Source organism: Condylostylus longicornis, unplaced genomic scaffold (assembly GCF_029603195.1).
Source record: "Condylostylus longicornis isolate FDR11 unplaced genomic scaffold, ASM2960319v2 ptg000049l, whole genome shotgun sequence".
NCBI lineage: Eukaryota > Metazoa > Arthropoda > Insecta > Diptera > Dolichopodidae > Condylostylus > Condylostylus longicornis.
In genome coordinates, this window is record NW_026578018.1 from 6,772,877 (window position 1) to 6,894,228 (window position 121,352).

The following is a 121,352-nucleotide window of genomic DNA, read 5'->3' on the forward strand; positions in this document are numbered from 1 at the left end:
AAGCACAAATACATTTTATTTCCATGTTTGTAAACATCGTTTATTACTATTGTCAACATTTATCATTTGCGGATATTATTTAAAAGTAAAAAATATTATTAGAAACAAAATTATGTTGATAGATTATTTAAAAATGTTTATAATAATTAAAAAGAGATTTTATGTTTTTGATAAAAAGTTTATTGAGCATCATTAAATATTGCTGAGGAATTTAAAAAAAAAGAAAAATGACATTTAGCACGTCAAGTATTAAAAAAAAGTGTTTTTAATTCTGTATTTTTCAAAAAAAAAAAATTAAAATAAACAAAATACATATATGGAAGAAAAAATATATTTTTATATAATTATTATTATAATAAAATTTTAGGGGAATGTTAAAAACAGTCAGGTACTTAACATATACTCGTACATATACAATATTTTATAATAATAAATTGGGATTTAAATTTTTTTTTAAGTCAATTAAAATTTTATTATTTAAAATTATATAAAAAATTATATTTTCTTTACCTATGTATATTACATATATACATACTTTATTAAAAAAACACTTTATAAGAAAATTGAATTTAATTTTTTTTAAATAAAAAATTAATCTTCTATTTAATTACCATTTTAACTTGAAAAGAATCATTTCATATATTTAATAATTAATAGATTATTTTCATATTTAATATTTAATAGATAAAAAAAATTTAAACTAATTAATTAATTGATAACCAAATGAAAGAATTTTGAAAAATGCCGCTATTAAATAGTTGATCTAAATTATAGAGGTTAAGATGTAAGTGATGTTTTTTCTTAATTTCATTTAAATTTAAATTGAATTCAAATTACAATTTTATTTGTTTATTTATAAAAATATTTTAAAATATTGAAATTTTTATTTAGGTGACAGACAATTTATTATACTTATTTTATGTGCCAGCCATAAATGTTAAATTTTAAGGGAAATAAAAAAAAAAATTACCTATATTTTGTTTATTATGAAATCTACCCATACAAACAACAATTTTGACAGTTTCACCTATTTTCTTAGCATAAATGCTTGATCATTAAATGCTAAAACTATTATCGATTAAATCACTGGTAAACAGTAACATATTTTTCTTTTCATTAAAAATGATAATTTCAATTTTCAAATGGATTTTTGGTTTTAAATTAAGTGGCTTTTTACTTATACTAAACAGTATATGTTGTCTTTCCTTAAAAACTTTATAATTTCAAATACATATTTTCCTTTAAACATATTTATAATAATTTTCTTTAAAATTATAAAATTTGATTTTAATTTGCTATATTTGAAAACTTTGTGCTTTTAAGATAAATTTCTAAATTATACTATGAAATCCTCAAGGTGGTATCAACCATAAGTACATTTTAATTTTTATAATTCTTTTAATCTGTGTTAGATGACGCTTCGATCTTTTCTTGTTTTTGTTTACTTAATTATTCGAAATTTTTAAATTTTTTTTTTTTTTTGCTTTTCTTGTTGATTAAACATTATTAATAATAATTTTTTATTTTAAATTAAAAAAAGAAAAAAATATTTTCTTAATATAAAAATTTTACATATTACTAATTAATAATAGTTATAATAATAATAATAATTTCAATTTGTTTGCATTTATATTCCTAAAAAAAAAACTTATATTACAAAAAAATTACAATAGCAAGCTTAATAGGTAAATAAGAAAATAAAAAAAAAATCTGGTAATACTTTAATAAAAATTTTGTTTTTTTTTTATTTTATTTTTTTTTTTTAATTTTAAATTATTAAATTTTATTGATTTGCGTAGAAAAGCTAACGCAAATCTTACATTAAATATAATAAAAATGTCAAAATGTATTTATTATGTCATTTTTATTGATAACAGATACAATATATTTCATTCAATTTTTAGGTTACGCATTCATTATTTATTTTTGAAGCAAAAATTTCTAAAAAAAAAAAAAAAATTAAAATGATTTTTGAATAAATTTTGTAGTTTTTTTTTAAATTAATCTTAATTATGATTTAAATATAAATTTTTCTTTTATTTCAAGTTTTTTCATATAATACGTAAATGGAAATGGGAAATGTGATAGTCTTAAATTTTAATAAAATGAAAGTATATTATAAAAAGTACTCGGTTAATTATGCGTTTTATTTATAACACTTAAATAGTAAGATAATGCAGTAATGTCAAAAAAATACGATATTTATGACAGCAGTAGAAATTTTTGAGTAAAATATTTATTAAAAAAATTATTTTATCAACATTTTGATGTACAGCTGAACAATTTCATATAAAAAATTATTGTTAAAGCTTTATTATCTAATCAAATCAGGAAAAAAAGAACTGAAATTTAGTCATTGATCATTAGTGGAAACACTTGGATATCTTCCAACACTGAATAAAAGGTCAATTAACGCCATCTCATATTCAATTAACAAATTGATTGTCATTTGTCATTGAAATAATTCAAATAACAGTTTTTATATAATTCTCAGTATATACAGATTGAAATTTCTTTCTAGAACAAATTTTTATATAAAAAATATCATGTGAAATATTAAAGTTGTTTCAATTTAATTTAAAATTGTTAATTTTCTTTTTCAAATATTCAATTAATATTTTGCAATCCAGATTATTATTGCCTCGAATTCACATGAATAGAATTGCGACAATTTTATGGCGGCCCATATGCATTGGTAAGTTTAAATAGAAGAAAAAAATTTATAATTAACTACATTTTCTCTAAATTATTTTAATTTCAGTAAGTACTCATACATCAGTTTTAACAGAAATAAAATTCATTATAAAATTATGGAAAACAAAAATTTGTTTGCTGATTACATTGCACATGCAAATCAGGAAAAAAATTGTGTTTGAATAATGTATAATTTCTGTATTTAGTTCAGAGCTTAATTTTGTCTAGAGGGAGTCTAATAAGCGATAAATTATAATTAAGCTTTAAAATAGTTTTAGTAACATATGATATGACACTTTTGGAGTTTAAAGATATTAAAAATTTATCCGCATATATATTCATAGTAATACAATTTCGAATTTAATTACAATTGTAGCAAATAGTAAATACACTTAAATAATTAAAGTTTAAATCGATGGTGTTGTGTTATAAACGCAACAATCATATTCGATCACAATCGAAAATTCTTAAAATACAACATTGATATTCAATAATTTTTAATATAATAAATGAATTTCATTTTGATGGGAAATCTTTTTTTTTAAATTTAAATGTAATTTTTAACAAAATCAAAAAAAAAAAAAATTTAACCTACTTTCCCTGACATAATATCGATTATTTGGTTAAATCAGTGACATAATCAAAGAAAATAAAACGAAAAGAAAGGTACTTTTACAAAAAAAATATTTTTTTTGTTTTAGAAAGTGTAATATAAAATCATTAAGAAAACTTTACTTAACTATTTTTTCAATTTAAAATTTGAGTTTTTAATACTCAATACACGCATATTACGTAAAAACTTTTGGTATAACAAAAAAAAATATCATTTAATATTGTGGAAAAAGAAATTCATAAAAATTATTTTACTCAAAAAATTTCATTGCTTATACACTTATTTATTACTCATGATATATAATTATATAATTAGGTTTTTGATATAAAAAAAACCAAATATGAACACATAATTTAGAAAATATAGAAAAGAAAGCCTATAATAGGTACCTAATATTATTATATAGTTTTCTTTCGTAAAATTTATAGTAAAAATTGGCAGTGGTAAATTCTGGAATGGTAGTATACATACATAATTATAATAATAAAATTTCTTATTTAAGATGAAGATACTTATTACAAAACATAGAAGAAAAGTTTAAACCATTTAAGCATCATTGTACAGGAGCAGGAAGCCTCAAGAAAATTGGAAATTTCCTACTATAAATCTGTAATGTTGAACAACACGTCCGAAAAAATCTCAAAATCGCTTCTACAAGTTCAATGATTTGGAATTTATGCAATTTTATTAGAACTCGCTCTTGTTACATAAAAATCAGCAAAAAATTATAAAAGGAATTGGATTATAGAATAAATTTTATAAATTTTACAATTACTTTATCCAAAAATTCAATTCTAAATTTGTAAATCACTTGATTTAGAAGTGTGTTTAAACTTTAAATAGTTAGAATTTAAGCTATATAGCTAGATATATAAAAATTGTTTGAATAAAGACTAAATTGTCGAAAATCTTCCAAAATTTAAATTTATTTTTACTGGTACTACATGGATGTTTTGTACCTAGAGCACAAGTTCAATTATGTTTTAAAGAAATAAATTTTTAAAAGCTCAAAATATTTTGATTTCTTCTTAACTTTTATGTTTTGTAAATGTTTTGTAAATGTAAATTTTTGCATACATGTTATCTTTTTAAAAGAAAAATTCATTTCCATTCAAAATGAAGGAATTTGATGAGCAAAAGAAAAAAAAAATGTAATCGACGACATTACTATTTTAATTTTATAATAATTTTAAATTAACAATTATTGAATAATAATTATTTAATAATTTTCATTTTAATATATTTGTCGCCATTTGATTAGCGACCAAGAAAAACAAAAGAAAATGCGCTTATTTAAATTTTATAAAAAAAACTCCGAGTTTTAAAGCATGAAGAACTTATGTAATAGGGATTGTGTGTATATTCTTATTTAAAATTATATATTTACATTAATATTTTAATTTATACTTAAAATTAATTTATAAAAAATAATTATAGATTTTATAGAATTTTTTTATCTTATTATTATAGATAGCTTTTTACAAAAATTTTCATATTTACACATTTAATTTTTTATTTTAATTTTTAACTACGTACTTATTTATTTATGTAAAAAAATAAGGTTATAAAAAAAGGACACTTAATTATTTTGCTGTTTGTTTGTTTTTTTTTTTCAATTTTCTTATTTAGAGTTTTTATTTTTAATATTATATATAACATTTTTATTATATTAAAATTTAAAATTTGTCTAATTTTGAATTTGTTTTTTAAATATTTCATTATTCACACCTTCATAGTAATAATATATTTTTAAATTGTTCACATATTTTTTCCAGATTCCTAAAAATTTGTATTAAAATACTCATATTAAATTTAAAAATATATATTTTTTTTATATACATATTTTATATATTTAAAAATAGTATAAATTTTATTATAAATTGTAACATTTTTATATTTTTAATTTATTTTTGTATAAAAAAAATTATCATATACATTTATTGAACACACTTAATATAATAATCATAAATGTAATAATTAAAGAGGGGAAAGGGGTTGTATATATTTGTATATAAAATTATTCTTAACTATATATATATATATATATACATTTATATATATACAAATATGTTATCAATCTCGAAGATTTTTACTTAACAATAAATTGTTATGATGTCCTGATAAATGTCTTACTAATTCTTGCATTGATTCAAAATACATTGAACAAAAACAACAACTATAACGATTAACTGAATCTTGTCCACCACTTATACTTATAATATTTCTATGTACTGAACACAAATGTTTAAGTAAATGAGCTTTTTGTTTGAACATTGCAACACATAAACGGCAAGCGAATGGTTTTTCACCAGTATGAACACGTAAATGTGTTTTTAAATTCCATGACATACCAAATTGTTTACCACAATATTCGCATCTATATTCTCTAACTACATTACCACTACCGGTACTACTACCAGTACCAGTTCCACCACCACCACCTCCTCCACCACCACCACCTCCTCCACCGCCACCACTACTTGTTCCACCACTTATTGATGAGCTATTTGAATTGCAATTACGATTATTCGATAATTGTACTGGTTGTATATCAGTTAAACTTCTATCATTGGGATTATGTAAAGGTGATTGAAAACCTAAAACAACATTACTATTTGTACGTAAACTATTTAATGCAATTGCTGCTGATGAAGGTGGTTGATGTGTTGCTGCAGCTGCTGCAGCAGCAGCAGCTGTTGGCCATTGATATACAAATGATTGTGGTATTGGTGGTAAATGTCTATCATCATCTGGACTTTGTGGTCTTGATCTTAAACCACTGCTATTATTTGTATTTATATTATTGCTATTATTATTGCTATTACTATGATGATTATTAAAGATTTCAGAATTTGAATTAGTACTTCGGGGTGATGGAATATTTCTATCGGAATTGAATTGCACTGGCGGTGTTGATGTTGGAGCATTTAATATACGTAAATCTTCTAAAAATGATGAACTGTACGGTACGAATGGTTGACTTTGATTTGGTGAATTATGAAAACCTGGTCGTCTTTTTCGATGTGGTGTTACAACATAATTTTCTGGTGATATCTGTAAAAAGTCATGTTCTGATGGTGGTTTTAATATTTCTGAATCCGGTGGATGATAATATGTTTTTCTTTTTGTACGTAAATGATCTAATAGCCTTGTTGGATTTAAAATTTTTTTATGTTGCGGAATCATTTCAATAACCAAATTTTCATCACCAGAATCATCTTTACGTTCTCTATTTAATGATAAATTAACTGGATCCGATGAACATCTTCTTCTTTCACCAATACTATCTGGTGGTTCATTTGTTACACTTGTTGTTGATTTAATATCATCTTTTTCATCATTATTATAAATATCTTCATCTTCGCTATTTTCATCTGTATTATTGTGATGTTTTTGATTTTTTTCATCTGAATTATTTAACCTAATATTTATATGTGGGGATTGTCTTTCTAAATCATCATCATTTTTATTTATAATATCATCATCAACTTTATCACTTTCACTTGTATTATTTACATTATAACGATTATTACATTTTTGTTCATCTTCATAACTACTACTGTTACCACTATTTTCATTTGAACATGCTTCACGTTTAACTGATATTCTTGATGGTGATGAATCTGAACTAACACAACGTGCTTTCTTTCTAACATCTAAATCTTCATTACCTGAAGCACTATCAAATGTTGAACGTGTTTCAGTATTACGATATAAAAAACAATCGCCAGTAGCATTTTCTGTACGTCGATTATGTGATGCTGTTCGAAAAATATCATTTGATAATTTCTTTTTATCAATTGTTCTCCAATCACCTGATTTTATTTGTAAAAGTGATAAAAGATCATGTAAATATTCTAAATCATTTACAGGTATAAATGTTTGACCTAAATATAAAAAATCTAATAATGAACGAAAATATGTAACGTCAACATCTGGAAAATAAACAGTTGTAATGCCTTCTGTAACTGGAGTTTCTTGTAATAACGTCCTATAAAATTAATGAAAAAAAATTTTTTTTTATTATAAAATTATAATATAAAAATAATTTAAAATAAATATGATCAATAATTTTTTACCTAATTAAAGGACTCGCCGCTGCCAAAACTAATTTGTGCGCTTTTAATTTCTCCTTTTTCTCACATATAATTAATAAATCAGCTGGATATTCACCGCGAAATGCTGCACCAATTTCTTGGAGAATACATTCGCCGTGTTTGCTGTATTGCAACATCAGCATTCTAGAAAGCTATATATATAAATAAAAAGAAAACAAACAAAAATAATTAAATTGTAGTTTAAAATTTTACAAATTGTTGCTAATATATCTTTAAGTAATAATGTATGTATTGAACTATTAACCCTCATGTAGTCGATTGCATTTGAAATTAAGGAAATTTTGTTATCAGTTTGTCAATAACGTTGACAAGCAAGGATATACCAAAGATATCATAGAATTTTTATTACGTCTATTGATCGTATATTTCTATCGTATATTTGATTTAACGTTAAATTTAAAAAAAAAATTTAATAAAAGAGAGAAAGAGAGAGACTCTAATTTATTAAATTCTCATAAATTAAGCACGACATTTGAAAAAACTAATTAAATTTCAAAACTATTGCAATTCGTAAGAGCGTTTAATAAAACAAAAACACCAGTTATACAAAAAAAAACAATTTAACGTTAACAAAGAATGGAACGTTTAAAGATACTGATTACGAAAATTAAGTTTTCGTTTTTTTTTTTTTACAAAAATTTAATCCAATTAATTCAAGATGATTTTTAAAATACAATCACACCATATTTAATAATATTAATAAAATTATATTTTAAAACAATTCGAATTGGATTAAATTTCAAGTGTATCGGAAATTGAATCAAGTTGTCAAAAATGAAATTTCCGTCATTTTAATTAATTTTACATTTTATTTTTCTCTCTTTCAGTACTATTTCTCTTACATATATTCTTCATAATTTTTAATAACAATCTTAATTTTTTTGAGATCGACGCGTAAATTAATCTTTAAATGATTAAATAGAGTTCAAAATTATTTTTAAAAACCGTTATAAATACAACAAACAAAAAATAAATTGCCGTAATTAAAAATTTCATGGTACATCATTTTATATTATTCATACACATATAAGCCACCATGTAAGGACGTTACTCAAGAAAATAACAACACAAAAAAAAAAGGGAAAGAGAGAGAGAATTTTTTAATTAAAAAACCTGAAAATTAAGTATAAATTTTTATTTTGCGTACCCCAGAAAATATAATTAAAAATTTTACTCATGTAGAGCTTTCATTTTTAAAAAAATGTACTTTTTGGTTGAAATCTGCCTGTCCGTTCAATTGTGCGTTTGTTTGCAAAACTTCTTCAATTAAGAATTAGTAATTCAAGTAAACTAGTACAGAAAGGTGGCTAAAAAAAGGCATTCGTTTTCTTTCACGTTTATGAAATTTCATTTTTGGACTTGAAGAGCTTTAGATATTTCAATTTTTGTTCTTCTCCTCAATTTTTCTTTAAGTACATAAAGTTAATTAATAAAAGTTTTTATCCATTAATTTTTGACTTATGTCATTGTCATTATTCTCACAAATGTATGTACATATGTGATAAGTAAAAATCATATTTATAAAGAAAAAAGTGTCATGAATTCTTGAAGAGAAATGTGCTACTTCACATGATTTACCATTGATCTGTCATCCAACAAGTAGATTTAAAATTCATATGACCCTGCTGTTAAATTAATAATCATCAAAAAAAAAAAATCTCCATTAACATATAGCAGCGAATACATACTCGTACATATATTGAATGCCCTTATTATTATCAAAATCATCATTATCATCATCACCCATTTCCATAATTATTAAACACTATTATATTATCTTATGGAACTTGGGTAGCTAAACATAACAAAATCAACATCATTTCCTTACTTACAATAATAATCATTATACGATCATTTATCATTATCATTATCAATAAAATCATTGAAAATGAAAATCATAATTTTCAACATCAATATAAAAAAAAAACAAAACTTAATTTCACATTATGATATTAAGTATAACATATACGCATAATTTATATGTATATAGAAGAATATATTACAATGTAATATAATAAGTGAGAGTGAGACTGCAAACATAGTAGCTACGCACTATACATACATATGCATATATGAAGGTAAATATATAGTATAAAAACATTTTTTCTTAAAATTTATAACTGTTAACATTATTAACTCCTGAACACGGATTCATAATACTATTTACATATATTATGAAGGTAAAATTTTATAAAAAGTACTTTTTTTCCTGTATAATACAAGTATAGACTTGTATTCGCTCATACATTATAGGGTATGTACAATAAAAGTAATAAAAGTAACCGGAATACTAAAAAAAAAAAATGTTTTTTTCTTTCTTTATTACACTACACTATTTACTCTGATTTTAAGTAAGTGAACAGTATAAAAAAAAATTCCTCTTCTCCAATATCACATTATAAAAGTAAATATGTATGAGTGTTGCCACTCTTGAAAAATATTATTAATCAAAACTTGAAAAAAAAATTATACTAAGTCTAAATATATGTATATCTCGTTTGTCTAAAAATAAAACGAGACTAAATTGAACATGAAAGAAATCTGGTGTCGAGACCATAATATAATCGGCTTCAATTTTTTGTTTAATGTGAATAATATTAAGAAATCCCTAATAACGTCCGATGTTAACAGTCCCTTATTATTACAAGATTTTAAAAATGTCCTTTAAACACATATATATGTATTTCAAATTTCATAGAAGGAGAATTTTAGTTGACGCAACTCTAACTTGACGTTGACGTAACTTGGTTCTTAGAAAATTTCATATTTCTGTGATTCAGTGTCCTCGAAAAGTTTTTCAGTTGTATTCATTTACAAACTTAAAATACTTAATTTTCAAACACTAAATTTTAAGAAATTTCGTCAATTAATTCCTTAGATACCATTGACGGTCTTGTTTAGCCGTTATATTCCCTTATTTAACCTTAAATGTTTATATTAATAACTATTATATTTATAACTATTATATATAACTATTATATTAATATAATAATTAATGCCTATTCCATATTTTATTAAAATTGTTTAAAAAAATGACCTTTATAGTTAGAATACATTTTAACTATTAGAAAAAGAAGTATAACATATTTTCAAATTTACGCCGTTCAATTTTTCCACTAGGCCGTTTTATATATGTAAGTATACAGACAGTGTACAAACTTCAAAGTTCTATCTGAAAGGAATATACAAATAAAATAAGTAAATGAAACTGATTTCAAATTTAGGAAATGTGCTAAATTATTTTCTATATTAATCAAATTGGCAACACTAAATGATATTATTTCCCTATAGTTAGACATTAATATTGTAGTACAAAGTACAACATCTCAAAAATATCGTTTCCCATTCATTTCCTCTCCCTCTTCCATATTCAATTCACATATAATATAAATAATTACTGTATCGTATATACATTAAATTTATAATTATTAACTACATACCTACACCTATATACATACAAACTATATAACACTAACTTGCATAAAAGTACAATTTTCATCATCATCATCATCTCTCCCTCTCTGGCATACAAAAGAAAATTAAACAATATCGGTACATAGTTATTATGATAAAAATATTATTAAAGTAAGTGGTATACAAGTAAATAGTATATGAATAGAGCCTATATAAGCATTATTATTCTTGATAAAAATGAAATCTTTCGTAATTACAAATGCGAATAAACGTATATGTACATATGTATATACATATGTATTATATAATATTCAAGAAAATGTACCTTAAAGATACCATAAATTATAAAGGTACTATTCCCTATACGTATACATATAGGAATTAATATAGTAAAGTAACTGTTTTAAAAGAAAAATAAATAAAGAAAAGTTAACAGTTAACACAATATATGAGTATGTAAATACATTATGTGCCTATGTATGTATGAGTGTATATTTAAGTTATGTGTAAAATATAAAGAAAAATTATTTCACAATTAACAGTAGTATGTAAGGTAAATTTGTGTATGCATTTTCAAGTACCTTTAGTTTTTTTTTTTACGAAAGAATCATTAACAACAACGAATTATAAAAGTACTATTATGGTATAACAGTAACAATGCTATGTAAAAGAAGAGCGTATATGATTTTATTGTTGTAAAAATGGACATTTAAACCGACAATAAAGGTTTAGAGTAGAAAATACAGTTTGTATAATAAATTGTTTTTAGAAAAGAAAATTAAATAAGTGTACTCGTATAACAGAAAATAATTTTATTTCTGAATTTTTTTTTTGTTTTATTGCTATTTTATTCGTTCTTTTAATTAAGTTGCACTCTAATTACCGCATAGAAATCCAAGGAGAGACAGTTTCAACAAAAAGAAGAAAAAAAAATTTAAAATAAAAGAAGAAAAGCAGAAAACAAAAAAAAAAAACAAAAAAAAAAGAGTTAAAAATTTTTTGTTATATTTTTTTTTGTGTTATTATTGTTATTATTATCATTATTCTTTGTTAATATTTCAACAATAAAAAAATATAACAAGAAAATGAAAATTAAAAAAGAGAAACGATAAAAAAAAAAGAGCTAAAGAAATCCGCGCATGAAAAAATCATTTTACCTTGAAAAAAAAAATTTTTTTTACCTTTTAATTTTTTTTTTATAATTTTCATTTTCTCCCTCCAACTAATCTGAAAAGCATTCGTTTTCTTTTCTTTTTTTTTCATATTTTATAAATTGTATAAATTTTTATTCATGTATGTTTGTATTCTACATGTATACCTTCACATACACACATTCATACATATGTACATACGTACAAGCAAAATGTATTTATAATTAACAATCTTCTTTTTTTTTTTTCAAAACACAAAAAAAAAAATAAGAATGAAATCAAAAGTTAAAGAAAAATCAGTATAGAAAAATTCTTTGAAAATATTAAAACAAAAAAAAAAGAAGAAAGAAAAAGCAAAAAAAAAAAATTTGAAAGTTAAAAAAAAAAAAAACTGAAGACAATATGAGATTTTTTTTCCTTATTTTTGTTATTTGAATTTTAAGAACATTGTAGGTGTTTATCTTGTTTGTCAGATGAATGTACATTACACACTTACATACCCATTTATAGTGTATATTTGAATTCATTAAAAATAATTATTTTTCAAAAAAAATTTAAATCTTAAATGTACAAAATGAGTATAAGTTTATGTACAATGTATGTATGTATATAGGGGGGCACAATAGATCTAAATTTTCTGGTCGCGGTGCACAGTTATCACTTCTTTACAATCTAAAATCTACAATGTATAATGTATGTGCAATATTTATATATACATATTACACATATTTCAATCGAATACGCTTAATATCGCATATAGAAAAATATCCAAGAATTTATGATTTGAAAGGAGTTGTAAAATTAATCGATGCTCAGTTAAATTCACATTATGTAAAATTACACTAGCTTTATATAAACGGAAATAATTTAAAAATATCCAATTATTTTGTTTAATTTATAATATATGTATGTACATATTATGTAGGTACCTGAAACATAGAAAAACTGAAAACAATGAAAACTACATAAATCGCAAATGACAGCTATTTCAACGGGTACGTTCTTAAAACATAATTGTCAAAAGATGATGTTGGGAATTAAGTGATTCTAAGAAAATTTCTATTGAGCAATTTTTATATTAATCGAGTTCGAATATTTATAAAAGTACTTATATAGAGATTTTTTTTTGTCAAAAATACATATTGTGTACCTACATAATTTGTATTCTATTTTAATTCATTATTAGTTATATTAAATTTTTCTCAATAAATAATTTGTAAAATAATATTTTTTTTAAGCAAAATTTTGAACGACAATATTGGAATCTACAGTCAAAATATAATTTTATAATAAAGTTAGATCAACTTTTGATAGTTAGTTAAATATCACAGTTACTTTAGCAAGAACGATCTCCTATTGCCTATATAAAGGAGCAGAACAAAAATTTAAAGAAATATTTAAATGATGATGATGTAAGTGCAACTATTATTTTGATAAATGTTAAACTTATTAACGAAAGAAACTTCTTGTCAATTTTATGGAAATAAAAAGGGTGAGGGTTTATTTCTCACAAACATACAAAAAAATCAAAATTAAAACAAAATTTCTCTAGAAAAAAATTAATGCTTTTGGAACACGAATTTTTTCGATTGGTTTATCCATTGATAAATTCGAAATAATATTAAAATTGATTAATAATATTTTTAATTCATTTTGTTAAGTTAACTATGAAAAATTGTCGAGTTGAACACTTCCTAATTTTCTTGGAATTCTTTAAAATTTTAATCTATAATTTTTAAAATTTTAATACAGTACACACTCCACTTAATATTGAACTTATTACTAAAAGTAAAATGAGCATGACCACTCGAATAATATCGAGATTTAACGGTTTCCTATTCATAGCAAATTATATTCCTAATTATCATACTTTCAATTTAACTCCTAATTAATCCTTATTAATTTAAAATTATCTTCATATAAGTATACAGACATACATATGTTCAGACATATGTATGTATGTAGTTCAATATTGAAAGGGCTTCCAACATAACAAAAATTATATTGAAATTGAATATGAAATCGTGTACCTAGTAGAAATACCAAAATAGAACGATTTAAAAAATTTCATAAAATGATCTAATCTTAAACGTGATTGCAAATATTTTTTTTGTAGTTACATACTTACCTACATTTAACTGAGATTGTTTGTATGTATGCAAGTAGATAATGTAAGTTTATATTCTTACACTCTTGCTATTATATTCTCCACACTTGCTATCCACATTAAGTATGTACTCCTATACTTATGTAAATACCTCCTATACTTATGTGAATATGTATAGCTTTAAAAATTTGTTCATCATTAAATGAAAGAGCTTTTAAAACAAAAAATTCTTTATAATTTTAAAAGCGTGTGTGCATTTGTTTGTAATTTATAAAATCTTGAAAATGCCTATACTTACATCCTCCCCTATACAATATACATATATATACAATAATTTTAAGACAGAAATTTTAAAAAGTAAGAATACAGAAAATAAAATATTCCATAACTCGGAAATGGTTTTCTAAAAATAATAAAAAACAAAACAAACTGAAATCCGTCATACTCCGCACCCACCCTATATTTTATAAAATTTTTAAATGACCATCCATATAAAAAAATCAACTTTAAACTTGAATAATATTAAGTATGAGAGAGACTGCTTTACTATACTATAACTATAACTTACAAGTTATGTTCAAAAATAAAACAGCTTACATATACGGGATGAACGAGATTAAGAAAAGTAACCTGACTTAATGAAAGTTAAATTTTTTTTTCGCAAAGGTAATTTTTGTTGCAGTATTTTTCTGCTTCGGTTTTTTTTTTTTTTCTGGTATGTGAAACAACAAAACAAGCCAGAAACAACATATTAAAGTAGAATACAAACGAAAAAAAAAACGAAACATAACAAAAAACGAAAAATTAACAAAGAAATAAAAATTGAATAAAAAAAAAAGAGAAAAGCATAAATATTAACCTTGAAAAACAGGTTTAATGTACGGTAGATTAGTAATAAAACAAAAAAAAAAGTGAAGCGAAATAAAAAAAAGCATACACTTTAAAAAAATTCAATACAAAAAAAGAATTGTTGAAAAGAAAAAGTTGAAGAAATAAAAAAAAAATTTTAAAAATTAAGAAACAAGAAAATACACAAAAAAAAAGAGACAGTAAAAAGCAACAATCAAAAAATAACAAACAAACAAACAAGAAAACTGAAAAGAAAAAAAAAACGCGACCTACGGAACATCAAGAACCCAGAAATATTTTTATTATAATCAAAAATCAACTTTTATTATTAAAGCACACACACGAACACACAAGAGAATATATACTTTCGCACTCATACATGCTAACAGAATGGCAATGAAACGCTCTAAAGAAAACGATTAATGGATTTTCGTTTCCTCTATTTCCAAATTCAAAAAAACTTTATTTTTTTTTATGAATTATGAGTGCAAACGTACATACAAACAAACATACATACCCTACACATATTTTGTAACATTTAATCCAAAAAACAACAATAACACAAAATTATGAAAAAAAAACAAAATACAAACTATAACTATTGGTAACCAACGGCAACTCAAAATTCTCAAATCAAATTTACTATAATGAGAAATCGAATGCAAGTATGAATGTGCGTTTGTGTGTCAAAACTTCAAAGTCAAAGAAAAAAAAAAAAGATTATTTTGGGCACATTTCGACTCCAAAAAAAAAAAAAAATTATGAGAACGATAAGAAAAACACGAGCAAACCAAAAAGAAAATAAAAAAGAAAGAAAAAGAAAAAACAAAAAACCAATTTTTTAAAACACGTTTTCATGGCCGTCGATCTAATGAATTTATAATAAATGAACGAAATTTTTAAAATAAATAAAATAACAAATAAAAACACAGGAAAACGAAAATAAAGAAAAAAATTTCAAGTCATCCAATAAATTCTATGGCGACGATTTTTTATGTTGACGCTACGCAATGATCGTTCTCAAATCTTAATTCCATTATTAATATAAAAATTCTCAAGGAAATGACAACTCACACACATAATAATATTCTCAGTTTTACATTTCACTTCCGGAATTTCATTTCAATTCTCTGATTCAAAAATTTTTGCCTTAAATTATTTAATAATTAAATTGAGTGTTTTTTTAAGGAGATTTCGTTGACTTTTTATACTTTAGAAAATTAGCCATGAAATATGCAATTTTTTATTTAAAAATTTAATTACTCTAATAAATTGAATTGGTGAAATTGGTTTTGACGACATACGATTTTTTTTCCAAAGTATTCCGAATAAAATTAGTCATATGCAACCGAGTCGAATAAATTGCGTTCGTCAGTATACAAATTTGTTTTTTTTGCAATTATCAATTTCTAAGGGATGCCGAATCTTAATTCAAAATATTGTTACATTAATAATGTTTAAGCAAACTGAATGAAACTGAATGAATCTTCAATCAAATTTTAACACAAATTTTAATTATGTGCAAACCAAAATTAATTTTTGATATTTTTTGAATTAAAATAATTTTATTCATAATTTAAAAAATTTGACCGTAACTCATTTGACTTTAAAAATTATCAATGGAAATTAATTCGTTTATCATTTGGCGTTTAAGACAAAAGCTTGTAATGGAACTAAACTTTAAAACAATTGAGAAATTTTTTGGAAATTGATATTTTCTACCAACTAACATCACCCAAAATCTATGAATTTTGAAACAAAACGAAAATGTTTCCGTTTTAGCCTTCACAAATCACCGCAGTCCCTTTATATGTTAAGCCGTTTGGTTGAATATACAAAAATTATACGAATCATTTTTATATACTTATATATATGATGAATGTTTAAAATTATTTACCTGTCGAGCTGGACTGTAAAGGTATTCCATTCAAGCCTGAAAAATTATTAAAAAAAAAATAATTTTTTTTTTAGTACACATAAATGGCAAAAAAAAATTTATTCTAAAAATTAAATATTCTAAATTTAAAATTTTTATATTTAGAAAATAAACCCCAAAAATTGATTTAATGTATACAAAATTTAAATGATAATTAAGAAATAATTAAAATTTCACACTTATGTAAAATTAAACTGTTATATTTAAGTATATAAAAAAAAAATAAGCTATTTGACTTCAAAATTCATTAATATTCCTTCAATATTAGAAAAATTGTCATTTCTTTGATATGAAATTATTTTATCAAGAAAGCTGGGACCGATACACCGAAATACAAATCGGACAGAATAAAGTTTGCACTTACATATATAAATTAGGCCCTTTAATTCATATAAAATCTGCTTCGATTAAAATTATATTGCTGAATAATTATATTGAGCGTTTCTTCATGTTACTAATATAACAGTATTATTTTACATAGTTCCGACATAATTTTTAAAATAATTTCAAATCAAAAATTTTACTAAAATTTTAAGCAATAAAACAAAAATTTCTTTCATTTGAATACGCTACAAAAAAATTATTTCAATAAAAATAACTTATATACAAAATTATTATACAAAAACTACTCCAGAAAACAATTCCTTTGATCACTTTGAAATAAATACCTAACTATCTATATATATGCATATTACTTACAACGACCTTAATAATGGTAGGCATTATAAAAAATTTGCATGTTGTCTCTCTGAATGCCCTTATATTTCTTAAAATCTTATACGTGCTGTTATACTAATCGTTTTTCATTATATATTTTATAAAAACAAATTTAACATTATAATAGTTTTTGCCTTTCTATATCTACCTATTTATAGTTTTCTTCATCACTTTTATGACTCTCATATAATAATCTTTCTCTGTTATATACATAATATGTTTTTGTATACCGCACAATAAAAATAATTTTGTGATCCTTTTACATCCTTTTTAATGAATTTATTTTCTTTTATGTTTACATACAATTTTTTTTTTGTTTCTCTCTTTCTTTCCAAAATATTTATTTTTTTATTATACTGTACTCTTTCTCTTTTTGTTTTTGTTATACTATTTAGGTGGTTTACAAATATTTATAAATTTTAAAATACAGGAAAATTATTGTTTGTTTTTCAAAAATATAAAGTTAAAGGAAAAAAACAAGAACAAAATTTTGGGAAAAAGTATGTCGGTAGGTAAAAAAAAAAAGGATATTTAAGAACGATTATTTTATGAAAGGATATAATAGAAATGCAGTTAAATAAAAATATAAAAAAAAAATAAAAAGAAAGTTTTAAAAGGAGAGTGCATCTAATTATCATAATATAGTTTATTATTAAAAGGATTTTAGGAGGTAAAATTTTAACAGCATAATAATGAAGCTGATGAAAATCTATGTACCCTCAAGAAATTTTGTGTACCTTCATTATTATTATTATTATTATTGAGTAAATAAATTGTAAATTAATTAAGAGTAAAATGAATAATAAAATAATAAATTTTTAATAATTTTTATTTATTTTATTTTTTGGTGGTTGTTTATATAGAAATGTAAATAATTTGTTTATTAAATAAAAAAAAATTGTTGAAATTTAATTTTTTTTTTGTATAGAAATCGTGTTTTCTAGCTTGTTTTAGTTGATTATTTTAGAGTTTTTTTTTTTAGAAAAATTTGAATATGCAATATTCGTTAATATATAAATTTTTTCTAAGAATAAGGCAGATTCTGAAGAGTTTCTTTAAGAGTTGAGAAAATAATTTAAAACTCTGATAATAAATTTATACCTCGATAGTATGGCGTTTTATAAATCGAATGGAAACAATGTCTTAATTAATAATAGGTTGATTATAAATAAAAAAAAATGCCGTTTATTAACATATTTGAATGTTAGTAATGGAAATCAAAACGAATGCATTAAGAAATGGGAAGCAAGTTCAAATCAAGTCTAAGAAGAAAGAAATGTTTATTTTTCTTAGTTTTCCTGAATAAAAGGAATTCGTGAGAAGGGGCAAAAACAATGGAGAAAATATTGCCAATTAATTAATCTTAGCCTACTTTAACTCCAATCACCTCAAAAATACTATGAAATTTCGAAGATCGACCATACTTTGATCTACCAACTATATTGTACACAGAATTTTAAGGAAAGAATTCATTTTTTAAATAATCTTTAAATTTGATTTTAAAAGCATACAAAATCGACTTAGCAAAAATTATATTCATTGCAATACTTAGAACAATTCAGATTTCAATTCAAACCTCAATATAACTTAGGTATATCAACCCATTACTTAGGTATATCAAATAATTTTGTGGGAAATAACAGAATTTTTTACTACTGCACATTTTTACAGTAATTACTTTAAGAATTCCATAAAAAAAAATAAATCTCAAATTACTCAAATTTCAAATTGAAACTTCTTTGATTTCAATCAGTTCATTTAAGTAATCAGTAATCAAAATCTAAATAAGACCCTAGATTATATTTTTAAATCTATCGAAAGCTTAAAAATCATGTCTTCATTCAATAATTTATTTAATTTCTGAATTATTTTTTTAATCAAATTTCAAACAAACTACTTTATTACAAAAATATAATTCAACACTAATTAGTGAAACTTAATTAGAACTAAATTAAAAAAATTATAATGAAAAAATATTGAGTAATCAACAAAAAATTTAGTTTTCTATTAGAAACATGCAAAATTAAAAAGTTGTGAAACATATTTGCATATTGTACATATGTACATACTACTAGTATTTAAATATTCAAAATTTGAATAAACTTAAGAGAATCAACTACAAAACTATTGATTGAAACATTGAAGAATATTTTCTGAATTTAAAAAAAAATTGAAAATATAGAAAAAAATTACTTATGCACATATGCAAAATATTAAATAGAAATCGCAAAAATAAAAACTATAGGTTAGTGGATGGGTGGTTGAATCACATAAAGACTAAAGATTTATTTATTTTATATTGTTTACTAAAAAATTGAATTCTTTTATTAATTTTGAACTCAATATGAAATCAGAGAGACTATAAGTCTTATGTTTTATAAAATTACGATTTATAAAAACCTATAGGATAAAATATATATTTTTTTTAATTAAATCAATTCAGATTAATTATTAGAAGAAACGTGTATAAATATAATTTTTTTGTCCTTCGAAATATTTTCGAAAAATATTAATTTTTTTTCTAATATACGAATAGAAAATGCAAGTTCAAGACCAATATAATTCGAATTCAATACTAATTTTATTATTCTAATTAATGTTGGAATTATTGTGAATTATATATGCAACTTTACGCATAATATACGCGCATAATTATAACGCAAAACATAGTAATAATAATGACTTTTCATAATAATTAATTAAATATATGGTATGTATGTAGATAATTACTATAATATTAAATATTGTAAATATAAATAATGTATTATGATTACTAATTTCCTATTAATATGAATTAAAATAATATAGAAAATATTTTTTAATTAATAAAAAATATTCGAATAATAATTAAATTATAAAATTAAAACTAGGTGAATATTTTTGTAACGAAGGTGAATTTTTATCACAATTATGGTTTATCATAATTATGGTTTTTAATTTTAATTAATTATATTGAAATTACAATTGGATGTATGTTTATTGTAATATACACAAGTTAGAAACTAATTTTTCTCCACTGAAAAATTTCAAAATAAAAACTTTTTTCATTACAATCTTAATTTGCTCCTATGTAAATTGTAAATTCCTAATTTGCTGCTATAATTTTAAATGAAATTGGTTGCCATTAGCATGTTCATGAATATAGCGTATAAATTATGTAACATATTTTTAAATAACCAAATTTAAAAAAGTTTACGACACTTACAAACATGTAATTTAACGTAATCATTTATAATAAATTCCTGCATTTTGTTAATTAAAAACAAATTCCAAATTAGTAATTAAAAATTAATAATACCCAACTCAAATGAAATTTTATAAACATACATACAAATATACGTACAACTCCCAAATCTTAAGTATGTGCAAACTAAAAGAATTTTTTTTTTAAAGAAAAAAATAAACACTACCTATTGTGTATTTTATTTATTTTTAAAATAAATAATCTTGTATAACATTAGTAAACAAATATTTATTTAAATTCATAATTTTTTTTTTTCATTTTGTATTATTTCTTTTATTCCCGTAAATTTGTTTAGGATCATTTGAAATACCTTCTGTATTCGCATTTAAAAACAAAACTTTCTTGAATCCCTAAATTTTCATCTGAACTTGTTTTTTTTTTTCTATTCATTATTTTAGGAATAAAATTCTACATAACATTTTTATTATATTATGCAAAAATTGATTCAATTTAAATTATTTTCTCACCATAATTTTTCCAAAACATAAAAAGAATAAGAATTTGTGCTTAATTATTTAATAAAGGAAAATAAAATTTTGAAAATCATAGCCCTATCGAATATGAGGCTGCGCAATCATACTATTGAGCAAAGCTCAAGATAGTAAATAAAGCAAGTATGTATTTAAAATTTTAATTTTTTTTTGACTGAATGAAATATTTAACGGGCGTTTATTATACAATTTAAACTGTTCATAATTTCATTGACTTAAACGAAATAATTTCACATACCGAATACAATGTAGAGTGTATATTAATTTGACTGGCTATTGAAAAAATCAGTTAATGAATTATAGAAGTGATAGTCATTTAAGTCAATACACCTTTTTGTCGAAACCGGAAATTTTTAGCAGAGATTTTGGGGTTTAAATGTTCTATTGCCGCACGCCCCTCCCCCCAATATATTTTTTTTTCATAAAATTTTCTCATCTTTCTACCACCGAGAGATTATACAACGTTACAAGTTCACTCTGTATATAAACTGACAACAAGTATTTAAATTCCGACCAAAGGATTATTCAAAACATAATTGTGACAAAGATCAATTCGGTTTAATTCAATCAAATCAACAGGGTATGGTATAAAAAATTTAATATAATTAAATTTCATATTTTTAAAATCCAAAATTTTTAAAAATTTTCTGCAATTATTAAAGAAAATAAAGAACTTATTTTGAAAATTTTATTAATAGCTATTAAAGTTAATAATAAAATAAAACTACATTATGAATAACAGTTACACGGTTAACAGTTATGAAATTAATTACACTTTATAGGTATACAAAAAAAATTCATAATTTCATTAATTTTACAACTATAATTTTTAATTTAAAAAAATAATTTATCAATTTAAATTTAATAAAATCTTAGTTACTAAACTTACATTTTACATACGTTCTTATTATACAATCAAAGTAATAGCCATCAACTGCAACTAGATATACATACATAAACAAATGTTATGTAAGAATAATAATAATGAAATGAAAATTTATTATGATTACAAAAATATTTCAAAATTTTTTTTATTTTTTTTTTTTTTTTGTAATTAAATATTAATTTGAAGCGGCTTATAATTTTACAACTCCATTAAATTACAAAAAATAAGAAAAAAAAAATGAAAAGTAAAATCGAAAAGAGAACGAGAAATAAAAACTAAATGTACTCACTTTCATACATACATACATATGTGTATACATGCTGTGCATAAAGATAGAATAACCTTAATATTGTAGCAAAACTTCCATTACAAAATACCGTAATAAATTAAAAAAAATAATAAGAAAACGAAACCATAAAGCTATTAAATTATAGGAGCAAAGCAACCATCATATATTCTAAATTACATAACATCATTAATTAGAGAGGAAAAGAGAAGAGAGTAGAGAGAGGGGCCAGCCAGCAAACAGAAATGAAGGTAAAAATAAAAATTATTTCAAAAAATCTTTGAACATTTAAAAAAAACCTTTCATTTTTTGTTTTTGTTGTTTTTTTCTTCTCAAATCAAATTAAAAGATCTGTCATTAAATTTTAACTTACATAATTAAGAAGAAACTTTTAAAAATATTTTTTTTTTTATTACAATTTTCTTGATTTCTTGATTTTTTTATTGAAATGTTTTAGTTTTTCACTTCTAAAACAACAAAATAACCATCAAAAATCCAAAAAATGTTATTCAATTTTTATTCTTATTTGCGCTTTTTTGTTAAATTAAAAATAAATCAAAGCTCAAATCAAAATAAAAAATAAATTTTAAAGATTGAGTACATTGATTTCGCGCAAGAGTTTTCAATTTCAGAACTGGAATACCAAAAACAAAAATCGAAAAACAAAAAAATCACAATGAAAAACCAACAAACAAGTTAAAAAATCCCTTCGAAAAGCTTCTCTTTTTTTTTAATTTTGTCTTTTTTTTATTTTTGAAATATACAAACAAACATAAATATAATATTAACTAACTTGGTTGGTTGATTAAGAAATTGTAAAAAAAAAATTTTTTTTTTTTCACTAAATTTTTAAAATAATTTTTTTTATAAAATAAAATAAGAAAATATTGTCGCACCATCATAAGAATATTATCATATTAATGGAATAAAGTAGATTTTACCAAATACAAAAAAAAAATCAATAGTTTCGAAATAACAGATAAAACTAGATCTGCACAATTATTTGTCTTTTGATATAAGCGAATTGACATTATGTCAAAATAATGACCTTCGTAATACACATGAGTTGTTTTAATAGAATACTAAATGACAATTTACTGTCAATTTCTTGACAAGTTTTACAATTCCTGTTCCCTTAGCAAACAGGAATAATGCCTTAGCAAATTAAAAAAAAATTATAAAAGAACACTTACATTCATACTTTTCTTAAAAAAAAAAATTGCAAAAAAATAACACATAAAGTGTTAACTGTCATATACAATTACTCAACATGAGTGGGCATTTTAATAATCATACAGAATTTTTCAAATTAATTTAAGAAATACATATATAAATTGTCATTTCGAACAAACTTACAAACATCGTTTTCTATTAAATTGTGTTTAGCCTTTTGCTTGGCAGTGGCATTTACTTTTTTTCAAAAAATTTGCCAGTAAGCAAAATTGTCGCAAAATTAAGTGCATTTTTGCAACGTGCTTAAGAGACTGTTGCATGATTCTTCGAAAAACGAAATTATTTTAAAAATTTGGTCGTAACGCAGATTATGATTATTGAAGAACATAATTTGTACATAAGTATGTATCCCAAATGGCCATTATCGTCCCTTTTTAATTTATTTTCTACACATTTTTTATAAATGTTATACACATACGTACGTATACATATATGCATGTGTACTATTGATAGGTACTCATTTTTATTATACTTACATATTTAATTTATTAAAAAATTATTTTCAAATTATTTTTCGTAGCATTGTAGCACTAACAATAAGAATTCAAAATACTATGAATAATATGCAAATTCCATTCATCGTACTTTTCATCGTACATTATACGTACAAATTTACAGATGTACATATTTATATATACATACATATGTATATATATGTACGTACGTAAATCTTCTTGAATTTTATTACGTTATTAGAATTATTTCATAAACATTCTTAAATGTATATTTTTATGAAAATGTTTACCAACATTATTATTATGATAAATGCTCATATTTTACAATGAGATTTCATATACTTAAGTATGGAATTGTAGCTAAGCTTGAAGAGGAAGAAAAGTCAAAAAAATAAATTGGTTCCAATATAAAAACAAAATTATAAAAACAAATAATTGATTAAAATTCAAATCTTTAGATATACATACATACATACATACATAATTTGTCCACATAAATTAATATTTTAGAAGACACAGTAATGTATAAAACAAAGTCAATTTAATTTTATTAAAAAGTAATACAATAGATACATACACACATTTATTAATATTAGCAATATACAACATACATACACACATGAGTATGTTACTAAGAGTTTATAATTTATTTTTTATTTCAAATGTTAGTATTAAAAAAAATAGTAAATTAAAAAGTAAAATAAAATCACAAAACAAATTAAAAAAATAAAGAAGAAATATTAGATGGTTGCTTAATACTCTTCCTTCCATTTTATAATATGCTCTTGCTCTCACAACAAAACTCAAAAAAAAAAATAATAATAAATGTAATAGCAATAAAAATAATAACAAAATAACAGAACAGCAAAGCACTGTTGTTATTATTATTATTGTTGCTGTTGTTGTTATATTGTGTTGTGTTGATCAACGAAACTGATAAATTTTCAGTACAGTATACAAGAAAATGAAAACGAAAAAAAAAAATAACTCTGTATAACAATTTAATTTTCTGTTTTCCTTTCTTGTTGTTATTTTGCGCTTTTTTCACTTTTTCAAATCCAGAAGTAGGTCAAATAAAAACTTACGTAACTTTAATTTTTATACTTTTTTTTTCTTCTTTTGTTATTTTGTCTGTTTTGATCATTTTTTTTATTTTATTATTTTTCTTTCATGTTTTATTTATTTTTATTGGCTTTCTTGTACCTCATAATATTTACTATCATGAGCTCAAAAAATAGCTAAAATGTACTTGGTGTTTTATTTTAAAAAAAAATATTCATTACAATTTTATGTGCCCATTCATATCTATTAGTTTAGTAGAGTAGTTAAGTTGGTATGTGAACAAAACAAAAAATTTATAACTTTAATTTACTTTACTCTAATGCAACAATAACGATGAACAACACACATCATTCATACTTGTATATACTTATGTACATTTTACTCAATTCATCCAGTCGAGCCAATATTATAATAAAAAGCAATAATTATTGAAATAACATACTACCTAACAGCAGAGAGAGAGAGAGAAAGAGAGAAAGAAAAAAAAAATACAACATTTTTTTGTGTTGTACAATTTTTTTTCTTCCTCTTACAACAATACAAAAAAAAATACACACAACAGTAGATAATAAAACTTATAATGTATAACAAAATAGAATAATATCTACATAACATATAACATATAACATAAGAAATAAACATAACAGCAGAAAACAACAATTATTATTATTGAATTCATCCAAATAGAGTAAAAAATTTTTATTGTATTTTTTGATTTTTTTTTTTTTTGCTGTTTTCCAACGACGATAGTAACAGCAACAGCAAAATTCTGCTAACAAAATTAAACAGAAATAAAATATTATTAATTTTACTATTGCGCTCTTTTTTTTCCTCTCCCTCTCTCTCTATGTTTGCATTACTGTTTTTTTTTGTCTGCGTTTTTTTTTTGTTATTGTTTTTATTATTACTTTACTATATGACTTTACTACATTTGGTTTTATTTTACTCTATTGCGCTTGCTTTTATTGCTAAATTTTTTTTATTCGTTTTGTTTTTATTATTTATGAACTCAATTCTTCATTTACTTCCACTTTTATTTTATATTTTTTTTGTGTTCCCTTTGTTGAATGGTAAAATAAAGAAACAGCAAAAAGAAATTTCAACTACTGCACATAGAATTTTTTTATATTTATTATGCATGCAAGTAAAGTATACGAGATGTATGTATATATGTAGATATGTATATTAATATTATTATTATTGTTGCGTTTTGCTTTGTTGCAAGAATTTAGAATTGCAGAAATCATTATGCATGTAGAGTTTTTTGTTGTTGTTGTTATTGTTTTTTTATTTTTCTTTTGCATCATCGTACCCAATTTCAGAGCAAAGAAAATGTAGAGCAGAAATTATTGTTCTGCGTTTTCTTTTTGTTTTTGTTATTGTACATATTTTTTGTTTTGGTTTCATTTGAAAATGAAAGTGAATTTTAATTTTAAATAAAAAAATAAGAAAAAAAGTGGTGGGGTGAAAAAAGAGAAATATTTTTGTTTTTTAAAAAAAAATATGTGTGTGCGTACTTTAGAATGTATGTATGTATAATATTATAATTATGATATACATATGGATGTGTATGTGTGTATGCATGTACATATTTATCTAGAAGCGTACCCTAGTTTTTAGATTATTCAACGTGGTGTAACTGAAAACTTTACATTTCTTCTTTAATTCTCTTCCCTATAACCCATTCCTCTCCTTTGTAAAAGTGTATGAAATGAGCTACATACTTACATTCATTATTATATATGCAAGTACAAAGATCAGTCAATATATTGGCTAATGTAAGATACATGTGTATGAATTATGATTAGAATACGTGTAACTATGTTAACAAAGGATTGATAAATTGGACAGATTTGCATGTTAACATGTATTTTGAAATTCATTACCTACATGATTTTTTAAAAAGTTATGTATGTTACATTTAATTATTTTTAATTTTCTTAAGAAAATCAAATAAGTTACTGCCATGAATTCGTTAATAAGGACCTAAAAATTCACGTTGCGGAATGCTAAATTCACAAATTACTTAGTAATCACAAATATGAGTTTAGTATTGCCAGTACTTGAAATATATTACACCAGTTTAATTTTTTTGTTTATTCTTCAAACTTTTGCTATATAGAATATTTAAGTTTCATTTCTATTTAAAAACAAAAAATATTCATTCCGAAAATTTTTAAAAAGTGCATTAAAATTATAGGAAGGGAAAACATTTTTTAGTATATTTACATTGTATATGTATGTGCATATAATCATACAATATTTAAGTAGTACCGACACCGCTTGTTCTATTTTCTTTTTCATTGGAACAAAGTATACATTAATACAAATTTTAATTACACTCCCATACATATCTGTACATATATATAAAGAGTGTTATGTAAACTATATCGAACTATGATTTTCTTAAATATTCACATAATATATTACATTATATAATATGAATATATACATACATACATATGTAAAGTAATACATGCATTAATTCATTTTTAGAATGGCATACTTACAAAATAATTTCTAGGTAACTTCATTTCTAAATTCTATAAGAAAATGCTCTACATTTCAATAAATAGCTACATACCCTCAAAACACAATATTATTGTGTCATGAAAGTTGTTCTTTATCTATTTTTTTTTTTTTGCTGGAAGAAAATTAAAATTCTTTGGAAAAAATTTGCATATACGCAACTTTATTATAAAAAAAAAATAGGAAAAAAAACAAAATATGCAAATATTTGGAAAACCTTATTTTTCACATAGAAATGAAAACTTTTAGCCTATATTTTTTAATGAATTTCCTGTTTATCATCGTATATTTTAATTTAAAAAGCAAAAAACTTAAAATATAAGAGAACTTTAATATGATTTTTAGAAGGGTCTCTATAATTATGATAATTCTATACTACTATTACCAAAGTACATACTTGTAAATGGACATTAGAAAGCACAGATATTTAAAATGTTATGATTTTTAAAATGTTAGGAGTTTATTGCTAGTTATTGTTAACTATTTAAATATAAATTCAGTACAAACGTCTTGATTTCAAATATTTACAACACAAAGAGCCTATTAGAGATTGAGCATCAATATTTTGATTAACATCTTGATAAGGAATTGTTGTTGAATTTGAATAATAATTAAGAGTGCTACAATTTACTGAATTAAATATGCTCTCACATACTTTTGTTCATTAATCGTAATAAATTTAAATTTTATAATTAATAATTTTATTCACAAATTAAAATTTTAATATTTCCGAGATTTTCATTAAATTATGCAGACAATTAGTGCCAACTTACGCGTTTTAAAATTGAAAAATAAATATGAAATTTTAATTGTAAAATTTCACATATTATACGAAATGATTTCATCTTTTCAGAAATTTTTTACATCTCCTTTAATTTTTTAGTACATACTTTAAACTTTAAAATTCATACATACTTAAAATATTTAAAAAAAAAATAATCAATTGATTGCCAGATCAGAAAAATTACTTTGATGGGATTACATTTTCAATATTTTCGAAGGTGATGAAGAAAGTGATAAACTATAAATTACAAATTTTTCTCAGACATACATATAATAGTTACGTATAAGACGTGCAAGGTTACGTATAAGGACGTGCAAGTTCGATCGTTAATCAGAACTATAAAAATTTCCAATCAAAATGTTTTAAAACCGCATAGTCTAAGACGAATTGTAAATTTGGTTCAATATTGAATAATGTGAGTTGTAAACTTGTGATCCAAAGTCTAAAAAACTCAAAAAAATTGAAGCTGTTATTTATGATCTATGGATAACATAACCAATACTTACATATATGCTGATTGTTACATATACATATGGTATAATTTACAAATCTACACGAAATTTTTCAAGTATTTGAGAGCCACGAGCACACTACAAAAAACGGGATATAAATTTTTGCAAAATTTTTATAAAATTAGAAAATACAACGAAAAAATTTATTCAACACCCACTTTAAATTATTATCATTTACTACTTGAACCTATAAACGAACGAAAACCGTTTAACCCAGCATACTGTCCTTCTTAAAATCAAAACATCCTGGCATCCCATATCAAAAATCGAAAGTAAAGTAACCTCAATTTAATGTAATAATATTTTATTTGAATGTTAATACTTATGCACTTTTTTTATTTTATGCACAGGCACTTACATTTGCATATACATGATATGCACATTTTACGTTAGACAACTCTCTATACATATGTATGTACCTCTTTACATCTATAACGTATTCATGAACAATTTTCTATCTTCTTGAACTGAGAAGATTGCAACACAACCCTTGTGCAATTTTTTATTTTTCATATTTTTTTCTTCTCTTTTTTTTTCTAGTCATCTAAATTGCTTTTCCTTCTTCTTTTTTTTCCATCAATTTTAAACTTATAAAGCTTTCCTATATCAATTGCATTTGCATGCGAATGTAAACAAAATAAAGAAAAATAAAACAAAATTTTTTACCTTATTTTTTTTATTCTTTTTTTCTCTACAAAAAAAAACAACATACTTAATGTTCAAACATTTAGAATCGATAGAAATCTGAGAATTACACAAAACTTTGTAACTTATAATGTGTGTATGTATAATATATATATATAACTTATACATAATATATATATATGTATGCATAGAAATGTAAAAATTATGACATACTTAAAAGTCAGATGCAATTATTCAACAAAAATTGTAAATTTTTTTTTTTTGCTACATTAAAGAAATAAAATTGTTAGGGTATCTGGGAGGAAAGAAATACACAAAGAAAATAGAGGTCATAAATTTGTAAAATTTTATAAAAATCAAAGTAGAATTAAGGATGTAAAATGCAATAACAGAAATATGGAAATCAACATAAAAGAATGAGATCTCAGGATTCTATTTTTATTGACTATTGAAAATTATATGAAAATTTGGGCAAAAATTTGTTGAGGTTTAAAATATGGCCAATTTCATTGCAATTACTCAAAAATTATAAGAACAATATTTAGACCACAATCAGAGACACATGATTTTTACAAGTTTCATGACAGTTAAAATTAACGTAACTATATTAATGTTAAGAGTTGCCAAACGAATTTTGAATTGAAAATTTATTCGCTGCTTCTGCCATTATTATGGCTGCTTTTGCAATCAATTTGTAAATATATAATGTAATATTACCGATTTCAAATAAATACCCCATAGCCCGACCAGAAAAAATTATGTATCATAACATAGGCTGCAGTACAATAAGTAGTTTATACAAAAATTAAAATTGCTCGAAATTCTGTAGGTTCCGCTCAAAAAGTCAGCACTTAAATTCAGACAATCTACAAAATACTTAAATTTTTAAATAAATATTATGATGTTTGTGCATATCTTAAAACTATATCAATTATGTATGTATGTAAGTAATGAAAAATTAAACAAACAATTTTCAGCAGCATTAAAATGTTTTGAAACGAGTAAGATTTTACATACATATACATAGCACTGAGCTTGCAAAACATTTTTAACATTTTTTAACTCAAATGAAATAAATTCTGCTCAAATTTTTTTCAAAATTATTTATTCTCATTTTAATATCTCATTCTCTTAACCATAAATATGTACTCAAAAAATGTTAAAACTTTTTTAACATTTTTTTTATACAGAGCATAGCAGCTGTTAGCACGCTCATAATTTCATTAATATTGTTGGAATGCAAAATTGAGTAAATTTTCATTGTGTTAGTGTAATAATATAAAAGTGTTTGACTGTACACGATCGGTGATAAATCTATGTGTGAATGCTTTATGTTTGTGTTATTTTTATCTTATATTTGTAAATGACACACATAAAAACAAAATTTCGCATTTTTAAAATATGGGGAAATAAACAACTTTCATCTACAAGAAAAATACAAAACAGAAAAAAAAAATAGAAAAGTAAATATTTTTTTCCTTTCAATCTTCTCTATATAGACTCTACTTATTAGAGTTGCCGGCTTATTTCTCTTTAAATGCTCTTTCATACAATTTTACTTTGCATGACAGTATTGATGTTTGGCCTTTACGAATATTGGTATGATAATAAAATATGAGAAAAAATTTTATTACCAAAAGAGAAAATCTTTAATTTATGAAAGTTTTAAGTATTTGCATATTGCTTACAATTTTAATTTAAAGTAAATAACCATCAGTGAGGATTTTTTTCAAACCATTTAAATTCATATCTTTGGGTCCAGGCAGACATACAATTTTAGTTAGTGTTGCATAAATAATTCAAATCGATTACATTAACTAAAAATTGCGATTAGTTTGCAAAAAATTACAAAATGTTGTATTGCCAAATTGCATGCGATCATACAGTTGCATGAATGAGCATTTGAATTTAAACCTATGGAATGCATATAAACAATTAAACATCAATTGCTAAAATAAAAATTTGATGTCTGCCTGATGTTCACTTAGCTTCTGAATTAATGAAACACTAAAATTGCATTGAAACTTTTTTAGAATACGAATACGAAAAAAAAAATCAGCCGTATTGCATAAAACTCAAATGCTTAAATGCCTGCAATTACGTTTAATTACGTTCCCATATCACTTCACGTGAAAGTTAAATAAACACTATGTACTCCAATTATAACCGCACTTTTTTTTTTTTAATTAAACACTTATGTTAACCCTATTTGATTTCAACTAAAAATAAGCATTGGTTTTTTTTTTCTTTATTTAAAGCGTGGATTTCAAGATTTCTATGTTTTCGCTTTCCTCTATTCTCTACTCTACACTATATAGTAAATACAAATATAAAATTTTTGTATGTAAGTATATTTGTTTATGTTTTGTGAACATATTTAAAATGTGTGTCGAAAAAAACGAAAAAAAAGGGAAGTGAAGTGAGCTTTAACCCTCGTATTAACCGAAAATAATCATTAAGAAGAGTAATAGTAAAAACGTAGAAAAACATGAAAAAATAAGCAGCCGAATTCAAAATAAATAAATAAAAAAATTTGTGTGTTTGTGTGCATAGCTGTGTTTGAAATTATAAGTGTAAATGCACAGATATTTGTGTATTTGTATTGTGTATCTAATTATTTACTCATACCCAAACATATACTTTCATACAAATTTATGTAGTACTTATATGTACATAATATATTTTTCGCGTTTCGCGTTTAGAAAGAAAAAGTAAACAAGAAAATAACCAAGTCTAAAAAAAGTGGGTCACAAACCATCGCAATAAAATAAAAAATTAAATAAATTTTTATGATATGTATGTATGTATGTATTACATATGCAAACATATATTAAAAGTACAGTGATAGAAAATATAAATAATTTTTTTTTTTCTAATATTTTTGTACCATTATGATCAGTACACACAGTGTACTTACATGAAGTGTTGACAATGTTAATTTAGTCTACATTTTTTTAATTACATTTAGTGGAATGTTGTTCTACTATTCATTTGTTTCTAAAGATTATAATAGTTTTAATGGCAAAACGCTTTATAGATTTATTCGCTTACTTCAAAATTACCGTAATACAGAGTATAGTGTTCCAAAATTCAGTAATAATTGAGAAGTTTTCCTTAATTATTTTTGAAAAAGCTTGTTTGAATGAACGCTATATTTGTGAATAATTTGATGCTTTCCTTATAAATTTCACAGTACGATCACCATAAGATTCGCTGAGTTCGTAACATTGTAATTAGAAGAAACGAAAGGCTAAATTTATTGTGAATTTACAAACATATACCAACATATAGTCAATCAGCCAACATAGTGTCAAGTTTGGACCAACAAATATAAGAATATTCATACATATACATATGTTAATTATAAAGGTATATGATTGTATACTAAATGTCAAACTTAATGTTAATCAGTTAAAAAAAGCTCCGGTCACACCAATTATTCGTAATATGTTTCATATTATTCATACATATGTTCAACTTATTTGTAGAAAAGAGCCATTTTTAAAAAATATTATATAATAAAAGAAATAAATATTTGTTTTGCAAATTAGAAATGTAAACTAAAAGTGTTGTCTATACTACGTCATATCAAAAAGTATTATGCTACGTACTTTGCGTATGTAAACATGTACATACGCAATAACAATAAATATGGTACAAATTTTAAAAAGTGTATACATAAAATATTGAAAATAAAATGTGAAAATTGGGCTAAAAAACAAAAACGAAACGAAAAACGCAAAACAAAAAAAACGTAACCAAAAGCAGTACTAAATAGCGTCATAGCCGCAACGTAGCATAAGTCAACAAAAGTAAAAATTGAAGCAATAGAGTGGCGGCAATAAAAGAAAGAAAAAACACAAAACATAATCTGTAAAAATAAAAATAATGTGAAACGAAAAAAAAAGGGAAATTTTAATTTTTTTTTCCTTTCTTTCTTTTTCTTTCGTTTATTTATTATTTCCCTTTCGTCACAGTTTTTATTTATTTATTTTTTTTTTTTAATTAAAAGTTATATAACATTTTATATGGACGATTTAGAGAAAAAAAAAAGAGACCATTCCGAGACACTAGTGACTAGATCAGTGAAATTTTTTTTTGATGATGTAAAAATTATAACACAAATTTTTTATATTCATACATGAGTACATAAAAACTAAAATATTTTCTACTATAAATATATACATACTTATATATTAAGTATATATGTATATAGGTTTGTTTTCATAATATTTATGTATAAATTTATTAAATACGTGCAATGGAATTTTGTACGACTACGAACTTTGTGTCTATGGACTATTTTTGTATATGGAATTTGGGTATGTTTGGGGGTATAATTGAAATATATGGATGTATGATGTTAGTATGATCTGAACTACATTCGTTCATACATCTACATACATATCTATAAGTGGATTATACATATCTACGAATAGTTATGCATAGATTAATTGAATTCGAAAGCATGACTATACATAAAATTTAGAAGTACAAAATAATTTTATTATAAAAAAAAAATTTTTTTTGTACATAATGAACCCATTTTATTTGTGATATACAAATTGTATGTGCATATGCATGTATATATTTTTGTTATTGGCGTGTACATCATACAAAATGTATGATTGTAATATTGTTGTTTTTATTTATTTATTTTGTTTTGTTTGTTTGTTTTTTTTTTTTAATATAACAAGGTTGAAGATAGGCATATAAAAATTTTGTTAAATAATTTTTTTTTTTAAATTAGAAATTCAAGTAGAAATTTTTAAATTTTCTTTTTGAGTTTTTTTTTCTAGTGATTTTTTTTCTCTGTGTTTTTCTGTTTTATTTAATTTTATATTATTTTTTGTGAAAAGAAACAAAATGAAGTCAATGTTATCATCACTAAAATGGATGAATGCACAAAAAACAAAAAAAAAAATATAAAACTATGCTGCTGTTGTGTTGTTGCTGTTTTTGTGCTACTGCTGGCTATTCTGTTTGCCTGCCTGTGCTGATGATGCTGCTTGTTTGCTTTTTATGTATTTTTAAATTTTTTTTTTTCTTGAAATAAAATAATTTGGGTTTTTGATCTGGTTTTCATTTTATGTTTTTTTTTTTTAATTTTTTATTGTACCTACTTTTTATTTAATTTTTTTTTTGCTAAATTTTATAAATAATTTGCTTTAATTTTTTTTTTCTTTTGGTTATTTAAATTCAAGTTCGTATGTATATAAATGAAATGAAAGAAATTTAGGGTATTGTTTTGAAATAAAATAAAATAAAAAGTAAAATAAAATGAATTTTTAACTACATACATATATACATTCATAGCGCGTATATAATAATAAACGGTATTTTAAGTGGGGGAAAATTAATAAAAAAGAAATTTTGTTTTGTCTTTTAAACTGAAATTTTATTATTTTTAAAATTTAATTTTTTTGAACATTAGAAAAAATCTTCAATAATTTAATTATACATACTGATATACAATTAATATATACATATGTATAAGAAAATGCAAGTATCTTTGCACGTACTATTTAAAAATCAGAAAATTGGCCGGTAAATTGTTCTATAATCATAATTTTTGAATATCAATAACAAATTTATCTCTAGTATCTTTAATTAATTAAATAATATTGAATTTGAAATAGCAAATTAAATGATAACAAAGATAATTAATTTTATAAAATATCAAAATTTCAATTTATGAATTCCGTATACATACATACATACATAAAAATGATCCTGAAAAAAAATGTTGTTATACGTATGTATATAAAATTTGCATACTTTTAGGCCTACATAATCATCAATTGTATGATCGCGGGGCTTACTCGTGTAAATACATACTCGAGTAAGCCCTCCGATCTTTAAATTTATTTGCTTGAATTAACGAAAAAAATAATTTGAAAAAAATTATAAAGTAGTCACAAGTTGAACTATCGCAAAAATCAAACATGTATAACAACATCAAAGTTAGAATCAAAAAAATATCATCAACTACATTTTAGATAAATGTAAATAAATTTCTTTTCATAAATTAAGGGATTTGTATAATAAATTGAATAACTTCTATTGCATCACAATAAATTTATACAAATTTTTACAAATTAATTGTGTATCCACAATGGTTTATAGTATCTTCATTACTAATGTCATTACCATTGAGCTATGACTTAATTATTGAATAAATAAGGGCTACTGAACTAAGTATTTATAACTATGGATATACTGTAAATTATAAAGAACTTTTGTTTTAATTAAATTTTGATTAATAAATTAGTAAATTAAGGAAATTTTATTTTTATGAATTTACATACTATTTAACTATAAATTTCTCTATAGAATTAAAAGTATACATCAACTATCTCTTTCATCTTGAATTATAAAATAATACCATTTTAAAATTAAAACCTACATATTTGGACCCATTTTTAATAATAATAATTTGTATACCTATGCAAATATGTGTGTATGTAAGTATGTACATAAAATAAAAATCATTATTTCATAATAATATACAAATTGATAATCAAAATTACATAAATAATAATAAAAAATTTAAAAATAGAAATAAGTTACAATTAAAATAAATTATTAAAATGATATCGAAAATAAATACAAATGAAATGCTTAAGTACATACATACACAAATTCATACATAAATCTAAATATGCATAGATCTATATTAAACCCTACTATATAATTTTCATTGATTATGCCATACAAACTGATCTACAAGGCTCTCATACACACAAATACTTTTCTTTTTTCTCCACTTATTCTTTTTGAAATGACCTACTTTTGCTTTTCATTTTTTTTTTTAAGAAATGCAAGGGTTAATGTCTATGTACATTGTACCATATTATAGAATTCTTTTTTATTTTATAAATAGTTTTTTTTTTTTGTTTTTCGATTCTATCTCTCTTATTTTCTTTTATAATTTGAAATAAAAACAAAAGAAAAACAAAAATTTTTTTTTATAATTTAGAAAAAGTTGATTTTTTTTTCTTATTTATTTTTTCTCTGTGTATTTTTTAATTGTATTTAATTATTTAATTTCTTTTTACAAATCCGCACACAATTCATTACTTTATAAATAAGAAAATAATTAAAAATAAAATGATTTTTTTTTTATTTATTTTTAAATATGACATTTTTTTGTTTTATTTGTAATAAAGAATAAATAACACAAAAGAAATGAAGAATTCTAATTAGTATAAGTACTAGTTTGGAATTTGCTTAACAAAAGCACATTCATGACATTACAGCTGCTTTATATTGCTCATTTGTATTATTGTATTGAAGTTACTTTTACAAATAATTGTGCAGTAAAATCATAATAGTATTTTAAAGTAAGGAATGTAATGTATAACAGGCTAATTTACATAGGTATGCATATAACAGCTGAACTGTACTAGAATATACAAAAGAATTAGATTTTTTTTTCTAGAAACCTCCAAATTTTGCTAAATTTAAAATACGGACTGTAATGTAGAACATTATTTGCAAGTTAATATACTTAGCTTGAATTAGTTTTAAAATTGTAATTAATAAACAGCTTGTAATTGTTATTTCGGATTAATGACAATTGTAAAATATTTGTATAACATTCATTTCAGCACGATTCCAAGTCTTTTCTCTTATATATATGTATATACTTATGTAAGTATTGCTGAATTGTTAAGAAAATACCGCTTAATTATGATAGAAAACATAATTTTAAAATTAGAAATTTTTATTTATTGCACAAATTTTTAAAATTTATTAAAATTTATTGACAAGTTAAATTTTCTTATAATATTGTTGATTATTTATTAAAGTAAGTATATGTATAACACTCACACAAATAGCACATAACATATTTTTTATTTATAAATTTTAAATTATATTATTGAACAAACTTTCATAAACCTACATAGGTGTAGTACATATGGATGAATGCGAAATTATGTACAAACAAAACCTACATAATTTTAATGTTGCCATACTTTTGTTGTCTTGTATTACATTTTCTAAATTTCTACAATATGAACATAATATTCATCATTCTATCTCAAAATATTCAATTCTTTTCATTTTATAAAACATAGTAAATAACATAATATTATAGTAGTTACACATATACATACAAATGCATATTACACAGTTATGCTACTTTAACTGCTTGTATAACATTTTACGTTGCCTGACGAATATATGTACAAAAAGCATAATATTTTTTCTGTTGTTCTGGATTTTTTTTTGTACCTTGTTCATTTCACTTTCGATTTTCTTTTACTTTACTTAACTACACCCCTTTCCTATAACAAAAGTACATATTTTATAGTTTTAATTTTAATATTTTCCTGTATTTAACTTACTTATATAATATTATCTATATTACATACATATGTAAGTATGTATTAAATATATGCATGTATATAAATATCTAAATTGAATTACAAGTACATACTATGGTATAAATATAATTTTTTGCAGAATTTTTACTTGATTATTTTATTATTACACTAAGCAAAGATATAGTATACAAAATAATATACTTGCATATTACAAATACTTGTTTATATGCATGTATGTATGTATTACAAAAATTATATTCTTTGGAAATTATACTCAAAAAGAAATAGTTCAGGCAACAAAACAACTTGCAAGAACATTTAATTTCAATTTCATTTGCTACTGAGTCGCAAATCACTAATTTATCAAAAATAAATAAAATAATTTAAAAGACAGTAACATGAATGAAGAAAAATTCTGTTATGTTATCTCTCTTTAACATTTTATCTTTTGTTTTGAGTTTTCTATATTATAAAATATAACTTACATAACAGATTTACGGTTAAATATTACAATCATAAAATGTTATTGTTAACATACACTCGCCTTTTGTTTAATATTTTGGAATGCTTATATTTTGAGAAAAAAAAAAATATAATTTTAATTAATAAAGGTGCGTGATGTACTTGTTCTGATATAAATTTTATAATAATTCATTCTAAATCCATACGTTTTTTTATTATATTTAGTATGTACTTTTATTCTAAGCCATATAGCATAAATGAAATGTAATAAATGAGTGCGAGTTAAAAATTTTTGAGTTCAATAACAGTTAGTTGTTTATTTATTACTTATTTCAAAATTTATGTTTCTCTCAGTTTTTTTCAATATTGCTCATACATATGAACATGTGTATGTTACTCTCTGTGAACTATGAGCAGTACCACAAAGGGAAAGAATGTACCAAATGAAAATGTCTGTAATGAAATACTTCTTATTTGAAAGCACGCTCCTGAAATACTTTTATTATGTTATTTTCTTAAAAAAATGTTAATGTTTTACATAATTTTTAATCAAATCAACTGTTCCAACTAGTATACAAATATTTAAATTATCAACATTAAATCATTAAATCTGATCTTAAAAACAGGACTTAAAAATTTACCCTATTCGAACCCTTTCCTAATAACCCTTGCATTTTTTTATCTTTTAAGAATTTCAAAACTTTCAATTTTAATAACTTTCCCACTCATTTATTACTATAATCAGGAACGTATTACAATTGTACTGTTATGTTTTTTTTAAAACCTGTTAATTACACATTACGGTAATAATATCACTTGATTATGATTCCGTACGCATACTTTTTTTAACAAAATAAATTGGATATTCCTCTCTAATTCAATTAAAATTCAAAATTTCACTCAATTTTAATGAAGAAAATACATATGTACATGCAGATATACAAATGATTCACACGGTATACGTAAATCATAAACGCAAAACCATGGTCAGTGCAATTTTTTTTTTAAATATAATTACATTTCTTTCAAAAAATTTAATTATAACATTAATTATATATGTATACATTAAAAAAATATTCAAGGGTATATGCAATTTTTTGTTTACAATTTTATTTACAGAAAACTTTTATTTTTTTTTCTTTACAAAACATATGATTTTCGTTCTTCACTGAGAAAAAATATGTATGTATAATATAAAATTGTTAAAATGCCATATGTTATGTTGGATTTTCGCTTTGAATAATATGTACGTATGTATAACACTTATGTACATATGTATGTATAACACGTATGTTTATTTGTATACAAAAATGTAGATAATGTGGTTAAAAACATAAAATAAAACAAAAATTTTTTGTGTCATTTCTTTGCACAAAAAAAAAAAATTTATTCCGTTTGAAAAATAATGCGTTCCGCATTTAATGAGAAATTTTTGTTTTTTTTTTATAATTATATTTTGAAATAATGGCACACATATTTAAAATTATGCGTAACGTTTTTGAAAATATACATAATTTAAAGTATGAATATTTTATACTTGTAAAATAAAAAAAATTTTATAACATATGTATGTATTTTGATTTTACAAACTTGCCTACGGGCCACTCAAATGTGTGGTAATTAAAAATTTTATTCAATTACAATAAAAATGTGGTAAATTTCATATTTTGCAGATTACTTACATAGACCAGGCACAAATTCATACTTATATACAAACTCATAAAAATCATGTATGGAAGCACATTTAAATGAATGTATAAAAGTATTGGGTCATGGTATACAAAATATTATTGGTAATTCATAGACTCCTATATATGTATATAAAGATGTCTGTGTGGCAATCGCATGAAAAAATCTTCTACAAAGAAAGTAAAAGTAAAAATTTTTTTTTTTATTTTGTTTGCTTTTACAAGAGAAAATATCTCTATGTATGCATTCACAGAATACAAACGCAACGCGTTCATAAAGGCAAGGCATATATGAATTTGTGCATAATTACAATGGATATGATCGTAATTTTTAAAAATTTTTGCTTTTTAATAAAAACAATACATTCATACATACATGCATTATATTTATGAACACGCACACAATAATTATTAACAAAATATTATTTAAATGTGTGTATATCAATGCTGTAAAAATATTCAAATAAGAAAGAATTTTTATAAGAAACGAAAGAAGAAAACAGATTACTCATTTCGAAATTAAATTTTCACAGGTAAGAAAGAAATATATACCTGATTTTATATTAACAAAGATCAGTACCAATTTTATACATACATATGTGAATGGCTTTAATTTTTATATGTGCAATTTATTATAGGGGAGTCAATTTATTATAGGGAGGGATAAAAATTGTAGAGCTTTTTGAGACGTTGCCATTAAAAAGCAGTATAACAGTATTATTTTAAATCTTGAGGAAATTTTCAGAATCTTTTTCGGTACCTTAAAATCTATTTGTAGGTGAATAACAATCCCTTTATGAGGGACATTTGCAGGGCTACAGCTTATAACCCTATAGAGTGAAAGTATACAAATATACATATAACTTTCATGCAAAAAATAATATTTCTGAATAATGTTCCGAATGTTAAAATTAACATTTAATTACCTTTTCATTCAATATGAATGAAAAATTTAAAAAAAAAAAATTTTTTTAAATTCGCACTAAAATCTATATGGCAAATTTTATATTACTAACCTTACCTATTCAATTTGCATTTGATTCCCACATAAATAAATAATATAAAAATCTTATGATTGTAACATTTACTGTCTGATTGTGTGCGTATTAACTAATTTGATATACATTTACAGTTTTCTACAAAGATCATTTATATATACATACATACGTACCTAGCTACATATGTATGTAGACAAGTATGTACATACAATATAAACAGTAGAATATTGCATGATGAAGCAAAAGGTAAAATATGGTAAGATAATTAAAGATTTTGCAAGTCAAACAAAAATTACGAAAGATAGAAAAATAGGAAAAATAAAAGAAAAAAAAAACAAAAATAACAAAATAAAATGCTAGGCACTTCAGAGTTGAGAGCTTTTCTCTTTTGAAGTTTTTTTTTTTGTTTTTGTTATTGTTGAAATAAGAAAATTACCATAGATTTTATGTTGTATTTGGTAACAATTATTTTATTTACATTCTTATTATATTTACATATGTATACTGTATGTGAATATTGTCGCCTTAGATCAGCGACCTTCTAAGTCAAATTTTTTTGTAAAGTGAGTTTTTTTTGCTTATACTGTTAAAATATAAGCTTCTTTAGATTTTTTTTTAGAATGTTTAAGTTTGTAAAAGCGGAAATATTATGTGTCCGTTCATATTATGATATATCCTAAGTATTATACACTTTACATAAATACCTACATATGTCAAAGGGAGCTTACCATTATTCTGCCATAAAAGTTTCCTTAGAAAAATATTCTAAATCATAATTTTTCTAGAAAATATTGTTAATATTGAAAAGAGTAGTTTAATTCACTTCCCGTTCACGAAAAAATTCAAATTACAAAATTCATTTCATTTAATTTTGTCACACATAAGAGAGATACAAAGTTGTACCTATAAATTTAAAATCGCTTCACTGTAAAATTTTTAAAATTGTGACTTAGGATACTTTTAATTGAAGGCGCCGAATTATGTATACATATGTATTTATGTATATCAGTTATGTATGTACATAAATATGTAAAACACTTTTGAAATATTGTGAAATGCAACGGTGCGGTGCGTGCGTTAAGAAAGCGTTGTTACTTCACTTTACAATATTTAAAAAAAAAATTCATACAAAACAGACGAAGAGAAGAAAAAAAGAAGGTTTACCAAGATTGGTTAATTCCTATTTGAAAAGAAGAGAGAAAATGAAAAAACTGAAAAATTACAAAACTGTTATACAAAATAAAACAAGAAACAATATTTTGTACATAAGTAAGTAACAATCAACGGAGTACCATACAAACTAGGCTTTTTACATTAAGTGTAAAGTTTTCTAGTGTCTTAAGAAGAAAAAAAAAGACTTAAGATTTACTGTTGTGTCGTGTACATATTGATGTGTGTATGCATGTGGCATATGTCTATAAAAAGTGAAATAAGAGATTTTTGTACAAATATTTTTTTTTAACTTGTTTTTTTTTTTTTTGTAACTATTTTTTATGTTTTCTTGCTCATTTCCTTCAACGGAAATGGATTTTTTTTTCTTTCATTTTTATTTTTTATGTTTAAAGTTTTGTTGAATGTACAATAGCTTTTTTTGTTTGGTATAGTATAAGTGTAAATGTCTATAGGCATACAATATAGGCTTAGTTTTAAGTGTGTATTTAGTTTTGTTAAAAACGAAGTCAATGGAAATGAATTGGTACACAAGAGTAGAGAATGTACATAATGTATGTATGTATATTTTTGAAGGTATGCAATATTTAAATTTAGAAATAGTAATATTTTTTTATTTGAAAATTATTTAAAGTTTTAATTTTTGTAAATTTTAATAATAATATAAGAGTTAAATCTTTTTTAATATATTTGGTCTTAATGTTGAATTAGAACTGAATAAAAGCTGATAACTTCATAAATATAGGTGTTCAAATTGAGTTCTAGCATTCAAACCGACAATTTACAAGTAAATCTCAGCAACATTTTAAAATTTTAGAAAAAAAAAAATCACAATTTATTTTTATATTGCGCAAAACATTTAGCCATTCGGGTATAACCTTAAATTAACCAAATTTCAGGAATTGTAGAAGGCTTGATGAGTTTCTTAAACAATGAAATAAACGAACAGAAGATCAATTAGGAGCATTTAATTTGATTTTCGAAAAAAGTATACTAATTTGAGTTTTGCCTTTGAACGGACATCTTTATATTTGAAACCTAATCTAGGAATAACAATTAAATATAGAATATTTTTTTATATAAAATAAAATAAAAAAAATATTTAACATTTATGTTATGCTGGAACTCGTGTGAAGCTCAATTTTACAAAAAATTACCCAAATCCAATTCTTAAATCGACGTTGAGCTCATTCGGAAACCGCATTCGGAAATAATTACAAGCAATGTACGCAATCATTTCATAAATTTTTTTTTTTATGTTGCTAAACATTTAACATTCGAAGAAGAAAAGTTGTAAATTAAATTAATTTAAATTTATTTTATTTCTGTTCAACGAACATGCAAACTACATATATGTATGTATAATAATCATGTGAATATCTAATTGAGATTAATTCCACCAATTTATAGGAAATGCTCATATTTTGAAATTAGCAAAATTATTTTTCAGTCAATAACGTCATTATCATTCTTGTTTACAATTTCAGAAATCAAAATTGTATTGCTGAATAAATTATTATTGAATCAACATGCCAAAATTGAGTATAAAATTCCAGAGTCCAGAGTAATTACATAGTACTAATTTATTTATTGTAGCTTGAAAACTGTAATCACCCTCTATATGAAAATTTAAGAAATTTTCGAAGATTTAAAAAAAAAATTAATAAAATTTAATCATACTTGATTTTAGCATGTTAAATAAGTCTTTCATTTAATGGTGATTAAAGTCTTTAAATATAGAAATAAAATTGAAAAGAAAAACACGTTTTATTTCTAACAAATTAAGTGCATTTAATTGCAAACATTTTTCATTTTTAAAGATAAAGGTAATTGCGTGTAATATTTAATAAGTAATCATGCTCGACATGCAATTGGCCATATTTCAATTGATCTTACATACGAACTTATGGTAACACATAGAAATAAAAATTCACAGTCTAGGACTTATATTTTAATTTTGATAATGTAAATTGAAAAAAAAAAAACTGTCTATGTACCTTGAAAATTTTTAATTTTTTTTCTTGAATTTTTTCAACTTGTAATAAGTAATTGAGATTAGATTAAAAAGGTATGAGTAAATAAAATTATTTTTTTTTTTTTAAATATTTTATTAAAAAATAAAAATAAATTATGAAAAATATCAATGTCACTTTTTATATTTTTAAGTACTTATGAAAAAAAAAATATTTTATTTTGTTACGAAATTTTTCTAATTCAAAAAAAAATAAAATGTGCCCAAGTTCAAATTGAATAGAAAAGAGTCATTGAAAATTACACCCGATTTACAAAAAATTAAAAATTGTATTATGCGTAGCTTACGCATAGAAACGTACACATTTTAGTATGTATGTGTGCCTGTAACATTTTCAGTATATTGAATCTGATTTTTTTAGTTTTAATTTTTTATTTTTCTACACAAAATATAAATTTTGATAAAAATTATTTTAGAGGTGACGCTTTCAATGGCGCCATTGATAAAATATAAAAATGAAAATTAAAATATTTAATTTTTTTATTAAAATTTTTTAACTTTCTCGACTTATGGTGGTTACATATTTATTATGTATGAATTGAGAGAAATTTGGTTTTGAGGTTATTTGTCATTAAATTCATTTAAATGTAAGCATGTGCTTATAAGCTTTAGCACAAAAAGAAAGTATGTCAAAATAATTGCAAAAACATAAACAAAGCGGTGAACGGTAATGGCGGACAATTTCCGATCTTGAACCAGAAGAATATAGGAACGATCAAATCAACTTTACAATGTTTTGCGTATAATGTCGCACTTATATGGAAACAGATAATGCCAAAAAAAAAATCACCAGAGGTAAAATAGGAATCTAGATGGAGAAATTTGCGGTTTTCATTTGATTTTGGGCAATACCATTTAAATATGTATGTGTATTCTATATGCATTTTGATATTTCGCAGCGGAAAATTGCTCCGGTTCTGTTTTCAAACAAAACAGTAAATGCTAGCACTTCATGGAAAAATCATAATTTGCTAACTTTCTACTAAACAAAGTTTTCAAAAATTTCATCACACTTATGTAATTCTTTTACTAAATACTTAACTGTGATCATTTGTAAGAGGTATACTTAACTGAAATACTTAACTGTGATCAAAAATTCAATTTGTAAGATTCAATTAACCTGAAATTCAAACCATTTTCATTACGACAATAAGAATTTGTTAAATTTTAAAACGATTTTCTTGTTGGAAATGAAAAATTTCCAAGGCGAGCAAGCAAATTAGCAGAAATTTTAAACTTTAGCAGCAGTTATTGTCACATGGTTTTTGTAATGAATTACACCTTTCTTAATTCTCTATTTCAGTTTACATACATACATATTCATAACTCTATTATAACCCATATATATTTATCATTTTAATTTTTGGAGCCCCTCAAATTGGCGCCCTGCTATACTGATCGGTCATTTAGATTGTTAACAAGGTTTTGTTTTATTTAATTTATCACAAAATTGTGCTAGCATTTGCAACTATGGCTTGTATAGCTTGTACAACAACCTGATAATAATATTATATACCCCCTATGTTACACATTCACATATACCCCACATTACTGATCTTACAAAACACTCATTAAAATTTAAATAACCATTAATCATAAATTTCATATGATGCCGAGAAAATTTCCACCCAATCGTAGTTTCTTATTTTTCTTTTCTATTTTATTAGATTATCAAAAAGCTAAAAAAAAAAATTTCGTAAATAAAAAAAAAAAAACCAAACAATGCACACGCTTAAATTTCTTTCAATTCGAAATAATAAAAAACAAAAAAAAAACAAAAATAAAATTTTTTTCTTATCACTCTTATCGTACATACCTACCTTAACTTCATTTAATATCTAACAAAATATTTTATGTGAAAGGTTAGTTCTATTTAGCATGACTCTTAAATGTGTTATACAAGTATACATATATATGGCACTTAAAAATTAATATGAATGAGTGTATGTGTGTATGCGTATGAGCACGTAATACGAAATTAATAGTAAAAGCTCAATAAAGGAGCACAAATTGTTTTTTTTTATTTATATTTTTTTTTTATAAAACTTTCAATTGATTATATTAAGTGAGTATATGAGCTAACAAGTAATAGACTCTTATCAATATTATGTATGAATGTATGTATGTATGTACGTAAATGTTATTTATAATAATAATGTTCATTAACCTTTAAGAAGTATTTACAAATAAAGTAATAAATTTATTGACGGTATAGAATTATATAGAATTACCTCAATTTTTTTTTTGAAGAAAAGTATAATTAAATATAAAATTTGAATGTCGAATTTTAATTGCTTAATATTTTCGATAAAACGTTAGATAGTTTTAGTATATTAAAAACATTATTATTAAATTTGAATTTAAATATATCTGTATTGCTTACGGTAAGCATAGAAGAACAAAATGAGGCATTTATTAAACTTAATGCAACTGAGTGTATTCCTAACTTCCATATCGTAAAAAAAAACATTTTCGCTGCAATGTTTAATGTTCTATGTTTATTTTCAAAAGTTTTTGACAATGTAGTAAGTTCCAAATTGTTTGGAAAACGTTTTTAATACGCAGAAAAAAGGAGAGTCGAATCGGGAGAGTCCCAATGCTTGTTATAAATTTTGTTTAAGAGATGACGTCACTGAATGTAAAAGTTATTGAGGTTTTTTTGTTTTTTTTTAATATTTAAACATTATTTAAGCATTATTTTGGAAACCTAGTAAAAAAGCTTAAAACCTTAAGATTAGAGGCGATTTAAAAACTGTCGATTTTTTTTTTTTTTGCGATATGGAAGTCACCCTATTAGTCCAATTTTAATAAGTAAAGAGCTAACGTATATACCCATGTAAATGTATCGAATAATAAATACGAATGACAACCCATCTGTTGTAAATCAGGGTTAAAAATAAAAATATTACAAATTTTTTTTATTTTCAAAATAAAATTCTTTAAGTCCATGACATATTTTTAATTGGAAAATTACGCATTTTTTTTTCTTATTTTTTCTTTACATTTTATTTTCTATATAACTTTTTAGATAAGATTCTTTCCTTATTTGTAAAAAAAAACTAAAAACTATTTACAAAATGAAAAAGAAGAACAAAAATAAATTTTTTTTATTTATTATGTAAGAGTTAAATTTATTTTTTTTTTCTTTTCAATATAGATTTGTAAATTTTGTAAAGAAAAAATAAGTTGTAAAGTCAAGTATATTTGTTATATATGTATATGAAAAAATTAAATAAATTTAGAAAAATGTAAAATATATTTACACATTAGTATTTCTTAGAAATGTCGGATATTTGTGAGCAAGATAATAATTTCAAATATTTTTTTTTTCAATTCCAAAATAAAAAAGGGTGTAATTAATTAACGCAATTCATCCATTTATAGAAAATTTGTATTAATTTACAAGGGGAGAAATTTAAGTAGGAAATCCATACATTCATACATTAATTACATAATTTCAATTATTTTTATATACATGCATACATACATATGAAAATATTTGAATTAAAATTATTTTTTTGATAATTTTCACGGAATTAATCAATATTGAAAGCCAAATGAGTCGACGTCTAATATGTTGTCAGCTAAGAGAATCGAAATATCTCATTTTAACAAGAAGTAGATACTGCTACCCAAGTACAATGACAATTTAAAAATCAATTTTACAACTTAAATGTTAGAAAATTGCAAATCTCTTATTATCAAAACGAAATCAGAGAAATCAAGTTAGTGTTGCCCGAGGGTTACAAATAATAATTAGAAAATTTAATATTTGGAAAAATTTCAAACGCAATAAAAAAATTAAAGTTGCGTTCACCCGAAACAAAGCTTAATTAAATTTTACTGGTAAAATACTTTAAATAATCTAAAATTTTTTATTATAGAAACACAATTAACAAAATCAAATAACTGCCGCCTGTGCTTAACTCTAAAATTTAATTTAGTTTCAGAAATCTATAATGACTATTTTAAAGAACCCTAAATTTATTATGAATAAAAAAAAAACACTAAAAAATCAAGTTACTGCCGCCCGAGCTTGGTTTATTTTAATAATTTCGAGAATGTCAATATCATTAAATAATTTTGTATAACTGGCGCCCGAGCACAAAAACTTTACTTTTCTCAAATCATATTCATATATTTAAATTTCTCTTCATTGCATAATATAGTAAACTAGTTCTGCTAAACCGTAACGAAAGGAAGTTATACATACATATATTCCTAAATTTAATTTTTATTTTTTTAAAATCATTGAATTTAACTTTTCATTTTCACCTTTCTAAAAATTCATTATGATTAAATCTTCACGAATTATAAATATGGGGAATAAAAAAAATGAATTATAATTTTTTGCTGGAAAATCTAAAATCTGAAATTTTGCAAAAAAAAAAAAAAAAAATTTAAAATCATTACAGGAAAATCACTTTCTTTATATAAAAAAAAAAAAATTATTACTATTATTTAATCATTGAATTTAACTGACTTTTTACTTTTTTCTCATGTTTTATGCTTTTTTTTTCAGTTTTGCATAACTTTTTCTTTAAATTTCTCACAATTTACACAACATTAACGTTAATATAAATGTATTTTTGTACATAATTGTGTTTATTTAAATTTCCTATAATAAAGAAACAGTTAGTGGGTATAATAACGAACAAATAATTGTTTTTTTTTAATACTAGTTACAATTATTGCTTTTACTTAGTTTTTATTATGTTATACAGTGTTATAACTAGAGTCATATACATAATATATAATTACTTTCATTTTACAGTAGCAATTATAAAATAAGGGACGGTTTAATTAAGATTAAAATTATGACATAAATTAAAATAAATTTTATGTACGTTTCCTTTCTTTATGAGTTTAATGAGATTATTGTATGTATTAAGACGAGTCATAAATGCTACTGGTATTGATTTGCTAAAATATTTGTAGTCTAATAGAATAAGTAAATGTGAATGATGAAAAAATTTCAACAGAATCTAGTGCAATCCCCTTGTGATATTTATGATAATGAGCGTGCAAATTGCAAAGAAATTTTCAGATTGCTGTCTCTTTATATACATATATCATCTCAATCTATTTATAGTCATTAGATAGGTATCTAAAATAACTACATTTTAATTGAATTGTCATCATCAAAATACGTGAATTGCTTTATAAACCTCGAGCAATTCAAAATTTTATCTGACTTTGAATTAAATTACTGGCTTTTTTTAATGACTTGTCCCCCATATTAAAATCTACCATTTCAATGACAATTTTAATTTTATAATATAAGTATGTACATTGGATACATACAATTTTATAATATACATACACAAGGCAATAACAAGCATTAATTCAAACACAATGCTTACGAGTATGTCAAATTCTTTGGTAATCTTCAAAAAATAGAGAAGTAATAAGCTCTTTATTGAGTTTCACAGTTAAATTCCAAAAAAACGATCCTATTTTATAAATTTTTCTTTTATGACTAAAGAAATATGACAGTTTTTAATATCTGTTGTTATCCATTTTAAGTCCCATGTAATGCTCCTTCCATCAACAATATAAAAAGTTAAGCATTTAAGTTCAAAATCAAAATTTTGAAGATTTTTCTTTAACATTTTTCTCTGTTAATTATTGTGTTTACCCTAAATATTACACTATTACCCTATGATTTTTAACGCATGAAATAGGTGCTTCTGTTTCAATGTTCCAACTATAATAATACCATAAATATGGAAACTAACCAATTATATTACTTGAAATATAATTTTGAAAATTTCATAAATAACATGTCTATGGAGCCGAATCTTGAAGAAATTCTATTCGAAACTCATTATGCACCCTATCTATACATTTTTTCCCTATATATGGAATTTAGATGATAAATTTTGGCATAGTAACCACATATGTAGGTACTATAAAAATTTTTTCAAGATTTTTTTTTTCATTATACATGTACGTATATACATAGATTCATTTGGCTAGCATTCACACAAATATATACATATATGTTTATATACATTGTCTGTACTCTATATAGACGTATTTAAGTATGAAGAATTGAAAAGTTACAAAATTTATTGGCAGTTAAAAAAAAACTATTACATTATACAAAAAAAAAAAAAATCGTAACAAAAACCATCCCAAAAAAATGTTTTTTTTTTTTTTCTGTTGTTGTTATTATATTTTTTAATGCCGTTGTTTTATTGTTGTAAAAGGAAAGGTATAAGACATTCATTTTCTTAGACACGTTTTCTTTCTTTTTCAAAAAATTTTTACATATTTTTCTTTATTCAATTTTGTATACACGTTTTAAACATACCTACATATCCAAATATAATAAAACCCATACAATACTTGCCTATGTATTACATGCATATACATACATACAAACACATCGTGCATATATTTACAAACGTATTCGCGTTATGTAATCAGTAAAAAAGATGGAAAAAGTTAATTTTTCTCTTTTTACTTTTTACATTCTCTTGCAAAATTTTACTTATTATTACTTTCGTTGAGAGGTCGCCGGTCATGGTAGGTTTTACCAAAAAAAATATACTTATAAAAAAAAATCAGAAAATCAGAAAAAAAAAATACAAAAACAGAAAAACCATCTTTAGCAAGATTTTTGGATTTTACCACGCAAATGTAAAAAAAAAAATTTTTGAATCAAAGTCCAACAAAAAAAAAAGTAAAACAACAAACACAAATTGTAAAAAAAAAAAAAACAAAAAATTAAAAATGAAAGTGAGAGTTACTATTTTTTTTGTTCTGTTTTTATTTTTTCTCTCTGACATAATTATGACTGTAAGCATAACAATCAAAGAAAATGTAAAATTGTAACAAAGCAAACACAGAAAATGCGACGATGCAAAAACAAAAAAAAATGGGGGAATAACAGTTTTATTTGTTTTATTAGTGTTATTGTTAGTTTTTGTTATTGTTGTTATTGTTTTTTTTTTTTGAATGGAAAAGATAACAAAGAAAGGCCCTTTAGTAATTTTTTTTTTTTGGTTTAAATTTTTTAAATTAATGCAGTAAATACACGCTATTTTCAAAAAAAAAAACAAAAAGCTACTCAAAATTTCTTAATATCTTATTTTACAAAATTTTTAAGTTAATATACAAAACTTTCATTCAATTATGAAAATATTCAAGTGTTTATGAATATTGAAGTAGAAAATTCTTTGATATACTTTGTCATTTTCGTGTTTTGAATAATTTGCACCTTTTTAACTAAAAAATACAAAAAATTTTCAAAATTTTTCCTTTTTACATGCAAGATGTTGTAAATTTCAAAAATTGTTTTGAGTAGGCTACTAAATTAGCTTTTAAATTTTCATTAAAATATAACACTCCGGCATAATATGTACATATACTTGTGTTATGTTTTGTAGAAATAAGGTAAGACGTAGCATAACGTAGACATATCTGAATTGTTTATTATCAAATTTGTAATTCATAACAAAATTTTATTCAATTTCGAACCCTCGAAGTTTGTCAAACTAAATTGAGAAAATTAAATTTTAACCCTTTGCACTCGATTTATTTTCAAGGTTGTTGCGCGTCAACTTGTATAAGATCTCGAATAACACAAATGAATTTTGCAGTTATTTAGTGCTATTATCTATAGATATATGTACATTAGTATTATCACCTTCAGTGTAACATACAAATTGTAGAGTAGTAAATTAGTATTATCACCCCCCAGTGTGACATACGAGTTGTAGAGTAAATTGGAATTGTCACCTCCAGTGTGACATACGAGTGATAAGGGTTAAAAAAATTACATCGAAAATTAATTAAAAATTTAATACAATAATAATTTTCATGAAAAAAATTTTGATAATTTATTGCATATTTTAAGGAGCATGTTTATAGTTACTCATTTTTCATTGTGTATATTATTATGTGTTATATAAAGTATATTATTTTGTAATTACACAATAGAACTATACTTCTTTTTTTGAGTGGCGGAGTTTTAAATTAAAAAACTTAATACCCATTAACGCCTCTCAAAGAGTAGTTCATTGTGTAATTACAAAAATTGTAATACACACAATGCTTATTTATGCTTATTTTTTCTATATTCAAAGTACCCTTTTCTTAATTGATTCAAATATGAAATTAAAAAATTTTAAATTTGACTTGATAGGTACAATTCAGCAATTAATTCCAACTCATAAGCTGAATAGTATATTAAATTTAATTTATAAAAACTTAAAAAATTAAATTTATTAATTTTTCTTTAAATAGATTTAACAGAAACAATTGACACCAATATTTCTTAATTTTTTAAAATTTATAAACCATGTATAACAAGATGAGAAAAAAAATGCTCAATAACAATAAGCTATAAATTGGGATTCGAGGACGTAAATATTAACAATCATAAATTACATTGCAAAATTTTATAAAAATTTTTTTTTTTCAAATTCAAATTTTGAATATATGTACATATGTATTTTGTTCTACTTAATAAATAAGGGAACTAAAATCAAGCTTATGAGATTAAAAATATTCCAGTGTTAATATAACAATGTTAGTTCTTGGTTTGTATATTTCTAAATCAATATTATTACAATACAAAACGAGTTAAGAAAAAAATCTAGAACTTTAATTATTTTAATTGTGCCTTATAAAAAACACACACACACACAAAAACACATGCAAAAGTATAGGAACAAAGAAATTTTTCCAAAAACAAAAAATTTTTTTCCCAACCTACGACAAAATAAAAAATATATTTCTTTCTTTTATATAACAGCTGCACTACAACTAACTTCATATTAAAAAAAAAAATTTTCTTATATTTAAATTATATATCAGATAAATATAAGTAAATAACTATTATATATAAATATATATGCATAATATACATATAAGTGCAGTTAATTTAAACTGGAAAATTTTGAAAGTAACACAATTAAAGACTTAAAAAAAATCAAGAATTTTAGTTATTTTCGACCCCTATGTATAACAGTTACAACAAATTTTTCTTGTTAGTATTAGAGAATTCTCGTCGAACTTTAAATTTGTTAATTTTTAATATAGCTACCTGTTTAAAAAAAAAAAAAAGTTGAAATTTAAAAATTAAAAAAATTTTACTATAAAATTTTTCTTTTCCTTTTTTTTTTTTTATTTTAAAATTTTATAGCCCAATCCTTTCTCTTTCTTTTATACTACATAAAAATCAAGTTTTCTATTAACAAATATTTGTGTGTGTGTGCATGTATACTTTATTTAAAAAAAAACTAAATAGAAAGTAATAAAACTAAATCTGAATTTGAAAAAATAAGAAAAACTCCTCTTTCTTAATTTTCATTTAAAAATCCAGGGTTAAATTTTAATAGTGTACCCAATTCTTTTATTCATGTAACATGCAAGATAGAACCTATTTTTATGAATAAATTCATATACGCTCATACCATTTTATTCAGAGTCACTCTTTATTCAGAGTACTCTTTATTCATGGGTATATGTATATACATACATATGTATGTATATGTATATAAGTATAAATATAAATTACAAATCTGGAATTAATTTAAATAATAAATTTTTTATTTATACACTTAGTTTAAAATTTTTCTGTTCCTCTCTATATTCTTATACATATATACACAGATATAGTATATAGCATGTATATTTCTTAAGTCTTATTGCGGTTAGTCATTTTTAAGTAGGTAAATATACTTTAGTACACTATAAATTATACTCTCTATATAATTTATTAATATACATTTTTTATATGTATATATAACAATAATAGAAAAACAGGAAAATAAAATATTAGAAACATTAATAAGTTATATTTGTATGTATGCATGTGTATGAACATTTATTTATACATATATTGTGGATAAACTATATGTGTGTATAAATTTATTATAATATATGGATGTATATTTAATGTGCATATAACCATAAATATAACAATTATAAGAAATATATGAAAATATTAAATTATTTTATAAAAATAGCTCAAAAACATTGTATAAATATATATGTATATCATTATAATTGTAATACATATATATATAACATATACTGTATTGCACATGTATTTTAAAACGGTCCAATGCAAAATATGTTAATTTTTTTAGAAATTTAGAATTTTTGATTTGTTAAATCTGTATAAGAGGTAATTAACCAGCAGCACAGTGCCCACATTTTTTAAAAAATTAAAATTCTAACGACTCGTTTACAGATATTTAGTGATTCGCTTACAGGTATTAAACGGTCTAATCATACATTTATATACAGCGAAATTCCTACTTTGACAAAAACTTTATTTGGAAATATTTAACGTATTTCTTCCAGCAAATTTTGCGTAAGTTTCTTAAAAGACAATTTTGATATAATATAATATGAAAAAAATTTGGATGCGCCAAGTAAAAGTAAAAATTTACTTTCAAAGTAAGTAACATTTTTAGATTTTTAAGCAACACTAATTATTTTTTTTTTTACAGTATGTTATGATTTTAGGCTAGCCTTTACTTAACAGTATGTTAAACACTTTTAAAAAACATCATTGTTCTTCTGAACTCAAAATAAAAGAGAGATGGGCAAGAGGGGAATTGCTTCATTGAGTATAAAGTTTTCAACGCATAGACACAACAAAATGAAATTTGTTCAAATTAATAACTCAAAAATTATCATTTTGTGTATGATATCAAAAGTTGTATGATTTCAGAATCATATGAACGATATATCAATATAAGTACATATACATTTATATATTTATATAACTATAGATAATATATGTATAATAAATATATGTTTATATTGTGTTATTAAAATATTTCAACTAGAATTGTAATAAGGAAGCTTAAAAGCTATTTCTAGCTTACAAAAAATCTAAAAATACAATGAATACTTGAATATTTCTAACTCATATATTATATGTATGTGTGTATACTTACATAAATATGTAGAGAATGTACACATTAAAAACATAAATGGCAAAAAATTGGTCACAAATCACAATAACAACATTTTTATAGAGAAGAAAAAATGGTTAAAATAAGATTAAAATGCATTCTTCAATACGGTACAAAGCAAGTAAGTGAGCTGAGCACCACTATTTTTTGTATTAAAAAACATAATAGTACATATACATATATAATCATTTGTATACAACAAACATTCAAACATCTAAATTTTACCGTATGTTTTAACTATTTTAGCGATATTTTGTGGTTGTTGCTGAATAATTGTTGCTCAATATTTTTATTTTGAAAGATAAAAAAACAAAAAGAAAAATTGGTATTGATAACTGTGTTGTTTGTTTCTTAAAATATGTATTTTTTTTTTCTTTATTCACAATGAAAATATTAGTGAGCAACTATCAACACACTTATGTATATACATACCTACATAAATATTGCATTTATTTAGATGTTGCCAATAGATAACAAATAAATTACTTTAAAAATATATTTATTGTATGTAAAAATATAAAGGTATTTCATTTTAATGGTAATGGAAAATAATTTCTTTAATAATTTATTGAGCTTTTAATTTTCTTCATTTTTGTATATTAAAATATTTTTTATACATAAAAGAAATGGCTTTTGAGTGGAACAACCTAATCCATAAAGTTTTTGAAAGATTTTCCGTTAAATGAATTTTTACAATTAATGTGCACTAACAACGAAATATAACATGCAATGTCTGACGAAATTCAGATCTCAAGTTAACTCACTTGATTCCAGTCAAGTGGACGTTAAATCTTAGAAAAAAAAAACTATTTCAGTAATAATATTTAATAATAAAGTGATTTAAATTCAATAAGATTTTAATATTAGGGAAATTGCAGGAGAACAATGACTCCTACCAACGCGTTACGGCCTATGCCCTACTAACTTTGTTTAGGGGATAGCATTTAAAATTCATGGCGAATAACGATTTGGAAATACTATGTACCTATTTCTATAAATTAATGGATTTTTCAAAGAGTTGAAAAAAAAAATGAAAAAGAAAACAAGTTTCGAGAAATTAGATGTGCCTGGGTATTTTATATTAAATATGTATGTATAGGACGTTCTCTTTAAGGATCTTATGATCAAAGTGGCTTTATTGATTATTATTTTATTCTTTAATCACAATTAAATTGTGTTAATTACGAAATTTCTAAGTTTTCTTAATTTTGTTTTTGTGTAAAATTTTAAATTTAAAATTTAATTATAATATTAATTTTAAAACAAGTCCAATTGAATAGAAATAATATTAGGTAAAACAATTATTTTAACATTTAATTATATTTTATTCTTTATTATTTTATTTAACACAAATCCAAATGATTTGCTCTTAATTACACAAAATTGTAAAATTTTAATTTTAAAATTACCAAACATATTAATTTTTTATTTTCAAATATTTTCAATTTTGTTTGTTACATACACACATACATACATCTCGATTTGTACCTATGTAAGTACATATGTACTTAAGCTATATATACAATATACGTACATACATAATGTAGATGCATTTCCATCTATAAACCATTATAATCGCTTAATACACAGTGTTATATTTGTATAAGAACATTTTAATGTATGTATGTATGCCTCCGTATAAAAATCACATTTATTATATGTTATATTCATGAATGTTATATACGTACATATATATTTATATGTATGCAATTTTATAAAATTGCATTGTAAAAAATTAGGTTTTAGCAGCGGTAAACTAAGATGCGAAACAGTTTAATTTCAGCGCCATATTCAACACAATTTTTTTTATTCATGCATATTTTAACACACATGTGCATATATGGATATGTATGTACATATATATACATAAACCTTTCTGTTATTTTTTTCCTTTTACTTCAAAAAATTATTATGATTATATTCCGCTTCCCATGAATTGCTGAGCATAGTAGAAAAAAAAAAATTATAAGAATAAAAAAATTTTTTGATAAAAATCAGAGAAGACGAACAAAACAAAGCGAGGAAAAATAAACAAGCAAATAAGTATAGCAACATTATTTTTTTGTTGCTGTAATGTTTATGTTGTGTAAACTACATGTATATACACCTATATGCAACTATAGATGCAATATTTTCTATATTATATAACAGTGTCTGTAGATATTTTCATGGAGATAGATTTTAAATGAAACTGAAACGAAAAATTCAATTGATATTTTTTTTTATTTTTTTTTTTTTTGTATAAAAAAATTTCTTGTCGTTGAATTTCATTTTCATTAAAAATGTTTCATTCGCCCTATTTTACCATTTTTTTTTTATTTTTTATTCTTATTTTACTTTGTCATATACATTCTATGTATACTACATAGAATTATACAAGTCTATCGACTATGTGTACTATAATATTATCGTATACGGTAAATATACGTATGTATGTAATGTATGTGGAAATAAAAGTGAGATTTTTGCAATTTTTGATTTTTTTATGAAATTTTTAAATGAAATCCGCGATGGTATGCAAAAAAAAAACAAAATAAAAAAAAACCAAAAAACAAAAATAAAATGTATGAGTGTGTGTGTGTGTCTATATAGGTTTCTATTATAATATATTCAAGAATTTTTTTTAAAAAAGTTTTTATTTGGTTTTTTATGCATTTTATTTAAAATTGCGGTAGAAGTTAATAACAGTCCTTATATACATTTTTTGAATACAGTCTTTCCTTTCTAACAATTTTTGTAGTTTTATTTAAAACATTTTATAGATATTCGAGAGATAATGTATGTATGTATAAGTCTAATAAAAATTGTACAAAAATTCATTTAGAATTTTCATTATTAAAAAATGCGAAAATAAAAATTTTTCACTTCGGTATTAAATACACTATTAAAAAATATAGTCTTGGACATCTTAAATACACACATACATTATACTTATTTGTGCGACAATATACCTAAACGGATTCATACTGGAATTATAACTTAAGCATAAGGCATTAGAATTTTGACAATACAACAATGAATAATATGACCAAATTTAATGTGGCCCTTTTATAATTATTATAACAGTGAAACTTAGAAGATATTTTATTTCTCCATATACATATACGATTACCCTTATTAAAAATATTAAATTAAATTGACTTTACAGCTTTGTAACTTCTTTAATGGTTCTAAATCTGTTCAGGAGGTTATTAATAAATTTTGTATAATATTTAGGTGATATTCAAATGTAATAAGTTTTTATACTGTTGATTGCTTATTGAAATATTATTGAATGCTTATTAAAATTTTATTTTAAAATATCCTATTCATTTTCATATGAGAAAAATTCCTTACTTTTGTATTTTTATTAAAAATTTTTAGTTGACTTTCCGAATTAATCCGAAATAATCTGAACACTGTTCCTGAAATAAATTCATTTTATAATACAAATTATTTTTGATTAAATGTTCAAGTATTCCCTTATAAATGGTTGGTACTGTTTACCCACATAATTATATGTATGCACATGAAAATATACATATACATATATTAGTATGTATAACTAGTACGTATGACTTATTATATGCATAATTCTGTTGTAGGTATAGATAGATAATATTGGAGTGTTAGGAGAGTATTTTACGCGAATATTTGAATTGTTTTTTTTGTTATGCCTTTGTTTTCTTTTCTGTTTATTATTTTTATATTTTTTTTTGTATTTTATTGATGCTAAAGAATTTATTTGTTTTTTTGTTTTTGTTTCGTTGAAATTGCATAATGCACTATCGTCGTCGCTATTATATTTGTAATCTCTGTACAGTACAAACAAATTATACATACATATATACATATGTACATTATTACAGAATATTTGTGTGAATATTAAAGTAAAAAGTGGAATAGATAAAGTTTTTAGTTTTAGGTTATCTGCGTTTAATTCAATTTTTTTTCTTCTTTTATTATTTATTTTTCTTTCTTTCTTCTCTTGTTCTCTCTCCACTGTATTGTGTTCGGTTGTGTGCTGTACTTTAAAACTCTTTGGTGGGAGGAATATTATTTTAATAAAAATGGTATAAAAAAATATTAAAATTTTTTCTTTTATTATTGTAAAAAAAAAATTATAACAAAAAATAAAAACTAAAGTGGGTTAGAAATGTAGAATAAAAATACAAGAAGAATAGAGAGACAACAAAAAAAATTAAGTAAAAAGTACAAAGTATGTAAAATAAAAAAAAAAATAAAAAATTATAGAGTCGTGATCTTTGGGAAAAAATCAAAAAATCCAAAAAAAAAAAAATAGAAACGCGAAAAAATTGCAATAAGTACACAACAGAGAGCGTTTTTAGAATATAAAAATAATGTACGAGTACAAAAGGATGTGCATTGCATGCATACGGTAGTATATGAATGTGTATGTGTGTGCATGTATTTTAACTATAAATGCATATAATATGCATACAGGCATACTTACATATTAAACATGTAAAATTTTAGAAATAATGAAAAAAAGTAAAAAAAAAAGGTTTTTATTTTTTCTCTTTATTTTTTAAATTTAGGTTGATAAACTAGAATAATTATGATGAGAATTCTTTTATCTATTTTATTTTACATTCATATTTGTTTTTTTTTCTTTCTGATAATTATTATTATTAAAAATTTTCGTGGAAATTCATAAAGAGGGGATCCACATACTTGCATTATTGTTAAAAAATTTATTTAGATATTAATTGTGTCTATAAAGTATGCCTATTTATTATACAATAAAAAAAAATGGGGATTAAAATTTAAAAAAAAAAAAAAGCTAAAGAAAAATTTAAAAGAAAAATCTATAGAGGTTCAAAAACTTATTTATTTTATACCTATTTATTTTTAATTGAAATTCCCGTTAGTAATTGAAAAATAAATGATATCCATGCATGTATGTATGTATGTATGTATGTATGCATATACAGATACATGATTTGTATGTATATACAGATACATGATTTGCATTAGAAATATGCATATTATGTAAAATATATGTTATTAAATTTATTTTTGTATGGCATATTTAAGTATGTGTCAGTAATAGGAACTATATTCTTTAAAATCGATAAAATTAATAATTAAAATAATAAAATTACAAAATAACAGTTACAATGAAATTATATAGAGAGTCAGTAATCGCTGTATTTAATGCATTGTTAATTTTATTAAAGAAACGTATTTTAATCACTGCTATAAAAATTTTAATTTTAAATCAAATAAAAACTACTAGATGAGAATTATTATTAATTGTATAATGCACATACATGAATGTAGTAAATCTGTGTCTGATCTACGGTTTCAGTAGATGATTATTATTTTGTTAAAATATAATGAAAATTCAATTATAATTCATTTGTTAATATTCTTGTAAATATTGTACTGTAATTGGGATTGAATTTAAGAATAATAATGGGCTCAGATAAATTTTATTATTGTTAAAATGATGTTAAAACTGAAAATTTAGTATAAAACACTGACTAATTAAGTTAATCTATCTCCACTCTTCTTCGAATATTATAGATTTTTAATAGACATGAAAATTGAGTCGTGAAATTTTACCGAAGCATAATTTTTTGGCAACTTACATATAGCATTAAAATTATAGGCTATATTTATAAATTTAAAAAAGTATGCAAAAAGGACGACTTATATTTTGTTTTACGAAAATAATACACATAGATATTATAAAACTATATGGGTCCTACTAAAAATATGCAATACAATACAGTAATATTAATATCTAATGGATTATCATCTTATTATAATCAGAAATCACCTTAAGTTGTTAAATTATTCCTCTACCTTTGCCGCTTCGCTCTCCCCACCACATTCCCAACATTAAATATAAAATTTGAAAAATCATGTTTATACTGCAATTAATTAATTAATTTAACGTATGTGCACTCAAAACATAGTATGCACATTGAATATAAAACTAATTAAATTTACATACTTATACTTTAATTATATTATTTTGTAATTTTACAATAAAAAGAAAATATTATTATTTTTTTCTTGTTTTTTTTTTTTCCAAAAAATCAGTCAACGATGGATAAAGCACTAAAGTTTTTATTCGACCATTTAGTATTATATTCACTCGGCTTACTTACTTACTTACTTGCTTAATTATTTACTAAACAAATGAATATCTATTAATACATACATATACAAGCAAGTATACATGGTTACTTTGTATTCTTAATATAACCTTACTGACATTTAAATGTTATTTTCTTAAATATAATGTTTGAAGTTAATACGATTATATAACAAAGTAAAGTACATTATATATGCTCATAATAAATGTATTTATATACGAATGTATATAATCTATGTACATTGAAAGTAATTATAATTATTATAGAAATAGTAATTACAATAAAATAAACAAAATTCAAAAACAAAAAAATTTTTTTTTTTTTAAATAAAGTCAGTGATGGGTGCACGCGATGAAGTAACTTCTTCAACACAATTTCATATACACATTCCTGCTATATACGCACATACAGACATACTTGTACATTAATAGCATTGCGTCATTTTTAACTACTTTATATACAATATGCGAAATAAAAGAAAATAAAATCAAGTTAAAAATCAAAATATTAAAAAATTTCAGCATTCAATGCAAAATTTCGTTACACATTTGACCTTTAAATCACTCTGTTTTTGTTTTGTTTGTTAAAGCAACAAAAACAAAATTGAAACTATGTACACTGATGTTTGTATATACGTACATATATTTTTATATACGCTAGTTAATAATGCGCTATAATCATGAACCACTAATGAATATGTTTAATGAATTTTAATTAAGAAAATTATATATACATACACATACAATATGTATATATATACATATTGTACACATTATTATTATGAATTTATTATAGTACAATTTTAAAACAATACAAAATTTTTTAAAGAAATTTTAATTTTATAATTTTTTTTTCTAGCTAAGTATTTGTTTTGGATTTTAAAAAAATTCATAAAGGTTGAATTAAAATATTTATATATGTACATGTATAAATGTACATATGTAAGTACACGTACCGTACTTCTAGTTATATATGTATAAAAATTAAAAATGCAAATATACACAACAATAATAAGTTTATGGTTTCAAAAAAGAGTAAAAGTAAATGTTATATAACACACACGCATTTTATATTTTTTTAACTATTCATAAAAATAAGACCTAGTTATGCCATATAGCTACTATTACAATATAAAATAAATGATGATCAAAATATTCACCCACTATAAAAAGCACTATAATGTGTCCAATATAGGATAGATCATTGTCAAAAAAATATTGTATATACACTCACTTTTTAGTGTTGTCCACATTTGATTTTATAATTAATAATTTGCTTGACGCAATACAACTTTTCCATATATACACGTGCACTAAAACTATCATACTACTTTTATGAAATTCATCACAATAAATTTGATAAAAATATTGCTGACAAGATGTAAGTGAACAGAATTAATTTTCAAACGAAATTTTTATTTTGCTAAAATGAATGCATTGAGTGTAAACAATAATAAAATTTTCATTTTACAAGTAAGTACGGAATTCTAGATTCAGATAACACAAGGCTGTTATTGCCTTTATCCAGATCTAGATTCAGATTTTATGAAATATTTGTCTTTTTCAAACTTTAAGGTGCAAGTGATACGGGTTCTTAAATTTCTATCGCTCAAAAAAGAAAAAAAAAGGAAATTGCCTGCACATTAAAATTAAAATAGAATCTAGAATTTATTAAAAAGAAAAATAGATAAGTTTAATTTAAATTAATCTCAAAATTAATAAAAATTAATCTCAAAAAATTTATAAGTATACAAAGATCATATTTTTTTTTAAATTAACAATTTTCTTATACTTACTTACTCATTTTAAAATTGTCGAATCTTTGAAATAAATTAATTATTTTTAGTTGCCTTTGCGCCTTTACAAATGAGGTATATTTCCTGACTGGCATATATAAATTTTTTCAATAAATTTTATGATGCAGAAAGCCTGCACGCAAATAGTATACAATCTCTTCCATTAAGATATTATAAAATAAATAATATAACATTTTTATGTGTGCAGGACTAGAATTTTAATTGTGTGCAGGATTCTAGAATATTTAATAAGAAATAAGTATACTACATAAATTTATTCATAATTTTCTAATAGTTTCTAAAATTTCGAAACCAAAAATATTAAATTGAATGTCCAAACCTATACAAAGATCACAAAACCATGCATTTTAGGTTCAACACTAAAATCCGCAAAAATATTAAAATATTTTACAATATAATTACTCAATTTTCACGAAATTATGTAAAAAATATTTGGAAAAAACACAAAAAAAAAAAAAACAGGGTTAATAAAAATTTAGAAAGTTTTTCCTAAAACAAGAAAACAAAAGAAAAATCAGAATAAAAAATCTGATCAAAAAAAAAAATGGCTATTAAATTTTTGCCTTTTTTTTTATATTTATTTATTTTGCATATCAAAATAAAATTATTGATATTCGGCCTTAAACAAAAAGTCGTCTATTCAATAAATAAAAATTTAACAAAAATAAAAGGGTTATAAACCAAAAAAATTTCAATAATTTCAGAGCATCTTTTATTACTCTAAATCTGTTCAAATAAACACCAGAGATTTCAAACAAATGATTTTCTTTTTTGTTTCATTTTCAAAAAAAAAAAAAAAGAATTTCACACTTTTGTTTTTTTTTTTTATTATTATTTTTCTTGTGTTTTATGTCATTAACCATATTGTGCATACATACAAACATATGAACGTCCATACTTTCCTCTATTGTCAGCAATAATAATTACAATTTACAATAATGCCCAAATATTAAAATTATAGTGGACGGACGACTCTTGTTTTGTTGTTACAATAGATTGTTGTGTTATTCACAATATGTGATTTCTTGTGAAATCGATTTCACTACACATAAATATATGTACATACATACCATCTTACCATCTCTTTATTTTTTTTTTTTTTGGAAAATTTCAAAATTTTCTATTTGTATACAATAGAAATTAAAATATTTAACAAAGTTACTCTACTAAACAAACAATTAATTTAAACTAAAAATAGTAATAAAAAAAAACAAATATTGTAATTTTATTGCTTTGCTATTTTAATGGGTTAAATTGTTTTTGTCAAATACCCTTACAATACGCAAATAATACCTTAAATTTCAAAAGATTTTACATATTTTTAAAGAAAAAGGTTTATTTTGTTTTGACCCTTTTCTTTTATTACTTGAATTACTTAAGTATATTCAAAAAAAAAAAAATTGTACTAATTTTAAGGACATTTTTCCAAATTTAGTAAGATTTATAAAATCAATCACTACAATGTATAAGCAGAATTTTTTTGGACGGCACATTTGCATATCAAGACAGGATAAAGAAAATAAGCATGGAACAGCATGCAGTTTTCACATTGCATTAAAAATTTTTTATCCTTTAAGATTGTATTTTGTTAAAAATCCTTTCGCTTTTGTTTGTTTTAGTTATTGATAATTTAAAGTGTAACTAATTACAATGTGAATTAAGGCGTAAATAAGTAAAATGTTAAAAAATTAGAATTTTTCTTTCGATATATTTTGAATATTGTATAGGTCGAAATTAGTTACAGTCCGAGAAATTTATTGTTTTTGGGATGAAATTTTTGATTTGAACTAGTTTTTTTTTTAGAAATTCGAAAGTATTTACAGATGTATGTACATATATTCATAAATGTGTTAAATTTATATATATATGTATATATGTATGTATATGTATAATAATTAATAAATTAATACTTATAATTCTGCCACGACTTTTAACTTGCAGCAATACTACACAATTCAATATTAATTTTTTAATACTGAATAAAAACTGACATACTTAAAGACAATATTGTAAGTACCATAAAATTAGAATTTGAAAGCTTCATTGCGTATTAACAATGTAACAATATTATTGTAATTTTGACAATACTTCCATTTTCCAACACTTAATTAATTTTTGTTCCAAAAAATTAAGTATATTCCAACTGAATTTTTTTATTCTATGTCAATTTTTGTAATGAAATTTTTTAATATCTGATATTAATTCAATTTCAGATAGTAAAAATTTTTACAACTTTAATACACGTACAAACATATACATATACATTCATGCATATATTTACATTATACATATATGTATGCATAAATGCTTACAAATTCTAAATACCAAACATACCTACTCATTTTCTTGCTAATCACAAATAAAATTAAAAAAAAAAAAAATGTAAAAGTTTGTTCCTACATGATTCATAATTATTTCTCTAATTTATTTATTCAGCAATTAATAAATATCTATATCTATATATATATATATGTATATATATAAAACTAGAATCAAGATACGAAATTGGTATACTATTCAAAAATATACATATACAAAATGTAAAAAGCAAAATATTAAATTTCATTCAAAATTTTTATGACGGAATTATAAAATCAGTACTTAGTAATCATACCGAAGAAATAAAAAAAAAATTCCCTAGAAAACTATCACTTCCGTTGAATTTTAGAAAAATTTTTTACATAATACCTATATTAAATTTTTACATCATAGATTTTCAATGAAAACCAAAACAAATTAAAACTATTATAAAGTTAGGTTTATTCTATTTGCAAACTATGTTTATGCTTTAAGCGCTACAGACCTACCATACAATTACTCATCAGTTATTACTTTGAGAAAATGTTAATAATCAGGTAAAACGTGCTCCAAATTCTAATATCGTTTTTTGTGAGCTTGGATTTTAACGAGTTAAAATTTAGATACTACAGAGAATAATTCCAGACATTGAAACGGAACAACAATATTACTTTCATGAATTTGCAAATTACAATCAAAAATTAATAAATTATCAATACACACATTGCTACATATGTACATTCTTTTTCTTTATCTTATACCTCTTAATGACTTTATTATTACTATTTTTAAATAACAAATTAAATATTGTAGTAATTTTTTTCTTATTTATAGCCAATATATTCAATTAAAAATTCTCGTTTAAACACTAAAATATTCCATTTAGCATATTATAAAATTTTATAGTAACTATATATTTAGAAATTATTAAAAAATAAAATTAATTAAATATACTTTCACATTTTCCAATTAATTTATATAACAGCAATTATTTTAAATCTAATTGATGTAATAATATTGTCCAGTCTGCATTTATAATTGAAAAATTAGAAATATCAACATTTTATAGCAGAATTTAATTTATTCAGCATTTTATATCGTATATACACAACATATACATAGTAATTAAGCTTAAAATTTACATAGACGATTATATATGTATATATACTTGTATGCATGTATAAAAAAAACTTTCAATAATGATTAATTTCTTATTCTATAATTGACGCTATAAAATTCTTACGTGCATTAATTTTAATTTTTTACTTTTTTGTTTCGTATTTTTATTAGAAAATAGAAAATCTCAGGTATTTATTTTGCTTTGCATAATAAAATTACAGTTAATATAATATATACATATAAATAGTGACAGATACACGTGACATTAAGAAAAGAAAAGAAAATTAAAAAGTAAAAAAAAAAACAGGATACAGAAGAAACAACTTTTTCTCATAAAAATGACGCAAAACCAACAATCTAATATGATTTTAATTAATTATAAATAAAATAAAAATTACTACATTATTTAAAAACAAATATGGTCACTCTATAAATAAATAAATTAGTAATTTTTTTTTAATTAATTCATTCACAATCACAGTAATAAAAGATATTGTGAAAAGAAAGTTTATGAAAATGATGCAGGTGTACTTTTTTATACTTAATTTAAAATTATAATTTGAAATTTAAAATAATTTATAGGTGATGGAAATGAATGAGAATTACATTATGTAGTTAAGTACTTATAAAGCTTTATTCAATTAAATAATTTTAATGTACAAGTAAGTATATACATGGATCAACCCTCCACAAATGATGGAATTACAAGTTACAGTACACATATGATAATTAGCAACTATTAAATCACATTTATTTTAAGATAACAAAGTGATAAATGACCAAATATGGAATTGGGAATAAAAAAAATATTATTGTTATAATAATTTGGTTTATTCAGCAATAATGTTAATTTAATTGCTGAATAAAAGAATTCAAAAACAATTTTATCATTTCTGACCTGATTTCTGACCGACAGTAAGTAATTTAATGATGTTTTAAACAGCAACATAGCCGAAAACTTTCAAATTGTTTTCTTGTAAAAATTTGATTTGTTCGTTACCCGTTGCATAAGTGTACAATATGATGTTAATATTGACCATATGTCATCGTACACCTATATTATGCCACTTACCCTAACAAAATCTGAGATCACATCGAACTGAATGTATATTATTCTGACATATTTAACAATATATTAAAGTAATATGATATCTAAATGGAATTTCAGTTTACCGCCTATTGAAAATACTTTGTACTTTTATGTTACGTTATTTAAATTGAAATTATAAAATTATTGTTAATTAATACCTTTCATTTTAATTCCATTAATTAGAATTCTAATTCTATTGCATTAAGATCAAATAATTCTGAAATTCCGCATGTTCCAAATATGGAACGCAAAGAAAACAATTTTTCTCTGACATTTTTATTGTTCTCATTCTAATAAATTATCAATTTTCATTAAAAAACTGGTTTACATACATACATATGTACTTACATATGCATACGTGAATCATTTATTTGAAATTTAACATTAACCCATTACAATACGATATAATACGATATTTGTATTTGAGTAGGTAGATAGTTCCTAAAATTTTGATCAAGGTCAATTTCTAAGAAAAATTAATAACTTCTTTAAAATTTTCTTCCTTTCACCTTTTTAATTTTTATTAATTGATGAATTAATTTTATTTTATTAATTCTAAAAATTTTCAATTTTGTCTTGCCAAAGGTATTCAGTCAATGTTTGTTCTTGTGACACATGACGTGTGTTTGCATGTATGTAAGTTGATGTAAATTTAAATTTTATTTTTTCTTTGATTTTTTATCATTAGTCACCAAAAAAATTTGTGTTGTCGTTTTTTTTTTAAAGTCGATTTTTATTTCTAAATTAATTGACGTCCAAACTCTCTAATTATTACTAAGAAACGATCCGGAACCTTTCCTTTATAATACAATTTTAAAATATAAAAACAAAAATTCTTAATATGTTTATGTATGTACATACACATGCTTATATTAATGATTCTTTTTTTAACAAAAAAAAAGCTTTGAACTTTTAAAAAGTAAGTAAACAAAATTTATAATCGCTCTCAAAAAAAAAAAATGTTTTGCACATTTGTTGTTTTGCAAAATAATAAACACAAACTTCTCACAAATAATTTATACTTAATAAAAAAACAAAACTCGAATTTTTTTTTATTTTTTTTTTCTTTTTATTCTTATAACCGATCTTTTAGATATTTAGAATAAGAACGTTTTGACTTAAAGAAAACATTCGGCTTGGTATCTGAAAGCTTTTTTGAAAATTAGATTTCATTGAACTTTTTGTATTCCATTCCATGTAAATACATACACAAGTAAGTATACATCTATGTATATAAGTACCTTCGACTGTATGTATGTTTCCCTGAATTTCATTAACACTATACGATATTTCATTTAATAATTTATAGCCACATTATTCAGCAATTAGAATTCATAAGCTGAATTATGTGGCAATATAGTATATTTCCCTGCGTAATATATTTTCTTTAATTCAGTAATTAAAACTGATAGGCTGAATTTTTTAATAATACTGCAGTTTGTAGGTATTATTGAAATTTTGATACATGTAATATCGTATTATTAAATAATTCAGTACATAAGTGCCTACTGCCAATTGACCAATAAAGAAAATTGTATTCCTGAAAATCGTTTTAAATATTATTGATTTTAAAATTTCGGTAGACCAACTTTAACTAAAAACACAATTCAGCAATTATAAATCGTGAGCTGAATTTTTTATTAATACAATTGTTATTGAAATTTTGAAGTCAGAGAACATAATTAATATGAATTTGCGTATTTTACAATATTTACTTCTATCTTATTTGAAAATTTAATCAAACACACAATACATACATACATACATACAATATATAAAAATTTGACCGACATTCAACATTTTGTTAAAGTACCTAATGATTACTACGATAATAATATTTGCGATAAGTATGTAGTTAGAACAAATATTTAAAACTAAAGAAATTTGTACTCGTGTGTACTAATTAAATTTAATTGATACGCATTTATGTACGAGCAAATACATATATTACTAATTACGTAATTATATATGCATGTACATACGCACATAAGTTGAAATTAAGAATTTTGGAAAGTACGATAAAAGTATAATTTTCACAATCAAACTATTGATTATGGATATTCACAAAAAAAAAAACAATAAAATCAAAAATTATATTTTGCGACTTATAACATATTTGATTAGATAAGCAACTAAATTTTTTTTTTCCAACATAGTGAGAATTTATATTTGTTTTTTTTTTTTGTTTTGTTTTGTTGTCCAGAATGTGTGATAATTTCGCGCTATGAAATAAAGAAATGTATGTATGTATATAATGTATGTATGTGCAATTGGATGTCTACAAAGAATGAATAAAGTAATAATAAGAAAAAGAAAGAACAAAGTGAAAAAAAAAAAACAATTCGTAAAAATAAGTCGCGATTTTAAAAAGATTAATGAGGAGAGCTTCGAATAAAGAAAGGAAAAAGAGAATAAAAATAATAACAAATAAAAAATACAAATAAGAAAGCAATTTAAATATGAAAAACAAAAATAAAAACAAAAATAAAAAAAAATTTTCTGATTCCGCTAAAATTGTGTGAATTAGAAGCTTTTTTTTGCTTCAGTGTAATATTTTTTTTTTGATGTAAACAAGTTTTTTTTTATTGTTCTTTTTTACTTTCATTTTTGAATATTCTTATTTACTGCCTTTGTTATTATTAAATTTTATTCTTATTATTGTTATTCTTTTTATTATTTTTTTTTGTTATTATATTGTTGAATTAAATATTAGAGACGAAGATATCACAATTCGCGACGATAAAATTTTGTTTCAATACAAGCAACAAAAACATTAACAAGCAATAACAACAACAATTTAAAGCAGTAGAAAACAACAGAAAATAACAACAATATTGACATGATGACAGTAAAAACAAGCAATACAAAAATCAGCTAAACAGAAAGAATTTAGAGGAGAGTAAACAACAAAACAACAATAAAATAAAAAATAAGAATAGAATTAAAAATTAATAAGAATTTTTTTCTTGTTCTGTTCAAAATTTTTCCTCTTCTCTGTTTTAATTTTCATTTTTACTTTCCTATATACTACTGCTGTGCTAAGAAAATATTATACAAAATGAATTGAACTTTTTTTTTTCTTTTTTACAAATTCGACGCGACGACGAGTACATTCTAAAAAATGAGTCACATTTCACATTAAAAATACTCAAAACAACAATAATAATAATAATAAAAAAAAAGTAGCAACAACTTTCTGTTGCCAGAGTTTGGAAATTTATTAAAAAAAAAAAACAAGAACAAAAAATTTAACGTTGGTAAAAGAAAGAAAAAAAAAAATAAAATCAGCAAAATAAAAAAAAAAAAAGAATGATTCTAAGAATTTAGAAATTCACCGATGATGACGAATGTGAAAGGCAAATATTTTTTTTTGCTGTTTTTATTACAATTTTTATAGCGAAAATTATCACGACATTAAAGAGAAGAAGACGACAGTCATCATCACGCTGCTGACGAGGGGGAAATTTATTATTCGTTCTTATTTTTATTTGAAAAACTTTTGTGTAATTTGAATTTAACGTGACAACAACAATAAATATCAACGCACAGGAACAGCACAAATGCTTAACAGAGAACGAGAATGAGGAAAAAGAGTATAGAAAATACGAGACTGAAAAAGAATTTAAAAATTTCTTTTAAAAAATCTTAATGTTTGGCTGTGTCTGTGTGTTTGTGTAAGTTTTACTCCTTTCTTGGTGATTTTTTTTTATTGTTTTGCAATTTTTTTTCTTCCCTTTCATTATTTTTGATGATTTCTTTTACATTTTTGCTGTGTGTGTATGTGTTGAAAAGATTTGAGATTGAAAAGGTTTTTTTTTTTTGGTTTTTAGCTCAAAGAATTTATGGAATTTCAATATGAGTTTTTTTTTTAATTGTTGCTTTATTTCTTCTTTATTTTTAGGATTTTTAGTCTTAGCATGTGTGTCTGTTCATTCAAATTGTATTGCAAAAATGAGTGGAATATGCTTTAAAAATATTGTTGAATTCTTAAAAAGGCGATTTAAAAAAGTGTTTTTTTTTTTTTTTTAACTGAACTGGAGTTCAGGTTTTCAAGGTTTTCAAGGTTTCTTCGTTTTTTTATTTTCATTTCTTCAATATTTTTGGTCGATAACTCTTTTTTTTTTTTAAATAAACATGTAGGTACAAATGTATGTATGTATAAATGTTAATATGTACATGCCTATGTACATATGTGTATATTTTAATATTTTTATTTTGAAATTTTTAAATGATAATAAGAAAGATTTTTGTCAACCAAAATATTATAAAAGAATGAGAGTTTATTCATTACATTACATTGGATATACTATAAAAAGTTTGTAAGGATGTGTGTCATATATACATATATGGAAGAACAATATGTTAAACAGTAGCCTTACGATTTTAAAATCCATGCTTATAAAATAATATGAAAGTACAAATGATATTAAGATATCTTGAATTTTAATTCTGAAAAATTGAAGTAAAAAGACTTCGAATGTTCATGTTGCTAGATATTGCGATTTTTTAGCAACATTTTACCTTTATATTAATTTTAATTATAATTTCTGAGAATAAAGGCAAAAATATTGTTCGAATATTGTTATTAATAAGTTATAGGTACTTAATTCTTCTACCAACCAACATCCTGTACGTAAAATTTAGTAATTACTAAGTTTTTAGAATCTCGACATAAATGGTTACATATATCCAAATATGTAAGTGTACAAATAAATATACTATGTACGGGAAGAACTTAGTAAACATCTCACTTTTACTTCTTGTATTGTAAAATTTATTCCCCTATGTTAACTTTATTATGATTACATTTTGTATGCCGTACAATTATTACACCACTCAGTGCGATACACTAAATTTATCTTAAAGACAGATTCACTCATACATATACATACATTGTCCCAATACCTATTATTGGAAATTATATTTAAATTGTTAAATATATATTTATGTACTATAATTATACATATTACATATGACTCCTACAGATATATACTTACTACAAATATTATAATTGTATGTACCTATAGATGAATATTTTGTACGTAAGTAAAAACTTGATAATTGCAGTTAATTAAAACCGGAGTCGCAATATAATTTATAAACAAATTGGGAATTTTTTTTGTCATTATGATTTTTTATTTATATATATACATACATACATACTTACATATGAATATACATTATAATTTGTTATATATATAAAAATATATGTATTTATATACATATATTTTCATATATGTATGAATATGTATACAAAGTTTAAAAAAAAAATTGGATTTTTCATTTAAAATATTTGGGAAATATTCACTCAAATAATAATAAGTAGTTACATATGTATGTATGTAATGTGCAATAGCAAAGAGTATACTAGTATGTACTTTTGAACTTGCATAAATGAAAATAGATATATATGTATATGTACATATTTATGTATGTAAGTACATTAATAACATGTTGCGAAAAAAGATTTAAATTTATGTCTTGTATCTAGAAGTAAACGCGTTCCCATCATCGTTTTCTGAATCATAAAAAAGTTGAAGGAAGAGCTACAACAAATAATTGTAAGTAAATGCACTTTAATCTGATATAAAATTTATTCAATAAGAGAATTAACAATAATTAGTTTAATTAATTTTTTTTTTTTTACTTAATTATTATAATTTTTTAATTAATAGAAAAGTGTTAATATTTTAATAAAAGAAAATTACATACATACATACTTATTCATAATAATTTTAAATACATAACCCACATGCATATGTACATACATATATAACTTGAATATAGAAAATTTATAAGAAAATTTAGGAAATTGATGGGTACGTGCGGAGGTAAATACCTTAATATATAGTGTACTTATATAATAATAAATTATAGTACTTTACCCCACACTTTACTGCACAGTATAAGTATATTAACTTTAGCATGGAATTTGTAACTATACTTGAGAAAACTGACTATGCGTTATGAACTAATATTTAATTATCCAATATGTGTAAAAGATATTGATGTAATAATGGTGGGCAAGTATGTATTTACATACCATAATATCAGTAATAATTAAATATGCATGCACATAAATAGGTACTTATATGTACATATATTTCATAGAAATTTTATTTATTGAATAAATTTTATCACAATATCTTCAATTAGAATTATGATCTTTTTAATAATGTCATAAAGTAATTAGAATTTCATTAATTTCTATTGAAAAAAACACAAATGAGCAAAAACTACTCATACCAATCAGAGTGGTATGAAATACCAAAAAACAAGCAAAATATAATTAAAAGAGGGAAAAAAGTTAATGATAAGGAAATGTTTTTCAAAAACCAAAAAGAAAAAAAATTCAATTTAACCTTCACGGGCTTTTTAAATAATTTATTATGCATACCTTCGCACATACATACATACTTACGTACTAAACATACGATACACTCAATAAATGGAGGGGTTTCTTACTGTATGAATAAATAAGTATGGGTTCGTATGTTTGTATTCTAGGTATGTAGCATTTTTCTTTTTTTGTTTTCTTTTTACCTTCTATTTTATCTATTTTTACTTTATTTAAAAAAAAAAAAAACTTCTAATGCTTTTTTTTTTTAATTTTTTTTTCTATTTTTTGATTAATAGTTCGATTGGAGCTTTTCAAGATCACACAATAAGTACAAAAAAAATTTATGGGGCCCACTTACCATACACTGAAGAAGAAAAATAGTTATTTTTTTTTTATACCAAAACAAATACACACGTACATACAGCAACACAAACCATAAAACATGTTTTTTTTTCTACTTTTCAATTTTTCAGTTTCTATTTTTCTTTTTAAACACGGTTTTTTTTTTCTTATACAAATTCTATATACTTTTAACGCGGAATTGTTTAAAAAATACTTCCTACTTTTTTTTTTGTTGGTATTTTTTCACAACTATTGTTTGTATAAATTGTAGGTAAATTCTTTATTGAATTGAGATTTTTAGAAGAAAAGCAAAAAAAAAATAGTTATAACGAGAAAAAAAAAATGAAATCTATATTTAATAATAATAATTTTTTGGAGTATCTTTCGAGCTCAACAAAATCCCAAATTAATAAACCAAATAGAAAACTAAAAATAAAAAAAAAACACTTATTATTGTTATGGAATGGACCCATAATTTTAGAGGGAGAGAAAGAGAGAGAAAGAAAATACGATATCAAAAAAACAAAAATACTAAAATAACAATAAAAATAATGAGAAAAAAAAAGAGAAGTTTTTGAAGGTCGACGATCATTTTTACAAATAAATTTATAAAAAAAATTCAATAATGTTATAGGGAAGCGTCGTCATTTCATACTTCGATTTCATATAAAACAATTTTTTTTTTTGTTACTGCTGTTGTTATAAACAGCAAAAAAAAATTGTTATTGTACCCAAAATATTTTATTTTAGGTACAAACATAAGTATGTAAGGTAAATGTATCTTAATTCGGGCAGTAGTAGCTCAGTATAGTTGGTCAATTTCTCATTTGAAGCACAAAAATAAGAAAACCACAAAAAAGTACATGTTTTAGTATATTTTACAAACATTTTTTTCTTATTATTTGGTTATAATTCGAAAACGAGCTGTGCACTACTGAATTAAATGTTAAATGAATGAATTATAGGTACTAGATACCAAACTACTTAGCTACATAGTAAGAGTAAATAGCACAATTTTGTTTTTTGGGAATATATATAGTATCCAAGTATTCAAGTGTTTACATCAAAACAATTTAATATTTATTGCGAAAAAATCGTGTTTTTTCCCAACATTTATGTAATTTTTTTTTTTCGAACATAGAAAATACATATTACTCGATAAACATAGTAATATTCAATTATACTTATTATATACTACTTATACTCATGACCAATAATTGTTACATTTTTTCCATAATCTGATTTTTTGTGACAGAATACAAGAAGAAAAGCTGTAGGAAGTTATTGTTTTTTCGGCTTATTAAAATATCGTCAAATAACAATAAAATATTTTAAAAAATATCGTATTTTATTAAAATATCTTATGTATACTGAATTACTAGAACAACGTGTAGTTATTTAATTAATAAGTATTGTGCCTATTACAATAGTAATATTAATTCAATGGAAATTTCTTCATATACAACTGCAGAACAGATGGATGACGTAATCAAAGGAATGAATTAAAGGTAGAAAAATTGAACTCGAACCAGTGATCTACCTCTTTCTAGGCGGATGCTCTACCAACTGAACTACAGAAGTATGAAGACATCGTATATTTATTTTATAATAGAAAATACTCTTCCTCAAACATTATTATGTATTTAAGGTATTTGAATCAAAAATTAAAATTTCAAAAATTCCATTTTGGCCAAATACTAGAGCATTTACCCTATAATTTTCTATATGTACTCATAACTACAAAATGTAAGTAGTTCTATATAATATTCCATACACAAGTATGCATGTATGTATGTTAGTCTGTATATTATAATATGTAGATATCTACTTCTTTGCATTTTATTAAAAATCTACTACATTTTATATTGGTTATTCGTAATATTATGTTTTTTATGTGAAATTCTACTTAGTAGGTACACACCGCGCATTAAAAAAAAAAATACAAAATAAATGAAATTTATTCTTTTTTTTTTCATATTTCTTTTCTTCTTATTTTTCTCATTTTCAATGACATCAGAATAATTATTTAAGTACATGCCTGTTCATTTTAAACCAGAAATAGCAGTAAAAGAATCAAGCTTTTTTTTCTGCCTCCCATTAACATTCATTTCTACTATCATTTTTTATGTTTTTGTCGATTTTTATTGTAAAGTCACGCTAAAAAGATGCTATTTAAAAATAATAATAATAATGAAAAAAATTTATGATATGACAGAATGTATGTATGATCAAGAGACAAGATCATAAAAAACAAAAACTGAATTTATAAAATTTCAAGATGAAATTAAATTTTATTTTATACTTGTTTTTCTTTTTCGAAAAGTTCGAGTAAAATCTATAAAGAATAAAATATGAAAGTTGAAAAAAAATATTTTTTTTTTATAAAGTGCATTTATTTTTACTTTCTTGTACCGTTAATGGAAGAGTTTATACCCACTAATGCAGAACATGATTACAAAATAAAACTGGTTATGACTCAAGATTTTTTTACTTTGGAATACGAGTACAATGATTTTTTTTTATTTGGAATTGAATGTCTTCTATACATCATATTTATAGGAATGTGTTAAATACTGCAGAAGTTCTTATATACATGCCGTATACAAACTATGATTTTCACATAACATAACATACGCTGTGCTGGTAGAGTATAACTATGCTAATGAAATTATATACGTACATTGATATTCCAGATTAATAAACGAAAACAAAAAATTTATGTATTTGTATTAAGATAAAGTGTCCGGAATCGCATTCGAATGCAACAGTATTTCTCTCGTATCACTTCCTTTAAAATTATTAAAAAATTAATAGAAACAAATAAAACATATTGGGTTCAATAGTGATTAAATTCTAATTAGGTTATTAAAACTTAGTTTGCAGTGAGTGTTAGAGTGAATTCTTTAAATATATGTGAAAATGTGTGTCACATATTATGAGACATAGTCTCGAAAATTTATTAAATCTGTAAATTTCAAATTATTTTAGTATTAACCACAGAATTGCTGTTATTAATTTTATTGTTAATTTAAAAATCATAAATAAAGGTAAGTTCTTAGACTTATTATGTCACATATTATGTACCTTAAAAACTGTTACGTTAAATGTGTTAAATCTTGTTACATAAATTATAAATGTCACGTATCACGTACATATATACAACGTGTATGATTATGTTGTTGCAAACTTAAATATTATTTGTAATGATCAAAGTAAAATATTGAAAATAACATTAAGTCACGTTTCTTATGTAAACTTTAAATATGAGTTATATAATATTATTTAATAATATTTTAACGAACATTTTTTAAGATTTAGAAAAGGGAAATTAATAAAAAAATAGTGTTACTACAAAAGTTTTTTTACAATACAGTTGAATCTCTACATAACGAACATCCGAATTCCTATTAAATTTCGTTCATAATAAAGAGATTTCAGATTATTTATAAACAATTGGCAAATCCAAAAAAGAAAGCGACTATTACCAATACAATAACTGTTTACATAAATGGATTTTTTAATATTCAATAGAAATTTTCGTTAAATATACATATATGGAATATTGATTTTATAAAAATTCTACTGTATTCAATACGACTTACGAGTTTGAAAAAGAATTCAATAATTTAATTGTTTTAGACATTAAAGAACTTAACTAATTGATTGAAGTTCAAATGTGTTTCCACTAATAAAAAATTGCGTTCAAATAAATTTTAAAATAATTAAGCACTTAAGGTGCTCCTAATAAATTTTCGTAGCATAACATTGAACTTTCTTAGTTGGGTACATTAAATTTTTTTTGTATGTATTTTGTTGTTAATTTTATAAAACAAAATCATTTCCTTATACAAAACACAAAAAAAAAAAAAAAATTCACAGAAAATTTTATTTTAGTATTTTCCTTTTTTTATGTAAATTCAATAGTAGTGTAATATACCTACATACATACAAACTTATTAACATAAAAATTTAATAGAAATTGTTAAAAACAAAAAAAAAATGTTTTCATTCTAAACACACAGTCACTATTGTTTACGTTGTGTGTCTATTAACCTTCAACCGTAAATAGTAGGTTTATACATAAAATGTTAAGAGTAGAAGTTAGAAAATTATTAATTTACGTAAGTATTTTAGTTATGAGGTCTAACAATCATAAATGTAAAAAGTTTTAGTAAATAAGATGGTTTGTATAAAGCAACGAATCTGAGAGCTGAAAAATTAAATGTTTTCTGCAAATTTAACTCAAAACAGTGTTTGAAAGCTTATAAACGGACACTCTACCAACTGACCTACTGACCTCAACCACCCTTGAAATAATTACCTCCTTAATCTATAGAGAATTTCGCGTTGAAGACAGCAATTTGCAGTAAATACAGTAAACGTACTTTGCAGTATGCAGTACAGAACAGTTTACAGTTTCAAACTCAGAAATAATCTCAAAACCATAATACACAATATGTTAGTATCAGCTCTTAAGAAAGTTTTACTTAAAATCTGTTTCAATAGAAAATTGTAAATTTTCTTCTTAAAATTGTTGAGCGTACATAGTGTGGCTTCTTATTTATTTAAAAGATTTATGGGTTAAGTAACCAATTACTTTTAAATTAATATAATCATAATATCTACACATATATTTTAAAAAATAAGATGATTTCCAGAAAATACTAGTTTAATATATTTTTAAATAAGTATACAAAATCTCTACACACATATATAATAAGAATATTTTTAAGAAAAGATTGGATTACCTTGAATTAAAGAAAAAAAATTCTATATAAAAATTTTTTAATGGAAAAGTTTAAGTAAGTTGACACAACTAAAAAGAAGTGATATTTAATGTAATCTTACTGTATACAATACTCTGTACGTATAATATACTTATATGTACATTATTTTATATATACGATAAAACATGTGTATATATTAAACATACAATATTTATTTACACAAACACACGTGTTCATGAAGCAATGATTAATAAATTTAATAATAAAATTTTTACAAAAATTTTATCATCCTAAGAGAAATGTATGGAACTTAATTTCAGATTCTGCGTTTTTGAGAATTGTAAAAATTCTGTTTTAATATAAAAATTCAGCAATTACATGTTATAAGCTGAATTGTGTATAAAAGCCGTAAATATATTGTACTATAATTTAGAATTCAGGAATTATTATTGACTAAATTGAAAAAGTAAATGTTTACTTATAAAACTTGTTATACAAATATATTACCCACACTTTCCTTGGTTTGAAAATTTTAATATAATTCTGTATTAATACACAATTCAGCTTATGATTTGTAATTGCTGAATAACGTATTGTATGTCAATAAAAGGCTACTGTCATTTTACGGTCTTAACTAAATTGACTTAAATTTTACTCTTTAAATTTTTTTATTTATAATTAAGTACATATGTATGTATGTATGTATGTATATATTTTTTCATTGCCAATGTGATCTGCGTACGTGTAACCACGTGTAAGATAATGAAAAAAAAAAATATCAACGTAAACTGTAACTATAAACAATTTAGAGATAAAATTTAAATCGCATTATATTCAAAATTTTTATAATTGTGTAAGTATAATTTAAAATTTTAACATATGTACATATTAGCTACCTACACATCAGAACATAAATAAGTAGTATACTTATAAGTGAATAATATTTTTATAATTAAATACTTTTTTAGAATATTAATTTATTATACGTATAACATTTTGTGATGTGCGCAATAGAAAGTTTTTAATAGTGCACATACATATGTCTACAAACATATTATGTGTACATATATGTAGGTAAATACAATAGGTAAATGTAGTGAAATAATTCACCTAATTCGTTTAAAACAATTATTTAATCTAAATATAAGTGACAAAATAGTAAAATGTGTTCTACTACTTACTTATCTATATAGGTGTATGTATAAAAGTAAGTAATATATTATATTGCGTAAAAAATATTCTACTTTTATATTTTTTTTGTAACTTAGTTTATATTTAAATATTACGATGGTTATTTTTTATAACAGTATGATCTTCTCGAACAATCTATATTTAATAATTTATTCTTAATTTGCATATTTAACTATTACTTATACCTACATGTATAATTAATAACATACATGGTTATTTACACTTTATACTTTAAAAATAAATTATTAAGTATACTTAGTAAAATATGTAAAAATGAAAATTATAAATAAATATAATTGCTAGTATTTAGCTAGTATTTAATACTTAAGTGTATATAGAAAGTAAAATGAAAATAGAAAATGAAAATATAATCTGTAATAAGTAGGTATGTAGAGTTGAGAAATATTAAAAAAAATATTATATAATTAAGTACTTACTATCAATAGATTTGTAAGTATGTATATAAGTATTATACAGTTTTCTATATTTACGGTATTATGTTAAGTATACAAGTATATTACATATGTACAAAAAGTATAGGAAAGATAGAAAACTTTAAAAAATAAAAATGAAAAAAAAAAATTAGTTACCTTGAAAGCAAGGGCGTCATTAATGATTGACTGGTTTTCACAATATTATACTTATAAAAAAAAAAAACTATTTTTTTTTGTGTACATACATATGTATATCTCTATCAATGTATGTATGTTTCGTTGTATGTACAATAGTTCCCTATTGTACTTATTGGATAATTGCCTACCTACTTATACAAAATATGCGTATAATGCTTACATACATTACATACAAATATTTTATGAACACATATTTTATAACAAATATGGTGGTATATTTAATTTTTAAGCTTATCACTAGATTTTATGCTATATTTCACTTCTTTTTGAAGTACATTTAAGTACTTAAATAAATATAAGCTTATACCGTATTACTCTCTGATTTTACTATTATGTAACTTTTCTTTTATACAAAATAATTATTTGACTTTCAAAATAGATTTTGACTTTTGTCAGTTTTATGATAGTGAACGATATTACAAAAGTGACTCATTTAAAATAACTCACGTGTGACTTTAAAATTGCAATATGAGATTAGTACATTAAATGCTACTTTACATGCTGTATATTATTACTTATGATGGTCCAATAAATAATACAATACCAATACTACTACCACTAATACTATTTAATGAATTGTGCATAATTAACCCCCATTTTAAACTTCTTGGCTTCCTAATCCCTAATAACAAATGAGTTCAATTAATTTATCATCTAGTGTAGGTTATTATTTAGCAGTTATACATACACATATTTATGTACATATGTAAGTGAAAAATGTTTTAATTAGTGAGTTATGACACGTTTGCTAAAATTAGGTAGTAAAGAATGACCAAAATTCCCTTAATTTTATAATACTTAATATAATACTGATGACCGAAATAAAAAGATGTTAGAATATTTGCTCAGTTATACTCCTGAGATGAAAAAAACAAGCTATTTTTTTACAAAATCCAATAAAAAATAGGGGGTTTTTACAATATTATTGTTCTCTTTTAGTAACAAAACGTTAATAGTAACAAACTGTTACATAACATACAGTGTACATAAACATATACACATTGTAGCAGTTACACTACGTAGCTCTTGTAACCTTTTCAGCTTTTGTTTTTATTTTGTTCTGATTAAAAAAATAGAAATTCGTATACTTAAGTATTTACAAAAATTTTTTTTTTGATTTTAAAAATTATTTTTATTTTATTCTTCTCTTATTATTGTTTTATGTATGTATAAACGTATGTATGCATATACAATTTGATTACTACTGTTTTCCTACTATACACAGTTATAACAATTTGACCTTTATAAAATGAAAATGAAATAAAAAACAAAAACATACTAGACACAATATTACGCCAGACACAATCTAGAAAACAAAATGAAAAATAAAAACAAAACAAGAAAAATAACATAAATCATTAACATTCTAATACTACAAATAACAGGGGTATTAAAACCTATTTGGTTCGCATTAAACCTATTTGGTCCGTATAAAACCTATTTGGTTATTACAGGTCTATAAAAGTTATTACAAAGTTATAATGATTGTATTCTTTGTTAATACATTTAAGTAGTAATTAAGTATGTATGTATGTATGTAAAATAAATCTAATTAAATCAATGATTAATAAATCCATGGTCTTTCTATAACCACATCAGCTTATAATTTGAAGATTACAAACTGTTATTGAGTAGATACGCACATGAATTCCGGTAGCGCAGTATGGAAAGTAATTAACAGTCGGATTTTTTTATGTTTAAAATAGATTCTTGTATCATTTGTAATTTTCTACTTTTTAAGATTAAATGGAAGGACAGAGAGAATTAGACTAGTCAGCAAATTTTTCCAACAAGACAAGACTTATTACTTTTTTTTTTTTAAAGACTTCTGTTAAAATTGAATTCCCGTCTTTTGAACAGACCTAAGTATGTATTATTAAATAAGTTAAAGAAAATTAAATAAAATTTCAAAGTGATATTGTTCCCAAGTACTTATTCTAAAGAACAAAAATATTTCGTGCTTAATTTCTAAATATTTAAAATTTACGAATCGGTAAACAAAACTTTTATCGGTTCCCAATGAATTCAATTTTCAAAAACCCCTGCATACACACATTATTAATATGCGAAGTACATAACAACATATTGAGTAATGCTATCCCTTTCTAAATTACAAAAATAATAACAATAAGAACAATTAAGATATAAAAAACAAAACACAGAATAAAAAAAAATCATATTATTTTTTAATACAAGTTTTAAAAGTTTAACATTATTAAATTTTTTATTTTCAAGACTTTTTCAAGACTTTTTTGAATAAATAACGAAAAACAAAAAACAGAAAAACGAATACAAAACAGAATTATTGTTTTTTTTATTTTTTTTTTTTATTTTTGGAAATTTAAGTTTTTTTCAAGGTCCATGAATTTCTTATAGACGTAAATTTCGAAATTTATTTTTATGTTGATTTTTTTTTTTTGTTGTATTCCCCCCAAAAAAAAATTACTTTACTTCTTATTTTTTGAAAGCTTTACTTAAAAAGCGAGTAATGCGAAAAAAAATTATGAAAGTGCTTTTTTTTTCTAAATTAAAAAAATAATTTGAAAACACTCGTATTGTTGACAATTTGACATACACACACACATAGAATTTTTTGAGTGAAGTTTTAATATTCACAATGTATGCAAGTTTGCATGTTCACACAGCATAAAAATTTAATATCAATTTGAGTACGAAAGTACTTTTTCCTTTATTTTTATAGGTAAGTGCTACATTTAAATTAAAAGTACCCTTGACTTCTGAAATCCAGTAAAAATATGGTAAAAATACAAAAATCTGGAAATCACAGTTACAAAACTAAATTGCCAATCAATACTGTATTACTACATTTTGGAGTTCTATATTATTGCTTACATACTCGTAAATACAAACGGCGAGCGACAAAATAGAATATTATATGATTCATCTAAAATTAAAGCAAGAGATTTTCATAATTCAAAGATGTCGTCCGAGAATTTGAATGGAAATCGAAATTTTACCTTTAATTTACTCTATTGAACAATTTTTCAAATTGGGACATAGCCGGGCTCTACTTTACACAGTCAAATTTAGCCTTAAATTCGTGTTAGTTTTTGTGTTTTAAATAAAATAATTTGAAAGTACACGCAGCAGTTAATTCCAATCTTATTTAAATTGAGTATCCTTCCTGAGCTACCTACATACATAGTTATGTATGTAGAATGACTAGAGTTGTTACACTTTTGCAATTATCGAACACGAACAAGGTATGGTATAAATTAAAATCAAAATTAAAATTCTACTATTTACCTAGGTTAGTATAAGTATAAAATTTTCTAAAAATGCTAATTTGAATAATACTAAATTCATAATAATAATAAAAAAAAAAGAAAAAAAAACATAACTTGAAAATTATTGGAAAAACATTTATTTTTTTTTGTATGAAAGCGGAAGAAAGGTTTGAATTAAGCAAATAATTTTTAAGTACACACAAAATTACAATTGCTTATTTATATATACACACACACATACACATACTTGTATAGAGCTATATTTAATAGTAATGATCGCGTTAATAGTAAATAAAATTTTTGTATGATGATTAATAATAAAATTAACATTTGATATACATTTGAATATATATGGATATACACATGTAAATCCTATGTACGTATGTAGGTACGAGTATAGACAAAAAGTAATCATCAGTAATATTTACCTACCTACCGTGTTTTTAAAATATAGGAAATGATTTTAGAATTTCGTACAACACATGCTTATTTATGTAGATATAGCAAGTATATACTTATGCATGTATAAGTAAGTATACATTTTTCTATTTATTTTACATAAGATGTATTGTATGTGCATACATATGGATGTACATAAATCTTGTATTAATAAATTTCCTATTTGATATATAAATTCGATATATAAACGTTGTATTTAATAAATAGTTATAAATATAACTAGCGTTTTTAGCTATTTATTTAGGAAAATAAAGGGAAAGATATAAAATTAGAGCAGAACTTTAACTTAATTACATATGAATATAAATCTGTTATACATATAACAGATAAGTATATATACATATATACATACATATAACAGGCAGATATAACAGAAATTTTTAAATAATTTTCCTATATAGGAAAATTTCCAATTATAAAAAATATAATTTTATTAATTCTTGATAATTTCTAAGTAAACAAAATTATTATGAGTAATATTTTGAATAATATTTATTAATTAAGGTGAAATATCAAAATTAATTTGAATGATTAAAAGTATTAAATAAAGAAAATCTTGTTTTCTAACATTTGAGTATGTCATGTATGTATATATGCACATACAAATTTTGTTCGTTCATGGTTTAAATGAAATCTAAAATACTGGTCTTATTGAATAAGAATAAGATATTCAATTGTTATGATTTTATGAATATTGTTTATGGAATGTACTTTGTATATAGATATTGCACTGTATATTTTCAAGCAGTTTTTATTTTAAAGTGTTAATTATCTATGTATTGTGTTCAAAATAAATTTTTAAATTAATTATAATTTTTGATTTATTTATTTATTTAAATAATATGGAATTATGGTTAATGAATGGATTTAATTCTAATTTCATCAGCAGTTTCGAGTATGTCCAAATTTTAATGTTATAATGTGATTAAATCCAGTAAATAAATATGTACATGCATAATGCATCCATAAATAAGTGCTAGCAGAAGATTTGTCTTAACACTATATTAAAATTCGTAAATATGTTTTATTATTTATCATTTCAAGTATCCATTATAGAGTTTCATTTAAGTAAATAGAATGTTATACACTCTAGGTGAATAATATTTTTAATTATACTAGAAAAGTAGTTGAAGAGTATTTATGCATTTTACACATATTCATTCCAATAGATGGCTTAATTTTTTTTTATTGAAAACAAAGATCAATGTAGTAACCTAAATGTTGGCAATTATGTTGCGACTCAAACACATGGTTGTGCGGCTACAATCAAATTCTCAATATTTAAATTTACAGATTAAATTATTACAGGTCATGTCATTTACAAACGGCTCTCAACAAAGAAGTCATTTTGGAGTGCTTTTTCCTGTAAACATAATTTTAGTACTTTAATGTAATAACATTTTAGTACTTATTTAATGTAATAACATTTTAGTACTTATTTAATGGAATATATGGGTACTAAAATGATGACATAAAAATAAAATAAGTTTTTAATTATAAATTTTGTGATTAAATATGAAAATTTTTGCCTTATAATGCTGTGCCTAAAACTTTTTTCTTTTTACTAATTCCGCTACCTAAAAACTTGTGTATGACAAAAGAAGAAAAATAAAACCAAATTAAATTTTTTTTTTTAATTTATTTTAGAAATTAACCTTGATTTTTTTTTGTTTTGCATTTTCGTTATATTTTTTTTAAAATTGAAAATTTTTAGAGAAATCGAATTTTCAATGTCAATTCAAATTAAAACAATTTTTTTTTGGTTTTTTTTTTTATTGTCAATTTATTTACATATCAGTAGGGTTTTAAAATTAGATTTTACTTTTAGTTTTTTTTTTGTTATACGCATTTGAAATCTTAAAATATAAAATTTGTATTTTTTTTTGTGCTTTTTTGTATTAAATAACCTTATAAAGTCTGTTTTTAAATTTCCATTTTACCTTCAGTTTTAGTTAGTTTTATTTTTTTTTTTTTTAAATAAAATAAGCGTTTTTTTGTACATTTTTTTTTGTTCCTATTAGGCTAGCTGGCTTGGTTTTTTTTATTATATTTATAATAAATAAATAGATGGCGTCATATTATTTTTTGTATAGAAAGAGAAAACTATAATAATTTTACCAATTTTTTTTTCTTTTAATAATGTTATATAATCTATTCACTTTCTCTTATTACTGGTGGGTACTTTTTTATTAAGTAAAAAAAAAAAAACTATGGAAAATGGAATTTTTAAAGTGAAGGTAATTTTTTTTTATTGAATTTTTTGGACAGGTTTTTATTTCTTGTTTTAATTGTTATGATGTTTTATGTATTAAATTAAAAGTTTAAGTTTAAAAATAATTAAGTATACATATAAATAAATTTATTAATTATTTCCTATATACTTAGATAAAGATACTTAGCCACATGCACACTTGTGTTTGTATATAAATACAAACATACATAAGCATAACATAAGTTGTTATGTAATTTATATCAAGGTTAGATTACGTTAGGTTATATCATAATATTAACTACCTCGAGTATCAAAATATTAATTTAAGTTTGGCATGCCCGTTGTATACTACTGATAAATCTCCACAACTCACTCTTAACTTAATCTACTTAAGCTTAATACAAACTAAAATCAACCAGCATTTGTACTAGTCAGTTTTGTAACCCGTTAAAAAATCAAGTAAGTGTTACATTCTGGGCCTAACAACTTTTTTGATCATTAGATACATATAGAGTATCATTGACAAGTTATTACATTATACATCGAGCTTCAAAATTTTATATTTAAGATATGCTTGAATTTTGGGACATCTTTTCTAATAGCATTTTTTCATTTTTGTACAATTTGCAGAAAGCATATAAAATTCGTTAATTTAGTAGTATTTTAAAAAAATGTCAAAATTAAATTCATATTACATAAGTAAATAAGTAGTGCAATAATGCACATTTATAGAGAACAAAGAGACAAATCTTTATTTTCGTATCTAATGAAATGCAATACACACATATTTTATATTTTTATTCCGGTAAGAATTCGTAACCTAATTTTATTTCTTCGGTTTGAGAATTGAATACCAGATTGACTTGAAAATTTTGACATTTTGCTAAACACTCTTAAAACCAATTCTGCTTTCTTCTGATTTTAAAAATTTAAAAATTAAAATGGTTTAAAATGCTCTTTTTTGTGAGAACACGTAGAAAATAAATAAAAAATTAACGCGACTTAAAAATGTAAACTTTATTTCTAACGCTCACTGTATATACCTACATATTTTCAAAAAAATATATTACATTATTTTCTAAAGATCTGTTATATAATAATTTTCCCATAACTTTAAACAAAAGAAAAGAAAAAGAAGAAAAAAAAAACGGGTATGAGTTGAAAAGATATAAAAAGTGTGTACACACAAACTTTCATACATGCATTCATTCAAATTGTGTGCATGTATTCATCCATTTATCTTTTTTTTTTGTTTTTTTTTTTTTTGTAAGGTATAAAACTCCATTTTTCTTTCTTTCTTTCTCTTTTCTACAATAAATTCTTTCTTTTTCTTTTATTCCTCCTACATTAAAATGAAAAAGCAAAAAAGAAAAAAAAACAAAAAGAAAAAATTAAAAAACCTTTTTCTGTAAATTTTTTTTCCTTCTTTTACTCGTTTCTTTCCCATTATTCAAAAATCAAAAAAAAAAAAAAAGAAGAAAACCAGAAAAACATAAAAAATATCTGTCTTTAATCTCAACTGTAGATGGCGTGTTATGTTCTGCTATTTGAATTGTGAATACTTTTTTTTTAAAGTGAATTAAATTGAAATTCACTTACTTTTATTCAAAAAGTACCTACAATGAAAATTATTGCAAATCACATAACTTTTGTGAAATGAAGTGAAGGTACAGTGGAAAAAATATTATAAGTTTACTTGCTTGCTTCCCTATATATTATGCATATGTAAGTATGGATGTACATGCAAAAATACTTATAACATGTTAAATGTATAACTAATTTTATATGTATGATATGTGAATGTTATGCATTTAAGTAAAAAGTAAAAGTTAAAAACTAAAATATAAGATGAATTAAATTATTAAATATGCAATTATTTAAAACAACAAAAATACAGAAAGAAAAAAAAACAAAACGGAAAGGAAAGGTGCTATTACAAAATTTATTGTTTAATAATAATGTTAATGTACACTTTACAGTAGAACTTTTCTTTATGGGTTGCACAAAAAATGTATAACACATATTATGTATATCAATTTTTTCGGCTCATATAATTTTAAACTATGGAATTTTCTTTGAAAATATTCAATATTGATTGCACAAAATAAATACAAGTGATATACAAAATAATACTAAATATCTAACCAATTTACAAAAATGAGAAATATTTTGTATTGAAAATAATTGTAGTTATGGCCTTCTGTTATTGGAAATATTTAGATTGGTAAATTTGGGTTTGCCAAGAAATATTTCAATAACACGTTTATTTGAAATTTTCATATCTCTACTTTGCAATTTAAATTTTAAATACTAATAAGTATAATATAATGTGAATACATTTTTCTCTTAGTCAGTGATAAAAAAAAAATAGATACATAATTAGATTTATAGGTTATATTTCAAATTTTATTTAAAATTGAACTTCATATATATAACAAATGTATAATAAATATGAATATCCCGAAAAAAGAGAAATACTCTACATACCAGTTCTAAAAATATACCATCTTTAGAACTAACTTCAAAAAAATATTAAATATTTCTCTAAATGCACCTTATTCCAATTAGAACTAAATAACAATTAGGATTTAAATAAGTGAATACACACTTATTTAGTTATTTTCTTAAGGCGTAAATAATCATATAAGGATTCCACTGTTGGTAAATTATTATACTTAGTACATTTTTAATAAAAATAATTGAATAAATTAAAATTAGATTTGTAACAAGAATTTTAATTTAAATAAAAATATAGGTAATAATAAATTTAATCATAAAATTTTAAATATATATGAAATTAATATATAAATAATAATAACGAATTTATTTATTTTTTACCTGTGACATTAAAATAAAATTGATGATTTTTTATTCCACAATTAGCGATATTTTATGGTAAAAGCAAAGTTAAAAATAACTTTAATTTAAGTTTTGTTACAAAATAATTAATTATCTTTCTTTTTATTATAATTATTTATTTTATTACTTATATATTGTACTTATGTAATCCAAAAATTGATCTGTTATACACTTTTCTTTATTGTATTTTAATTAATTTTTCTTTAATTATAAATATCACTTAAATTCAATTTTAATATTTATTCTAAACAATATTCTAATAAGTATATGGTGTATATTAACATTAAATATTTTACATACTTAATGTAAAAGTACAAAATTTATATGTTATACAATTTATATTTTCAAGATATATTAAAAACACTTTTATTTATTCTCATATTTTTATTATAATTCATGTATTCAATTAAAATTATTTTATAATAGTACATTATTTTCAATTTATTATTTTATTTTATTATTTAATTGAAATTTTTATTATTATTTTATAAAACAATTATTTATTTATTTATTCATTATTATTTTAAATAACCTTTCTATTATTGTTATTTTCTTTCACTTTATATTTGCAGTGTAAGTATAAGTAAATATTGTTAAATTAATATCAATTTAATGAATGAATTAAGGTATTTTTTTAGAATATATGTACTTATATATTATTAATTTATAAATATATAATTATCTAAATTTTGTTTTTGTATTTAATTATTTATTTATAACAAATATTTTAATTTATTTGTTATAATATGCGACATAAGTTGTTTCTATTTTTTTTTTTCAATATTCTAAAAATATTTTCACTTTTATTAAAATAAATCAGAAATATTTATTTTTATATTGTTATACATATATGCAAATTTTGTATATCTTTGTATATATTTGTATTTTTAATTATTTTTTTTTTTCTTAACTTTTGTTTATTTTTTTTTAATGAATAACAATAAAAAATAATTCTTGATTTTGCATTTAAGAAGTTTTTATTTTTTAATTCTTTATTCACATGGTATGGTCACTATAATATTTTATATATACTTATTTGTTAATACACATATATTCACATATATACGTATATATTTTAATGGTTATAAAAATTCTTATTAAGTATATCTGTTTATTATTAAATCAGCTTGTATATCCAGTATGATTCATTTAGAATGAAATTCTTTTTAAAGGTATAACAATTATTTTAATTTATTTTTTTTTCTGTGTTTTTATTATTCTTTTATTATTGTTATTATTAAATTGTTAATTATTTATATATATATATATATATATATATATATCCATAAGAGTGTATGAGAGGAAATTTTTTTTTAATAAATTTTATTTTAAATATTTACAATTTGTTTTTATTGTTTTTGATTTAAAAACTCGAATTGTTAAGGGTACTTAATCCAATATAGAAGGTATTAATATAAAGGGTTTAATAAATTAATATTTTATGTGCATTTAAAATATCAAATACATTAAATAAGTAAGTACTTATAACAGTTTTTTTTTTAATTTTTTAATTAATTTAAATTTGTAAATGATTAATGTATTTGTTTCCAAAAAATTTCACTCATAATTTAGAGAATTTCAATTTTAATAAGTTACTATAGTTATTATTAGTTGTAGGGTTTTAATAAAATCCAATTTATAAAGGGTGTCGGTTAGGTAATTCCAAATTTTTCGTTCTAATTTATTTAATGAAATTAAAATCTTTATTTAAGATTTATTTTTTTTTAAATTACTCAATACACTTTCTTTTTAATTACTTAAATATTATTATTAATTTTTAATTATTATTATAATTTATACTGAGCACTTGTAGGATGTATGCATGCATGTATGTTAAGCAGTTATATGTATACTTTTAAAATTATTTTATTTTCCTTTCTTTTTGTTTTTATAAACTGTGTATATATGCATTTGTATGTCATATAGTAGGTAAAATTTTTATTTAATTATTTAATTATGTACAAAAACTAAAAATATATATAATAATAAAGAAAATGAGAAAAAAAATTATATTATTTTTTTTTATTATTATCATTAATTTTTAATTAAATATAAATTTTATTACGTTCTTTTATAAATATGTACACATATGAGTATGTAAATATTATTATTGAATTTTAATGTAAATATTTTATTAAGTTAATTTAATAAAAAGAAAAACAATAATGTTTATAACCTCAAAAATAATAATATAGACTAAGTAAGTAAAGGAAATTGCCAAAAAAAAAATTATTAAAAATTAAAAATAATAATTCTTGTTTTTATATGAAACAAATTAATTTACGATAAAAAAAAATTATAAACACAATAAAAATATACAAAATTTATTTATTAAAGAAATTTATTGAAATTTTATTCAAATAAAAAGTAGGTTAAATAAAGTAAGTAGTAGATATATATACAATGAGTACGTATAAGTGTAAGCGGAATAGTTTGTTAAGAAAAACAGTTAAAAATATAGTCTAAAATTTTCATTTACATACACACGTATGTACATACATATATTATGTAGTATATTTAAGTTTTTATTTATAATTAAGTATTAAATAAGTTTTTATTTAATATACACTGTTAGACATCTACATAAAAATTTTATATTATTATTTATTTACTTTTCAATTGTAATTATTGCTTTTTCACTTGTTAGTATACCTTCCCAATATACTATATACTATTTAAGTATGAAGATCATTTATATTTAATTTAATATGTACATAGGTATAAAATTTTTATCACAATTTAAAATATGCATTTTCTATTTAAATGAAATCCTTTTTTCAAATTAATTGAAGATGTAAGCAAGTAAGAAATAAGCAAGTATGTAGGTTTATATAGATCATATTTTATATTAATTGATTTATTAATTATTATGATGAGTATTCCATGGGTTCATTTCAATTTTTAATTTTTAAGTAGGTATTTATGCATTTCAAGCAATTAAATTAGAAAAAATTTTGAATTTCAATTAATTTTTTCAATATTTTGTACATGTAAGTGTTATACGGCATTATTTAAAAATAAAATATAAAATTAATTGAAAGGATAGTTAAAATAAAAATGTCCACTGCACCATTTTTGATTAATCCATTTAATTCGTTTGATTTTTTTTTTCTGAAAACACACAATTTTTTTTTTTACTGCTTTAATTTCTCCAAATATTTTCCGCGCTTTTGGAACAAATTTATTATATTTTATTGTTTTAATAAAAAAAAATGGGAAAAAACTATGCAATTTTGTATTTTATGTTTCTACTAGTGTACATGTAATTATAAAATTTTGAAATACTCAAATAAATGTGTGTAATTGCAAAATCATATTTGAAATAGAAAAGGAAAGGCGAAAATAAAATCAACGAGAAAACGCACAAACGAAAAAAAAATTTCTTTTTTTCCTTTTTTATTATTTTGATTTTTTCTTTTTTGTTTCGCTTTATTTGTTTTTCTGTTTATTTTTTTTTTTTCAGCAACACAACACAATAAACGACGACAACGTCTACTGCCCTCCGATCATAACGAGTAATTCTGGATAACTGAAAAAACAGAAAAAAAAACAAACTGTACAAAGTGTAAAAAATTTTTGTCTGTCTATGCGGATTGCGCAGCAGATTTTCCTTTCTTTTTTCCTTTCTCAAAATCAAAAATACATAAAAAAAAATAAAAACATAAAATAAAAATATTTTCGTTTTGTTTTTGTTGTTCTTTTTTTCTTTGTTGCTATTCTCGTTTTTTTTCTTCTTCTTCTTCTGTAGCTTTTACACTCTATTGTTAACTAACTTTATTTCACATTTTTATTTACTTTATTTACTAGCTGGCTGGCTTACTTACTTACTTACTTACCCATATCTTTATACATAACTCTTACTTAAAAAAAAAAAAACAAAAACTGATTAAAGCAAAAACAAAAAATTTGTACAAAATTTCATGTTTTTGTTTTTTCGTTTTCTTTTTTTATTGTGTCAGAGAATATTATTTTATTAATAATATTACGTATATAAAATATTATACATACTTATATACAAACACATACATATTATATAAAACATATCTGCAAACATAACATTATATTTTTTTGGTAGTAAAATTTTAAGTAGTAAAATATAAAAAAAAAAAACATTTTTATCTTATTTTACACACATTTAACCACATTACATATGTTTCGATTTCAATCCAAATCCGCAATATCACATATAATTTAACACATATACATTTATGCATTTACATATGTATGAGTGAGTTTGTTAAATTGATTGCCATTCATAATATTTTATACAATTGCGTTCGGGTTCGAATGTATGTAGTAGGTAAAATATTAAAAAAGGGAGAAAAAAAAAGTTATGAAAGTGACAGTTAATGTCGCCGCGTTGAGTCAGATTTTTAAAGCACATTATATACATACATATATTATAAGTTCTATAAGCATGTATATATATTACGTGCTAAAAAACAATACAAATGTAGAAAAACATTATTCATTGCACACTTTTTTAGTAGCCATAAAAATTAGTAAGTTAGTAGTATTATTGGAAAAGAGAAACAAAAAAAAAAATAAGTAATGTTATAACAGATAACAGAATGTTAAAATTAAATTAAATAGCAAACAATAATGAGAATAGAAAATATACTTATAATAAATTTATAATGTACAAAACTCAAAACAATGTGCTTAATATGAGAGAGTAAAATTATATTTTCTTGTTTTCTAGGACTGTTGTATTACTGCTAATATTACTGCAACAACAGTATAAGACACAATAAAGTTGATATATTTATGTTAATTAAATAAAGATTATATTTGCATTTCCTTACTCAACATAATGTTAATTAGCGAAATATACTAGTAATATATTTACATATAACACTTATTTATACATATATTTTACTAAAATATTTAAAAAAAGATTTCAATTCTAAACAAAGCTATATATGTATGTAGATTTAGTTGTGGACCAATATTCAAATTTCTATAAAGAATGGCTATAAAAATCAATAAGAAAAAGGTTAAAAAATGGCAATTCGGGAGATGGTGCACTTCTACTAAGTATCCCTGAATCAATAAAATCTAATTCTAGTGGACTTTATTTTTTTTAGTCTAAAAAATTTCTCAAATTTCTTTAAATTCAAATAAAAACTTTCAAATTTAATTTAATTGAAAAAATTTTATATGAAACTGTATTAATCCTTACTATATGCATACATATTTATATACATGCATACAAAAGTGCATATTACATTAAGTAGCGCAAATATAGAGAAGTAACAATAAAATAACATTAAACTACATTTATTTTACAGTTATAAAAAATTTCTTGCAAAATTTTTTTCTACAATAGTATTAAAATATGTTAAGTACATATGTACCTACATATCCATATATACATATATGTATAAAATGTTAAGTTATACTTTCATTTTCATTATGTTACAAACACAAAAGTATTTTTCTTAAATTCAAGTCATAACTAATGTTAATTTTAAAAGGCAAAAATTTTAGTAACCAGACATTATACTTATTAATATAAAGAAACACGATTGAAAATTCACTCGTTCATTCATATAAAAATATAATTAAAAATCAACTCGTTTATTTATTTCATTTCTCTCATAATATTTCCACTCATTTTATTCTCGCAATAATTTGATCGAGTACTCATTTGATCATTACAATTTTACTCAATTTTTCATTGTAGTAGCATTTATGCTAAATATCATTGAACATTATGTACATATTACATACTACACTCATTTTCAAAAAGTATATTATAATACCACATTCGCATGTTTTGTTTGTAATTCATTTTGCATACCCTAGCATTGCAATGACGGAACAATTATTGTGTGAGAATCTTGTAACAGTAATATCATTACTGTTATGAGATTCATTCTCTTATGATGAGTAAATTTTATTTTTTCTCTGTTAAATACTAAAAATACGAATTAAGAAATGTTATTCATTTAATTCATACATTCTTTCATTCCCTTTTCTCTCTCTCTGTTATGATATTTCTGAATAGTAAATGGCATGGCACTTTCGTAATAATATATTCGATCATTTTGTGTAGTTTTTATGTACCGTATATCTATTGATCTGAAAATATTCTTTTATTGAAATGAGTTGGTTTTGGCTAGAGTTACTGTTGTAAATTTGTAAGCTTTGCAAAAGCATAAAATGTTAATCGTACTTTGTTGTTATTTTTTTTATTATTATAAAATGCATTTATGTGTTTCTCAATTCTTTTTTTTCCTTTATGTTTCAAAATAATAAATATGTTTGCATGCATATACAGACATACATATGCATATGTGTATATAAGTATGTTCAACTGAATTTCTTAAGATTTTTAAAAATTGGTGGAAGGAGGAAATTAATTTTATTTTTGAACCGTAATGTCATTGTTATAAATTATAAGAAAAAAGTGTTAAAAAATTCTGAAGTAATAAAGGAAAATCAACAAAAAAAGAGAAAAAAGATAAAAAATTAAAGTAGCAAAATAACAAAAAAAATCTTGCATTCTTGTAAGTTTTTTTTCTTTTGATGTTTTGTTTTGTTTTTTTTTTATGATTTTCAATTTAATTTTCTTTTCTGCACAGAATATACTATTAAATTTGACATAAATATTGAATTTAAGTTTTGTTTTGGTTTTTTTTTATGCGATATGTTGTTGATGTTAATGGTTTTCAAAAGCAATGCAATTTTCTGTAATAAATATTGAGTAATTCATGTTTACATATACATATACATACATATACATAAGCAAGTATATGATAAACTTATAGGAAAGCTTATTGCAGCATGTAATATCATTTGATGTACACAATGCATTATAAGAATAATAAATATGCATATGTATGTATACAATGTTCTATACACAATATAATATTTAATGCTGTTATGCATTCTTATGCTATGATCAACGTTGTATTATACATGTATAATATATTATATGTATGTAGATATGTACATGATTACATAATTATTTATGCATATGTGAACATAATATGAAAATAGATATTTCTTATAAATCGTATACCATCTTATTTGTGAAAATGTTTGTTTTAAATTGGTTTTAAGATTTTTTTTTTCAAAATGTGAACTTAGATTTAGGTTAAAAGATGATATGTAAGAAAAGAAAAAAATGACATTCTGGAAAAATCGACTTTTATAATTATTTTAAATTTTTAAGAAAATTTTTGTTTTATTTTTTATTATTAATCTAAATAAATTACAATATTATTAAATTTTTCGGAAATTGTAAAACAAAATATTTTCTATTTTTACAAGAGAATATTAGTGAGGATTCAGGTCCCACTTATAAATTAGAACGGGATAAAATAAAAAAAAATATGGCTGTGGAATTACAATTTGTCAAACAATTTTAATAATAATGTTAAGTAAATTTCATTTGATTGGTAAATTTTTGCAAATAAAGCGTTCAGGGCCGATTCTTTGATCACTTTCCAGCAAAAAATTGGGAGAAGGGGTGCATATACACTCGTTTTCGATCTACAGCCTGTTAAAAAAAAAGGTTCCGGACCCATATAACATTTTCCTCTATCTCTAATAGTTTTGCCGCAGTAAAACGTGTTAAATGTGTTCAAAAAAACATGTGAAACTATTTGCCATCTCATGCAAAACATCCTGTATATAGAGATGTACCGATAATCTGTGTTTTATTCGAAAAGAAACTCAAGAACTGGAGAAACAAGTGTAAATAAAAGAAAACAATATTAATTTTTTTTCAAATAAAATTGACGATCTTGAATCCCTGAATCCTGAAGAAAAACCAGACAGTTTTGTCTTATTATTTGAAATCTTTCTATAATGCAAATATATGGAATCCTTTATTTTTTATTTGAAAATAATTTTATTAATTATTTTGAGAGGCTGGTTTGAAATTCAGTTACGTATTATTTTCTCATTCTTTCAAATTACAAATTTGATTTGATTGAAATAAATTTTGTGTGGTAGAAACTTTAAATTACTAAAATTAATTTTAAATTTAAATTATAGATTATAAAGGGAAATTTTAATACCAATACTGTTTAGGTTTATAAATACTCATAATATGTTCTGTATTTATTTTCGACGGAACCAAAAAGCTAAAATGAATTTTACTAAGAGAAATGCTTAAATTCAAAAACAAATTTCTAGAATTTCTTGTAAATATGTGTGTATGTATGTAACTACTTTTGTTTGAAATAAATCAGTACAATTTGTGTATTGAAATTAAATCAAAATTAACTTGTGAATTTGTAATGGTAAGTGTTAAAATTACCTTTTTGAATTGAGATTTTTCTGAATTTTCTAATAGAACTAGAATATCTATACTACTATAGTAATACACAATTGAATTCTTCTAATTTTTCTTTTTCTCTAATATTGCACTTGTTTCTAATATACATACATACATTTACATAAACAAAAATAAAATCGTATATTAAATGATCATTTGCAAAATATTAACCGTTTATAGCGTAATACGTAAATAAGATAGATGTATAGATATATATACATATGTACATACTATATGAGTGTGTACAATATGAATAAATAGTACATACCATTTATAAGATAAAAAAAAAACAAATTATTACTCAATCTTCCTTTTTATTCATTATGCAATTTTTTGAGAAGAAGTACATACATACATACACACATATACATATATTTATATTTGTACATATTATATTATGTAGTTTATATTTTTTTTAAAGTATTTTTTCACAAAGCATAAATCCAAAAAAAAAAAAATAGAAAGAAAAACCATAAAGAATTAAACAAAACTTTAAGAAAAATTCACACAAGTTGCATAAAATAAAAAAAAATAAAGTTGAGTGTGCTTTTATGTATTTAAATTGTGCTTATATATACATATGTACATTACATGCATGGTGTGTTTGTAAAAAATGTATGTATATATTATAAAGATTTGCATATACATAGGTGCATTTTATACGTGAATACACGGTTCTATGTTATGTACGTTTGCAATATGCAAGCATTAAAAATTTAAAAATTTTGAAAAAAAAAAAAAAATTTTTTATGCTAATTTGACTATTTTCATTTTTATTAAATTTTTTAAGATCTGAAAGTTTTGTAACATTTTCTTTTGTATATTAAGTGAGAAAGATTTACTTCAAATGTTGTCATTTCTAGTTTTTCTATGTTTTTCTATATGCAATCAACTATTTGGTGTGAAAGAATCGAACGATCATGAATTTGTTTCTCTTTTTTTTTGTTTCTTGGTTATTTTAGAGAAATGAAAAAAAAAATGGAGCCAAGATTGCATGTTAAAAAAAAATTTGGAATAAACTGGTAATTTTTTTTTTCTTATTAAATTTTTGAATTTTTTAATTTTTTAACTTTTTTTTTTGTCAATTATAAAAAGGACTTGTTTATATTAAAGGTTATGATCTCATTAATGGTATATTTGTATTCATTAGTTAGTTGGACCATTAATGATCTCTAATAAAGTTCACTTGTACTTTTCTGGTTTATTTAATTTGTCGCATTTATGAACGAATATAGGAGGTGGTATAGCGGGGTGATTTAAGTATAGTAAAATTATTTAGTAAAATTATTATACTCGTGGACAAATATTAAGATAGTTTTGTATGTATTTTGGAATAAATTTGGGTGTATATGATTTTGTATATAAATTTTAGTATATACATACGTGATACTATAAAATAGGGTTAAGAAAATGAAAAATATATGAGAAGATTTTCTATATAATATACATTTGTTATTTACAGAAATCTCAGCAATTATTATTAAGTGGTTCTTGTCTAAAATAAATACTATTACTTTATGAATAGGATTTGTCATGGTTAGGCCAGATTAAAAAAATCAGGAGTCTTAAATTTAAGGGGTTTAAATCACATTTGAAAGATTTTAGAGAAAAGGATTTATTTCAAATTTTCAATTTCAAAGAACAATTAAAATATTTTCCAATAACTATTCATATTTGTTTAAACACATAGACTAATATGTATAATTAAAACAATTTATTTTTAATAAGCCTATACATAAAAATTATAGGGAATCTGTTTATTAAGAGAATGTTTTTCTACAATTGAACAGTTCAAAATTAATGAAAGTAAGAAAAAGTAACCAACATGAATTTAGGATTCCAAAGCGTCACAACCAAAATTGTGTTTCGACTAAATTTTTCCTTGGTTCTGATTTGATTTAAGAAAAATTTTAAATAAGGCTGACTTTTAAACTACTGTAAGGTATACGTAGTAATAAATTTTTGTGCATGTTATAGCAGAATGAAGCCTGAATTGTACAATTTTTGGTTCTCTATATTTTGTATAACAAAAATGATGTTGAATCTTAATTTTGCTGATCTTTCTTTAATTTTGATAGCGTTAGATCATGCATTTTATATATTATACATAGTCTAAATTCAATTTACAGTTTGAATACATGAATTTTATAGAATTTTTTTGCTGAGAAAAGAGTAATTTATTATAATATCTATAGAGATCTCTAAAAAATTTACAGTATAATATTTATTGAATTGAATTGTTCATAAAATTGTAGAAGGTTTTAAAATTTTTGTAATTCTTTATCAATACTAAAACAATTAATAAATAATTATGATTAAGTACTTTTTTTTAGTTACTATATATGTAATTAAGTGGTTACTTTTCATTAAAAACTTTTCTATTCACAACCGATATAATTTAGAAATTATTTCAAAGCGAACAACAACAAAATTCAATTTAAATTTCATTTGTTCCTATTTCAGTCATTCAATTTATAAATGTGTACATATGTATGTAAGCATGTTTGTGAAAAATAAATAAAAAAGTTTAAAAAATTTTAAGAGTAGGCGACTTTTGGTATTTTTTTTTTTTGAGTTAAAAAAAAAATTAACAAAAATATGAATGCATAAATTTTTTTCTGTTTCTCAAATGCAATTTCAAATACGTAATAACTAATAAGTAAGCATCTAATACCGAGATGTATGTATGTGCATATGTACCTATGCTTTGTTCTGTCCAACATTTTATATTTTTTTATTTTTCTAAATTTTCTATTTACCGAATAAAGAAAAACCTACCATAATATTAAAATATACCACGATTTTTGCATATGCAATATACGTATATAAAGACAACCATAGTTAATGTATATATATATATATGTATGTATCAATATGCAACTTATATTTCGCACCCCTGAAAGATTTTTAAATAACTCAAAAAAAAGCGATTCAAACGTTCCCAAAATATTAAAAACTTCTTCAAATATTAACTGTGGGAAAGTATATTAACCTCTTAATTCATAACAGGCATTATAATACAACTTTTATTATAGTATAGTAAGAAATCGTTTCTTATTCATTTATTGTTATACCATTAACATGATTATTAAATAATATTGCATACATCTATGTACATATATTGAAGCCGTCGTAAACTATCTAATTATGATTGAGAATCTTAAGAAAATAGTCATTTTTCAGTGTTGCTTTTACTTTTATCTGAATTTTCCTTTTTTTTTTGAAGAACAAAGTTATAAATAGAAACGGATGTGTTATATTATGACAATTTATAAATTAGAACTCTGTTTATTGTCATAATTCTTATTGAAGAAAAGTGGGATGTTCCTATAGAATAATTACTATACATAAAACATTAAAGCAGCAATAAAGTGTAACAGTTTAAAGGGTTAAAGTAAATTTGAAATTCATTCATTTTATAAGGAAAAAAATTTATTTAGATTTTAACTTCCTTACTTAGGAAAAAAAATTAAGTAGAAATTTTGTAGAAATCGAATTGCTTTTATGTTATGCAACGTTTACAAATCAAGCAAAATTGTATGATTTAGTTTGAAACAATTAACCAAACCACCCAATCAAACTAAATCGTATGAGAAAATACAATCTTGTCCTATTTTCCATCCCATTTTGACAGCTGAAGCCGTGTGTTGTATGTGTGATGAGCTTTATTTATAATATTATGTGATGAAAAACGAATACAGTGACAGAAAATTTGACCAAATCAAATTTGATTTAAAAAACTTTAATTAGTTTAGTTGTATGATTTAGTTGTCCAATTTTTGCTTGATTTGTATAAACTCTGCCTTAAAGTAATTATTTTTACAAGGGTGCGATATACACCATTATAACTATATTATGTATATATATATATATGTATATATTATTTCATAAAAGCAACTTTTATTATTATTTACTATTTTTAACTATCAATTCATTTATTTTATTTATTTTTTTTGCTTCAGTGTAGTTGTATTAATTGCAGAATCATACGGATTCATACATACAAATATGTACATATAAATTATATATTGTGTGTGCAATATTGATGCATATTATTTATACATATAATTCAATATATAAGTATATACATATATATATATATATATATGTATATATATATATATGTAAGCATGTATGTATAAATAGTATGTTGTTTGATGCAATAGTGCAATATCTAAAATTTTACACGATTTGTTTTGTTGTTTTTTTTTTTTTTCATTTTTCATTTTATTGCTATTTTTGGTAGACATTTTAACCTACATCCTAGAAAATGTGTAAAAAAAAAATTAAAAAAGAAAAAGCAATAAAAGTAAATTGAATATAAGATTAACTGTATAGATAATGGTAAAATGTAAGAATTATGTATGTTTTATACAATATGTATATATAAGTATAAACATTATGTATGTATGTCAGTATGAAAGCGTAAGATCGTTTTGTGTTTTTACATAGTTAGTATTTTTACTTGAAATTATCTTTAATATTTTTGTTGTTTATATGCAATGTGCATTATTATGTACATATGCATGTAGTTAACATATTTGTATACAAAAAGTAATAATGTATATATGTATAGTATGTTTTTTGTTATACATATGTATATTATTAAATTTGCAATGTGTATTATTTCCATTTTTCTATTTCATTTTTTGTGTTTTTTTTTTTCTTGGTTAATAATTGCTTTGTGGTTTGAGAAATTATGAAATTTTTAGAATGTGCACACTTTATATACAATTATATGTATATGTAAATGTGTTTATACATAGTGTGCGTTATACAGGTATAGTGAGATTTAGAAATAATATTGCAAATAATTTGACATTGTTGAAAAAAAGTTGACTGAATTTTGTTTTCCTTTATTTCATATATTTTTTTTTTTATTTACTAAAAGTGCATTTACGATAAGAATAAAATAAGAGAAAAAAAAAATACAGAATAGGCTGTAAAAAAAATTTATGTTAACGTTTTTTTCTTTTATAATTAACAACAAAATGATGAAAAATTGGTTAATATGCGCCGCGCTGCTGCATTTATTAAAATTTTTTTTTTTAATAAATTTTCTTAATATTTTTATAATTACACATATGTTTTTATAAAATAAATATATCCATATATACACATTTGATTTGTCAAGATATTTGAGGGAAAAGGAAATAGGATTTTGTAAAATTAAAATTTTTTTTTTTGCAAATTATTGAAAATTTAAATTTAAATTGTTAATTGAAAATAATCTGGTTTTTGTGCAGTATAGAAACGGTCAAGCTACATATTTTGGCTAAAATGTAGATTTTATGAAGTTAGAATTCTACAAGTCCATGTAGGCATGTAATGCTTAGAAACTTACTCGTAGCACTACATTTGATAAATATGTGACAATGCTATTAATGTGTGGTCTCATATTGCCAACATTTAATACGTGAAAATGTTTTTAATAGGATAGCTTTGAAAGCCTATTAAATTAAGTAACCAATTAAATTAAAACCTAGGAGCCTTTTATTGAAAAAATTTTTTAAGAATTTAATTGCAAAAATTTTAAAAATTTAAAATCTAATAAAATTGAATGCTGGTCCTTAAAGGTATTTCAATTCTATTTTGATTTAATTTAATATTAAAAATATATCGGAAATATAATATATAAATACATATGTATATATATACATACATCAGTACTGAGTAGTACAAATAAGCCAATTGATCCGTTTTCTTTAATTGTATTATATTTTGCTGCAAAATCAATTGAAGTTTTTAAGTATGTTTTACATATTTTCGAAAATTTCGAAGTAAAAACCTAAAAACAAGTCTTATGTTAAATGTGTCTTTTGATAAAGAATTTTAAAGAGTATTTCAAAAAGTACGTTAAACTTTTGTTAATATCGTAAATTAAAATAAAATTTTGTCACTAAACTCATAATAATAATCCTAATAAATCTTCACTTCTACTCCATGAAGATCATTAATAGTCTAATAAAAATTTATTAGAATCCAAAATACTACGCAAATTAGTGATTTCATTCAGTTGATTGGAATTTGAAATACATGATAAATATAAGAAGTTTAAGAAGTACATAAATGTCTAAAATCAAATCTATTTTACATTCTCTCTTATTAAACATGTTTTACATTCTCCCTTATTAAATAAATATTTTCATTCTCATTTCTACATTGTAGTCTAATGAATGCCTTTTCTACAATCATCTATTTGTAATAAAACTAAGATAACAATATTATACAATAAACAAAACAATAAATGACACTCCAAGAACTTAAAAATTCTAATATGAAAGTATGACGCTTCCTTTTTTTAAAGCAAAAATCTGAAAGAAGAAAGAGGCGTTACAAACGTGAAAGTGAAATTAGGGAAGACATTTTTTTCTAAATTTTTTTTATTTTCTTATTTTTTCCAAATACTGTTTTTATGATCATAAAATGCATGCAAGTATTTACGAACAGAATATAATATGTGTGTAGGTAAAATATTATATTATAAATGCATTATTGTTTCACCAAAGAGAATATTAAATGTGGCACACACAATATACATTCATGCATTTGCACATCATGTCAAATCCTATATAAAGCATCATCAACATTACTATCAATATCAATTATTATTTTCATCATCACCAATATATCGCGTATTTATATCGCATTTTATTATATATCGCGTACATTTATGGAATAAAGTGCATTGTAATGCAAAAAATAATATTTTGTATAGTGGTACCATATAATATCAAAATATTTTCTGCTTACTTAGTAAATTTTTTTCTCGAGATAATGTCGTGCAAAATACCAAACAGAAAGATGAAACTATTTTTTTTTGTTTTTTTGTTTGATAAAAAAATTTCAAATATTTTTTTATTTTTTATAATTCTATTCGTATATTTACTGTTTATTATAATAAATTATGTAAAGAGTAAATATTTTTAAACATAGAGAATTTATTTTATTAAAAAATATGTATATATGAACTTGTGTATTTAAAATTGCTTCATATATTCTTCAATAAGGATAGTTTGTTGGAGCATATAAAAATATAGAGGATATTGATGATCTATTCTAAAGGGTGTATAGGTGCATACAGGTTGTATCAGATCACTATCTGCGGGGCCGCATATTAACAACTCAAACAAAATATTTTAATTGGAGAATATGTTTTCAACGAAGAGAATGTTAAATATTTTCTTTTGTGCATCACAATGAAATAATTCACCATGATAAATGTTGAATTATTAAAACCATTTTTCGGCAATGTATCAGAACTGACTATATGGACTAGCAACTATTATTAAATTTGCTGATTTGAAAGCGCTTTAAGTCTTAATTAAAAATAGCATTAAATAACCTCAACATTTAAATATTGCTTTCATTCCGTTTTTTTCTATGCATTGTATTTGAAAAATTTCTAAATATTAGTTGCCCCAGACCTGGCATTTTCTCTAAAGGCCCCTATAAAATATTCTTAAATCTTATCTTATTCATATTTTCATTACAAAGTCTTAATTTGAAAGTATTGTTCTTTCTATAATAATAAATACGGTACAAAAGAATTGTACTGTCAAGACAGTAAGCAACACAACAAAATGCAATGGCTTTTTAAATTCGGGCAGGCTTGTAAGATCATCGAAATTTTCACTGGGAAAATCACCGAAAATTTTAAAAATTTTTTCTTTTTTATTTATTGATTAATAAGTAAGTATATCAGTTTTTTTTACGAAATTGATGATCGTTCTATTATAACTAAAGATTGAAATCAATGGCAACTAAAGTTTACTTGAATTTATACAAACATTTATTATACAAGTCCGTCTTTTTTTTAATATAAAAGAAAAGATTTCTGGCATCACTGTTAAATAAAAAAAACGGTGTAAAATCAAGAAGCATTTTTCAAACTATAGAAAACTACTTTCAAAATTATTAAAAACAATAAAAACAACAAAAAAAAACTTAATATTTCTTCTATTTGTTCTTTTTTTTTCTCATTATTTCACTCACTCATTCATTGAATTCTCTCACCTCTGTTTATTCTTCTTTTCAATAATTTTTAGTTTTCTGCTTTTTTTTTTGTTTTTTTTTCACAATATTTCCTTTTCCCTCTTTTAAAATTTTTGTTTTTGTTATTGTTTTTATTTTATTACTATTTTTTTGTTTTTTTTTGAATTTATTTTAGAAAAATTGTATAATAAAGCGGTAAGTATAAATTTCATATTTTATTGCATCTACATAATATTTTCATATTAATAAATGTATTTACATACATACATGCACACAAATCATATATTTCAACATATTTCAACATACATGCACATTACTGTTATTTCGTCATAAATTAAAGTTATAAAGAGTAAAAAATAAAAGGAAAAATTATGTTCTAAATAAAATGATGAAAAGGGGAGGGGGCAAGGAAAATAATAGAATGCAAAAGAAAAATCACTTAAATAGATAGCTGACAAAATATGCAAGTATGGATTGTGTATACATGGAAGTAGAACACGAAAATTATAATATAACAGTTCGATGTACAGTTGATATGTCAGTAGATACAATAATATGAGAATAATACTCGAATATATTTAAAGTTCGATGGATAAGTAGAAAATATAAAGAAAAGAGGAAAAACTAAGAAAACAAATTAAAAATAATAGACCTAACCTACCTTGTTGCTCATTTTTTTTTCTCTCTTTTTTAAAAAAATAAATTTCATAATACAACAGTAATAGTTACAATAGTAGCGTCATATACTCATAATAAAAAAACGAGTATTTTTTCTTCTCGTATTTAAATATCATTTGTTTTTACCTCTTTTTTCTCTTTTTACGTTATTTTTATTTCTATAACAATTACTATCATAACAATTGCTTACAAAAAATATAACAATAATTTTGTAGCTGTTATGTTGATCGTTTTTATTATTTCTTTCTCTCTTGTTACTTACTGATACTCTCTACTTACATAATAAATTGTTTTTGTATTGTAAAAGCGCGGCCTTAGTGCTGTTTGCTTTACTGTTAAAATGTTGAATAAAAATCTTAAATGGTGAACAATATTGAATGCATAGAATAATAAAATTGTATTGGTGTATGTTGTATAGAAAGTGAAAATTTTCCATTTAAAATAAAAATTTTATTAAAGAATTTTATTTTTATCTTCCGTTTTTCTGATTATTCTTTTTTGTTTTTTTTATGTTTTCCATTAAAATTTCAAAGAAAGAAAGAAAATAAAAAAAAAAGGGAATTTGATTTTTATAGTAGAAAAATCTGTTACAGTAGAGATTTAAGTTTCAAAAAAAACAAAAATGTCTTTATAATTTGAAAATGCATGCATGTTGAATAGAAGAAAAAAAAAGTCATAAAATTTTTGAAAAGGACGAAAAATATTACCCGCTTTTAATACCCAAAAAAAAATTTATGACAAAATTTTTTATTTTCTTTTTTTTTCTTTTATAATTTTATGTATTTTTTTTTTGTTTTTGTTTTTGTTATGTTATTACATAATGAAAATTTCTAATTGGCCATGTTAAAATATGTATGATCCTTTTTTTTTGTTCGTATTTTTGTTTTTGCTTTCATCTATTTTAAGAACAGAACAAAATGGGGTGCATTATGTTACTAAATAAATATACATATTTTCATACAAATATACTGATATACACATGGCTAGTCCTTATCTTGTCGGTTCGGTATGCTGTACATAAATATAGACTTATAATAATGGCCATATACAAACGTTTGCATTTTGTTTGTATGTTGATTTGTGAATAGATATAAAATACATTTTATGTTTAAGAAGTAAATCCCTCACTGATAATAATTTTCTAGAAATGCTATTAAAAAAAAAGGAATTGTGTAGCTTAGGGTTGAGAAACTATAAGTGCACATATACTCATATGCACATAAAATGTATACTTAATATCATACATAAGTACATATATATAGTATGTATTTAGATAATATAAAAAAAAAATTTATATATTTTATATTATTTGACATTTTTATAGTTTTCTATTTTTATTTATTTAATTTATATTCGTTTCAGGCATATTTAACTAAAATTTTAAGGGGCCGTACATTATTATTATGTATACTTGGGTTTAATTTGGAAAAATTACGACAAGTAAAAAATGGAATAATTTTTTATTTAAGAGAATAAGGAACAGGAAGCCCGACATTAATTGTTAAGCTATAGCGATTGGAATCTTAAAATTTTAGGATCGACTACCGGTGGTAAAAATCCAAATTTTTTAGTAAAACTATCAGTTATTTAAATTTATTAAAAGAGAGCGTTTTGTCAAAATTTAATGTCGTTTTACAGAAAAAAAGTAAAATTTCAGTGTAAATAAGTCTAAAAATTTTTATATGTAGTTCAATTAACTTTTAGTGAACATGGCTCATCAATGAAATTTTGTTGAGGTTAAATATACTATATGCAAATTCAAGTTAAGTATATAGTAATTTCTAAAGGAGACTGCAGGCAAATAAAAAATTTTTTACTAATTATAAGCAGTTTTGTAGAAATTTTAGAAATACAATTTTTTTTTAAGCAACACAGGTCGGGTCTTAAAATCAAATTCATATGCACATTTTAACGTATACATACATATATAGTAAAGAGAAAATGAAATGGCTTCCCGTATTACAGATTTTTGGCGAGACTATGGTGAATAAATAATGCTAAATTTGAATAAACATCAAAACTTTAAGATTTACTCATTACAGGCTCCCCTTCTACTTCTTTAAAGGCGTATCACGTATGTAAATCTTGTAACTATCACTAATCTGAGAAATTCAAAAATGTTAGCACTCCCATTTATACGAAAAGAGGGCATAAGATTATTATATGAATTATAAATATAAATTTTTGGACATGTTAATTTTTTTAGTATAGGGTGAGGTCAACGCCGTCCCACGAAAGCTACACTTAGGGAACTTACCCATCTACTTATTTGAAAACATTCTATACAAATTCGCAACAATCTACTTATAATTGTTTTCCCTCTATGAAGCTGTCACAAAATATTTTTTTTTTTTAATTATAAACGCCTGATTCACAAAACTATTAAAAATTTTGAACACGCTAAAATGTTCAAATATAAATGCTTAAATAACAGGATGACAAAAAAAAAACAAATATGGGAATGGTTTAGGTTTATACTATAAAAATAAGATTCGAAAATTTTTAAAGGTTCGAAAAACTGTCAACGAAGAAAAAACAAAAAAAAAGAATGTATTTTTTATTTTTATCGATGAAAATTGATTTCTCTTTTCATGTGTCGCTCTATACAAAATTTATGCCCATAAAAATTTAAAAAAAATTTTTTCCTTTTATTTGGGAACTTTGTATGTACTTGGACAGGTGGAAAAATAGAAAGAAAAAAGAAAGAAGTAATGAAATTCAATTTAATTTAAGACAAGCCTAGAAAAAATAAAATTTTTTTTTTTTAATTATTTTTTATTTATAAGTATTTGAAGAAAAGAGCCATTAAAAATTTTTTTTTGTGATGAGATAAACATTAAATTATATTTGAAAAAGGGACGAATAGCGTTGCATAAACAGGCCCATAGTATAAAAATTACATAATACAAAAAAAAAACAGAATCGATAACATTTTAATTTGATTAAAAATGAGAATGGGGAAAGAAAAGAGGGCTGCTGGTAATAGATGAATTATTTTCCAAAAGAAAAATTTTTTTTTATTATTTCATGGTATTTTACACAAAAATTGTTAATAAAAATGGTTTCTTTTACTCATATAGATTTTCTATATATAAAATTTAGTAACAATTTTAACTAAACATACATATGTACATCGTCATACTAACATAAATGTTATATGAGCGTATGCAACGCCTACGTCTATTACATGTTTATTACAATCATTGCTCATATATTATACGGGCATAACAAATTTATTTTAGAAGCCACGCAACATAGTCCTTCACTTTTTCTTTTAAATCTAATCATTTTATGTTCGAATATTAAGTAATTCTTCATTGTGCACTATGCACATACATAAGTACATAAATCTAATATTGTGTATATGTATAGTGTACATATGTCCATATATTTTTATTATAATATCTAATTTATTTGCCAATCTTTATTTACATTTTATATTATAGAATTTATATGGAAGCTATGCTATAAAATTTAATCTTAAAATATTTTAATATTTAGTTTGTAATTTATTTTTTCCCATAATTTTCGATTCATTATATAGAAAATCATAAATTATATTAGTTATCGTAAAATAATAATGATTTCAAATAATTTTTACACTACTAAACGTATGTGTAAAAAAAATTAAATACTCTAAGATAACTTTGTAATAACAATAATAATTTTTTAATGAAGCCCTTATAGGATGCCATATTTCTGATTACTAATTCATGATACTGAGATTGTTAGTTAAGCCAAAGTTTCCTGTTTAATCAAACTTCCTTTTTAATGAACTAGAATTTTTATTAAATATATATTTGTATTTAATATTACCGGAAATTATTTGTGAACAACTTTAATTTTCTGAAATTTATTCTATTACAATAATTAAAATGGAAATTCAGAATAAATTATGCGGATTATAATTTTAGCTCAATGCGGGTTTGGGAGTTTTAAGAATCTTAATGGCAATATGGTGAAATTTTCTTACACACAATTATATAAACATTGAAAAATTCTAATTTTATATAATAAAATCTGACTTAATTCGAAAAATTCTAAAATAATCGTATTGTATTTGAAAAAACGGGCCCTCAAAAATTTTTAACCAAATAATTTTTGAAAAAAAAACTTTTGAAATTTTGGATTTTGGAAGTTTATCAAGATTCTGAAGAAAAGTTAAGTCTTATACTTCACAATTTTTATTTTACACTAAAATCTCTTTCAAATGTTGAATACAATGAATCTTAATTTATTTGAAAGACAATATTTGTTTGGATATAATAAGATTTTTGAAAAATATTGAATTTTTTCCAAACTTATATTACAAATTTACTGTATGAGCTTAATCTTGGTACAATCACCAAATTGTACTAAAATTACCGTGAGAAATTCATCGCAGTACTGGAAATATGACTAACATCTAATAATAAAATTTAAAAAAAAAGTTTCATATAAAAACTCACCACTTTTTCCGAATAACAATATGCCAACTGACTGGACTTGATTAATATTAATTACATATTATGTATGTACATATATGTATAAGTAAATTCCGTAAAACTCCAACTCTCTCTGATTATTTTTTTCCTTTCTCCAGAGTATTCTATAAAGCTAGCGTGGATAATTCTTAAAATTTTCATAACAATTTATAAATTTCAGCCCAATATTTCATTTTATTTTTTTTCCAAAAAAATTTTCTATATATTTTCTTGTATGTAACACAATATAATAATTTTTGTGAATAATTTAAATTGAAATTAATAATTTCTAAAATATTTGTCAAAAAAACTCATGGCAACTACTATATTTGTTCGAAATATGTAAATTATATTTTTATATTATTATTTTAAGTGTAATCTCGAACTAAATTTAACATTACACTGGTCTGCTGGTATACATATAGTTAAATACAACTTTTTTTAAGAATAATTTCAGTGGTTTTTTTTTTAAATTTTGTAACAACAATCCCGTAAAATACATAAACTTTTTGTTTTATAAAAGATGAACAGATCAGGATTTACAAATTACTTCTGTATTTAGTTTCTTGAATTTTATTTTCTAAAACTTCAGTTATTAGTCGAGTGTTGCCTAAAGTATCATAAACCATAAAAAAATTTAATGTATAGCTTATCAGAATTTAAATACCGTATATGAATGTATAGGCTTTTTCAAAAGTCGCGTGTATGTATTGTTTTAAAATAAAATATGAAACAATTTAGATTTTTTTAATTTCATTAAAAATATGTATGTAGCTCATTACAAGTACGTACATGTGAAAATTTACAACATTTAAAAGTTCACCCCGAGCATGTTTACAAGCTCTAATACAAAAAATTAAAACTCCTAAGAACTTACTCACATATTATCACGTCATAGATTATTATAAGTGTTCTATAATTCGACTAGAAAACTATACTTTTTATGGGGTTTAAAAAAAAGTTCAAGTTTGGAAAATAAAGTTTATGTGAATAAACTAACAATAATAGATTAAATTCGCAATATCGTGTGAAAAAATGCGTACACTAATACAATGTGGTATAAAATACGTCAATTACAGATTCATATTTAAACTTAAACATCTAACGATAGATGGCGACTTCAAATTTAAATTATTTTTAAACATAAAGTATAACAAGTAATCAATATTTTAAATGAATTTTTATATTAAAATTGAAAATTGTGCATATGTAAACGGTATTCCTATAATATCAGTAAGTATATGAGCAAGTGAGCATGTATGTACGATCATTTACAACGATTATCATTTACATGTTAATATACATACATATTTTCACTAATATTTTTAATTAAGCTATACTCGTATTTATTGTGATTATTAGTCAAAAATTAGATTGAGCTTTTCTCTTAATGAATTAAGATTCAATCATTATCGTCATTGTCATTATGTAGGTTCATGTTTTTCATTAAAAAGCACATCATATTGCCAAACGCTTAATTTTAAGACAAAAAAAAAAGAAAAGCAAGAGAAAAAAAAACAAACTTTAATAAAAGCATTAAGCATTTTTTTTTCCGCTTTTATTTTGCAGCGGAATAATGAAAGGTTAAATTTAAAAATAAAAACAAAAACGGGAAAAAAAAATACAAACAAGTAAAAAAGAAGATAAAAGAAAAGGTGTTCACAATACCTTGAGATCAGTAAAAATCATAAATAAAGCAATTCCAAAAAAAAAAAAACAAAAATAATAATAAAAAAAAATTTAATACAAAACAACGTTAAAAGATGACACAAAAGAAATTGTAAAAGCCCTCAAGGCCTGAATAATACCAAAAAAAAACTACAACAACAACTCCGAAACATTAAAAAAAAGTTTAGTTATTTTTTTTTTCTTTACCAACTACGCCACATTTCACCTTCAAAATACCTTTTTTTAGCTCATTTTCGTATTATGTATTTTTTTTTTTTTTTTGTTATTGAATAACTTACGTCTGATTTTGATCAGTTATTCGACTCGTAGATAGTTTTCTACTTTTTTATATTTTTACATACTTACATACATACAAACACAAAAAAAAATTAACAACCCAAAAAACTCAGTGTCTGAGCGTTTTTTTTCTATACGTGGGTATTTAAATACATATATGTATGTACGTTTGTACATATGTAGAGGCAATTTGTTCCAGTGTTGTATTTAGACAAAATATGTATATAAAATTTAACTTTCATGGCTATTTTTGACCGTATTTCATTTTATATTTTCTTTTAATCTGGATTAAAAACCTTATATTTTTTTTTGAAATTTCTGATGGAAACTAATATTTTTCGGAAAAAATTTTTAATACAAGATTGAAATTTTTATTAAAATCAAGTTCATTTCAGTCTGGTAATACCGTAGTCACAAATATTTCGAAATGACAGCTAAGTTTATTTTAAATAATCTTTTAGTATTTTGAAAGTAAATTAAGAAAAATTATTTATAATTCATGAAACTTTAGCCTTTAAAGTAAAATATAACAGTTATTTAAAGTTATATAATGGGCCTAAGTATATATGTACATATATAAAATGAAAAAAGGGGAAAATTTTCACTAGAGAGAAAAAGAAACGTGCCGCAGGAAAATTAAGTTAAAAACTTGGATTTGATTAAGACATAAACTGTAGGTGGACCGATGCTAAATTGATCTGGAATCTATCCTTTATTCAGTTATTGTACGTACTTGTGTGTTATAATATTGACAAATTATTAAATGACGTTCAGAATTTAAGTCAAAATTTAGGTAAAAGCCGCTGGTAGTGGCCGCCACTAATTAAAATCTCATTGTTCAATATGCATTGTAATGTATGGAGAATTCAAATTTTTAATAAAATCAAAAACAACAAATAAGTTATACACAAACATATGGAATTCCAATCCTCTTTTCAGTGCTTCAACCAATAACTATAAAGTCCAGTACTCTCCTGCATTTAACTATAAAATTTCAAATACAACACTGAAATTTTAACATTCAAACTCATTAAACAAATTTTTTCTAACCAAAAATGAAATTTATCATTAAAAAAAAAAATATCACACGATATTCATGAAATTTCTAAAATGAAAAAAAAAACCAATTGAGAGAAAAAAACCAGATCATCATCAATGGCGATAGTTTATTTTTTTTATACATACATACATACATACATATATACATGCATTGTTAAAATTTGGTATTATTATGGAAGTACGAATTTTATTCAAATTTAAATTTTTTATTTAAAAAAAAATAAAAATGCAAAATGAAAAAAAAAATATTCAATTCAATAAGGTAAAAGTTTTTAAATAAAATTTTTTTTTTTGTATTGTAATTGAGTTTATGCAGAACTATGTATAAGAAATTTTTTAGAAATCTCTTTTACTAACAATACATATACGAGTAACGTATGTGGATTATTTTAAAACTTGTACAGAACTTCCGATTGCAATTTAGATTTTGGATATACATATATGCATATATATAAATTTCAAAGATAACATTGTATATAAAATATTTTTTTAATATAATTTTTTATAAAATTGTGATACAGATAATTAGGCATGCGCGCAGGATAAACTTCATTGTACTAAGAAGTCCTACAACATTCTATCTATATGCGAAGGCTGCAATTTCGCTGTTAATAATCTTGACAATATTTTCAGGCAACAATTAACGTTGTTCTCTTAACTTTTACATTATATGCATTACATTCGAATATGATATATTTAAAATAATAAACAAAAAAATTTTAAGAGAAAATGTTTTAAAGACGTTGCTTCCAGTCATCTAAGGCTTCTAATTAATAAAAATGTAAGTTTTATATTTTCTTTTTATTATAAATAGAATTTGAAAAAATTTTATGTATTTTGCAGCATCTCATTTTTTCTAAATTCTAAAATTTCCTTGAATTCAATTAATAATTCACATAAACGCTTAAAACCTGTACATTTAAGACTAAAAATCTTCGCACTTACAATCTAATATGGCTAAAAATAATAAATAAGAATGCTTCTGCATATAAAATTATATTGATGTGTATGTGTGTTCATATACATATACATATATACTTTTTCATGACATTTTCTATGACCTCACAGTAATATAGAATGTTACACAATTTCAATTTAATTTTGATTTTTTTTAAAAAATAAATGTTTTGCAATCATTTACTTAAGCATCACTACCAAAAATCTTATTTTCAATACATGCATTTATCCTTTTCAATTCTTATACAACCACTATTACATTTTTACAAGAAAACTAATTTTATGTGGCATATACATTAATTTCATCAACATATGAAACACAAAAAAAAAGGAGAGAAACTAAGAAATTCCAAAGAAAAAAAATTAATAATCGCATATTTCAAAAAGAAAAATAAAACGAAATCACTGAATTTCATATTTTATCGACATTTTTACTTCTTTATTTGTGTATGTAAATTAAAAAAGGATCACCATTGTTTGGAAACGTCAAAGAATTGTTTTTTTTTTTTTGTTTTCAATTTGCGTATTTGATTGATTATCTATGTATGCGTTTGAAAAAAAATTTTTTTTTTCAATTTTTCATAACAGAAAACCAAAATTAACAATAGGGTACACAACACAAATCTATAATAATAAGTGATATTATAAAAAATGAGCGTTAAGCAACAAGGTGTCCTTGAAATCCTTGACCGTATAATTATTCATTTATATTGTAAAATAACAAGGAGGGTTAATATAATTTTTTTTAAAAATATCTTTATGTATGTATGTTTATAAAAGAATATATATGTACATCTACATGTATACGCAATGTAAATAAATGTAAACATATAAACCAGAATAAAAGGTATTATCCATTCAGGTACCTAATGATGATAGGTTTTTAACGCATTCAATTAATATAAAATTAATCAAATAACATTTATTTGGGATACATGGGTTTGTTATGATTATTTGTAATTAAGGTGAAAAATTATAAAATTGATTAATTATTTATTACATTTTTTTTTTTCAATTTTAGTTTTCAATATTGTTAGCTGTAGTATTATTGAATTAAAATTGGTATGTTACAAAGTGATTGTAAGTGTTATAAGAGTAGTAATTAGTAAAATTTTGTAAAGTTTATCACATTTAATATTAATAAATGTGAAAAAATAGCTTGAACTTATATGTGAATTCGTTGAGTATCGAATAGTAGTTTGCAAAATTTTCTGTTTGCAATTTCTGATTTAATTTAGAACTGTAAATACATGAATTTATATACACTTAATGATTTATTTAATTTATTTATATACAATAGTAATGAATTTATATACACTTAAACCCACTCACTCAATAAATAACTGAAAATTCCAATTAACAATCAAAATTCTAAATATTTTTTTTATAATTTAAATTTTATTGAAATAAAAATTCTTACCATATACATTCAAAGTTTGTTTACGTATTTAAAACAGAAAATGTTTTATTTTCATTAAATTTCAGAAATGATGGCAATGAAACAATTCAGCAACGTTTTCATTTGTTTAGAAACATTATCATCCAGCTTTGCTATTCTACAACTGTAGCAACATTTCATTTATTTTCAGCTGATAATTTGACAATATAACGACTTACCGAATGAAAACTGTCACAATATAAGAACAAGAATAATTTATTATTGTAGGTAAAAGAGAAAAATTATTTTAAGAAAACTATAATTATCCAGAAATATTTACTTATATTAAATAAAATTATAGCGAAATGGCATTCGTTGCAAAAGCTGGAAAGCATTTGGCATCACTAAATAAAACATTAAATAATGCAAAATCAATTTCAACAACAGCTAAAACACGTAAATTAATTTTTATAGATATGTATATTTTTACGTAACCTACCAGATTTGTTTTTAATAATTTTTTCTTAACATTTTTTTTTTAAATATATTAAGTTGCCGGTTGGAATAAAGATTTTAAACCTGCACCATATCCAGAAACTGATAAAGCAAAATTAGAAGCTGCAAAAAAATATCGTCTATTACCTTCTGAATATAGACCATATGCAGATGATGGTTTAGGTTACGGTGATTATCCAAAACTTGAAGCTGGTTTTGGTGTGGAAAGTAGAGATCCTTATTATCCATATGATTTTCCAGAACATAAAAGAAATTTTCATGAAACTGTAAGTACTTATGTATCTAGAATTAATCAAAATTTAACATAATGTAAATGGTTAATTTTCGATAATTTGAAATTTTTGTTAAAGTTTAGCAAATTTCATTTTTTAATTTTGTTCCAGTATATAAATTATACTTAGACTAAAGTGTTTTATAAATTTTTTAGTTCCATGCTGATGTTGAAATGTATGATGAATGCCATTACAGTCAGCCAGAAAAACCAAGATATTCTAATGCTCATTACTTCACTTGGTTTTTGGGAAGTATGGCTGCCTTCTTTGCGATCTATTATTATTTGGAACGAATGAGAATGTACCGCCCAGTTATACCAAAACAATATCCAAGCAAAGATAAGAAACATTATACATTTGATAGTTAAATTATACAACACAAATAGTTAATAATTTCATTGTTAACGGGGGAGTTAAGAAAAAAAATAACGAAAATAAATTGTGATCCAAATCATTAATAACACAATAAAGAATTCTTTTCAAACCGTACTTCAATATTTTATTAAAAAACTTAATTTTTTATTTTATTAGTCGCAACTAACGTAAAGCAATAATATTTAAATTTTGAATTAAAATTATTAAATTATTATATAATTCGTTATATTCTGATCCAGATCCCTACTTATATCAGTTTAAAAACTTAATTATGTATTAAGAAATTAAAACATTTTTTTTTTAGTATTTAAATTTTGTTTTAAGTATATATAAATAATTAAATATAATTTCTAACTTTAAGAAACTTTCTAATAATGAACTCGAAATTTTAAATTTTTATAAACTGGACAATGGAGATGTTAGGAATATTGGCAGAATTAGTTGTCTTTTATAACAATTTTATATAGTGAATCATGATGCTTATATTTTTCTTTAATAGATGCACTGATGAAAAGTATGTATTCAATAATCAAACTACCTTACCAAAGTGTACAATTATAATCAAATTTTTTTATTAAAGTCAATTAAAAACCAAATTAAATTTATAAAATTACTTTAAGATTAATTAATCAAACTAAATTATTTAGCATACTTTCATAAAAATTCTTTCTAGGTCACTGCAAAAATAAAACCAAAAAAGGAATAGAACAAAATAATAAAAAAAAAATTTCAACTTCCCTATTTTATTATTTTTTTATCGACCGTTTCCTTTTTCTATTTATAAAGTATGACAACGGAAAAAACAAGGAATTTTTTGAAATGTATGTGTAAATACTTAAGGAATTTTCATCCTCCACGCAAAAAATTATTTTAATTTTCAAAGAAAAAAAGATGCCAGATGATTTATAAAATTAATTTATTGAGCGTATAAGGAATGATCGTTACTCATGCAGATCAAAATAAAATTACACAATATTTTTCAACTCGCTTTTAAAAAAACAAACTTTTAGAAAAATAAGCTTAGAAATGAAGATTATTCGGAAATACTCAAATTTTAACCTATTTAATGTTGATCATTTGAATGAACTTTTATTGTGAAACGCTTTAATCAAAAATATGAGTAAATTAAGATTTTTAAGTCTAGGATGCCATGCCATCAGTTTACGTACTCAGCATCTACAAGCTTTCAAAATCTTTTCAATAGAAGACATACGAATACAAAATTAAACAGCATGATGATGTCGATTCATCTTTAAAAAAAAAATCATGATTGATTCATAATATGTGGTTTCGTCAGCATGTGTACATATAGAGCATTCATATATGTTTAAAAATATTTCATCATAGTTATAAATAAGAGGAATATTCAAATATTTTTGTATTAAAAATTTTATTGTTTAATAACGTTTGGAATGAGCAAAATAAAAAATGGTTGTCTTTCTACCCCTATACATATTGTTTTTCAGAAAGAAAAAAAAATTAAAAAAGAAAAAACAAAAAATTATAATAAAAAGGACAAAAATCATTGTCTTCTCGTCATCACCAGATACTATCATCACCACTAACATTATAATCATTTTGATATCCATGAAAAAAAAATTTATTATATACTTACTTCTTAACTATTCATATATCTATAGATTATTTAAAATCATATATAAATCTACACATAAATCAGTTACATTAATACATGTGTACATACATACAATTATATCTATGCATTTTTATATTAAAATTTTCTATCAACATATAGATACCTATCACCTCTTATATCAATTCATTAAATCTACACGAGTCCCAGTATTATATAATAGGATTCTCTTTTGTTTTCGTTTTTTTTTTCTGTTTTTTTACATTTCTAAATGTACATGTTATGTATGTATAGGTTAACCGTGTATATACCAATTCAATTGATGCAATATTCAATTTGTAGTCAGATACTAAAAGAAGCAATAATAGCAACAAAGTGAATAAAAAACAATAAAATAAAATATCAAAAGAAAATAAGTGAAAAAATTTTTTAACTTTAAGAAAATTTTATATTCTATCTATCTAACCCTTGCTACCTCATGTATATGTATACATATACCTACATATATACAATAATGTTATACAAACTAAGTAAAAAAGATCTCATTTTTATTTTCTCTGATTTTATATCTTTTATTTTAATATTATTTTTATAAAAGCTAAAAATTTATATAATAATGAATATAGAAATTAATACATTTTCAAATATATATTTATTATATAAGGATTAAAGTACATATCTACATATACATTTAACAAAATTTTTATAACTTCTAATTTAAAAGAAAAAAAGAATACTCCAATTGAACTACTATAGTGGAATTTTTTGTTTTTATTTTTTTTGGTATTTATTTTTAATAAGGATATATAGTATATTATGTACGATCAATATTATTGATTTAAAATTTATGTAGTAATTTTATTACATTTTTCTTATTAATTCTAAATTTTCAAATATTCATATTTATAATTGAATCCTTAAGAAAGGTTTGTAAATCATAAGTAAATTTGAATAATGTTCTTACAAAAATTAATTATATTTTCAAATTTATCGTAATTTCATGGCAAAAATTCAAGAATATGGGTTTTATATTCAGAAATTCAGAAATTTGTATTATAGCTGAATTGAAAAGCAATATTTATGCTTAAATAAATTCTCCTAGCTGTTGTTGAACTAAACAACAGCTACTCTGTTTAGATTGAAAAATTGTGCTATTGCAATTATCATTCAATTGGAAGGGTACGTTGTTTTGTTTAAAATTTAAAATTACTTATGTAATTTATACAATAATATTTTTCGAAATGAAATTTTTTAATAATTTTTAAAAGTTCTACACAATTATTCAAAACTTATACTTAATAAACGATTTTTCATTTTATATTGTAATTTACATACGTGGCTGTTACATGAATATTAAACAAATTATAAAGAAATACACAAAAAAATTGAATTTCAGGATATTGTCATTGAAATTTTTCAATAATTCTCGTACATCATCATCATTTACGAAAATTATTTCATATTATTTTAAATTATTTTCAATCTCATAATATAATAAGTTTGTTAAAAATTATCAAAAACTAAAAAAAATTATTTGTTTTCTGTTTAAATATTAATAAATTAATTCTTTCCTAAAAGTATGCAATTTTTGGGAATTGAAAATATAAAATATCCTTTAACAAATAGCTATTATAAAATTTTGCGATATCTTAATTTAAAAAAGATAATTTTTACAAACTAAAATCAAAAGCATTCCCAAAATATTAAAATTAAAGATCATTAGTTCTTAAATAATCTGTTTAATTTATGAACGCAGATTCATGCTCAATAATTTGAGTTTCGGCAATTCAACTTCAATTCCTCTAATAAAATACATTTTAAATTAATTTTGCCATTCATATAAGCCACATAATATGTGTAGTACATAACTTAAATTTTTTTACGTATTCATAATTATTATTTCAGAACCCAGAAGCTTAATATATAGTAGATTCAACTGCATATAAAAATTATATTAACTTTAACACAATATTTAATTTATATTTATGTATTACTTACATACATATAGGATTACGATATCATATATC

The 121,352-nt window shown here is 22.6% G+C and overlaps 2 protein-coding genes across 4 annotated transcripts; one reads left to right on the top strand and one right to left on the bottom strand.

Moving 5' to 3' along the window:
• Positions 1 to 5,297: 5,297 nt before the first annotated feature.
• LOC129611479 (transcription factor Ken 1) lies at positions 5,298 to 89,925 on the bottom strand. Its single transcript, XM_055524657.1, has 4 exons — positions 89,766 to 89,925; positions 16,844 to 16,879; positions 7,387 to 7,556; positions 5,298 to 7,298 (listed from the first exon to the last, which is right to left on the bottom strand). The coding sequence occupies exons 2-4, from the start codon at positions 16,871 to 16,873 to the stop codon at positions 5,381 to 5,383; spliced, it is 2,118 nt and encodes a 705-aa protein (XP_055380632.1). The 5' UTR covers positions 16,874 to 16,879; positions 89,766 to 89,925; the 3' UTR covers positions 5,298 to 5,380.
• Positions 89,926 to 116,791: 26,866 nt separating this feature from the next.
• LOC129611404 (NADH dehydrogenase [ubiquinone] 1 beta subcomplex subunit 8, mitochondrial) lies at positions 116,792 to 117,848 on the top strand. 3 transcript variants are annotated; one of them, XM_055524545.1, is made up of 4 exons: positions 116,792 to 116,859; positions 116,933 to 117,027; positions 117,124 to 117,353; positions 117,515 to 117,848. In XM_055524545.1, the coding sequence occupies exons 2-4, from the start codon at positions 116,937 to 116,939 to the stop codon at positions 117,725 to 117,727; spliced, it is 534 nt and encodes a 177-aa protein (XP_055380520.1). In that variant the 5' UTR covers positions 116,792 to 116,859; positions 116,933 to 116,936; the 3' UTR covers positions 117,728 to 117,848. The 3 variants fall into 3 exon arrangements, with proteins under 3 accessions (XP_055380520.1, XP_055380522.1, XP_055380521.1); XM_055524547.1 differs by having other exon boundaries at positions 116,809 to 116,855; XM_055524546.1 differs by lacking the exon at positions 116,792 to 116,859 and having other exon boundaries at positions 116,866 to 117,027.
• Positions 117,849 to 121,352: the final 3,504 nt, after the last annotated feature.

Bases quoted from the DNA above. Each gene is read 5' to 3' on its own strand.
- LOC129611479 (XM_055524657.1), bottom strand. From the start codon at position 16,873: ATGGAATACCTTTACAGTCCAGCTCGACAG. The intron at 7,557-16,843 runs GTAAATAATTTT...TTATATATATAG, and splicing joins TTTACAGTCCAGCTCGACAG to CTTTCTAGAATGCTGATGTT. The intron at 7,299-7,386 runs GTAAAAAATTAT...TTAATTTTATAG, and splicing joins GCGGCGAGTCCTTTAATTAG to GACGTTATTACAAGAAACTC.
- LOC129611404 (XM_055524545.1), top strand. From the start codon at position 116,937: ATGGCATTCGTTGCAAAAGCTGGAAAGCATTTGGCATCACTAAATAAA. The intron at 117,028-117,123 runs GTAAATTAATTT...AAATATATTAAG, and splicing joins TTCAACAACAGCTAAAACAC to TTGCCGGTTGGAATAAAGAT. The intron at 117,354-117,514 runs GTAAGTACTTAT...TAAATTTTTTAG, and splicing joins AAAGAAATTTTCATGAAACT to TTCCATGCTGATGTTGAAAT.